General features: G+C 38.3%; 6 protein-coding genes across 6 annotated transcripts; 1 reads left to right on the top strand and 5 right to left on the bottom strand.

The window, feature by feature from the left end:
• Positions 1–13,867: 13,867 nt before the first annotated feature.
• Positions 13,868–23,760, bottom strand: LOC140243559 (sulfotransferase 1A2-like). The gene is made up of 7 exons (XM_072323229.1): positions 23,745–23,760; positions 20,734–20,916; positions 19,800–19,927; positions 18,566–18,887; positions 17,278–17,372; positions 15,744–15,927; positions 13,868–13,968 (listed from the first exon to the last, which is right to left on the bottom strand). The coding sequence occupies exons 1-7, from the start codon at positions 23,758–23,760 to the stop codon at positions 13,868–13,870; spliced, it is 1,029 nt and encodes a 342-aa protein (XP_072179330.1).
• A 6,732-nt stretch (positions 23,761–30,492) lies between these two features.
• On the bottom strand, positions 30,493–48,085 carry LOC140243558 (sulfotransferase 1A1-like). The gene is made up of 8 exons (XM_072323228.1): positions 48,028–48,085; positions 35,707–36,060; positions 34,742–34,924; positions 34,098–34,225; positions 33,382–33,703; positions 32,265–32,359; positions 31,474–31,663; positions 30,493–30,599 (listed from the first exon to the last, which is right to left on the bottom strand). Exons 1-8 carry the CDS (start codon positions 48,083–48,085, stop codon positions 30,493–30,495), a joined length of 1,437 nt encoding a protein of 478 aa, XP_072179329.1.
• Positions 48,086–48,788: 703 nt separating this feature from the next.
• LOC140243808 (sulfotransferase 1A1-like) lies at positions 48,789–55,089 on the bottom strand. The gene is made up of 7 exons (XM_072323475.1): positions 55,074–55,089; positions 54,166–54,348; positions 52,689–52,816; positions 51,576–51,897; positions 49,949–50,043; positions 49,055–49,232; positions 48,789–48,895 (listed from the first exon to the last, which is right to left on the bottom strand). The coding sequence occupies exons 1-7, from the start codon at positions 55,087–55,089 to the stop codon at positions 48,789–48,791; spliced, it is 1,029 nt and encodes a 342-aa protein (XP_072179576.1).
• A 2,598-nt stretch (positions 55,090–57,687) lies between these two features.
• On the bottom strand, positions 57,688–65,165 carry LOC140243816 (sulfotransferase 1A1-like). The gene is made up of 7 exons (XM_072323483.1): positions 65,150–65,165; positions 63,653–63,856; positions 63,020–63,147; positions 61,073–61,394; positions 59,239–59,333; positions 58,477–58,654; positions 57,688–57,794 (listed from the first exon to the last, which is right to left on the bottom strand). Exons 1-7 carry the CDS (start codon positions 65,163–65,165, stop codon positions 57,688–57,690), a joined length of 1,050 nt encoding a protein of 349 aa, XP_072179584.1.
• A 4,830-nt stretch (positions 65,166–69,995) lies between these two features.
• On the bottom strand, positions 69,996–78,542 carry LOC140243557 (sulfotransferase 1A2-like). The gene is made up of 7 exons (XM_072323227.1): positions 78,527–78,542; positions 74,265–74,447; positions 73,497–73,624; positions 72,782–73,103; positions 71,918–72,012; positions 71,207–71,390; positions 69,996–70,102 (listed from the first exon to the last, which is right to left on the bottom strand). Exons 1-7 carry the CDS (start codon positions 78,540–78,542, stop codon positions 69,996–69,998), a joined length of 1,035 nt encoding a protein of 344 aa, XP_072179328.1.
• Positions 78,543–90,307: 11,765 nt separating this feature from the next.
• On the top strand, positions 90,308–103,877 carry LOC140243843 (uncharacterized). The gene is made up of 8 exons (XM_072323515.1): positions 90,308–90,413; positions 91,327–91,481; positions 92,798–92,959; positions 94,580–94,710; positions 99,937–100,039; positions 101,837–102,054; positions 102,631–102,717; positions 103,740–103,877. The coding sequence occupies exons 1-8, from the start codon at positions 90,308–90,310 to the stop codon at positions 103,861–103,863; spliced, it is 1,086 nt and encodes a 361-aa protein (XP_072179616.1). The 3' UTR covers positions 103,864–103,877.
• Positions 103,878–112,053: the final 8,176 nt, after the last annotated feature.

The following is a 112,053-nucleotide window of genomic DNA, read 5'->3' as shown; positions in this document are numbered from 1 at the left end:
TAGGTGGTTTATAAGTAATAAAGATTAATATTGAGGTTATTAGTTTTGGAATTAGAAGGTTGTTAGTATTTGACGCATGGAATAACAGTTATTTAATTTGGAAGATATGTTTAAGCTCTAAGCTCAGAAGATTTATTGTATGACAGGATGTATGATTTGAAGACATGATTCCACCTTAATTAATGCACACATAATTTTAACGGTACCTTATCTCTTCATATATTTCATTTCGGGTGATCAAATTGCCTCATCTAGATCAATAAGCTAGTTCACGTGTAACACACTGTGACAGTACTGCCAATTTATTGTGAAGAAGTTTCATAATACCTTGAAATTTCTGAGCCGGAACAAAGTCATCATCACGTTGCTTGTTACTGTGATGGAGAATGATAAGAACTCCTCAAAATGTGTAAACATGGTATCGTGCTCTTATTTATCATGCAGGCCATGCTCTCTTCAGCGTTAGTGCCGTTCTTCAAGCGGGCCCTGTCAGCTTAAATGTTTTAGAATTACATGTATCAGGTACCCTCCCCCATTTAATACTGAATTGCCGAAATTATCTACATGGTTTAAGAGCAATAGATTGTCACTCAACTTAAAAAAGACAAATTTTATTCATTTTCACAAAAAGAAGCATAAAAATGAAATGCGTCATTTGAATATTATGGTGGATGGTATATTATTGGAACTAAAAGAAAGTGTCAAATTCCTTGGAATATATATCAATGAAAATTTGAAATGGAATGCTCATGTGCAATATATCTCAGATAAAGTGTCTCGTAACGTTGGTATACTCTGTAAGCTTAAGTATTATGTCCCAAAGAATATTTTATTTATGCTTTATAATTCCTTGATATTATCGAACATCTCATATTGTAACATTGTTTGGGCAACTGCGAAAAGTCACATTGACAGTATATTGCTTCTGCAAAAGAAAGCAATTCGTGTATGCACCAATTCAGGTTATCGGGACCATTCAGATCCTTTGTTCGCAGAATTAAAAACACTAAAGGTAAATGATATTAACTTTTTGCAAAATTCACTTTTTATGTTTCGTTTGTGTAACGGTCAGTTGCCATCTTCTTTTTTCTCATTATTTCATTTAAACAAGGATATACATTCTTATCCCACAAGGCAATCTGATAAATTTCATCTACAAAATCCTAAAACGGTGATGGCTCTGAAATCTATCAGACACACTGGACCTGATATTTGGAACTCTCTTCCTTCAGAAATTCGAACTTTAAAGTCTATGTATTCTTTCAAGAAAGCTGTAAAGACAATGCTGCTCTCTGGATATCAGTGATCTTATAATGTCATTGCACTTGTATTGTACATGAAATTCCCTCGTGGAATTATCGTTGTTCTGAATTTATTGCGTAATGTTATGTAACCGACCATGACCTGTAACTGTTCACCTGAACCTCGGTGAGAAAATACTTTGCCATGCTTTGCTATTCAGAGATCCAGGTGTTCTAACTTTGTGTAATAGTGAAAGCAGACAGACCTCTCCTCTCTCCTTTCTCCTATCCCTATCTCTATGCAAGTGATCCCTTCCCTATTTTCCTATATGTTATGTATTATGTACGAGGGCTGCATGCAAATCAAGCAATGCTTAAGCTGTAGCCCTTCTGCGTTATTCATTGCATCACTGTTCTGTTGGACATTTATGTACCTAGCAATGAAGAAATGTATTGCTGTATATTCTAAAGGTAATGAAAAAACTCATTTTGTTAGGAACTAATGTTCATGTATATCCATTTATATGTATGGTACCATTAATGTATATGATATATGTTTATGTATCTGCATGAGCAATGATATAATGCAGGAACCAATAAAATCAAATCAAATCAAATTTTTCGTGATGGATCATCGCGGCTACATCTTGTCCTAATGATCGACGTGAGTATAGCACTCGACAGGACTCGAACTCGCGTCCTCCATTTAAAAATCAAGAGTGTTATATCCACTGTATCACATTGTACCTACTGGTTATGTTTCAAGGACAATAGGGAGCTTTAGATTTTCGCGACGGGGACGTTCAGAGGGGAAATATAAAAATAAAAACTGTTCTGAGAATGCGTAGAATTGCGTATCAAAGTCGGTCTATTTATAGCTCGCGTCGTCTGAGTTTTCACTACGTGGTCTGTGGTATTTTTACGTCCGCTCAATTCACGACGTAGAGAGCTACTTCATGCACCTATCATATGGGGCGCCATTCTATTTTTCAATAGGTTACGTCTCGGCGTAATCCAAAGCTGTTTTTCAACACGACGCAGGGAAGACGAGAACGTCCAGCTCAAGCGTCGTCTCAAACGTTCTTGCCGCAAAACTAAAGACTCTGGCAGGCCGCATGTAGCGTGCCCTCATTTGGCAGAGAACGCACATCGCTTAAAGGGCAAGTCCACCTTCATAATTTATACAATCATGTGGATTGAGTGAATGCAGCAATATTAGTAGAACACCCCAGTGAAAGTTTGGGGGAAAATCGGACAATCCTTTCAAAAGTTATGAATTTTTAAAGTATCTGCGTAGTCACTGCTGGATGAGAAGACTACTACAGTGTATGATGTCATATGCGTACAGCCATATAAAGAAAATAAAAAGAGAATTTCACAAAACTTTACTTTTTGAATAAAGTGCACATTTCTTCGACTTGTTACTGACATATATATGTTAAGGGTAATATTATTCTCCCTGCCTTCTGAAAGAGAGAAGTCGCGTGTTCTTTTGTTATGCGAGAAAAGTGAAAATATGTTGAATTTTCTTTATTCTGTCTTTGTATCGTTGTACTCATGTGACATCACAAGCTATAGTAGTCTTCTCATCCAGCCTTGAGTGAGCAGAAACTTCAAAAATTCATAACTTTAGAACGCATTGTCCGATTTTCCTCAAACTCTCAATGATGTGTTCTACTAATATTGCTGCATTCACTCAACCCACATGTCTATGAAGGTGAACTTGTCCTTTAAGTTTTGCAATCTTTTCTTTTCTCTCTGTTCCCAGTGTTCAGAGAGTTTCTTGTGAATCTGTGCTATTATTTTTTGATGTATGCCCAGGAAGATTTTCTCTCTGTTTGACACTTCCATAGAACTAAACTATTTATCCCTCCTCCTTTTTTTTTTAATACAGATATACAACACTATAAATTCACAACAATAAAGACTAGAAATACAATCATACATTATACACATGTTTATTATCACAGTGTACACTGTACTTGTATCAACAGCTGGCAGCAACACTTTGGCTTGTTTGAAGTACATGTAGTTTGTATTTCCATTGTACATCACAGACATAAATAGTCTTACCTACATTAAACCAGTTATCATATAGCTACCAATAGATTTCCATTCATATTATCACAGCATGAACTGCAACATTGCGAGCTGCAACCCATTCAAGACAAATCAACTTACATGACCCCACAGAAGATTTCATCTTTCACTTCAAAAGGTACCATGGCAATGTCTCAAGTTTGAAAGTCGTTTGCCAGCACACATTTGTACATTCTAAGAAGTGCCAACTTTACTCCGCAATCTGCTTGTTGTAGCTATTCAATTCAATTCAATTCAATTCAATCATAGTTTATTTCCAATCAATCAACGAGAATCAAGAAAAAAACATAGTACAAATTTCCAATCAACGAAAATCAAAACATAGTACAAAGTATACATGTTATGAAATGATATTGTTCAAACATTTGCAAAAGATTCATGTAGTATCCGAGATAAATTATATAACAACATATGTTTGAGGAACAATACATACCAATATACTTCGTGGACGTGCGGAAAATAGATTCGATTATGGAAAATAGTGATCCACTAAAAAGCAAAGCTTGTGGGACGTGGATCGCTAGATAAGTAATGAGTAAATAATGTATTATTCGAGGGTTTTTTACAGCTATTATATTTGATATAGATTATCTAAATCATTTGTAAAATATATATATATATAATTTATACATATATATATAATTATATATATATATATATACATATATATATATATATATATATATATATATATATATGTGTGTGTGTGTGTGTGTGTGTGTGTGTGTGTGTGTGTGTGTGTTTGTGTGTGTTTTCGTGCGTATCTGTGTATGTCTGTTATAGTATGCTTGAAAAATAGAACAATCAGATCCACTGGAATTGCGTAAATATTGAGATACGCAGGTCGGGAAAAAAATATATGAAATATCAATGCTAATGCCCGGACACTGTTCACTGAACCTCGTGTACCTGGTAAATATGACAAGGACAACACACACGTACGCACATTACCCACACACATACAAGACGCGAGACAGTACCGAGAGGAGAGAAGACAGTAACAATAGAAGTCTTCGAAGATCAAAAGACAGGAAAGGAAGAGGAGAGAAGAAAGAAGAGAGGTCTGCATACAGAACACGCAAAGTGCTGCGACATGAGGACAGGTGAAAACTCAAGCATGAATTAAAACAATTTAAATTATCTAAAATTATAAGTAGAGAGTACATGTTTTCTGAATTTGTATTTAAATGTGACGAATTTGGGGGAATCTTTTAAACTATTATCTAAATTATTCCAAAGTTTGGGTCCGGTATAAAGAAATGTACTTTGGGCATGTGCGGTTCTCATTAATGGAAGATGAAATTCACCGGATCGACGCGTGGGGTAGTTATGTACATGACTGTTTCGATGAAATAAGTCATGAAATATTTTAGGTAAAAAATCACTGTTATAATTAAACATAAACTGGCCAAGTTAAAACACATACAAATCTTTTATTTTTAGTATTTTATGGTCAAAAAACAAAGCATCTGTATCAACGGCGTAAATTCGTACTGAGGAGTGGGGGGGGGGGGATGGTCACCATCACCACGATTACAAGCCCATAACCGGACCGGCGCAGCCTGGGGGGGGGGGGGGGGGAAGGGAAGCTTGGTGACCCCCCCCCCCCACCACACACACACAGACACACACACACACTTTACAGGGATCGGATGTCCCACTCTTTTGCATGGAATAAGTTATAGTGGGAGGAAAGTGGCAGCAAAAATATGAAGACGTTTTGTTCTTGTTGCTTTTTTTTTTTTTTTTGCTTATCAGATGACTTTCGGCGGAAAGTGAGACCTTAAAAGTATGAAAACATTTCTCTTTTTGTTTTTGAAATATCTGTGAGAGGGAGCGGAACGACCGAACGGGGGGAGGGTGTGTATCCCTCTCCCACACGAGGAAGATTTTGCATTTTCAGACCTGAAATTCAGCGATCTGGTGCACACTTTTGGTGAAATTTTGTTTTCTCTTCTTTAAAAAACAATAAGAAAATGAAATATTCACAATATATTATTGAATGACTAAATCGTGGTATTTCAGCTCTTGCTCCGCCTGTGCGACATCACTGTGAAGGCCTACTAAATAATGGGGCCTATCACCGGCGTAGACAGGATTTGATCTTAGGAGGAGCGGTTATGTGCCACGGAGGGAGCGAAGCAAGCGGGGGGGGGGGGGGGGGTATGGTAGGGAGGTTTCCCCCTCCCACGATGAAATCTTTTTGGATTAATAATTTAGACATTTTACAGTCCCAAAACTGTCGTTTATAGCTATATTTTTCGCTTTGGAAACTATAAGGTGGGCCGCACCTTGCGCAACTGCTGTCAATCACTGGCAGCAACATCAGGAGAATGGCATAGCAATTAAATTGAAAATTGTTGACATTTTACAGTCCAAAGACTGCCGTTTGTGGCTGTATTTTTTCGCTTTGGAAATTAAGGGGGGGGGGGGCACACCGGGCGCAACTCCTGGCAATTACTGGCAGCAACATCAGGAAAATGGCATAACGATTAAATGCGAGCGAGCGAAGCGAGTGAGCTTGAAAATTTTGATATTTTACCGTCTAAAAAAACTGTCGTTTGTGGCTGTATTTGTTCGCTTTGGAAATTAAGGGGGCGCACCGGGCGAAAACTACTGGCAATTACTGGCAGCAGCATCAGGAGGATGGCATAATGGTTAAATGCGAGCGAGCGAAGCGATCGAGCTTCAAAATTTTGACATTTTGCAGTCCCAAAACAGCCGCTTGTAGTTATATTTTTCGCTTTGGAAATTAAGGGGGGGGGGGGGGCGCACCGGGCGAAAACTGCTGGCAATTACTGGCAGCAACACAAGGAGAATGGAATAATGATTAGTAATGCGAGCGAGCGAAGCGAGAGAGCTTCAAAATTTTGACATTTTACAGTCCCCAAACTGCCGTTTGTAGTTTGTTCGCTTTGGAAATTTAGGGGGGCGCACCGGGCGCAACTGCTGTCAGTCACTGGCAGCAACATTAGGAGAATGGCACAGCGGTTAAATGCGAGCGAGCGGAGCGAGCGAGCTTTAAAATTTTGACATTTTACACTCCAAAAACTGCCGTTTGTAGCTATATTTTTCGCTTTTGTTTGTCCCACTTTTATGGGGGAACCACCCCCCCCCCCCTCTCATCGACGCCTCTTCATAATATGAGGGTGCTTTTGTTAAAGGACAAGTTCGCCTTCATAAACATAAGGATTGAGAGAATGCAGCAATGTCAGTAGAACACATCAGTGAAAATTTGAGGAAAATTGGACAATCGATGCAAAAGTTATGAATTGTTAAAATTTTTGTGTTGAAACCGCTGGATGAGGAGACTACTACAGCTTGTGAGTCATATGCGTACAACAGTATAAAGAAAATGTAAAGAAAATTCAACATATTTTCACCTTTTTTTTTTTGCATAATAAAAGAGCACTTGACCTGCCTCTTTCTAAAGGCAGGGGGAATGATATTACCCCTATGTCGGTAACGAGTCCAGGGAATGTGTACTTTTTTCAAAAGATGAAATTTTGTGAAATTCTCTTTGTATTTTCCTTATATTGTTGTACGCATGTGACATCTAAGTTATTTATACAATGCAGTAGTCTTCTCATCCAGTGGTTACTGCATTAAAACTTCAAAAATTCATAACTACGTCTTTTGAACGGGTTGTCCGATTTTCCTCAAACTTTCAATGATGTGTTCTGCTAATATTGCTACATTCTCTCAATCCTTATGTTTATGAAGGTGAACTTGTCCTTTAAGTGAAAGATCTGCTCCACACTCTTTGATAAATTAGGGAAATATACGTCAATATCAAAAGTGTACAAAGTTTATCGAAAGGGATCCTGTATTCAAGTTCAAGTTCAATCATAGTTTATTTCCAATCAAAGAAAATCAAAACGTAATGCAAAGTATACATATCATACAATGATATTGTCTACACTTTTACAAAAGGTTCATGTAATATACGAAATAAATTATATACATCAACATATGTACAATAATCAGAAGGAACGATGCGTATACATGTATACTTCGCGAGCTTTCAGAAAATAATTTCAATTTTGGAAAATAGCGATCCACAAAAAAGCAAAGCTTGTAGGACGTGGATCCCTAGATAATTGATGAGTAAGCAATATATTATTCAAGTTTGTTTTATTATTTTCTTACAGCATTTATATTAAATATAGATTACTTAAGTCGTTTGTAAAAATATAGCTATACGCTGGCTTCGACAATAATAGGAAATAAGTATCAATGCTAATGCCCAGACGGTGTTCATTGAACTGGTGTACCGGGAAAATATAAGAAGGACGACACACTCGTACAGACATTCAGTTACCCACACCCATATACGACGCGAGACAGTACCGAGAAGAGAGAAGACGGTGACAATACAAGTCTACGAGGAACAAAGACAGGAAGGAAGAGGAAAGAAGAATAAAGAGAGAAGAGAGGTCTGCATACAGAACACGCCAAGTGCTGCGACATCAGGACAGGTGAAACCTCAAGCATAAATTAAAACAATTAATTCAGATTATCTAGAATTATAAGTAGATAACAAATGTTTTCTGAATTTGTATTTAAATGTGAGGAATGAGGGTGAGTCTTTTAAGCTATTATCTAGATTATTCCAAAGTCTGGGTCCGGTATACAGAAATGTATTTTGGGCATGTACTGTTCTCATGAATGGAAGATGGAATTCGTTGGATCGTCGCGTAGGATAGTTATGTACATGACTGTTTCGATGAAAAGAGTCGTGAAATATTTTGGGTAAAAAGTTGCTGTTATAATTAAACATGAACTGACCAAGTTGAAACACATACAAATCTGTTATTTTTAGTATTTTATGGTAAAAAAACAAAGGATCTGTATGTTCTCGTGTAGTTAGGTTAAAAACAGTTCTGAGTGCTTTCTTTTGCAATAAAAAAAGTTTATCAAGTAATATCTGATATGTATTACCCCAAGCAAGAATCCCGTAGTTTAGATACGGTAGTATCAAACTAGAGTAAAGAGTTAATAATGCACATGAAGGAAGATAATATTTTAGTCTGTTCATTACGCCAATGTTTCGTGAAATAGTTTTACATATGCTATCAATATGATTCCTCCATGAAAGCTTGTTATCAACGCAAACACCAAGAAATTTAAAAGTAGAAACTTCTTCTAGGGGAGTAGTATCAAATGATATATTGCCCGGGAGGCTATCTAAAGAGTTACTAAAAAGCATAAATTTTGTTTTTTGAATATTAAGTGACAATTTATTTGCGTATATCCATTGTATAACCTTTTTCAGTTCTTCGTTTACTGTTCTTGCTAAGATATTTGGGTCGGGATGGGAAAAGAAAAGGTTAGAGTCATCCGCGAATAATATGAATGATAGTTTCTCCGAGGATCTATGAAAATCATTGATATAAATAATGAATAACAACGGGCCTAGTAAGCTCCCTTGTGGGACACCACATGTTATCGTTTTATTTTGAGAATCAAAACCATTGACATGTACAAATTGGGATCTATTTGATAGGTAACTCGTGAACCACTCCAAGGCCTTTCCACGTATGCCATAATGGGATAATTTTGCGAGAAGTATTCCATGGTTAATCGTGTCAAAGGCCTTGGAGAAGTCCAAGAAGATACCTATCGTGTGTGAAAATGTGTCAAGTGCGTGTGTGACTTTGTCGATGAGGGCGAGTAATGCGTGTGTTGTGCTGTGGTTTTCCCTGAATCCAAATTGAACATTTGAAAATATGTCACAGGTTTTAAGAAAACGTACTGTCCGGATGTAAACTATTTTTTCAAGAATCTTGGAGATAGAAGATAATAAAGATATAGGTCTATAATTGTTGACATCATTCTTCTCCCCTTTCTTGAAAATAGGAATTACTTTCGCAATTTTCATGCTATTTGGCACATGGCCAGTTGTAAGCGATGAATTGATAATATGTACTAAGGGATCCACTATTTGAGGAATTATGTTTTTTATCAGGTGGTTATCAATTCCGTCGTGGCCAGGACTTTTTCCTTCTTTCAAATTGGCAACAATCCTTACTATTTCTTCTTTATATGTAGGGTCAAAAAATATAGTTTTGGAGTTAGGTGTATCTAAAAAATCAGTAAAAGTTTTACTAGAAAGAGGAATATTTTGAGAAAGATTTTGTCCAATTGAAGAGAAGAAGTCATTAAAAATTTCAGCCATGCCAGCGGGAGTGTTGCTGGAGGCATCGCCCCATCGAACTTCAGTAATATTGGATGAATTGTTAGGTGTATTCATAGCATCTTTTAATATTTTCCATGTGTTTTTAATATCATTTTTATATTTATTTATCTGATTTACATAAAAGTTTTTCTTCCGCGTACGTAATAATGTGGTGAGTGTGTTTTTATATGATAGCAGAGCATTTGCATGTTTATGATAGCAGAGCATTTGCATGTTTATGATTGCAATACAACGATCTGGTGCATAATTCTGGCGATATTTGGACAATATTTTCCATTAAGAAAGTTCGAGATTTGTCCTCATCTCGGGAATTGCTTGGGGGATAAATGATTTGTCTGCCTAAACACATCCGTATAGGGGCGGGGCAAATGCCCCCTTGCCCCCCCCCCCCCCCCCAATAGATTCGACGCCCCTGATCTTCCCTGGGTATGCCCATAGATGTATCCTGACTGAGTCATCAGTCACTGTCGTTTCTCAATAATGATTCAGGAAATGGAGGGGGTTCAATTATAGCAGTGTATGTCGATGTTACTTTCTTCGCGAGAGAGCGAAGCGAGCGAGCGCCTGAGAAAATTGTATATATATATTTTCCTACAAGATAGCATATATTGTTCAGCTCTGTTACCTCAGTTCAGTTCAGTTCAGTTTTTATTTCTGCATTTCAAAATCAATACAAATCCACAAATCAACAAAATACTTACATAGTCATTTACACAGCTAGTATTCGTAACGTTTGGATCTTACATACATTTTTTTTTTTTCAAGAACGAATATCATATATGAAAGGAAGCAATAGGAAATGATAAAAATGAAATGCAGGGGACCATCATCATAAGCTAAGCTTGACGAGGAAGATGGCCCCAGGTAAAGAGATACATAAAGAAAATCTTGCCACTCACTGAGTGGGTACCTGTCTGAAGGCCGGCGTACAAACGTTATGCAATATGCCAAAATTGATACATATCACATTTCTGCTTCCTCCATTTTTTCCCTAAAAATTCAGGGGGGATGATTGTACAGGCCATCCCCCCGACCCTCCTCCATTTCAGGGGGGGGGGGATATATCCCCCCCCCCATCCCCCCGGGATTTACGCCCATGATCTGTATGTTCTCGGGTATGTAGATTAAAACAATATTGAGCGCTTTCTTTTGCAATTAAAAAAAAAGTTTATCTAGTAATATCTGATATGTATTACCCCAAGCAAGGATCCCATAGTTTAAATAAGGTAATATCAAACTAGAATAAAGAGTTAATAATGCAGATGAAGGAAGATAATATCTTAATCTGCTCATGACGCCGATATTACGTGAGATAATTTTACATATTATGTTATTGATATGATTCCTCCATGAAAGCTTGTTATCAACACAAACACCAAGAAATTTAAAGGTAGAAACTTCTTCTAGGGGAGTAGTATCAAATGTTATATTGCCTGGGAGGCTGTCTAAAGAGTTACTAAAAAGCATAAATTTTGTTTTTTGAATATTTAGTGACAATTTATTTGCGTATATCCATTGTATAACCTTTTTCAATTCTTCATTTACTGTTCTTGTTGTGATATTTGGGTCTGGGTGGGAAAAGAAAAGGTTAGAGTCATCCGCGAATAATATGAAAGATAGCTTCTCCGAGGATCTATGAAAATCATTGATATAAATAATGAATAACAGTGGGCCTAATAAACTCCCTTGTGGAACACCACATGCACTTGTTTTATTTTGAGAGTCAAAGCCGTTGACATGTACAAATTGGGATCTTTTTGATAGGTAACTCGTGAACCACTCCAAGGCCTTTCCACGTATGCCATAATGAGATAATTTGGCGAGAAGTATTCCATGGTTAATCGTGTCAAAGGCCTTGGAGAAGTCCAAGAAGATACCTATTGTGTGTGAAAATGTTTCGAGAGCGTGTGTGACTTTGTCGATGAGGGCGAGTAGTGCGTGTGTTGTGCTGTGATTTTCTCTAAATCCAAATTGAGAATGTGAAAATATATCACAGGTTTTAAGAAAACGTGCTGTCCTGATATAAACTATTCTTTCGAGAATCTTAAAAATAGAAGCTATATGTTATATCAGTTCTACTTCTTCTTTTTCCTGTACTGGGCACGACCTCCCCAGAGTATACTCTCACACTGAAAATTAAAACAGCTATAAGTATGTTAAAAAATGTAGTTACAACCAGATAGCCGTATAATGGTGACAACATAATCTATTGGTCCATAATAGTTGCTCTATGATTCACAAATTACTTGTCTTACCTCTTGGCAGATACCACGATTACAATCTGAAGAACAATACACAACAAAATTAATAGTAGGATGTTCACACACACACACACACACACACACACACACACACACCCATATACACACATACACACAATGTCACAGAGAAACATAAACACGTAGATTTCGGACCAATCAGATTGGGTCAAAGGTCAATGAAATAACGAGGACTCTCAGCCGTGACTCGGACGCGCGTGGTTGTGAAATTCGGCAGAAGCATGGTTGGAATATTTGTAAATATCTTTTCTTCGGAGTCAATCGATGATTTCAAATATTAGCGAAACTTTATCACAATTTATCATATTTCATCTGTTTTATCAGCCAGGTACCTGCTTGCAGTATTAGTAACATAAAAGATATAAATGATGAAAGTTCGATTCACCTTTTTGTATTTTCTTTTTCTTTTATTTTCCACAGAACATAGCATGACACAGGAAAATTACAAAATGATCTTGAGTTTCTGATAGTGAATTATACAGTGAAAATGAGAGGGAACATAGAATTAAAAACATGTATGCATAGATCTATGCTCTGAGGGAATTGAGGGGTTCCCCAAAAAGTAGAGCTACTCTGTGAACAACCCGTGCACTCGACAAAAAAATAAAATACAAAATATATGTAGCAATCAAAAACAGGGCAGATATTAAAGGACAGTGGAGACATGAAAAACGATTAACTAAAACAAAGACATCTATATACAAAAGAGGTATAAAGCGGTATAATGCCTACAAGCTGTTCATGAGGAGTCGGAACAAAGATGATCAAGTTGGTGGCTTGAATACCTAGTGATTCAGTGCAGCTGTAAAGCTGTGCTGATAGAATAGACAATGCATTCTATCATTTGGGGAGTATGATATTTGAATCTACTATGGATTAATTAGGAACACTGTCTCGTTAGGACCCAAACAGAAAAAGTTGTGACTTGCACTTGAAAGAATGCATAAGACGAGAGTTGTTTTTTTTTTTTCATTTCGCAGTCCAGAGAATTCCCAAATTCAGTGTCTGTGTATTTGAATGCATTTGGCAATTTGTTTGGAGATGGTAAAGACCTTACGAGAGATGTAGAATGAAAGCCATTGGGCTGTCTACTGGGCTATTATAGGCCTACCTGTGAAATAATTTGTTTATCGGAAATATGGAGTAACAAATACGTGGGAGTGCATTATTACTGTAATTACACATAAATTGTCGCAACTGAAAGAAATTTAAAATATTTCATTGTCAAATTCAATAGAGAATTGTGTATCTGAATTGGAACTTCAGGTGAATCCGCATGTAATAACAGCAGTTTATCAAACAAATGTAATGGTTGTTTACCCATGTTGAATTTACGGACAGGGATTTTGTTATGAAGGGACAAAAATCAAAACTAACGTTTGAATCAGATTTCTTCATGGATGTTTTCAACTGATATTGCTGATTTCACTCAGTATTTGGGTTTCATTTCCCTTTGAGATTAAAGAGCCTCAAAATCCTCTCGAAGTTGGAACTACAAAGTCCTTCGTAAAAAGCCTTAATGTTTAGACATGCCATAATATGAAACATTTTGGGTTTTAAATAGGCTATCATTAACCCATAAAAATACTTGTGAGCCTGCTTGATGAGTAATGTTCTCTTTTGGTTCAATTTGTATCATTACTTCATATATCATTGCTTTGGAACAAATAAACTATTTCTGATTCGGAAAATCCTTGAATATTCACGGATGACATTCAGTACCCTGAGTATCCTTTGCTTTCAAAAAAGGCTAACCTCTTTAACGTGTTTAAAGCATTTATTTGCAAACTTGCCCTTAATTTTCCTTGTGGCAACGGGCATTTTGATTTGAACTGAATTGAGAATCGAAATCGAAATTATGCGGATCTGCAGGAGACTGTAGTGTATCAATATTATCAAGTAATGTTATTTCACGATAAAAAAAAACAACAACAATACAAACTTTGCATCATATGCAGCTTGAGCTAACTCTGCTATTACTGGTGGCTGTCTGTTTGTATACAGTGGTCATGGAACTTTGTGGCAGTGATATTGATCGGGCTAACGTGTTAGTATGCCAATCCAGTTCCTGCCAATTTCTGTTCGAAGAGAGCATCAACACGTTTGCTGTGATCCTCAGACATGATGTTCTTCCAGTCCCCGACAATCCCTGTAATGAATCAGATGGAAACGTAATGAACATTAATTAAATTTACAGACAAACATTGAGACGGCATTAAATATGGTGGACTGCTCTATTCGGGTGCATGTCAGAAGCTCGTCACCCACGGGTCATACACCCTACGACTTATACTACACGAGTCATACAGCCCAAGAGCTGGACACTTCAGTGAACAAGGTCCACGAGCTCTACATCAACCAAAAGAGGCCCAAAAGATACATTATGATCCATGAGATAGACACTATGCTAATAAGGCCCATGAGCTCGACGCTATTATACAGGCGAATAAGGCCCACGAACCAGATAGTCCATGGGCCAAGACCCGAAAAATGGGTTGTTGGTACCACCTGAGGTGGCACAACCTTTTTGGTGTCAGTTTGTTTGTCAGGCATAGATATGCTTATCAAGCTATGATAGCATTTCCAAATGATGAGTAGCTTAGTCATAATAAATGATTTTTTTTTATCAATTTGGTCTCGTTTTTATATCCCTATACTTCTGAATCGAAACTAACCGCTATACAAAGAAGAGCACTGTCTTCCGTATGTCCACAGGTGTTCTGTTGTAAACATAATAGAGTCACTAGACAAATAGGCCACAATATATTTGTAATCGTCCATTAGAAAACCATGAGGCAAAGGGACAATTTTGAATTTGTAATGGTCCATAAGAAAATCAGTACGCAAATGAATCATTATAAAGTTGTAAGTGTCCATTAGAAAACCACTGTTCTAATGGTCTTAACATGGAAAGTGAAAAAAAGTAGACCATAAGAAAACCATTAGAGATATAGCCCATTGGACCATTCCAAAACCTTTATTCAAATGAAGCACTAGACATTTGCAATGGTCCATTAGAAACCTGGAAAGGAATTCAGGATACAGAATAAAATGTACAAATTACAATGAATGATAGTAAGTGTACTGGCAATTCAATACTAGAGTAAGAAATTGTCACCACAACATACATGCTTCATACCAAATGATAGACAAAAAAAAATATGTCATAAAACTCGTCATACATATGTTGTGTTGCATTCTTTCTTTTGCATCATGCACTGATAATTGTCGTCATGGCTAGAAAATCATTTCATTTTTGTTTAAAGTAACGGAGTGTGAAATTATATTTTGAAAGATTTTTGACATCCGTACGTTGCGATTCAATTGTTGCTGCAACTTATATGGAAACAAAATGTGTCGCGTGCAACGTCTTTGGAAAAACTGGAAATAAAATTACATTCTTCTCAAATAGGAAAATTAGTTTCTAATGGACTGTAGATTTCCAGTTTCTGTTGGTTCTGTTGATTTGTAATGGTCCACAGACATCCATGTAGACAAATAAGAAGCCATTAAGATGTCGCACAAGGATCAAACTTCTACGAGAATCATTGCCACTTTCCTATAGTCTATAATTCTTTCTTACGGATTTTTGACATGTAACTGGCGCTCAGTGTGAACGATAACCAACTATCGTGATCTTTACTGTCACTGGTAGCCTGAAGGAGAAAGAAAGCGGCTGGACATGGAGTCTAAACTCGTCTCCTGCTTGAGACTTACCCATCCAGCATGTCCAGTATCTACGTCACTGTGATCGACCTTCACGTATTTCGAACCTCTAAAGAGTTGTGTGAGAACTCATTAGAACAACTTGATACACGGAATATACCCTGAATTCGTTAACATTCGATGCTGCCAATTAATCAATATGATTCAAAATCTTTCCTTTATACATCAGCATGCATGCCCGTGACAGAGTGCACGAACCTTTTCTGAAGAAATTCTTGTTGTCACTGTCATCAACCGCTTCCTTGAAAGCTTTGGACACGTCGGTGCTCTCGCCCTTTTTCATGGCGTCGAACGAACTGAGTTTGACGATCTTATCTATGACGTCATCGGGGAGCGACTTGCCCATGAACTCGGCAATCTGCACCACAGCTTTCCGCGGATCCTTTAAGAGAACGAGAAAGGGGGGGGGGGGAGATAACGTCATTTATTCGTATCTGTATTACGGCGACAACATTTCGTATCTCCAAAATATAAAAATAAAAAATCATGGCAGCCAGAACACTATAATAAATAGTATCACATTTCCTTTGACATGCCGTGGGACCGGGCTTCAGCCTTGTTGGGGGTGAAAAGGCATCTAGGTTTCAGACAGGATATCACATAATATCACATATCACATAATATCACATAATATCACGACATAAATGATTATCTGACAATGAACTTTAAAAAAAAATGGATTTCCACCAAAATATGAGATACAATGTTCTGTCACCCCAGCGACGGTATGCGGACGTTGTTGTCCATTTTAGGGAGGTGAATTGGCTCAGTCGGTAGCGCGTCTGCTTCACGATCCTAAGGGCCCCGGTTCGAACCCGAGTCTGGACTGAGCAATGTTGTGTGTAAGCATACCGTCCCCTCTAGCAAGAGGCAAAACACTCTGTCCCTCGGATAGGACATAAAATGGAGGTCCCGTGTATGAGAGAGTAACAACTCATGCACGTTAAAGATCCCGCTTCATTCATTCATCGCAAAGAGCAGGGTGTTTATTCCCGGTGAAGTGGTCTCACCTCACATCCAACTGGACACCATGGAAGACCAGCTTAATGTAGCTGAATATGGGCTATCCAGCCATCTTCTCAGATGGAAATGAACAAACAAACAAAATTTTCAAGAAAGACAATCTTTGAAAGTGGTTAATATTTGACTTTGAATGAACAAACAAACAAAATTTTCAAGAAAGACAATCTTTGAAAGTGGTTAATATTTGACTTTTATCAATTATCTCAGCTTTATTGTGTGCGAAAATTATTGAATTGTTTCTTTAGTTTTGTTTTTGTTTTTGTTTTTTTTTTGGGGGGGGGGGTAGGGGTGGGTTTGGTCCTTGGGGTCTGGGTGGAAGAAACCGTAATACAGCTAAAAGCAGGCACGCCAGGAACAGTCTCACATGAGCATTGGACAGTAACCCTTTCTTTCACTCACTCTCTCTCTTTCTCTCTCATACACATTGACACACACACCCACACATACAGACATACACACACAGGCACACACTCTTTCTCTCTCTTTCTCTCTCTCTCTCTCTCTCTCTCTCTCTCTCTCTCTCTCTCTCTTTCTGCATAGAGCCCGGAAATAATTCAAAGTATCCACGAGTCCGAGGGAAGAGCATTTGGCACAAAGTTTTACCCATATGATCGATCATTGTTGATACTGTAGCGTAATTTCACTTTTGTTTTAAAAAAGATGGATCAAAATAATTGGCGAGAAGAAGAAGAAAATTTGTTACTCTAACCTGTTTCATGTTTTCGTAGGTAAGAAAGAGGACGTTGGGGTGATTTCTCAGCTTTGTCCAGTACAGGGTGTGGTCAAAGTAGTCTCCTCCCGGCACTTTAACATGAACATCGAAATAAACGAAGAAAATGTTCATGAGCGTTATTAAATCTAGACCAAGCAATCCACACCTGGCAAACTAATCTCAGCAATATCGATTTAGATTCTTATATTTTCCCTGTAGTAGTCCTTTGTTCGTGGAACATATTTGATAACTAATGCTCAACGTTATTTTTCATCCTCATGAAAACTATTAGATAACAGTAGCACATGCTGGAGAATGAAATCGGAGGGCACTATAATTATATCTGATATGATGCCTCAATGATCAAGAACTCGTTTTTGATGACGACGATCACAACAATTTTGACACAGATTTTGATAAATGATGACAAATATGATTCATGATGGAGACAATAATGATTATTATTCTTATTTCTGTCGTTATTATACATTAAAGAGATGACAAGATTTTTGCTCCTACGACAATTGTTCATGTCTTATTTTCTCTAAGAACTTAGGGTTAAGATTGTGATAGGGTCTTAGATTAAGTTTGATGTGAGGATTAGGATGAGGGTTGTGATATAATTGCGGGTAGAAATTGTGTTTGGCTTAGCGTGCAAGCAGCATTTTCATGGGAGCAATTGTCGCTGGAGCAAATGTCATGGAACTAAAGGAGTATAGAGCATGGGTCAGAAGAATGCAGGGGCGGATCCAGGAATTCCGTAAAGAGGGGGCGTGTTTACAAAATTAAAGGGGGGGGCGCACGCACCCCTCCCCCCATTTTTTTCTTTTTATTTCTTTTGTTTCAACAAAAAATAAAGGGGGGGGGGGCGTGCGCCGGTTGCGGTCCTCCCTGGATCCGCCCCTGAGAATGATGACAAGAGCTTGGATTCGGGAGAAACAGATCAGAAAATGCCATCGGGGCCAGAAATCGGTGTAGAAGGGGCATGGAAAAACAGAGTAAAGGAGCTGACCAAGAGAAATGCAATGGGAAACAAAGAAAGGCAAGTGAAGTGGCGACACACTGGCGAATCCGAGGGGAGGGGGCACACCTTTTTTTCGAAACATAAGAAATAAAAAGAAAAAATGAAAGGGCGACCTCTTTTTTTTTTTTTTGCTTGTCAGCCGATGAAAACTAGAAGTAGCACCAGATTTTCATGCCCCCCCCCCCTACGGAATTCATGGATCCGCCCCTGTGACAGGTTTGAAAGGGGGGGGGGGGGTGAGTGTAGAGCTGTTTTTCTTACATCTTCCCGCGAGGAATTCCTCCATGAATTGTTCAAACGATTCGTATGTAGGCAAGCTTTTAATGTAGCGGCAGAAGTGATAGTACGACACGGCCGTGTCCTTGGGGTTCCTGGCCACGTAGATGACCTTGACCTTCGGGTCATCACGAAGGTTTTCCGGAAGCCATTCTGGCATCACGTGAGTCTTGAGAATTCTGGGAGAATCGCGAGGCATGGCGTCGGCAACTTCACAACTTGTACGGGCATTTTGCAGCAGTTGTAGGATGTTCGAAACGTTAGGTTTCCCGTTTTCGCCATACATGGCCTCCCTAATGGGAGCCAACTTGAAGAGAATCATAATAAAATGTATATATCTATTGAAGGGGATTATTGTGCAGTTGAAAATTAGTCTGAAAAAAAGGACTCAAGTTTTCTTATCACAACAATAAATATCTTACAAAATTCTGATAAAAAATAAGGAAGTCATGACATTTTAAAGTTTCGCCAATTTTTCAGGAAACAGTTTTTGAACAGTCAATATAAATACTCAAATAGTGAAGTGATGATGTTATCCCCTCAAAACTTGACAGAGGCATAGTTTGTACGTAATCTGTTTTACATTTCCAGTTTCTCAATCAAATGCAAATATGCCCATGACTCACATCCTAATATATCTAACTTATCACAATTCATTTATCATTAAGTTATTCAACCGGAATAATAAATTTCATCATATTTCACACTTTGTTTATAGATATTGAATTGTCGTCATTTTTTCTTTTTGGCGCACGATCAATGGAAAATTGTGTGGTGATAATATCAGCTCACCCATTTGCATACTCATATCAACTGTGGGAAAACTGTTTTTCAAAAGTAGGTGAACACCACAATTTCATAACTTCCCTATTTCTTATCCAACTTTGATGAAATTTTCACAGTTGTCCTTGTCAGATCTTACTCTTTCACACAAACTTATTACTAAACTGGAATAAGGCAGCTGTAGACGCAGCCACAAAATTGTTTTACTTTCGATTATAACATTATTGCTATATGGTCGGATGAGAGAATAAGATGTAACAGAAGAGAACAACAAGGGAGAATGTTCATTTCCAAATATTTGACCAAAATACCTTTGTCCTAAAAATGCAGAGAGCAACATTTCTCGAGAGTTTATCATCTCTTGTGACTTGTGTGAACAAATGAAACCGAGGCAAAACATTTGTGGTTTATTGGACAGAGAATGAGATGGTCATACTTCTTCATCGGTCTCGAGATCTGGCGTCTCCAAGAATTTCACCTCCTTCATGATGTGTTTCCCATCCAGTGTCTTCTCGTCCCCGTCCACATTCACGAGGTACGCGATTAGCTGGGCCCATGTGGTGCCTGGACAAGGGCGAGACAAAAGAGCGATATCAATGCGAGATGTCGCCTTCCTCGGTTACGAAATTATAACTAATGATAATACGGTGATCTTATTCATCCCAGGTAGCCTCTTCAGAGTTGCCACTATTCTTCCAGATGGACCTACCATTATTATTACCCTATTGTTGCCAAGGATCCATTATACGCCTTGGTCGGGGTCATCTCACGAGACAGACACCCACCCAGGAGTCATTCAGCCCACGAGTTCGACATTGAAAAAAGGTCCACGAGTCATACAGCCCACGAATCATAGAGCCCCTGAGTTCGACACTATACAGGCAAATAAAGCTCATGCGTTCGACATTATTGATAACAACAGCCCACGAGTTCGACATTACAACACAAGGTCTAATGTGTCGATCACGTGGGCTGTGTTTGCTTAGTGTCGAACTCATGGGATGTATGACTCGTGGACTGTATTTATAAGTCGTAGGGTGTGTGACTCACAGGCTGTATGATTTGTGGGTGTCGACAGGTATACCTTGATTGTGGGCAAAACATCTTGTTAGGGACATGATAGCCACCTGAAAGAATTCTAATTCTGGACCTCCCAAGTGAAAGTCTTTTCCACTGCATCACAATGCCCCCACTCAGGCATATATCATTAAAAATGTAGAGATCAAAGTTGATGAAGGTATTAATATAGTGCCTTTAAACCATAAGAACAGCCCAAGCACTTAGTAGAAACTATCCTGATTTTCACCGTACTCCATGCGATACCGCTGTGGAAACCTCGAGAAATAATGCACGAGAGTTGAAATGATAACCTGTTTTTGGGTAGGTGACGATGAAAACGTCGTCGGGCCGAGTTTTGAAAGCCTTGGTTTTCTCGATGCAGTTGGGTGTCATGGCGACAGAGAGAATGTATCCGTCTTTTTCATAGCAGAGACCTTTGGTGCATTCAGGAAGCTGGTCTATCAGGGACGTTCCACCAGCAGCAGGGGTGCTTTCTATATCATAAGGGGCACGGGGATCGAGGGAGAATGAGAGTAGAAAGGATAATGGTTAGTCAGTATAGATAGAGGCAAAAGAAGAAAAGGTCCCATGGCAGACTGGTAGACAATAAAAACACACTCCTTTCATCGTGATTAAAGCAATTACTGGGATTTTGCCCCATCATTTTATAGTGCAGAATAAATCTATCAGTTTTGAGTGTTCTTCTAGTTGCATTGAAACATGGATCAGGAGCAGATTAGTCAATAGACAATACTGATGCTTTTGATGATATTGACTTGCTTTGGTGGCGGTTAATCACACGAATTCATTAACAAACATGCATTGGATTGAAAATCACAGTTGCCCGCAAAAGAATTTAATGTCCGCGCTGATGAGTTAAACAAATACTGTACGGTGTCTTTTGATACAGTATGCAGCCCATCATACAAAGTTTCCTCCGCAGAAGCTTCAGAATTGCATGATATCAACAGTGAATACTCGAAATATTGTTTGAACTCGACGTACATGAATCTTGGTGAAGAAGTGGACCTTGCACTGTGTATTTAAGTATCACCTAAATGACTGAGCAGGACTATGGCATTTTATGGTGTACGTCACGAGGAGGCAGCTTACGAGTCATACAGCCACGCACGAGGTAGACCCTATACAGCATGTATAGTGCACGAGACCGCGAGCTGTAGGTTCACAAGCTAGACACTCGGCAAATAAGGCCCACGAGCTAAACACGAACTCGACGCGAGAAGAAAAAGGACCACGAGTTTGGCATTTGAACACGGGATTTAATTCACATGGTGTTAAGCTTACGGACGTTTTTTTTTTTTTTTTTTTTTTTTTTTGTTTTTGTTTTTTTTGCCTAGTGTCGAGCTCGTGGGCCTGTTTAGGTGGTGCCTTGGTTTCCACGGTGTCGTGTAGCTCGTGGGATGTATGACTCGTAGGCTGTATGACTCGTGGGTATCTATTGCTCGTGAAATGATTCCGTATTTTACAGGGCTTTTAAATGAGATGCTTCAGTACATCATACAGTCACTTAATCATTCTTGTCCAGACAGAGTCGATGATGGTATACTGAATGACTCAGCATTTTTTTTTTTTTACTCGCATCGAATGGCATTTATAATACTACATTGTATCAATATATTCATAGTAATGTATTCATATTACAATGTAATGTAACTGGCACCCTTGTGGTAGCACGCGCCTTTCTCACGGATTGCGTATCATATCGTATAACATGTCTAGTATTTGATTGTTTCTTTGTTTATTCAGTGATAGCTGTACTAGGTCCAACCTGGTGCATTGAGAGATGACCGTATGATTATAGCATGATCTTTGCTGCCGTTCAATATTCTAGATTGTATGATTATGATTTCTTAGACACCTTCATACAGGATGTTTAACAGGTTCAATCTGGTGTATTGAGAGATGTTAAATATTCTATATAGTATGACTACATTTTTTCGACACCTTCGTGCAGGATGTTAATTATCTCTTTGGACCAGGTTCAACCTGGTGTATTGAGAGATGATCGTATGATTATGGCATGATGTTTGCTGTCGCTTAATATTCTGGATGGTATGATTAAAGTTCTTCGACACTCTTGTACAGAGTGTTACAGATCTCTTAATTTTGTCTCAGTAGTCTTTTTCTCCCTCTGTAGCACTTTAATCTAAACATGAAAGCTAAGTAGCTCCATCATTACCCAACAAATAGAAAATTTTCATATCTTCTCTCTCCCTTTAATCCATGCTATATCTCTATGATATCATCACATCCCACTTTGTGTCATTCTATGAGATTGCTGTGGTATATTGAAATCTCATCCGCCCTCGTCCGGCTTAATTTTTTGAGGCCATCATAAGCCAGTAGGAATCCCCTTTTAATCTTTCAAATCCAACTCGCTAAGTATGATGTACTGAATCTCATTAGTGCCAACGCCTTCGTACGAATATGATCTGGTTGAAAAGCTAAGGATTCATAATACAACAATAACGACAAGAGGAAACCGCGGCGACCTCTGAATCCCATTTATTTCCTGGCAATTTCCGAAGTAGTTTTTATGTCATAACAATGCTAGTTTGACGGTTATTTCCATCGCTCGAATATAGATAGAAGAGACTGAGTCTGTGTATAAACTGTTTGATATATATTGTTATATCCTTATTGTTATATATTGTTATACCGGTTAATATTCGTCTTACAGATGAATTAGTGTCTATGACTATATCAGCCTGCCTGGTTCCTTGTCTCTGATTATATGCCTGGTAATCATCTTTCCTACATCAAATCTACGGAAACAGAATATGTATTAAAGACAAACTATACTAGTTATATTGTATTCACAGTTAACATTGATTATATGAAGATATATCAATAGGTGAGAATGTTTGACTATTGATGTTGATATAAGATATGTTATAAGATATTTTGTATCTTTAAAATGTTGGCAAAAGGATACTTTTTATGTCTTCTTTGTCATTTGAATGTTGTTTATGAAATTGTATTGGATTTTGTTTTGTAAAGAGCATGTGAACAAAATAAATATCCATGATATGGACAATAAATGATTGGAATAAAATGAAATGAAATTAAACCAGATTATGCGTGTGAGTCTACTGGGAGATATTTAATAATGCATCACCTCCGACAGTGAGGGACTTATGATGCCCCAAATATATATATATATATATATATATATATATATATATATATATATATATATATATATATATGTCCTATGACATGTCCATGACCTCTTGAAACTTAGATAATGATAGCATCTACTAGTATTAGACACAAAGTAGTACAAAGTAGGAGCACTTACCATTTGAACCAGACATTCTCCTAGAGTGGGATGACTGAAATTAAAAGATGACAGAAAGGAAAGTGTAAAATAAAAGATGCTGATGCCTGGAACGAACTGATAAACGAGCCCCTTTGCATTCCAATGTAGACGCCCACTTAAGTACGAGCTTCTAGTGCAGACGCGCAGATTGCTTTCAAAAGAAAAACAAACGTGTAAACGCTATATATATATGCCTCCAGAAATCCAGAGTGAAACGATGTGTTATTATTACCCATATTTGCAAATACGCACAAGTGTGTGTCAAGGCGTGAGTGTGAGTGCACGTGGGTATAGTTTAGACTATTGTGTGTTAGCAATATTTGCTCTCTCCCTCCCTCTCTCTTTCTCTCTCTCACACAAACACACACACACACACACACACACACACACACACACACACACACACACTTGTTTGACTGTTCAAAGTCCAGCGGACACAAAAAGAAAGATGAAAAAGAATAGATCTTTTTCAAACAGTCGTGCACACTTCTTTAGTATATTGCTCTTATCATGTATTGTTATGCTGATATACACTCACACTGATATCGATACTGTAATATATTGCAAAAGTACATAAGATATAACTGATAGTAATGCTTTAATTTACAAGAAATATACCATGAACTGATGATGATGAAGTGATGACTGATAAATCAAGTGAGATTATTCACATATTATACTAAAAAATAAAATAGAGACAGAATTTGGCAAGCTAACATCTTGGTGATCAGTTTAGTTACAGTTATTCGTTCTTTCGAAGGATTGTTGTTCCGAAGATTAAGTAATCCGAAAATGAAATAAGGTTTGTTAGTCCGAAGATGAGAAGAGTTCGTTTTTCCAGAGGTGCCTTGGTCGGGGGGGGGGGGGATGGGGGAAATCGTTATTCCTACTGTTCGTCCATCTAAAAATGAAATACGATTCGTTGGTCCGAAATTTATATAAGATTCGTAAATCCGAAATTGAAATAAACTTCTTCTAGTGGCGGAATACGGTGTTGTAATAAAAAAAAAAAAATGACAAGGATATTGAGGATATCATGCAATGAGAGTTGGGTATATAGTCTCAAGAACATGATCTACGAGTAGGCCTAAACAAATGGAGTTAGAGTACCGAGGAGTGTGTGTGGGCTACTTGTAGTGTACCTTCAGAAAAGCTGTGCTCTAATAACAATATGATAATGTACTCAAATTGATAAATTCTTCTGTAGAACTACTAGTTTTATTGCAAATATACTGATTGACAAATTGCCCTTCATACTTTGTGCATCGAATAAATCCGTGTTTTAGTAGTAGCCATGATTTGGGAAAAAAAAATGGCAAAATATTGTGCGTGCATAACCGGGGCTGGATTCGAACAAATGATCTCCTGATCACCGGCACCGGACAGGCGTCTTACATATTACATTTACCGTTGCTGTTTCCTTTTAGGAATACAGTCTCCCATTACTGTAATTACAACGCCAATTGTAATGTAGACCATAGATGAAGTACTTGACAGCCCTAAGTGTAATTCTCTCTGTTTGTATCTGTGTATCAATATTTATTTGATTATTACACTTAGGTTCTACATCACATTTAGGATTAAAATGTATTACATTTCAGTGTCGAAATTACATTTGGCGAAAAAATATGTTGTTGTTGTTGTTGTTTTAAAGAACGAAAGGAGAGAGAGAGAGATAAAATGGGGCCCTATACAAATAATTTGCCCCAGACAGCACTTAACATAAAACAGACATTATAAATCTTATAGAGATATAAACAAGAATATTAAATATATACCAAGTCTCCACGTGGGAGCTCATATTGTCTCCACGAGGGAGCTCATATTGTCTCCACGAGGGAGCTCATATTATCTCCACAAAGGCGCTCATTTAGTCTCCACGAGGGAGCTCATATTGTCTCCATAAAGGAACTCATTACGTCTCCACGAGGGAGCTCATATTATCTCCACAAAGGAGCTCATTTAGTCTCCACGAGGGAGCTCATATTGTCTCCATAAAGGAACTCATTACGTCTCCACGAGGGAGCTCATATGATATTGATGAATACCTCATATTCTTCAAACAAACTCAAATAACTACATAATACACGCGCGCGTGTACCGCACACTAACTCATCCACGTGCACACACTCAAACACACACACATACACCTCCAACCACGCACACACATACCAATATCATGGTTCAACCCAATGTAATATACGGTATTTAGGTAGAGCACACACACAATGATGTTTTACAAAATAGATAAGATTACTATGGCTGTAACATTATTTCGAGAAAAAAAAATACAGTGTTTATATCAAGGAGCTCTGAGCGTCACAGCAATGATTCGGGGGAAAAAATCAGAGGCGTTGATATAAGAAAATATTTTTGCAGCAAACGACGGAGAAATGTTATACATATATAATCGTGGTTTCTATGATGTATGAGTATACCTGCGGGCTTCAAGCCAAGAAAAGAAAGTAAATTTTGTGCCAGAAAGTGGGAGTCATAACAATCTTAAAAATGAATTTAAACCACAAGTTTATAAGTATTAAATAGGTGCAGGCGACTCATGCGAGAGGGGATTTACAAAAATTTTGAGTTGTTCTTACTACTGAAGAATGAAAAGTGTATCATTTATAAATAACTATAAATAAGTATATGGACGAAGGGATCCCCTGTTCTTGCTAGGGAAACGCACGCAAGGAACGTAAGACAATATATATATATATATATATATATATATATATATATATATATATATATATATATATATATATATATATATATATATATATTTATATATATATATATATATATATATATATTTATATACATGTATATGTTTTATATAATAGAGACCCATTGAGGGAGATGCCGGGATCTGCAACAGCGAGTGACTCCCAAAACCGCTTGCTGCAGTTTCCGGCACCTGGGCGAAGTGGACGGAGGACTAGGAGGCCTCGACGTGACGGTTGACCAAGGTCGGTTGATGTCGGAGGGAACCGGAGAGCGATGTCCGCTGAGAATGTCTTGAAGGTCTATTACGCTGAGGATAGGAGAGAGTGAATGTCCTTCCCCTGTGTACTGGGAAGGGGAAAACGAGACTAAATAAAACATAAGTGAGATTAATCACAATTAAGCATAAATGAAGAAAAAAAAGCATATTATTGATAAGCAAATATATGCCAACATGACGTGTGTACTACTAGGCAACTCGCAATTATTTTGAAAATCTACGTTTGCAGATGATGATACATACATCTACAAAATCCACCACTGCAAATGATAATGCATACATTATACAAGCTTCCCCAAATGCATGCCAATGCAGCGTGGGAGACATTATTAATAAACAATTGATGTATAATAATGATAATGCATAATAACATATAGTACCGACGACTCACAAAATATCTTGAAATCTACGTTTGCAAAATGATGGTACATACATTCTGCAAGACTTCGCAAAGTCCATGCTACAGCAAAATTAGGCAATCTTAAATACCGTGATATTCGTTGGTTTCCTTGACATATAGGTAATAATTGCGTCCAGAGCTTTTTGGTTTGCGAGTAAATCAGAGATGTTTGGTGATTGCCTATGGATAGCACGTATGAGATTCGTACGTTGATTTGTGTGTTGTTTGCAGTGTAATAAATAATGTTCCACGGTTTCCAATTCATTGCATATTGAGCAAAGTCCAGTGGGGTGCTTACGGATAATATGATAAAAAGTTGCTAATCTGGCTCTGCCCATGCGGAGTCGGTGAGTTATTATTTCATCACGTCTATTCAGACTTTCAAAGGTGAAGGTGTTTGAGGCACAGGGTTGGATGTTGAAAAGATGGCGTCCTTTATTAGACGAGCGCCATAACGCGTTCCAAGCGTCAAGACACCTATGTTTGATTACATATTGTATATCATCAACATTTAGAGGAACACTGATTGTAATATTCTTACGTAAACTTTGTTTGGCAAGATAATCGGCTTTTTCGTTGCCCACTAGACCACAGTGAGCTGGTACCCATGCTAAAGTGATGTCACATCCATTCATTATAAGATTTGAGCATTTAAGAAGGACTTCATTGGGAAGGTCAAGGATATTTGAGGTGTGATTATTCAAAAGTGTCAAGGCACTGAGAGAATCTGAGAAAATAACAGCTCTGAGAGGGGGAGAGGATTCCAGCCATGATAAGGCAAGAAGAATCGCTACCAGTTCTGTACGACAAATTGAGATGGGTGAAACCCTTTCACTTATTTCATGACGATAGTGAGGTACGTAAATTCCAATGCCAGAACAGTTGTGGAGGGATCATGGGAACCGTCAGTGTAAATTGTCAGGTGATTTGAATATGTGGTATTTATGGTTTGAAGAGCAGTTTGATGTTGCGCTGAAGAGAGGGCGGTCTTGGGACATGAGCTGTGAAGGGAGAGGTCAATATTGGGATGTTCAATGGACCAAGGGGGACTGGGATAAACGTGGATAAAAAATGAAGAAAAATATATTTCATTTAGCATCAATAAAAGGGGTTACACAACGTATCAAGTATAAAGTAAACCATTACACACATTTACACACACACACACACACTGCACACACACACATAGACATATATGCTTTCTCTTTTCTTCCTCTCTCTCTCTCTCTCTCTCTCTCTCAGACGCACAGTGTGTATAGATTGCAGAGTCACACAGCCTACGAGTAATAAAGCCCATGAGTTCGACACTAGGTAAAAACGGCCCACGAGTTCGACATTACAACACAGGGCTTACTTAGTAATGTGTCGGTCTCGTGGGCCTTGTTCACTAAGGATCGAACTCATGGGCTGTATGACTCGTGGGCTGTATGATTCGTCTGTGTCGTGACCTGCACCCGATCTCCCACCACATCACATTTGACCATATCTAAACTTAACGGTCATAATTCCAAATAAACATTAAGTACAGCTACATTTTCGACGTTAATAACTTCAGATGGCTCTGAACACGTTTATTAATCTATTTCTACATTTTAAGATAAAGAGATGATTATTTTTATTCACAGATTTCATGTTCTTCTGTTATTCATCAGCACACTATATCACAAACATGAATGAAATTGTTCCCTCTGTTTTAAAGCATGCGATTCATACCAGTAAAGTTTATTTCTCTTTTCATAATTATTTGGCGGATGGGCCTACATCGTACAGACAACATTTTCGTTCTATAAGGTCAGGCGCAGTGATGTCGGTATGTTGATTCTGTTTAATGATTATCTTGTAGACCCTGACCTGCACCTGGAAAGAAATATTCAAAAGATGGCATAAGATTTTACGATGTAAGATTACAAGATTACATTAGCTTTATGATATATAAGAGATTGTCAGTGAACGAAGAATCAGAATGGCTTATTAGTCCTCTAAATACACTGGTATATTATTATACTTAAAGAGCAAGATTTGTATTTTTACTACTTTTGTTCGATCAATACACATGTATCATGGAGTTTGGATTTGCTTTTGAACAGATTTACAGTTTTTGGTGTTTTTTTTTTTTTTTATTTGGGCAATCCTCCAATCTAACAGTCATAACTTTTAGTAGAATGAATGTCCTATGTTTAAGGAGTCAAAATATTCCGATATTTTGGATATCTTCAAACTTATCCTTAACTCTCCTCGTGGGAAGAGCAAATGGAAATTATGTCATCTACTTCATAGACCGTTGTATCAAGTAATATCATATCATGATAGAAAAACAGACCTGGGGGTCTCACGTTCACCTGAATATGGCAAATTCACCTTTAAGGCATTCTTGCAGACTTTTACCTAAGAAGAGCATAGCAAACTTGGAGAGCTTCGGGGGACCTCCAGGGGAAATGGTGTCCATCTGTATATTATATCACACTGTTAATAATATCTGCGAAGTTTGTAGAAAATTGATTGTGCGTTTTCGAAAGAAGATCAAAACGTGAAAACGTCACCCTCCCCCCCCCCCCCCATCCCAGGAGCCAGTCACACCCCAAATGGGGCATGGTGCCCGTCTGTACAAATATAAATGCTAACCAAAACACCTGCCAAGTTTTGTAAAAATTTGAATGTGCATTTTGAAGATGACGACCAAAATTTTAAAATTGCGCCCAAATTTGGTATAATACCCCCCCCCCATCCACCATGAACAATGTTGAAACTACAGTCATCATGCAATGTACTTACTCATTGCACTAAAACTCTATAATTTCTGGTTAAAGACAGGAAGATCTTTAAAGATTCTTTAATTTAATGGCTTTGGGACCACCTGTCCCTTTTACAAATTAAGATCCTATCACCCTGGAGAACCATCATGAAGAAACTTGAAACTGCAGTCACCAGTCTAATTACTCATAGCACTACCTAAGCTCTATCATTTCTGGTTCTCAGGAGAATTTTTCAAGATTCCTTGATTTGGGGGCTTTTTGGTGCCCCCCCCCCCCCCCTCCCCTCATTGGACATTATTGAGAAAACATCTTCCAAGGAACGCTACCTGCCAAGTTTGCTGAAAATCCGTCGAGGGGTTTTCAAGAAGAAGCTGAAAATGTACAAAGTTTACGCACTACGGACGACGTAGACCGGTCGATGAATGATTTCAGTAGCTCACTTCAGCCTTTGTCTCAGATGAGCTGAAAAAAAAAATGCATCGTTCAAGCTAGAGCTAACCCTGCTTTTACTGATGGCAATCTGTTTGCATACAATAGTCTGGGAACTTTGCGGAAGTGATGTCGATCGGGTTAACTCATTAGTACCAGCCCCGTTCCAGCGAATTTCTTTTCGAAGAGAGCACCAACACGTCTACGGTGATCTTCAGACATTATGTTCTTCCAGTCACCGACAATCCCTGTAAAAATAAACGTAATGAAAATAAGATAAATCAACAGATAATCATGGTGAAAATATAAAATATGCAGACTGCTTTCTTCTCACTTTTCGTCATCAACATCTCGTTTGTTTGTTTGTTTGTTTTCATTTTTCATCTGACAAGATGGCTGCGGATGGCCCATATTCATCTGCACTAGCTTGTCTTCCATGGAGAAGGGTCGGTGAGTTTAACAGCCTCGGGATAATGGGTTTCAAGACTCTTCATTTCCATGTTTACTTGGCACATTAAAAGGCTTGCCCATGTCGTAGCATTAACAGACATGTCGTAACATTAACAGACAGGACAAAGACAGGTCATGAAAGAGTCTCTAAACACCCTGACAATAACTGAAGAGTTTTATCGCAAAACGAGCTAACTCAATTCTTGTTAAGTTGAAATATTTGTGATTAAAGGTGCTAAAAAAAAACAAAGAAAATGATAAGAAATACAAAATATTTTTAATCATAACTTCTAGAATATTCCTTGTTATGTCACAAGTGATGTATTACTGGAAAGGTTTGACTTTGTTCTATCTGATGATGGGCTTACTTTGAAATGTTTAAAAATGGCGCTTACCTAATTTTGCAATAAATCTCTTCCATTCTTAACACTCAAAGACTGCGTCTGACTAATGAATATAATAGTAAATATTCAATTCTTTAAAACAAATCGGGTCAATATAGATAGATCTTCACCCGCTTCATTACGACGAAATTATTAAACCGCCCAGTGAATAGGTTTCTCTAAACCGGATGAATTTGATATTAGCCCATGAAGTCTCTCACGTTTGATCTTTCCAATGGTATCAAATATAAAATTTCATGCTTGCATGCAGGTGAGAAAGCGAACGTACCTTTCCTGAAGAACGACTTATTACCGCTGTCGTCAACCTCCTGCTTGAAAGCAGCCGCTTGGGACATGTCAGTGCTCGCGCTCTTTTTCATGGCGTCAAACGAGCTGAGTTTGACGATCTTATCAATGACGTCATCAGGGAGCGACTTGCCCATGAACTCGGCAATCTGCACGACAGCTTTCCGCGGATCCTTTAAGATAGATATAGACAAGAGAAGAAAGGAGAGGAAATGACGTCAGTTACCCTTATTATGACGTTGTCATTAATGTAAAAGAATAACAAGATTGGTGTGAGTTCTAAGAATTATCATTGAATATCTGTTGTTGTTGTTGTTTTGACAGAAGTGCCTCGTAAACTCTGAGTAATGTTTTCATGTGTGGTTTTTGGTTTTGCTTGTTTTAAAAAGCATTGTAAAGGCACCTTGATATAAAAGGAGGCATCCAGGGCAAACTTTTGAACAGAATTGAAAATGAACATTGCACAGTAACCTCCCCCTCTCTCTCTCTCTCTCTTACTCTCAGGAGAAACAGGAAATGTCTCAATGAATTCACAGGACCGAATGATGTTGCTACAAGGGCTTATCATGTTCACAGCAAGTTGGATGACAGCAGAAAATCAAATAGATTCACGCTTTTGGCACAACGTTATATAGTTACCTTCGCTCAGGCGCCAACTTCAACTGTCTGATTACAGGAGATTGTTATTTTACTGTAGCCTCATTGTTCCTTTGTTAAAAAAAAGTTGACTAACATAATTGCTAAGGAAGAGAAAGAAACTGTGATGATTCTAACCTGTTTCATGTCTTCGTAAGTAAGAAAGAGGACGTTGGGGTGATTTCTAAGCTTGGTCCAGTACAGGGTGTGGTCAAAGTAGTCTCCTACGGGCACTGTATCCAGGGTAACAACAACATGGAAATAAACAAATTAATGTTTATAGGTCTTATCAAATCTATAGAACAAGCAATCCAGACTTGGCTTACTAATTTCCGGATTGTGGATTAGATCTTCTATTTCTTGCCTTCAAGTCGATATACCTGCAGGTTGAGCATAATTAATGTCACGGTACAACAATATTCATCATCCTCAAAAGATCTCAGAGAAACTTTTGTTTTAAATAGATAACTGTAACCGATTGCAGAAAAATGAAACCGGAAGACACTCTCCAACAAAGCGAAAATGAAACTCAAGGACACAGAAATGATGGTGACGATCATTACGATTATGACAAAGATATTGACTAACAATGACAAAGATGATCATGACGATAATTTTGATGATCATGATGATAATGGTCTTCATTAATAACACTTCATTTCTTATCATCGTCATACTTTTTTTTTTTTATCAAACGGAATGATGCATGGGCAAGAAGGGCAAGGAAGAAAGCCTGTCTTTGTTAGAAACGGATCAAGAAAAGCTTCATAACCCTGCTGGAGAGAACACAATGTCCCACAATGTGAGAAACACAGTGTGAACACATTGTGAACACAGTGTGAAATCTCTTCACGCTGTTAAATTCGAGCGTTTTAACACTGTAAACAGTGACACAGAACATTACCATGTGAACACTGCGAAAACCAAACCACAGTGTGAAATCTTCTCCACACCGTCAAATTCGAGCATTTTCACATGGTCGACTATGTGACCACACTGCATGTGAACACACTGTGAGACACTGTGTTTTTTCCAGTACGGAAGGTAGTGACATTGAGGAGCATAGGTGAACAACATAATTATGAGAGGCCAAGAAAGATTGATCGAAAGAGAAAGATATGAAAAATTGGAAGTACTGGTAATGCGGAATGAAAGAGCTGACCAGGAGCATTGTCATGGAAGATAAACATGAACAAGTGAAGTGAAGTGATGAAGGGTTGTACGAAGAGGGAGACTGTAGAGCTGTTTTTCTTACATCTTCCGGCAAGGAATTCTTCCATGAACTGGTCAAAGGACTCGTATTTGGGCAAGCCTCTTATGTACATGCAGAAGTGATAGAACGACACGGCCGTGTCCTTTGGGTTCCTGGCCATGTAGATGACCTTGACCTTCGGGTCATCGCGGAGGTTTTCCGGTAGCCACACTGGCATCACGTGAGTCTTGAGTATTCTTGAAGAATCGCGAGGCATGGCGTCGGCAACATCACAGGTTGTACGGGCATTTTGCAGCTGTTGAAGAAGTCTAAATGCTCTCGATCCCGCGGTCGCCTCGTTCATTTCTTCCTCAGCACTTGGCAACTTAAAACAAATCGCAACACACATACGGACAAAATAAGAACGTAGGACATGGTATATACAGACACGAAATTAGGATATTGAAGCGTAATAGTAGTCGGAGGATCGCAAAAGAGAATGAGATAAAAAACTGAGCCGAAATATGTTTTTTTTTTTGTTTTGTTGGGGGGGGGGGAAGTTGTTCAATAAATCTACTCTTTTGACCTACGTGGAAAAAATAAAACGAGACAGACCATTGTACTTTTTTTTCTCTCTCTCTCTTTCTTTCTTTCTCTCTATGTCTGGATAGGTATATATATATACACATACACACATACACGTATATATATATATATATATATATATATATATATATATATTTAGATACTACAAAGAAGAGAGAATGATTTTGTCGTACTTCTTCCTCCGACTCGAGATCTGGCGTCTCCAAGAATTTCACCTCCTCCATTATGTGCCTCCCTTCCAGCATTTTCTCGTCCCCGTCCACCTTTACGAGGTACGCCACTAGCTGAGCCCATGTAGTGCCTGAACAAGGGCAAGAGAAAAATTCAACATTTATTGTGAAATGTCGCCTTTCCCCTTTCCAGAAATAATGACAATTGCTAATACGGTGGGTTTTTTTTTTCTATCCAGCGACGCATCTTCCTTGTTGCCAATGCTCTACCAAATGACGCTGCCTTCGTTATGACATTATTGTTGTCCAGTACCCATTTATATATTTCTGGATCGAGAGGGAAATGGTGGGCAAAAAGGATTGTATTCAAGGACGTATATCAGCACCTGATGGGATTCGAACTTGGAACCTCCCAGTTGAGAGTCTTAAGTCTTATTTCCTGTGCCAAAATGCAACCACTAATAGCATTCATTGCTACAAATGTAAACTGAAACTTGATAATGTCAGAAATGTGTAGTTACCTTCAGACCATACTGTTCATCTAAACAGGCAAGACAGTGAGTAGAAAACATAGCAAGTTTGCGTTAATGATTTGATGTTGCAAACTCCTTTACAAACCAACAATAAATAATAACTGAAATAATGACCTGTTTTGGGGTAAGTGACGATGAAAACGTCGTCGGGCCGAGTTTTGAAAGCCTTGGTCTTCTCAATGCAGTTCGGCGTCATAAAGAAGGAGAGAATATACCCGTCCTTTTCATAACAGAGATTCTTGGCGCACTCAGGAAGTTGGTCCATCAGGGACGTTCCCGCAGCAGCCGGGGAGCCTTCTATAATCATAAGGGGCCATTGAGAAAGGAATGGGTTATACAGTTGACTTACTAGAGTAGTTTAGGCAAAAGAAAGGGTCTCTTGAGACGATAACTCAACATTCCTTTGAAATTCATCACACTGATTTCATTACCGACTAAAGCACTTACGGGAACATTGCCATCTTAATCTCAAGAGCAGAATAAATCGTTTGCAAATGTTAACGTTGAAGGAGCTGAAATAAAGCTTGCTCCAACATTGTAGATTGAAGTACAATGTACATTGTACAATGAACAATGAGTACAATGAACATGATAAACGTGAAAGGTTTAAATAACTATTGGGAGAAATGCATTAAGAACAGCGCAATGTAGAAATATACATTACAAATAATACACTCATAGCTGGTGTGTACCAGATGAACATGATGAAACCAAGAATCTGTTGTATGACACATCCTTTTAGTTTTGAAAAATGATAATAATAACAAATAATAAATACCACTTATAGAGCGTTCATTACTAAAGTTTTTTAAGCGCTGAGCGTCTTGTTATGGAGAAGAATTGGAAAGGAGAAATAAGGTCATGAAGTAAATAGCAAGATGAAACAAAATACGTAGTACATATTTTACATTTTGTAGATTATAACTTAAGGAAGGAGCATAACATATATATAATAAATCAATGCAAATTACAGGTCACGAGTGAACAGATGGGTTTTGAATAACTTTTTTAAAGGAGTCTACTGTAGGAGCTTCACGGACGTGGATAGGTAAGTTGTTCCAGAGTGTAGGTGCCATAACGTTGAAGGCGCGGTCGCCGTAACGAGTACGGGTGTGCGGTGCCGATGTAAGTTGAAAGTGTGCAGTGGAGTGAGAACGAAGACGTCTGCTTGTTGGAGAAGAAGATGTAGTCCGGATCGAGGGAAACCAGATGATGAAGGTAGGATGGTGCTAGGTTGTCAATGGTTGTGGTCGTGGACAATCTTGTATGTGAGGAGTAAAACTTTGAAGACGATGCGGTCGTGAAATTGTAGCCAGTGCAGTGATCTGATGACAGGTGTGATATGTTCATGTTTCTTGGTGCGTGTGAGACGCGCGCCTTGAGACGAGCGTTGTAGCGGAGCAAGACAGGAGCGAGGAAGACCGGCGAGGAGGCTGTTGCAATTGTCCATGTGTGAAGAAACAAATGCATGAACCAGTTTTTCTGCAGTTGTCTCATTAAGGAATCTCCTTATTTTCCCAGTCTTAGCGATGCCCAAGGAAGCTGATTTGCAGACATTTCGAATGAATTTAGAGAGAGTAAGATGCTTTATATCAACAGTAACACCATGGATCCCTCACACAGAGGAAGAGACGCATTCTCCAGCCAAATCCACAGAAGGTTGAGATCCCGGCTGCTGCCTAAACTGGGATGAGATGAATAACATCTCAGTTTTGGCTTCATTCAGTTTAAGATGGTTACGGGAAAACGTGACTTAATATGTCCAGGAAACAGTCTTGAAGTTTCTGCATCAAAGCAGCCCGATTGTTCTCATCTGCATTCATTATGACATACAACTGAGTGTCGTCCGCGTAGATTGCGTGCTGCACTCCATGATGTGAGCCAATGATGTGGCTCAACAGACCATAGTCCTACGACGGAACCTGGCGGAACGCCCCCCATGAAGAGGGAATGACCTGGATTCCGCTCCGTTCACAAAGATCTTCTGACTACGATCAGTGAGGTAAGATTCGATTCAGCGACGCACAGATCCATCTATCCCATGATGCTCTCTCAGGCAGTTGATGAGGTTGGTGTGGTCAATAGTGTCGAAAGCCGACGAGTAATCCCAAAGAATGAAGGCGGCTTCAAGACCCTTGTCAATAACAAGCAGAAGATCATTTACTACCTTTATCAAGGCAGTCTCAGTAGAATGGAACTTCCGGTCTACGCAAACTGATGCTGAGGAAACATTGTTTGTCTCAAGGTATGATTTGAGTTTAACTGACGCAATCTTCTCGAGAACCTTACCAATGAATGGCATGGTTGCGACCGGTCTGGTGTGACGAGGGATGTCTTGAATGAACCTATGGAACTTACACGGATGATAAAGAAAGGTTAATGATTCTTGTGATGAAAGGAATGAGTTCATCGATATACGAGTCTAGAAGGAATAGGGTCAAGGCCACATGTCTTCGGTTTAATAGTTGTCATGATCTGTTTGACTTCAGAGAGAGATACAGGCTGGAAAGCGCAAAAAACAATGGTCTTGACCTGAGGCAGTGAACATGATTCCACGCTGGATGACAACTCGTCAGTTGATGAGGCATTTATTGCGGAAACAATTCTGCTAACTTTGTCACTGAAGTATTGCCCCAAATTATTGGCAGATCAGCATCAGACGAATGATCTAGAAAAACAGATTCGTGATTAGAGCTGGTAAGTCTCTTGGCGATTCTGAATAGCTCCTTGCAATCCGCTGAAGCAATCACACCAGTCCAATGTTTTGACTTGGATTCGTTCAGGGCAGCACAGTGTGATTTACATTGTTGGTGATAGATGTCTTAACCAACTGAAAGGCCAGATCTCCGCATCTTACTTTCGGAGTGACGTCTGTTCTGATTGACTTTTATTAATTCCAGCGTGTACCATGGTGCCGATGGCCTGATTGTCACAGTTTTATTCTGTAAGGGCGCATTTTTGTCTAAGAGTGTAGTCATTGTATGATTGTAAAGATCCGCAGCATCAGAAGGACACGTAGCTTCCGAAGATACTAAGGCGGACTCCCGAATATCCTGCTTAAATTATTATATCAATATCTCGAAGCTTTCTGAAAGATACGTGTTTCGTAATGTTACTATGCCCTATCATTATGCAAGTTAGATATTTGTAATACTACAAGTAAAAAATCAAAAAGTGTCAGGATTCAAATTTTCTAACGAAATTGATATCGATTTGGTGTCTTCATCATCAAAATTTTCTCCATGTCTTTTACACTACAAGAATCGCGTTGCATGATGGGTATTGTGATCGTAGTATTCATGATAGCAGAATCTTGCGCTTTTCAACAGGCCAGAATTCTGCGCCTGTGCCTGACTGTCAGGTTGACAGTGATGACGATCGCAGAATGATCCGAAGGGAGATCCAGTTTGAATAATGAGACTGGAGACAATATCATCAACCCTCCTGGTCATTACTACATGTAAGTCCAGTGTGTGCCCTGATATGTGGGTAGGACCTGCCACACGTTGATGGAACCCAAGCAAGTCAATAGAAGACATGAGTGACTAAGCTTGGACATCCCTGTCATCATCTACGTGGAGATTGAAGTCTCCCAGCAGCGAGTGAGTTGTGTGTTTTCCGCTATAACTGCTGACTCAAGCAGCATGAGAAATTCCTGCAGGAACTAATGTCCGTTTGTTTCGTGGCGAAGGTGGTGGTCTATAGACTGAGTAACATCTTAAACCGATGCCAAAGAGAGTCGGGATACTGAAATCCATGAGCTCAAAGCTCTTGAAATCAGTCACACCATGCACGGTAACATGAGCTGAGGAGCGATATATCACACATATCCCTCCCTCTCTGGAGATCTGTCGTGGGTACTGGAGTAAACTGTAGTTCTGTAGAGTTGATTTGATGTCACCAAAGACAAGTTCGTCTCTTTGGTTCCCTTGAAGCCACGATTCATTCAACAACAAAACATCAAGGTCGCAGTCCATGATGACATCACAAATACAAGTCGTCTTTATTTTTAGACATGAAACGAGTACAAGGCGGCATTAAGATTGAGTTTGGAAAATACTTTTGGGAGAGGACTGATGGCGAAAATCAGGCTTGTCATGACAAATAGGTTCACGTAGATTGCTCTCAGCATGCTCGTTTCCAAGGGAGATGACACAAGGTACAGCATACATGTATTTAGCAGCCTTAAGTCCGCCACGGTGACCTCTCTTTGTACCGCGAGCAACGTTCCAGTTTTTAAAATGCTGCCATTCACTGCGTGTGAAAGGCGGAGGAAGACCATGAATGGCGACTCTTCTTCCAACATTCAAAAGAGCTTCACACGTGTACACAAGTTTTGTCATGGGTCAGTGCACACACAGTCACGGCGAATGTTAATGCTATAATCAGTGTACGTGAGATGGCAGATATAAAGCCTTATCTTCGACCAAAATTGAAGCAGGTTAAATACATCTTTCTCGATATTTTAAAACCACGAAACTGGTACAAATGTGACCACATTAGTCAAAATATGCAAAATGTGATATCATACTCACGAATAGCCATTTACGAAAGTATGAAATCAGGGGGAAAATGACAGCACAGTCAGAGCAAAAGAAAGGTGCAGCCTTAAGGGAAGAGCGCCACCAACGCAGATAGCTATCCTGATGAAAGAATCCGAAAAATGGACCTTGAAAATGCCGCCTCAAAAAGCCTAAAAACAATTTTTATATTATGTCATGATAACATTGCTTTGATGGTCATTTTCATCACTGTTCATGGCTCGAATACGGAAGAAACTGAGTATCTATATGTGGACTGCGTAATGTGTTAACCTGTATAATCTTTATTTTTCCTGTCAGACACTGTCAGATGAATTCATATCTATCGACTACGATAATCTGTTCTTTCTCTTCTCACCGACCACATGCCTGCTAACCCTTCTTGTGCTTTGAGAGACGTTTGGCACAGGAAACCCGAAATTGTTTTACACACTCTCTAATGTCCCTAGCACAGAAAGTGTTAATCATATTTTTTTTCTCTCTCTCTTTTACAGTGGTGTGTTAACATAATAAAACTATACATGCGTGTACGTATAAACATGTAGAAGGGATCACCTCGAAGTGAGAACTAACATATTAACTTCATTTCATTTCAGTTCAAATGGGATTTTATTTCCAATAGCACATTTTTGTTGATACAAGTTCAAGGAAAAAAAGTGCATTGTATTACAAAAATTATACACATGTAAAAACTAATGAAGCTTGCAAAAATGTGGGCCACTCAAAATATATCGAACTTGCAATGCCGAAAAGATATAAAGAAACAACCGCACAAACACAGGCAAAAGACCCTCGCGATGAATAAAGACATAGGACAGACAACAAAAGACAATGTGAAGGGGCAGGTTAGAGGGAGAAGGAAGGGAAGGAAAAGGATGAAGGGAGGAAGGAAGGACGGAATAGCTACTAAGAGGTAGTAGCAGGGCCGGCGCAGGAAGTGTGGGGGCTCGGGCCCCCACACTTTTTGTGCACCATACAAAGGAATACATATGGTGTCATAGGTGTCATCACTTTGGGACCCCCCACACTTCTTTCAACCCGGAAGTACGTAAGTGGCACTAAAATAGAAATAGATAGAAATCTTGAAGTATGGCGGCGGTAAGGTTATGTGTTTTCTCTGAAGACCTTTTTTTTCTTTTTTTATAATACCCGGAAATGGGAGAGAGAATGAGCTGAGGCCCCCTTTTGTTTTTGTTTTTGTTTTGTTTTGTTTTGTTTTGTTTTGTTTTGTTTTGTTTTTTTTTTGCTTGTCAGGTGAAGAAACCCAGAAGTGGACGGGGAGAGATGAGCTGAGGACCTTTTTTTTTTTTTTTTTTTTTTTTGCTTGTTAGCTCATGAAACCCGGAAGTGGGCCCCCACACTTTTGAAAACACTGCGCCGGCCCCGAGTAGGGGGTCCTCAACGCATGCAGGGCTGTTGTCAGACACTCTATCCATTGGCATGAGCAAAGTAATTATCATTAAAAAGTTATACAAATGAGAAGATAAACATGTAATTGAAATGTTATCTAAAAAATAACTAAAACTGTCTTTGATTTTCTCTTGAATACAGCAAAACTTCGTGCATCTTTTAAGTTCTCACTTAGTTCATTCCAAAAGCTGGGTCCTGTATGAACAAAAGTATTCTAAGCGAGGGTATAATTACATAGACGTATAACAGGTAGATATAGACATACAACTACAAACAGATGGCTACTTCATTCCTTTTCGCGGCAATTTTGCCATGCACCATTTGATAACAGTTCGCAAGTTCCATATTGCAGGCATGTCCAAATGGCTCTTGAAACTTTGAAACTTTGAATCGTTTAAAAGAATGTTAAACACATCCTTTGTTGGATACAAAGTGGGAACACTTACCACTGGAACCAACCATTCCTTTGATGACTTCAAAATCACAAGGTGAAAGAAAGAAAATTTGTCGTAAAAAGTACTGATGCAGTGTTCCGACTGTTAATGAGACATGTTACACGCCAATGTAGACTTCAACCTTTTAGTCAGAGCTTATGATACAGTCGCATGATTTAACTACGTTTTTTGTTATCAAAAAATAAATGTTCGGAAATGCAAGCTTCCTCCGGAAATGCGGAGCCAAACGTCATGGGATTGTATCCATACTTGAAAATGAGACCAGTGTGTGTGTGTGTGTGTGTGTGTGTGTCTCAGCCATTTAAAACCAATTTTCATCGAATAATCTTGAATTCCTCTTAGAATTGTATGCTCTTTAACATGTCACAAGGTGGTTTCAAAGTATCTCGCTAAAAGTTAAAAGCTGGATCCTCACCTCAACCAATACTATTTCATTCCTTTAATGTAGGCCATAAACATTGTATTAACTTTGTCGTTTCTCCCTTTCCAACATGTGTTTGTTTGTTTGTTTGTTTGTTTGTTTGGTTCAATGTCCAGCAGATAGAAGAAGGGAGATGAAAGAGAAATGGTCACTTTCCAAACAGTCGTCCGCATTTTTGTAGTGTTTTGCAGCTGTTGTTATGTTCTCGTCTATCGTGGTAAATGCATACTGACATGTATACTGTGATAATAAAATTGTACTTTAAAACCTGTGATTTTTGGGTACAAATACTTTCGCGAATTGGGAGATCAAATACATTTTCGCTCGCAAAGCTGTTTTCGATATTATCTTTTGACACCAAGGCCATACATCGTTCGCTCTGTCACTTTACTGCACATGGCGAAGTTTTCGCCCGTTAAATTCGAAGAATTGAGTGTTGAAACTGAAAGATTGAAAGATGTGCACTCACCAAAGTTTTTACTCAGAGGATTCCTGGTGTTATAGACAGATATACTCTACTTGCTGTACCACACACTCATAATTCTTGGGGTGATCGATCATTTCTGTATGCTGGCCCATTCCTATGGAATAGACTCCCACAAAACATTCGTAATCTGTCCTCTCTAAGTGAGTTTAAGAACTCACTTAAAACCTGGTTATTTAGACAAGCTTTTTTGTAAATATTTCCTTTATTCCTTTTCTCATACCTCTTTTTCACTGGTATTTTCTTTCTGCTTCTCTTTCTTGCGCCATGAGCATCTATTCATGATGGATACCGGCGCATTACAAGTGTTCATATTATTATTATTATTATTATTATTATTATTATTATTATTATTATTATTATTATTATTATTATTATTATATAAGTTTTCCTCTTTTTTATTAAGATTATGTAATTTAGGGTACTACTGTCCCTTGAAGGTCGCCAAGGGACCAAGGGGTTGGGGGAACGTCCATAATGTCTACCAATATTTTATCAACCTATAGCGATAAACCCTGCCAAATTTTTGTGACAATGTACTATGTGCCTGTGTGAATAAGAAGATGATGGCATAGCTACATATCATGCAATAGTAGGGCTCATCCCGTAATGGAGTAACCATTATAGTATACATATGTTGTTAAGGTGTTTGATTAACATGTCTTTGGCGAGGGTGGGCTTTGTCGACATCAAGTATATATATATATATATATATATATATAAAACGTTACATTTTTGAAAAAATTGTCTAAATTACATTTCAAAATATTTGGAAGATGTTTTCATATTTAAGGATGCCCAATAGTCTCATCTATCAAGTACAATCAACAATTTTTTTTCACGCTTGGCTGAACACTGACGCTCTTTGTCCAGAGTAGGAAAAATGACTTGCGCCAAATTGAAAGAAGATGGAAAATTCAGCCAGCAGTCCAAATAAGTGTTCCCATTCAAACAAATTGCTCTTTTGCTTAAAGCTTTGATTATGTTATGATGGTCTGAGATTTTTTTGTCAGCTTTATCGTAATCTTAACAATTTCATTTCTAAATCAATTGGTGAGAATTAGAGTGTGAATTACTTCAAGATCGTTACCATACATCAATACCATATGCCAGTTATTCATGAATGCGGTAGTGGTACCAAATTAATCAACATTCAAATCATTCATCCCATTAATCAATCAATTTATTGACCAATTAATCAATCAATCAATCAATCAATCGATCAATCAATCAATCAATCAATCAATCAATCAATCAACCCATCAATACATCAACCGATATGTTAGTCAGTCATTGAGTTGTTCAATCAATCAGTGAATCGACCCAATAATCAACTAATCACTTTTCAGTCATTGAAATAATCAATCGGCTGATTGAGCGAATAAACTAACAAATAAATCAGTTTTTCAAATATTGATGAGCCTGTAAGCCACGGGGGGGGGGGGGGGAGGTGATATTTCCTATGTCGATCTGCCACTTTTTATAAAACATGCATACAATTGTGACTGACTCGCTGATTGATTGATTGATTAAATGAATGACTAATTGATTGATAGACTGATTGATTAATTGATTGATTGAATGATTTACTGATTGATTGGCATGATTGATTAATTGATTGATTGGACACCACCGCAAGCCTTTATATCCGCCATTGATAAGGTAAATCTTTACTTTATTATGTGAACCGTTCACATTCTGTACCTTATGTAATATTGTGTTATTATGTTATATTATTGGTTTATAATATGTATATGAATGGTTGTGTTATATTATTGTTAGTGTTATTTATGTCATTATTCGATAGCCAGAAGATGACGCGTTGCTGTTGTACTGCATTATAGCCACTTACATCTTGCAATGCTGCCACATGCTGTATTATCGTCGACAACATAAAAATGTCTAGTTTGATACTATTATAGTCTTATGTTATACAACACACAATATGAAGATATTGAATTGGTGTTTTTGTCATATACCTTCATCTCAATTAATAACACGAGTTTGATATGAAATGTACTCAATAATATGCAATCAATTATGTATATTATCATTGTATTTTGTTATATAATTACGGATTGATTGATTACATAGTCATTATAGACTCACGCCAGTTAGATTTACATTAGTGTATATATATATATATATATATATATATATATATATATATATATTAGTGTAGCCATACGAGTGAGTCATTTCTGTATCGTTACAACCCTAATGAAGGTCCTAACGAGACCGAAAGCTCGGCAATAAACACGCACGTTGATCACTAGCTACGTCCACGATTGCTCTTCTTCTCGCACTGAATATGAATAATGAAGGAGCTACACTGGTGCTGTAAATGGTCGAGACCCCTTCTCGCAGTATATATATATATATATATATATATATATATATATATATATATATATATATATATATGTACATACAGCATACAGTGTATATATATATATATACATATATATATTATGTATTATATAACACATAACATAACATAACATAACACTATTATGCGTGTGTGTGTGTGTGTGTGTGTGTGTGTGCGTTTGTGTGTGAGTATATTATGTGTGTGTGACCGACCCGTCTCCTCACAAATACATTAGGTAACTATATAAAAAAGAAGAGCCAAACAAAAGTGATTTGCCGTAAAGTGCACAACTTAATAATTTCTTCGAAAGAAAAAATTTGGTATGATAACTACTACTTCCTGTCCAATAATTTTGGAATCTGAGAATTGTGATGGAACTTTTTATTTTTCGGAAGCATATTTCAATGATCTTTGGAATTGGCCTACATTGTCAATTTGTTCAAACAATTGACCTCCCATCACATACAAATTGACCTGTTCAACTTCATATAAAGGTCACAGATTTTCTCAGATTTTCTCTTTCTCGACATACATTGTATATTTGGCTTTTTTAATCCTTTCATGACATATTATCTCTCAATAAAGTGGGCATGTTGTATTCATCATTTGAAATCTAAGGGCGGTAAGTTGGCTCAGTCGGTAGCGCGTCTGCCTCACGATCACGCGGCCCGGGTTCGAACCCGAGTCTGGACTCAGTGAGCAATGTTTTGTGTAAGCATACCGCCCCCTCTAGCAAGAGGCAAAACACTCTGTCCCTCGGATAGGACATAAAATGGAGGTCCCGTGAGTGAGAGAGTCACAACTCATGCACGTAAATGATCCCGCTTTATTCATTGATCGCAAAGAGCAGGGTGTTAAACCCGTTGAAGTGGTCCTACCTCACATCCAACTGGACCCCATGGAAGACCAGCTTAGAGTAGCTGAATATGGGCTATCCAGCCATCTTCTCAGATGGAAATGAACAAACAAACAAAACAAACAAAAATCTCAAAGTCTGGAAAATTGGTCATTATCAGAACTAGAAAGTAATGTTCGATGATCATATTATGCTGTCCTGTGATAACAGATAGCACGCGAAAGGCAGAATCTTGATTTTCTTTATCTATCGTCTATACTCTATTTCGTTTTCATAGCAGGGTAGCCCTATCAGCTCACTCGGAACTGCTCTGCCAAAGGGCCCCGCTTGAAGTATATCCAGTAATATTTCAAAGATAAGGAGCTACACAGACCTTCTCTTATTCACCCAATATGAGACTGATAAAAACACTTCATTAGATCTTCTAGATGTATCATATTTTGATTACATTGTTACATGTAGATATTTCCTGTAATTCTATTGAATGGTTTTTAATTTACACATTTTGTACAATGCTGTAACTGCATACAAGATACAACTTTCGACTGTTCTCCTCACCGGTAATAACTGCAGAAGTTCATCACATGCTACATTTCTAACGTCCATCACTTCTATCATCGTTCAATAATACGTGAATTTTCCCTTCTGAGAAAGAGATATACGTGTTCACAACTTTTATATTCTTTGTATTGTTCATGCGCACATCATAAACATAAATCGAACTAGTCATGTGCTTACGATCTCTTTGAGCTAGGCTGTATTAAACCAAGGAGGTTCAAGAGATGGAGTGACACAAGTGTTATTCCCTTTGATCCCATGTTTGATGCCGCCACTAAGAAATATTTGAAGTATGTGCTAAATTGGCGCTGCCTCTCAGATAGGAAAACAATTGATTCATGTGGCATTGCATGACTCGTCACTCTCAATGGAAGAATGAAATGTCTTTATGATGGTAATCACTTTTCTCTGTCCCTTCGTATGACACATGAGCGGTACATAAAGGTACAGACACAAGGATGTGCGAATAAAAATTGCACAAAAATTGATGAAATAAGAATTAAAAATACCCGATTTTACATGTTTCTACACCAATTTAATATATAAATTAATAAAGAACTACACTTGAAGATTATACCATATCAGTTTCATTTGTCGGAAGTGATCGGAAAGATGATAAAATAGATTTTCCAGTAAGGGTGCAGTTCAAATATTTTCACAATGTACGGCTCAGATTTACACCTTTTGACATAATCCTGGACAGGAGTTACTTTCTCTTTCATATGTCTTACCATTAGCTGAAATTTGATTTCCTTTAATACAAAAACAAACAAAATATAGCCGACATTATGGTATCGTTCCAAATGAATCATCTCTTTGCTCAGAAAGACGGCGGCATCGAACCCCGATCATCAAGTCACAAATGCACCTGTGGAATTCTTTTGTACATCAAAAGAAAACTGACAGCTGTTTGACTGTTTACAGCCAGTTGGAACTCCATTTCTCAAATATCGTTGATTAAACCGTCTGATTCATTCTCCACTACACACGCAACGGTAAGGTTGATTTTCGCCATTGGTTGGTAATACGTCATACACGTGTACAGACGACATTTTTAATCTACAGATGGGGCGTAGTGACATCGGTATATGTTATTTTCCAAGATTTATCCTGTAGATCCTGTCTTGCGGAATGGCAAGAATTTAAAAAAATGCATAAGTTTTTGTGAATTAAGGTTGAATGATCTTCAAAATGTTCTCAAAGTTGGCACCGCAAGGTCATTCGTAAAAGGAGTTCATTTTTAGAAATGGCATAATCATAATATGAAATATTATCAATGAACAAAACATGCGAATGGGTTATGAATGTTCTAATACATAGACGCTAGTAAGCCTACTTAAGAGCATGATCTTTTTTTTTCACTTGGCTTGGTCAGAATCATAGCGTTTGGACTTGCTATTGAACAGATTAGCAATTTCTGATAGGGGGCAATCCTTAAATATACCAGGGATGACTTGCAGTAGTATGAGTATCCTCTGTCGTTCTGCGTTCAAGGAGCCAACATGTGGATATTATCATATTTGTCCTTAATTGGCTTCTTATTAGGCTACGGTCACAACTCAGAGGGGCGACCGACCGATTTGTAGCCTGCTCGGTCGCCGCTGAAACGTTGGCATCGCTCAGCAGTTTTTTGGAGATGTCGAGCAGGCTCTAAAACCTCAGCGATGCCCGAGCGATACCCTGTCGATTTCCCGTCGGTCACCGGTTGATTTTAGGTTACAAAAATTGCGAAATATGGGGATCTTCTCCGCGCAGAGACTGAGCGGTCACCGAGCAATGCCCCATCGGCAACTGGACGATCTCCCACCGGCTACCGGCCGATTGTTACGAAATCGCTCAGAGACCGACGGGTGATCGATAGTTCATCTACCGGTGTCCTGTAGGCCGCCCGCCGGTCCCTGCCGGAAATTTCTCACGAGTTACCAGGGTTTATTCATATACCTATGTGATTTGTGATGTCATAATCAATAAATTCATTAATTAAGATAAAACTCGAGGCTAAAGCTTTAAGAGTTAAATTACCAACTACCAAACCTCAGTTACGTGAATCCACAGATAACTAGAAATCAGGAAATCAAACAAAAAGAGGAAAACCCAAGACGCAACAAAGATTAGAATAGATGAGAATTTTCCAATTCAATTATCTTTGTTTGCTTCATTTTAACAGTATATTTCTATTCCTATTTAGTTTCATATTTTCATTTACCCATCTCTTGTCATTCAATACTTCATCATTCAATAGTCCTTTGATAAATGATAAGATAACCAAACCATATATCACTAAGTCTACATATCGACACTAACTTTTAGCCTTCATCTCTTTTGCCCCAAAGTGGTTGCCCCTGTCTTCCATGCCCCTCATGTTGGTTGCCGAGATGTTGAGATGCTGAGATGTTGGTGGGGTTTCCTTGCCTCTATCCCTCCCCCTGCTTCTTCTACATTGCCTTGGCTTCTCTTCCCCATCTAGTCCCTGGTTTCCTTCAGTGCTTCTGTCATTTTGATCTTTATTATTTTTAGTCCCTAAATCGCTCGACGGCGACCGGTCGATATATTCCCTTGGTTTTCTCCAGTGCTTTTGTCATTTTTGTCTCTATTATTTTTGTTCCCTAAATCGCTCGGCCGGGACCGCTCGATAAGGTCAGTGCCTGGGCGGTTGCCGCTCGGACACCGAGCGTATTTTGGGCAGCTAGGGAAAACTGGTCGGTCGCCGCTGAAATTTTAACTCCGCGTTAAAACTTCAGCGGCGACCGACCGATGCCCTAAAAATCAGCGGTGCCTGGTCGGTCACTGGTCAATCACCGGTCGTTGTCCGACCGAAATTGGCTAAAAACTCGCCAACCGGTCGCCGAGCAGGCTGATTTTTGGGGTTGTGACCGTAGCCGAGCAGGCAAATCGAAATTCTGCCGATCTGCTCTTGAAGACTCTTGAATAATATCACGTAATAATATAATATCATGACTTAAAAATGTTTCCATCATGCAGCTTGAGCTAACTCTGCCAATACTAAAATGGCAATCTGTTTGCATACAGTAGTCAGTGAACTTTGAGGTGGTGATGTGATCAGGTTAACTCCTCAGTACCAGCCCCGTCCCTGCGAATTTCTTTTCGAAGAGAGCATCAACACGTCTGCTGTGGTCTTCAGACATGATGTTCTTCCAGTCACCGACAATCCCTGTAAAAACAATCGTAATGAAAATAAGATAAAATCAACATACAGACTTTGTGACAGTATAAAATATGGAAACCGCTTTCTTCTCACTTTTTGTCACCGTCCAATATTCTTTTATTTTGCAGTCTTGTTTGTGTTTCGTTGTTTGACAGAACAACAAACCTTTTCTGAAGAACGACTTGTTGTCACTCTCGTCAACCTCGTCCTTCAAGTCTTCAGCAAATTTGACGCTCTTTTTCATGGCGTCGAACGAACTGAGGGCGACTATCCTATCTATGACGTCATCGGGAAGCGACTTGCCCATGAACTCGGCAATCTGCACCACAGCTTTCCGCGGATCCTGGAGAGAAGAAAATGAGGAGATTATATCATTTATCAGTATTCTGAAGTTGTCTTAACGGAAAACATGCTTGCGTGTTATCAAAAATATCTTATTTTCTTTTTTTTTCAGATTTATTGTCAGAAGTGCATGGCATTCCCTTATTAATGTCTTTTTAATATACAGTTCATATGTATGATATATGTGATAGGAACCTAAAATGGCGTTAAAACGCCTTATCCTGGCGAGGAAAGCGCATGTTTTAGAAACAAGACACCAAACAGGTTAGTCATCGCATTCTTCATCAGCGACCAGGAGGAGATGTGATGTTAGATTAAAATTCGTTTCTGAAGCAGACATACAAACAAAGGTATACGTCTGCTCCTGGTCGACGTATACCTTTGTGTGTATGTCTGCTTCAGAAACGGATATATATATATATATATATGTTTATCAAACACTTAAAGAAAATTTTGACAAATATCAGATTCCTTCCCCCATGGCCTCTCTCTCTCTCTCTCTCTCTCTCTCTCTCTGAAAGACGGAAAACGGTTCAATGCACTCACAAGACTGAGGGATGTTCCATTTACTAGTAATTCAAACGTTTGCCCAACTACAGTTTCTTTCGCTCATTTCGACTTTCCGGAGGTTGTTAATTCTCCTGTAGATTTATGGCATTTTTTTTAAAGATGGATCTGAACAACTGGCGTAGAAAAATAAACAATGATGACTCTGACCTGTTTCATGTCTTCGTAAGTAAGAAAGAGGACATTGGGGTGATTTCTCAGCTTGGTCCAGTACAGGATGTGGTCAAAGTAGTCTCCTCCGGGCACTGTAACATTAACATCGAAATGAATAAAGTAAATGTTGATACGAAACAAAGTAACTCGTGACAAAGCAATCCAGATTTGGCTTACTAATTATTGGGTTAATATTTTCTTTCCTTTTTCCCCAGTGGTCACGTGCAGATAAAGCATGGTTAATGTGACGATACAATATCATATCATACGGTGTATCATCCTCAAAAGACCTCATAGAAACTGCTAGATAAAGAAGCGTCTTCAAGCGTTCACTTTACTTCTGAATTGTTTTCGCAAATTTATTAAAAACTTCAACATACTCTTATAAGCGTTACATACTCAAGAAGAGAACGATTTTTGCAAATTCCTTACGAAACCCCAACCAGATCCTTACAGTTTATACGATGTCTTATGCTGCCACGGTCTTTTCGTCATTGAGTCCCTTATTTCTTGAGACATTCCAATGATGTTTGGCACATGTTTTCCTATAATGTCTTCTTTTTAATCACTATTACCTAGTAGGCCTAACATTGTTTCATGTAAGATATGCTCATTCTAGGGAAAGGTTCGTTCTCATGAAGTTTGTAATTCTATATTAATCCTGTAGCAGTGATTGACAATAATTTGATGATGCCAGTAGCAGAATCTTGGTTTGGAAGGTTTTCTGTTACTTGTAGCCGCATCCATGGAATCTGAGGAAAAATAATGGGAAAAGTTATCATAAAATATATTGCACGTATTTAGATATTCATTTGGCCACATAAGTGATGTTGAGTTCATTGTGAATCAGCACAAGTGGATATGTATTTGCACCACATAGTCCCTTTTTGAGTCGCGTGTTCTTCATGTATTTGGACTGGCCTCAGATCAGCACTAAATTCACATACATGGCATACGAGTGAGAACTACGCACAAATTGCGCAAGGATGGTTTACGGCTCCATTGTCGGGAGAAACGCTTAGTGATGAAGATGTTTTGTGACGAAAATTTGATGGTATTCATGATGGTGATGATTGTTCCTACCATTTTTATGTGTGAGAGGAAATGGTACGTGGGATGAAATGGCGAATATGAGAGCTTTGCCTTGGGTATTGGGAGAAGCAGATGAAGAAAGGTAACACAAGGTGAAGAAGACTGAAGGGTGTAATTAAACACAATTATGATGTCAGTCACAGCCATAAATGTGAGTTGAAATATAGTTTATAAAAAGAGGAGAGAGAATAAAATACTTGACCAAGAGCAATATAAAGAGAAAGATAAGTATTAAAAGAGAAGTGAAAGTTGTAAATATAGAGGTGATGTGATAGTGGCGTAGTAGATTGCATCTTCTTACCGTGTGCACGTCACGAGACCCACACCCACAAGCCATACAGCCCACGAGTCATACAGCTCATAAGTCATACAGCCCATGATTTATACAGCTCACGAGTCATACATCCCATTAGTTCGACACTAAGCTAACAAGGCCCACGAGACCGACACATTAAGCCCCGTGTTGTATATGTCGAACTCGTGGGCTGTATGACTCGTGGGTGTCGGTCTATTTGGATGACCCCCTTCTTACCTCTTCCGGCGAGGAACTCTTCCATGAACTGGTCAAAGGACTCGTATTTGGGCATGGCTTTTATGTACTGACAGAAGTGATAGTAAGACACAGCCGTATCCTTTGGGTTCCTGGCCACGTAGATGACCTTGACCTTCGGGTCATCGCGAAGGTCTTCCGGAAGCCACTGTGGCATCACGTGAGTCTTGAGAATTCTGGGAGAATGGTGAGGCATGTCGTCGGCAGCATCACAGCTTGTACGGGCAGTTTGCAGCTGATGAAGAAGTTTCAAAACATTCGATCCCGTGCTCGGTTCAGTCGTTGCTTCCTTTGTAGTCGACAACTAGAAACAAGTCACAGGACATGTAAGTGCATAACAGGAGGTAAGAATCACAGTGGTATAGGGTGCAGTCACGAAATCATTTAAGTTGCAGTTACTATAATTGTAGCGATATGGTTAGAGAGGGTTACAAAAAAGAATGAGATAAAAAAAGTTCTTGTAGAAATATTAATTCCCCATAATTATTGAGCATTATGCCTATAATTTTAATGTAAGATTCCTTCAGTTAGTTTTTTTTTTTCATTGTAGCTTTGTTTTAGTTTTGTTGTTGTTGTTGCTGTTGTGGGAGAGGATAATTTGATCAATTATTTCTTGAGACTAATGTCTTGTGTGATCATTATGGGACTTGTCACACAAACGCGAAGACTGGTCGCCAACCCCCAGCAACGAAAAATATCTAGCGGCCATCGACAACCAATCGCCGACCACATCCCAAAATTTTTGAGCAGCGACTGGTTGCCGACTATCATTACTGACCGATGGGAAACCATTTTGACGATAGTTTGAAAAGCTCTTCAAAGATCAGCATCGAAAACCTTCCAGCCTGCCAAGACCGGTCGCTGACCGGTCTTCACTCATGACTTGTGACTAGGGCTAAAACCTAGGCAGAACATTTTATTTTACACACACACACACACACACACACACACACACACATATATATATATATATATATATATATATATATATATATATAATATATATATATATGTATATATATATATACATGTGTGTGTGTGTGTGTGTGTGAGTAAAACATACTCAGAGAGAGAGAGGAAATGAGATTGTAGTACTTCTTGCATGGACTCGAAATCTGGCGTCTCCAAGAATTTTACTTCGTTCGTGATGTTCTTCCCTTCCAGCGCCTTCTCGTCCCCGTCCTCCTTGACGAGGTACGCGATTAGCTGGGCCCATGTGGTGCCTGGACAGGGGCAAGAAAAGAGACTAATATCAATGTGAAATGTTACCTTTCCGGTATCAGCAATATAGTTTATAATCATTATGATATGGTCTTCTATAAAGGAAACCAAAACCCAAAGAGAAATATGCATGGAGTGAAAGAAGCAACATTAGCAGAACACATCAGTGAAAGTTTGAGGAAAATCGGACAATCTATGCAAAAGTTAAGAATTCTTAAAGTTTTGGTGCTGGAACCGCTGGATGAGGAGACTCCTATAGAGGTTATGACTCGATCCTTGTGTGGTCAACAATGTAAAGAAAGTATAAAGGGAACTCCACAAAAATTCTTTTTTTCATGAAAATTACACATTCCATCAACTTGATGCTGACATATGTTAAGGGTAGCAATTATTCCCCCTGCTTTCTGAAAGCGATTAGTCAAGTATTCTTTCATTATGCTAGAAAAGTGAATTTTTGTGAAATTCATTTTATATTTCCTTTAAATTGTTGTCCACACATGACATCACAACCTCTAGTAGTCTCCTCATGCAGTGGTTTAAACACCAAAACTTTAGAAAATCATAACTTTTGCATCGATTGTCTGATTTTCCTCAAACTTTCACTGATATGTTCTACTAATGTTGCTGCTTGCACTCAATCCTCATTTCTCTTTGGGTTTGGGTTTCCTTTAATCCAGAGTAACTTCTGCACTGTTGCCACTGTTCCACCATGCAGAGGGTCCTGACAATATTATCACCCAATCTTTGCCTGGCAAGAACTCATACGTCTTGGTCGAGAGGAACATGATGGGCAATGAAAATTTATTCCAAGGACTTGACTTGACGGAATTCGAACTCGGGACCTTCCGACTGAAGGTCTACCTAGTGCCACCCACTGTGAAACAGTCCCCTCACTAAAAGCATTCTTTATGACGGATGTAAAAGTCAAACCTGAGTAAGTCAGAGATATGGTTCCATGACATTTGTTCCTGCGACAATTGCTCCCATGGAACATTTGCGCGGTAAGCCAAACAAATTCTACCCACCAACATTACCCTAAACCTAATCTTAATCCTCACATCAAACTACACATAAAACCCTACTACAATTCTCCATCTAACCCAAAGTCCTCGGAAAAAAATAAGACCGGAGCAAATGTCTCGGGAGCAAAATTGTCGTGTTACCCACAGCAGGGAGGTGACCTCCCTGCCCATAGAGATATATACTGTACTTACCTTTCAACTACGCTGTCCAACCAAAATAGACCAGACAGTGAGTACAAAATATCCTGATTTTGATTACAATGATGCAATATTGCAAGCTGCTGTTGAGACTGAGAGAAAATTATGCGCAGAATAGCTGAAATAATCACCTGTTTTGGGGTAAGTGACAACAAAAACGTCGTCGGGCCGAGTTTTGAACGCCTTGGTCTTCTCAATGCAGTGGGGTGTCATGAAGAGTGGTAGAATAACTCCATCCTTCTCATAACAAACACTCCTGGCACACGCCGGAACCTGGTCCATCAGTAACATTCCAGCAGCAGCAGGGGTGCTTTCTATTATCATGAAGGGACAGATAAAGAGGAAGGGGTGTGTGGTTAGTCAGCAGAGACCAAAGAAAAAGTCTCTTTGGCAGACGATAGCTACACATTCCTACAACTGTCGGTCACACTGATTTCCCATACTGGAAAGAATACAGTGTCCCGCAGTGTGAGAACCACAGTGTGAACACATTGTGAACACAGTGTGAAATCTCTTCACACTGTTAACTTCGAGCGTTTTAACAGTGTGAACACTATGTGAGTCGTCAGTTCACAGTGTGAAACAAAGCATTACTATGCGAACACTCTGTGAAAACCACACCACAGTGTGAAATCATCTTCACACTGTTAAATTCGCGCGTTTTCAGTTAACACACTATGGGACACTGTGTTCTTTCCACTAAGGTCATTATCCATCAAAAGAATGAAAGGACATTGCAATGTTAACAAAAATTGGTGAATCAATCAACAAGCATTGCTTACTAGTGTTCTTGACATATGGGAGGAACTCGAATAAAGCTTGCTAATTATTACGTAGATTGATTTCATACAACTGCCCAATGAATATTAAAGTTTTCGCCAAGTCGTGTGCCGTTCTGTATCAGTTTGCAAATTCAACCTTGTAGGCAATTCCAACTGACTCTTGAAACTTTGAAACTTTGAACTACATATACGAAATGTTTTATGCAAATTTTGTCGGGAAAAAAAATAGCAGTGTAACTAAGTAGGCGGACACTTACCACTGGAGCTAGACATTGAAATGACTTCAAACTTAAGAGATGAAAGAAGGAAAAATGTATATAAGATACACTGTTGAAGTCTCCTGACTGATTAATGAGCCCTTTTAGCAGCCACTGTAGAATGCCACCTTGATCAGTGCTTATGGTACAGATTGTTATCAAAAGAACAATTTATGGAAACACTAGCTGACTCAACAACGTCATATGTCTCACGTAATGAGAGCAGTATCTGTCCAGCGTGAACGATTGCAGGGAGGCAATCAAAGTTATCATTATGACGCTCCTTGTAGCATTTGCTCTCTCTCTCTCTCTCTCTCTGGCCAAGTTGTGTTTGTTTTGATTTTGTTCAAAGTCCATCTGACAGAAGCGGGATGAAAGAGAATATGTAGTCCCTTGTCAAACTATTTGTTTCTCTTTCTCCATGTACTCAGTTATACACATATCGTTATCTAGACTGTAATATATCGCATTAGAACAAAATAAACATACAGGTTACAATTTGGTGTTTGTTTGTTTTTTTCCAGAAAGTTCGTCATTCCGAGGGTTCATTTAGTCCAATAGTTCGTTTTTACCATTTATGGAGGTTTATGATCGAGTCCGAGGATTTCTTATTCCGTATCTTCGTCAGTCCGAGTATTAAAAAGTGGCGATTCTGAAGGTTTGTTAATCCGAAAAAAAGGAAAATTTCAATTTCAATTTCAATTTTCAATCCTTTTATTTTCATTCTTCTTTTTTCCAACAAAACATTAGATGTGGTGTAGATCAGTAATCTTGCTGTTGATATCATCTGAGCTGTTGTACCGGATCGCAATTAAGTATTGGGGGTTGTGTGGGGGTTATTTCTAGCCTACCTTGCATCGAAAACAAATTGTTGGTGTACAGCATGATAAGTTTCCGAAGATTTTTGTTTCTGTTCTCTCGCTATTGATACACACACACACATACACACACACACACATGCACACACACACACATGCACACAGACACCATGTGTACTTGTATAGATATAAGTAAATATACATACTTATCATACACATTATCATTATCATTGTGTGCATGAGTAAGTTAGATTCTACGAATTACGTACTTTTATGGAACTTCTCAATTTATTGGAAGCGTATTACGATGATATTTTAATTTTCCTCGAGTCAGTTTCATGAAGTCATCATAATTATAATATTCCACCACAAACATATGGCCTGTTGAAATTGAGCCAAATCTTATTGATTTTCTCACATCTACATTTTTTCCTTTACACTTACCTAGGCATATTTTCTATTTCCTCAATAAAGTTGGAATGTTTTATTCGTCATTCGAAAGTTGAAAGTCTGAAAAACTCGCCGAAGCCAGAATGTGAAGCAAGATTCAGTGAGCTCATAATTCTTTGTAATAACAGCATGCAATAGGCAGACTTTGGGCCTGCTTGCAGTATCTTTATTGATAAGTATCAAGCACATGGGAACTACATAGATCAATTAATGTGAGACTGCTTACCACTTTATATCATCTCTTACTTGAATATCATCGTTACATACACATCACCTTTTTATTTTGTTTATTTCAAATAATTTTATTTTGTTTATTTCAAATAATTTTATTTTGTTTATTTCAAATAATTCTTAAATCACAGCTTTGTGGCAACATTTAATATCGGACAGTATAATAATCCATTGGGTGCAGCTATATTCATTACTTTCACAACATAAAAATGTTCAGAAAATCTTAGTGAGATTTTTTCTACATTCCGAGATAGAGCTGATTATTCTTCTTCGCAGTGTTGCATTCCTTTCAGTATTCAGTTTGTACACGGTATAGCAGAAATAAAATGTACCTTTTTTCTCTCTCTGAGCTAGGCTGTTTTAACGTATCAGATTCATTTCTGTAAAGTTTTTTTTTATGTCATTGTTTGGTGGTAACATCTTACAGAAGACCTTTTCGTTCTTAGATGTTGTTAGCAATAACATAAGGTGAGTCGAGTATCCTCTCGTTTTAGTTTTTCGTTAATATTCCTTTAGATCCTGACGTGGGAATAGAGAGAAATATTAAAAAAAAAACATACTATTTTACGACATAAGATTAGATAACTTAGGAATATTCTCGAAGGACTTTCTTGAAAGGCATTCATTTCTGGACACGCCTTATGAGAGATTGTCATTGAACAAAAACAAGAAAAGGTTATTAGAGTGGCCTAAACATAATAGACATTATTTTGTAAGCCTACTTAATGATCAAGGTTTCACTTGGGCCAGTCAGTGTCGTAGGGTTTTGGATGTGCTTTTGAACAAATTAGCTATTTCTGATTCGGGCTATCCTTGAATAAAGCACGGAAAACTTACAGTACAATGATTGTACTCTGTGTTCTATGAGCCAAACTATCATTCTGATATTTTGCATATTCTAAAATTTGCCATTAACCTTATTTGTGGTAATGGGCAAATCAAAGTAAAGCCGATCTACTCGTGACTGCTGCATGATATCAAGTAATGTTGTATCATGATAAAAAAGAAAGGTTTCCATCATGATCATGCAGCCATAGAGGTAACTCTGTCATTACTGAGGGCAATCTGTTTGCATATAGTAGTCGGGGAATTTTGTCGCGGTGATGTTGATCGGGTTAACTCCTTAGTACCAGCCCCGTCCCTGCGAATTTCTTTTCGAAGAGAGCATCAACACGTCTGCTGTGATCTTCAGACATAATGTTCTTCCAGTCACCGACAATCCCTGTAAGAGCAGTCATAATGAAAATAAGATAAATCAACAGACAAACATTGAGATGGCATAAAATAAGGAAACCGCTCTCTTCTCCCCTTTTGTCATCATCAACATCTCGTTTGCCTTCATTTTCCATCTGACAAAATGGCTGGATAGCCCATATTCAGCCCCGGTTGAGTTGTTAGTAGGGCCTACGTGGGGCGGACCACTCCAGTGAGTTATGAACACGTCATCTACTACCTCTCCCCTTTCCGTTTATTTCATCTTCTTCCTGCCATATTCCATTCTTTCTTCCTGAGCCTCCCCCCCCCAAAAAAAAAAAAAAAAAAAAAAATGTAGGAGCCAAAGTGGGCTTTGGGTTGAAAAAGTTTAGAAGCACGGGTCTAGAGTGTGTCATATTCATACAAGGTCAGAATATGATAATGTGTGGGGAAACCTATGCAGAAAAGAGGATGCTACATGTGAGGCTGGTCACTGCGAGCTCCAGGTATTTCAAACAACAACGGAGTTGTGTGAGGACTCCTTGGGACAACCAGGGAGATGAGAGTTTTTTCCTGTCACCTCCCTGGGACAACCATTCTACAGATGGAGTCGCTCATAAAGTTTCTAACTTTCTATCTTGCCAATGGTTGAAATATATAAAAAAAAAAAAATCTTTCATGCATACATGCAGGTGACAAACTGCGCGAACCTTTCCTGAAGAACGACTTGTTGTCACTTTCGTCAACCTCGTCCTTCAAGGCTTCAGACGCTTTGACGCTCTTTTTCATGGCGTCGAACGAACTGAGGGCGACTATCCTATCAATGACGTCATCGGGGAGTGACTTGCCCATGAACTCGGCAATCTGCACGACAGCTTTCCGCGGATCCTTGGAGAGACGGATAGAAAGAAAGAGAGGAGATTAAATCGTTTTTATCTGTATTCTGACGTTCTCATAACTGTTAAAGGAAAAAGAGTTTGGGTGTTATCTGAGATCTCTTATCAATTTCGGAATTATTGTCTGAAGTGCGTTGCATACTCTTATTATTTTTATACGCTTAATGTTTTGGTTGTTTGACAAGGTTATTGGGATCTGACTGGAGGAAAAACAAGAACATGCCAGGAACATCTTCTTAAAGAATCTGTTTGGTTTTTTTTTAATGAACATGACACAGTAAGCTGTCTTCCCAACCCCCCTCCCTCTCTGTCTCTCTCTCTCTCTCTTTCTCTCGCCCTCCATCTCTCTCCCTTTCTTTCTGAAGAGACCGATAACAATCCCGAGGATGTTGATTTACAAGGGTTTATCATGTTCAGAGTAAGTTTCAATAGATTCACGCCTTTTGCACAACGTCAGTTACCTTTGCTCATGCGCAAACTGCAACTTTCTAGGTAATAGTAGGTCACTGTTTGAAAAGACGGGTCAAAATGACTGACGTATTTATAGCCAAGAAGAAAAACAATGAGAACTCTGACCTGTTTCATGTTTTCGTAAGCAAGAAAGAGGACGTTGGGGTGATTTCTTAGCTTGGTCCAGTACAGGGTGTGGTCAAAATAGTCTCCTCCCGGCACTATGACAATAACATCAAGATAAAGAAAGTGAATATTGAGAAATCTTATCAAATCTTGACCAAGCAATCCAGACCTGTCTTACTAATGTCAGGAAGGTGGATTAGAATTTTTTTATTTCTTTTCTTCAAGCCGTTACGCAGGTGGAGCATAACTAAATGTCACGGTGCAACATTATTTCTCATCCTCAAAAGATCTCATTGAAACTGCTAGAGAAAAGGATGCTGAAGACGAAAAATGGCAAAGTCTTATACCCCCATTCCACATAGATTTCTTTCCATCGGTCACTCATCGAAAGCAAACTATGTTGCTCCCGGCCATCAACAGAAGTGTATCGGATCGCAGTCTGATGGATCCGACTTTTGCTGGTCGACTATCAGGTCAGTGCCTGACAAGTCGGGCGGTGAACCGATGATGCAAGATCGTCCGATGAAGATCACGTGCTACACGTCTGATACTCACCTGATAGTCGACCAACCAAGTCGGATTCATCAGGGCGTCGCTTTTAGCTCGGCGGGTGTTAAAAAAAAATGTTGCCAACGTGTTCAGCATCCCGATTTGTTATCTTGATTGTTGTCGAAATGCATTAAACTCTTCGTCACACTTTTATGAGCATGACATATTCTAGAAGTGCGCGATGTTTTCAAAAATCTTCGCGAAACCACAAACAGATTCTTTCTCGCGTATGTCCCTTGAAAGCAGCAAAGTTCTTCCGGCCATTTCTGGCGTACCTACTTCTTGAAACATTCCAACGAACGGTTGGTGCATGTTTCCCTGCAATGTCTTTCAGTAACATGGAAACATTAGGAAAAGGTGCGTTTCAATGCATTTTGTAAATCATCATAATAAATGTCACTGCCAGAATCTTGGTGCATGTGGAAGATTTTTTTTTTTTTGTGGGCGAATCCATGGAATCTAGAGAAAAATAGTAGAAATATAAGCATAGAATATATGCCCATATATTTAGATATTCATTTGGCCGCTGATCATCATAATTGATGTTTAGGGTGTCATGAATCAACAAAAATCAATAAGCATTTGCACTGCACATTTTTGTCGCGTGCTCTTTTTGTATGTGGACTGGCCGCAGTTCAGCATTGATACAAACGACATTCGCACATGCGTTGTGACAACCAACACAAACTGTGCAAGAAAATGGTTTACAGCTCCAATATCGGGGACACATTTGGAGGAATAGCTTTTCTGAATGTTGGACTTTTCTTCTTTTTTTTTTATTCGACATTCGCATCCTTCGCAAATCAATATCGTCCTCAATGAAAACAGCCCTTTACAGTTACACACGTGGAAGAATAAAACCGGAGGACACTTTCCAGCATAGAGAAAGGATGATCAGGGACACGTGTACGATAATGATGACGACTATCATAACAATTATGAGGGAGATATTGAAAAATCATGCTGACAAAGATAATTTTTGACGAAGATGATGGAGATGATTCTGATTATACTTACTTTTTTCATCGTCACAAAGAATAAAAAAGCTTGACTTGAAAGATTTTACAAAGCAATGAAGAATAGAGAGTTAAGTATAAACAAATGACACAATGATTATGTCACAGCCATTAATATGAATAGAAAAGTAAAGGGCTAAAAAAAAAAGAAGAGCTGGAATAAAATAGTTAACCAAGAAAAATGTCATATAAGGTAAGAGAAAGACCAGTTGTGAGAATTGAGTCCTTGAAAGGGGGAGGTGATGGTGGAGTAGAATGGTTCTTCTTACCTCTCCCAGCGAGGAACTCTTCCATGAACTCGTCAAAGGACTCGTATGTGGGCAAGGCTCTTAAGTAAATGCAGAAGTGATAGTACGACACGGCTGTGTCCTTGGGGTTCCTGGCCACGTAGATGACCTTGACCTTCGGGTCATCCCGGAGGTCTTCCGGAAGCCATTTTGGCCTCACGTGAGTCTTGAGAATTCTGGGAGAATCGTAAGGCATGGCATCGGCAACATCACAGCTTGTACGGGCAGTTTGCATCTGTTGAAGAAGTCCCAATGCCTTCGATCCTGTGCTTGATTCATTCTTTGTTTCCTTTGCAGTCGGCCACTTAAAACAAGTAATAAGACATTTAAGTGCATTATTGGGGATAAGAATCACAGTGATAGATACAGTCATAAAATCGTTTTGTTGCTATTTTGATATTGTAGCGATATTATGGTCGCGAGAGGATAATATGAATGAACGCGATGAAGGAGATAAATATCTTTTATCAATTATTGAACACAGACCTTTATCAGGTTCATGCCGATGATTTCAGTTCAGTTTCAGTAAGTTTTATTTCTCCACTTGTACATATTAGAAAATAAGTTTAACAATATCAAACATATTATTCACAAGTCATAGAAATACAAACATCAAGATTTCACATTACAAGTATATAATTATGTGAAATAATACATGAATTTCATTACAGATCCTTAAGTGTACAGGTGGGGGAGACCGTTATCAATAAGCAAGTCGCTTGACTTGGACAACGGCTTCTGAACATATATGCCTTATAATTTTTTTTTTTAAACTAAGATTTGGAATTAAGATTTCTGGAGTTCATTTTATCTGTATTGTTTGAATCCAAAAATTTCCGGTGACCATCGACTATCAATTATCGGCATCCAAACCCCCAAATTTTGATCGGCCGGCCACTGGTTGCTGACCGGTTGCTGACCAATGGCAAACCATTTGGCATTTGACGACCAGTTGGAGAGCGCTTTGCGAACGTTTTACGGACAAGAACAAACAACCCTGGTGTTTAATGGGCGACTGGTCGCAGACATATTTGCAAATGGTCGGCAACTTTAAATAATTAAGACCACTTTGATTAAAATTGGCCGCCGATTGGGTGCTGATTTTCTTTTCGGGCTCGGCAGCAATTGCTACAGGATTACAAATGTGTATGACTGCTCAGAAGTACTACTAGCTGTCAATGAGGATTCAGCATGGTTCTGCTGGATAATTCGAAAACACAGAGTTAAAGTCTGCTCAGAAGGACGAAGAGGAAGTTACAGTTGTTGTTCTCCTGTTAAATGGTTGGATTAAGAAAATCAGACAGTACTGGATGACGTCATGGATCTCGAGGCGAGTGATATATGGGGAATATGAAAATCCCATGGCAGAGCTGGAAAGGTTTGTGCCCTTCAGAATGCAGTTTCGGATCGTGAGGCAGTTGACCATCAAGTCACACCAGGGGAGCATTTCATGAAGCGTTTTGTTCGACAAATTTGTCTTACAAATTTGCTCTCAGCCAATCAGATGCAAAGATTTCAGTACCCCCAAGCTTATAACTGCACTTCATGAAATGTCCCCCAGGAGTATGGACAGATGAGGGAGCTAGTCTATTTAAAGAGGACAATGCCACTGTAGCGACGAGGCAAGGCAGGATGTGCAGAGTGTATTTGAAGACCCGGAAGTGTGGGGGAGACATGGGTGGCCCGACAGAATCGATCATCATTTATGCTGCCCTCGGGGTATATTCGAATCCACGAATATCGCCCGTCAGACATGAGACAGTGACTATGTGAATCGAAGTGTACGCTCATCAGTAGCGACACACACACACACACACACACACACACACACACTTACAATCTTACAATCTTACAATCTTACAATCTCATTCCCTCTCCTTTTGAGCATATATATATGCTCAAAAGGAGAGGGAATGAGATTGTAAGTACTTCTTTCATGGACTCGAAATCTGGCGTCTCCAAGAATTTTACTTCAATCGTGACGTTCTTCCCTTCAAATGCCTTCTCGTCCCCGTCCATCTTTACGAGGTACGCGATCTGCTGGGCCCATGTGGTGCCTGAACAAGTGCAAGGGAAACTAATTGACATTAATGTGAAATGCAAACTTTGCGGTTCCATCATTATAGATGAAAAACACAATATGGTCTTTTTATCCAGGGTAACCTCTGTCCTGTTGCCACTTTTTAACCAGAGGGTCTTGTCTTTATCATTATCTTATCATTGCCAGGTACAGGATATCATACACCTGGGTCGAGAGGGACATGGTGGATAAAAACATCTTGTCCAAGGACAGAGGCACTTGAGGGAAGTCGAATCTGGGACCTTCCGATTGAAAGTCTATCAGATGTACCACAGATCCCTCACCAAACATTCTTTACTATAACGATGTAAAATCAAACCTGATTAAGTCAGAGATATATTGCTTCTTTTCAACCATACTGTCCAATCAAATAATGGCCAGACAGCATTAGACAATGAACACAAGAGATCCTGATTTGAGTGTGATTATTCAATGTTGCAAGCTGCTGTCGAGAAAAGTATGTACGAGAGGTGAAATATCACCTGTTTTGGGGTAGGTGACGACAAAAACGTCATCGGGCCGAGTTTTGAACGCCTTGGTCTTCTCAATGCACTTTGGAGTCACAAAGAGTGGGAGAATAACTCCATCCTTCTCATAGCAAACACTCCTGGCGCAAGCAGGAATCTGGTCCATCAGGGACGTTCCACCACCAGCACCACCAGCACCAGCAGCAGCAGGGGTGCTTTCTGTCTCATAAAGGGACACACAGAGATAGAGAGAGGGGGTGGGGTACAGGGATAAAGGTTAATAAGTAGCGACAAAAGTCTCTTGACAGACTGGTACATAATAAATTTACGTTTCCTTTCAAATTCGTCACTTTCATTTCATCACCGTTTACATGAATCAAAGGATATTTCCATGTTAACCCATGCTATGCCAATGGGTCAAATATGCACAGGTGTCACACGCAAACATATGAAGAGGAAGTTAATGTGGCAGGGCGGAGGTTTAATAAAAAGTGCGGAATAACTCATTTGGTTGCTAGTGTTTTTGACATGAACGAAACTCGAATAAAGCCTGCTGATTATTTAGTAAATCGAATTCACTCAATTGTATATACAGTGAAAATTAAAGCTTTAACTAAGTATTCGGGGGAAAAAACATCAACAAACAGCAGATATCAATAAGACAGAAACATAAGAACACAGTACAAACCATGTAAGACCTGTGCAGAGGAACAGAGTAAAACAAGAATCTGTCGAATGAAATATCTTTCTAATTTTGAAATCTAGTCATCATATAGTCTGGGTGCCAAAGTCAGATTTTGGGCCTAACCTTGTTTTACCGTCAGCCCGATATCTTTTTTTATTCTTTATTTTTTTGATGGTTTTACCCTATTTCGAGGGTGCTGAATCCGAATCTGTAAGGCAACTCTTGCACCCTTGATGGTTTGGGGATATTCAAAATGGCGGCCAAAATGGGCCCCAAAATCTGAAATTCCTATATATTTCCTTATAAATGGTGAAAAATTGGACACAAAAATCAAGTTTTACAGTGTTTCGATGGTGCTAAATCAGAATCTGAATGATGCAACATTTGCATTCTTGAGGATTGTGAGGTTGTCAAGATGGCCGCCAAAATTTACGTTCCTGTAGATTAGAGGATTAAGATGATGAAAAGTTGAAAAGATTTGATGGTTTCAACCTATTTCGAAGGTCCTGAATCCGAATATGGATGAAGCAACATTTGTATCTCTCTCTCTCCCTATATATATATATATATATATATATATATATATATATATATAGAGAGAGAGAGAGAGAGAGAGAGAGAGAGAAGGGGGAGAGAGAGAGAGATACATATACATCACCACTCAACGTTCCTTTGCGAAATAAACGGATAGGAATGCCTGTCAAGACACATTTTGTCGTGTGCCGTTCTATATCAGTTCGCAAATTTTGAACTGTAAAAAGCTGTTATATGCAGCCTTTCTTACACACTAAATAGTAGTGGAACCAAACATACATATGAACACTTACCACTGGAGGAAGACATTGAAATGACTTCAAAATCAAGAGATGAAAGAAAGGAAAGTGTTTGTGAAGAAAAAAAAATACACTGATGAAGTCTCCAGACCGATTAATGAGCTCTTTTAACCATAGCCGTCAATGCATATAGAATGCCACTCTGGTCAGTGCTTATGATGCACAGATTGTTATCAAAAGAAAAAAAATATCAAAACACTAGCTGACCTCACAACGTCATATATCGCTTATCATATCCATACAAATGAGAGCAGTGTTTGTATGCCTGTCTGTGTATGAGAGCACGGAGGCGATCGACTGTTGTGTGTCCCTTGCATTTGCTCACTCCCGCAAGGCTCCCCCTCTCTAAAATGTGTTTGTTTGCATTTGTTTAAAGTCCAACTAACAGAAAAAGCAAGATGAAAAGGAATAGTCCCTTTGTGTTTTGCTTTTTATCAAGCACTCAGTTATCAAAATCTATACATACTTATATCTATAATGTAATATATTGCATTGGTATATTGAAATAAGATATAGGCTTCAATTCGTTATTCCGAAGGCTTGTCATTTCAATTGGGTTCGTCAGTCCGAAAGCTCGTTTTCCGAAGGTTTATGAGTCCAAAGGTTCTTTACTCCGCAGGTTCGTCAGTCCGAATATGAAAAACAGGTGAATCTGAAGGTTCGTAAAGTTTATATGAAATCAGGTTCCTTGAGTCCGAAAATGAAATAAACCTTATAGACAAAATACAGTAGCGCAATTAAATCATAGGATATTAGTCAAAGAAAATTGGGTAGTCTTACGGGAACATGTCATGTGTATATATTTCTGGGCAAAGCACGTGTTGCGCCAAGAATTTGCGTAGATGAAGACTCTTGATTTTGATTTAATCTAAGCTATTGCTACCGGAGCCAATGAATTTGGAGTATCGGGGCTGTGTGTAAGTAATCTGTAGCCTACCTTGCATCGAAAACCTTTTGCCGAGAAAATGATTTGAGAAAAACTTTTTCTGTCCTTAGCTTATCGTGAAAAGGTCGACAACCGGTCGCAGGCTGGTCGACAACCTGCATAGGTTCTGGTCCTTGACATGAAGATTTTGGTCGGCAAACAATGCCGGTGCAATCGTCGTGCCTATAAACAGTAATGTGTTTGATGCAGTCAACTTTCATTTATGCACCGTTTCCTGAACACAACAAGCAATCCCAACAATGCTAGCGACATGCTTCTTCTTCCTCTTGAGCAATGAGGCAGAGCCATGTTTAACTCCTCATGGACAGCTGGTAGTGTGCTTGGGTGACCCGCACCTCGTCATAGTTAATGTTTATGCATGTTTCAATCACACCACGTCACTAAAATTCTATGAAATCCCACTCACATAAAGGAAAATGCTGAAGATTCAAATGGAACCACAAGTTCACTGATGGATACCGGAAATTTGCAGCTATCGTCGTCAAACGCGAACGATGCGGAATTCATGTGCGCTAAGGAAGGGGACCGCACCTCGCCACCCAACTCTCCCATAAACAAAGCACATACAAGACGTGTGCGGGTGACCGTGATGATACTGATAACACCTATATTCCTCACATAAATGTAAGATTTTAAAGAAAAACTGTTTGGTTTTCACCTCAGTTTGCTTGGTTGTGGTAACCCTGCAAAGTTTCAAGCGTACTGAACGCAGTCCCGGGCGTAAATTTTTGTTCATTGCGCTTGTAGCAGTTTTACGCAGGGTGACGATATTCGGGCCCCTGACGAGGTGCGGGTACCTCGCTATACTTTTCATGCAGTCCTACAAATTTGTAATCCCCGAGCGATTGTGTGATAGAACGACACGGCATTGGGGTTCCTGGCCACGTAGATGACCTTGACCTTCGGGTCATCGCGGAGATCTTCCGGAAGCCAAAACGAAAATCAGGAGCTAATCAGCAACCAATAAAGTGATCTTCATAAAGTCACCGACCAGATTACAAACATAACTGCAAGCAGTTGGCAATTCATCATCATTGTTGTTGCTGTCCACGTTCACGAAGCGCTCTTCAACCGGTTTGCAAATGGTCGGCAACCTATGAGCAATCGGCGTCAAACCCGTATGTCACCGGTTTGCACCCTTTGCAATCAAGAATTTTTGGGATTTGGTCGCCGATTAGGCGTTGATGGTGGCCAGAAATTATCGTTTGCTGGAGGTCGGCGACCAGTCTTTACGTATGTGTTTCCAGGCCCTTAGATATCTTCCTGTCAACAACGATCGCCGATAGTTCAACGATAATATCGCGTGAAGTGTCGCTCCCGCCCGCTATTGACAGAACTCATTTTCTTGCCGATAATGGCAAGATTTTCACTTGCCAAAAACGACAAGTGGTCCTGACTGCCTGTTATTCTTTCCAAGCTTCTCCTCATCAATAAGAAAGCTGCCCTGTGTTTCTGCACGTGCATCTGTCTATGTTATATTTTCTTTGTGTATATTTTGTTTTCATTTCTGTATTTCAGACAATCTGCCTTAGTTTTGTTAGTATAGTACATGTAATTGCTTATTGTTAACGAGGGAACTGCAGAATACAAGGCCTGCTTTTCAGCAGTCCACTCCATTTTCAACAACACACACACACACACACCTCACCTCACACACACACACGCAAACACACACACTCACACACACACACACACACACACACACACCAACATCCACCCCACACACACGCACATTTAGGCGGTGCATCCTTTTTCTTCCTCGCCCCTCTCTTTCTCTGTATAGATGTCAGTATTTTTTTTCTCCAAATATTCGTTCCAGCTGTACTTTCAAGACTAGTAAAGTCTTATTTTTTTTAACTTTCCTTATCTCTCTTCTAAATTCCTATTTCCAATACTACAGCAGATGGAGAACAAGCTTACCATATCCCTATTTGATATGATACAACTTAATATATTGCAATACCAAAATGCTATATATGAATATATATATATATATATATATATATATATATATATATATATATGTATATATATATATATATATATATATATATATATATATATGTATATATATATATATATATATATATATATATATAGTTGCTATTATTATTTTTGTTATTATTTGTGTTGATATGTGAGAGTCTACAATTTTTTTTACAAACTTTTCAATTTACTGGAAGCATATTGTAATGATATTTAGTATGGCCTGTTTCGTTCGAATTCCTGGGGGCATTTCATGAAGTGTTTTGTCCGACAAATTTGTCTCCGACAAATTTGCTCTCAGCCAGTCAGATGCAAGGATTTCTAAACATTAGCTTTTAACAGTAAAATAAAATATCTTCCAAAACGCTTCACGAAATGTCCCCCACCCCCCCCCCCCCGTCTTCCACCACAAACATGGCCTGTTGAAATTGATCCAAATCTTATCGATTTACTCAAATCTATATTTTTTTCCTCTACACCTATCAAGGCATATTTTCTACTTTCTCAATAAAGTTTGTATGTTGTATTTGTTTCGTGATCTTGTGGGGTTCGAACCCGCACGAGTGCAACCTCACGTCTCTGAGACGGCGCCTTTAACCACTCGGCCATACGTCTCGACATTCGTCATTGGAAAACTGTAAAAGGTCTAGAAAACTCATCGAAGCTAGAATGTGAAGCGATTAGGTTCGGTGAGCTTATAATTCTTTGTGATAACAGCATGCAACAGGCAGACTTTGAGCCTGCTTGCAACATCTTTATTGATAAGTATCAAGGAACATGGAACTACATAGATCAATTAATGCGAGACTGCTTACCACTTCATAACATCTCTTACTTGAATATCATCGTCACATATATATCACCTTTTTATTTTTTATTTCAAATAATTCTTAAATTTTTAAATTAAAGCTTGTGACTACATTTAACATAGGACAGTATTATAATTCATTAGGTGCAGCTATTTGTTACTTTCATAACTTCAGAATGTTCTGAACAGTAACAGGTTACAAGAATTATTTCCACATTCCGAGGTAGAGCTGATTATTTTTCTTCGCAGTGTTGCATTCCTTCCAGTATTCAGTTTGTACACAGTATAGTAAGTATAAATAAAACGTACCCTCTTTTTCTCGCTGAACTAGGCTGTTTTAAAATATCAGATTCATTTCTGTAAAGTTGTTTTTTATGTCATTGTTTGGTTGTAACATTTTACAGAAGACATTTTCGTTCTTAGATGTGAGGAGCAATAACATCGGTATGTTGATTTAGTTTTTCGTTAATATTCCTACGGATCCTGACATGCAGACAGAGAAATTAAAAAAATAAAATAAAACTTAATATTTTGCGACATGAGATTGATGAACTTATAGGAATGTTCTCGAAGTTGGCACTATGCAAGGTCTTTCTTGAAAGGCATTCATTTCTGGACACGCCTTATGAGAGATTGTCAATGAACAAAAAACAAGAAAAGGTTATTAGAGTGGCCTAAATATAATAGACATTATTTTGTAAGCCTACTTAATGATCAAGGTTTCACTTGGGCTAGTCAGTGTCATAGGGTTTTGGATGTGCTTTTGAACAAATTAGCTATTTCTGATTCGGGCTATCCTTGAATAAAGCACGGAAAACTTACAGTACAATGATTGTACTCTGTATTCTATGAGCCAAACTATCATTCTGATATTTTGCATATTCTAAAATTTGCCATTAACCTTATTTGTGGTAATGGGCAAATCAAAGTAAAGCCGATCTACTCGTGACTGCTGCCCGATATCAAGTAATGTTGTATCATGATAAAAAAGAAAGGTTTCCATCATGATCATGCAGCTATAGAAGTAACTCTGTCATTACTGAGGGCAATCTGTTTGCATATAGTAGTCGGGGAATTTTGTCGCGGTGATGTTGATCGGGTTAACTCCTTAGTACCAGCCCCGTCCCTGCGAATTTCTTTTCGAAGAGAGCATCAACACGTCTGCTGTGATCTTCAGACATGATGTTCTTCCAGTCACCGACAATCCCTGTAAAAATAATCGTAATGAAAATGAAATAAATCAACATACAGATTTGGTGACAGTATAAAATATGGAAAATAGCGTTCTTCTCCCTTTTCGTCATCATCGACATCTCAATTGTTTGTTTGTTTGTTTGTTTGCATTTTCCATCTAACAAGATGGCTTGATAGCTTATATTCAGCTGCACTAGTTGGTCATCCATGGGGTCCAGTTGTGAGTACTTTGGGAGGACCACTTCACTGGTTATGCATCTTATCAATTTATCTTCATTTTCTCTTCAGGGATCGTCAATGTAATTAGCAACCTTGAGATAGATCGTTATATGGTTTTCCATGTTTATTTGGCGCCTATCTTGGCCGTATACGATTGCCCATGTCGTAGCAATGGCAAACATGACACAGATAGATCATGAAAGCATCCCTAAACACTCCGACAATATCTGCTAACACTTAAAGACGGTATCCGACTGGTTGGGTTCCCTCAGCAAATCATCCTCTCCCTTTATTCTACGCAACCGCGTCACCCGTACGAGGAAAAACAGACACTGAGGGAAAAAAATGATAGGCCTATTCCTTTATTCTAAAGGTTTTTTGATTAAAAATAAAATAAGTTCGTTATTTCGAAGGTACGTTCTTCCGAAACACACAAATTTCTTATACCTAGAAGTTCGTCTATCAGAGAAGGAAATATAGTTCGTTAATCTAAAGATATTGGAGCATTATTCCGAAGGTTCGGTATTCCGATGTTCGTTAAGAGGCGAACCAAATTACGAGCCTTATTTCGTTTTCAGTATATCGAACCTACGGAATAACGAACCTTCTTTCATTTTGGGATTAACAACCATTCAGAATAACGAACCTTCGTACCGAGTCTTCGGAATAAGGAACCGTACAGCCAAGGGGCTGTGTGATGACTCCTTAAGATTACTATTCTACAGATGGACGAACCCATGTTTCGAATAACCATGAATTTGTGTGAGGAATCCTGAAGACAACCATTCTACAGATGAAATGTCCCGTGGATTGTCTTATCCTTCGATCCTGATAACTATAATCGTTTGAATACAAATCTTCCATGCATGCATGCATGCTGGTGACAGAGCACACGAACCTTTTCTGAAGAAATCCTTGTTGCCACTCGAGTCAATCTCTTCCTTGAAAGCTTCAGACAATTTGGTGCTCTCGCTCTTTTTCATGGAGTCGAACGAACTGAGTTTGACGATCTTATCTATGACGTCATCGGGGAGCGACTTGCCCATGAACTCGGCAATCTGCACCACAGCTTTCCGTGGATCCTTGGAGAGAGAATGAGGAAAGAAGAGAAAGAGGGGGGGAAAAAAGAAGATCTTCGTTATATATTGGAATTTTGACGTTGTCATCCATTTAGAAAGAAAACATGATTGTGTGTTATAAGTATTTATTTACCTCTTTCACTATTTACCTCACTTTTATTACTGGAAGTGCGCTACATGCTTTAATTATTGCGTTTTATTACTTTTCTTGTGTTCATGTTCCTGCGCTTGGATGGAGAAAACTTCAAGGCAAGTCAGAAAGCCTATCAATCTTGTCGGAAATCTTATGAGCATTGCTCTCAGAAAAGACCTAAGATATCTCTATGCACTCACAAGACCGAGGGATATTGCTATGCAAGGGGTAATATGACAGCGTAAAATCAAATAGATTCATGTATTTGGAAAAACATCAGGTACCATCTACTTAAAGGCGTTTTTTATTATTATTCTTCTGTAGCCTCATTTTACTTTTACTTAAAAAGGATGGACCCAAAATAATTTGCGAGAAGAAGAAAAATGATAACTCTAACCTGTTTCATGTCTTCATAAGTAAGAAAGAGGACATTGGGGTGATTTCTCAGCTTGCTCCAGTACAGGATGTGGTCGAAATAGTCCCCTCCTGGCACTGTAACAACAATATTAAAATGAACAAAGTCAATGTTGACATGTCTTATCAAATCAACATCAAGCAATTCAGATTTAACTTAACGATGTCAACAACGCCACTACTGAACCTGGATAAAGACTTTTATTACGGTTTTTTTTTTCAGTAGTTCCTTTTCTAGTGATGCTAGTGGACACTGCGTAACTTAAGTCATAACTGCACATCATTTTTCATCCTCAAGTCAAACGACTTCATAGAAATTGTTTAGATAACGGCTATACACGTGCAAAAGAATGAAAGAGGAGGACTGTAGGACACGAAAATGGTCATGATGATAACACCGATGATGCCACAAATATTGATAAATGATGACAAAGATGATTGATGATGACGATGATGATGATGATGATAATGATGATGACGATGATGATGATGATGATGATTGATGATGATGACGACGATGATGATGATGATGATGATGATAATTGATGATGATGACGATGATGATGATGATGATGATGGCGATGAAGAGTATAGTTCTCACCATCTTTATATTTACCATCTATATAAGAGTGAATGATGTATGGGATAGAAGGTGATTAGGAAAGTTTGACTTTGGGAGAAAGAGATCAAGAAGGGTCACCAGGGCTAGAAATGGGAAGAGAAAGGGTTAAGAAAAGGGTGGGAATGGAGGAGCTGCCCGAGACCAATGCCATGGAAGATAAGGAAAATACAGAAGGACAGGTGGAGCTGTAAGGAGAGAAAGGGGGTGTCGAACTATTTTTCTTACATCTTCCCGCGAGGAATTCCTCCATGAACTGTTCAAAAGATTCGTATTTTGGTAAGCCTCTCATGTACATGCAGAAGTGATAGTACGACACGGCCGTGTCCTTGGGGTTCCTGGCCACGTAGATGACCTTGACCTTCGGGTCATCGCGGAGGTTTTCCGGAAGCCACACTGGCATCACGTGAGTCTTGAGAATTCTCACAGAATCGTGCGGCATGGCGTCGGCAACTTCACAGTTTGTACGGGCATTTTGCATTTGCTGCATGAGGCTCAAAGCGTTCGGTCTTTCCATTTCCTTATATATTGCTTCCCTGACGGGCGCCAACTTGAAACAAATCATAACAAGTGCAAAACGATAACACATAAGAATCAAAGTGGTAAGAAATAGTAATGAAGTTGTAATGCTTACTTTGAATGATATTGTAGGGATTTGGTTAAATGAGAGAATGATATAAAACTGTGGAGAAGATGTTATTCTTTAAATGTTTGACCCAAGACCACCTGTGCTGAAGATTTGGAGAGCAAACTATTTCGAAAGTTGTATATTTTTAATTTATTTCTTCTTCCTTTTTTTGGGGGGGGGGGTGGGGGTAATACCCTCCTTTGTCCTGTGGGAACAAATTGAACCTTGGCAGACTTTTTTTTTTTCATTCATGTAGCATTATCATTATCAAAATATAAACATATCAACAAAGAAAGAGAAATAGAATGGGCTTACTTCCTCATCAAAGTCGAGATCCGGCGTCTCCAAGAATTTCACCTCCTTCATGATGTGTTTCCCTTCCAGCACCTTCTCATTCCCGTCCACCTTTACGAGGTACGCGATTAGCTGGGCCCACGTGGTGCCTGGACCAAAGGCAATAGAAGAGATCAACATTCAAGACATGCGAGATTTCTTCTTTCCGGTTTCGACAATACAATTACCGATTTTAGTGTTAACATGGTTTCCTTTATCTTTAATCCAGAGTAGCTTCTTCAGTTTTGCCACTGATCTGCCAGATGGCCGTGGTATTATCAATACCCTAGCGTTACCAGATACTCATTCATATACCTGGGACAAGACGGACCTGACGGTAGACAAAAACATCTTGTCAAGGACGTGGACCCTTGACGGGAACCTCCCGCTTGAAGGTCTATAGTCCTTTTTTCGCTGTTCAACAGTGTTGCCACTATAGCATCCATTACTGCGAATATATGTAAACCATACTGTTCGATCAAATAGGAAAGACAGTGAGTAGAAAGGATCCCGAGTTTAATTTTCATTTCATTTCATTCATTTTTTTCTACTACAGATAAAAATGCCAAATCAACGAAAGCTGTTATCCAATGAGGCAGTGAACAATGTACATGAATCACGCTAACATGATAAGAAATGATTTAGATAAAAACAAAAAAACAAAAACATCAACATTTGTTGCACTACATCAACAGATGGCTTTGATAATTTGATGTTGCAGAAGTGATACACTAGAGCTGAAATAATGACCTGTTTTGGGGTAGGTGACGATGAAAATGTCGTCGGGGCGAGTTTTGAACGCCATTGTCTTCTCGATGCATTTCGGCGTCATGAAGAGGGAGAGAAGATATCCATCCTTTTCATAGCAAAGACTTTTGGCGCAATCCGGGAGTTGGTCCACCAGGGAGGTTCCAGCAGCAGCAGGGGTGCCTTCTGTTTCATAAAGGGTGCAGAGAGAAATTGAGGCCATAGTTTAGATAGTATACAACAAAATTGGAAGAAAAAGTTTCTTAGCAGACTTGTAGATGATAAAGACACATTCCTATTGATTCAATCACTCTGATCTCACCAGTGCACCGATTAAAACAATTACAGGGATAATGCCAGATTGATATAAATTACAGAATAAATCGGTTTGTAGCTAGTATTCTTGACATGGACGGAACTCGAAGAAAAAGGGCTGACTTTACAGATTGAATTTACTCAATAAATATGAGAGTTTTAAAAACTAATTATAAGGAGGACATAATCATCGACAAACAGCAGATATCGAATAAAACAAGTGCAGAAACACACACGGTAATTCACAAAGCTTGTTTTGTACAGAGGAGCTGAATCAACAGAGAATTTGTTGTAAAGTTGTATACATCAATGATTCATTTCAATTTCGAAATTTAGTCATCCCAAAGAAATAATCGAAAATGGCTCTTGAAATTTCCAAAACGAAGTAAAAATTGCCTTTTACACACAAAAGTATTCCAGCTCAAATTGTATCCAAATCTGGATCACAGATGATAAACTGACAAGCCTTTGCCTTCATTGGGTGGAGGTCAATATAAAAGAAGAATATTCTCTCAGAAACATGCATTGGCTTTGAAATCAGAGCTGCACGCATTAGTTTAGATGTCGCTATCAGGGGTGCACGTCAAGCGGTCGATACCCACAAGTCATTCAGCCCATGGGTCACACAGTCCACGAGTCACACTGCCCACTAGTCATACAGTCCATGAGTCATACAGTCCACGAGTCATACAGCCCACGAGTCATATGGCCCACTGCTCAACACGGGGCAAGCAAGACCCACAAATCCGACACTAATGCATCACGGGGCTTTAATGTATGCAATGTGGGTCCCGTGTGTGCCTTTTAATTCTAATAGCCTAGTGTGCGACTCATGGGCCCTTTTTGCCTTGTGTCGGACTCGTGGGCCTTACACCTGTATACTATTTGCCTAGTGTCAAGCTCATGAGCTGTATGACTCGTGGGCTGTGTGATTCATGGACATTTTGTCAATGCCGAACTCGTGTGTTTGTTTGTTTGTTTTTAATTCTCCATTTCACATTAAAAAAAACACACACAGAACAATTCAGAGATTTCGAAATGGATGGATTGCTCATTTCAGATTCATCACTGTACTTATCTCTTCTTCGATGGAGTCCAGTATCACATAAATGCTAAAAATCATATATGAATGATACATGCATTCAAACATACACACTTAATGATACATATACTTCTTCCCCCTCGCAACTAAAGACTGACAACAATACTAAAAAAGAAAAATGATCATCAGTATTCGTATTATTACATACACTCACGCCGGTCTCGTTGGAAGACCCCGCTTATTAAAAAGGATATGGTGACCCTTTTTATAGCAATAAAACGCATGTAAAAGTTTCCTTCTCCGCCCCTTTGCACAGTAGAAATGAAATCATAACAATTATATCTACAGAAACAACGTGTGAAATCGGCACGACATCCCGGTGAAGTATGGTGGACCTTGGACATTGTTGAACTGTTTACGCTGTAATAATGCGAGCAAGCGGTGGTATTGTGGAGGGTTTTTGAATGAGATGCATCAGTGCTTCGTACAGCTAAGTAATCCCTCTTGTCGAGATTGAGTTGATAATGGTACACTGACTCAGCTGTTTTCTGTGGTCGGTGTGCTTTATATCAATAGCTCCCTTGTAGGCCTAATATTATTATCATAGTGTATCAACATCAGTTACCTTGCATTAAAGGGACTGTACAGTACTGGTTGAGGTGTGAATTAAGGTTTATCTGTTTATAACATTCTTAAGTGAGATAATGAGAAATCTCTTAAGAAATATGAAAGAGCATGTAATTTTAAGAAGGATTCAACGTTTATATGATGAAAATTGGTTTTCAAATGACTGAGATATCAAAATAAAGTGATAATAGTAGAAGGCAAGAGGCCACGTCTTTTTATTAGGATCTCTTGTTTCACCTTGTTTTTGGATATCTCAGTCATTTCAAAACCGATTTTCATCAAATAAACTTTTGATTCCCCTTTGAATTGCATGCTCTTTGACATCTCATAGAGTGGTTTCTGAATATCTCGCAAAACGTTAAAAGCTAAATCATCACCTCAACCAGAACTGTACAGTCCCTTTAACAAGGGCGGGACTTTCTCGCGGAACACTCGGGCGCTCTTTTGTCCTTGGATGCAATGCCGATCTACGTACATAGGCGTATCGATGTTTTATGGAACATCGTGTTTAGTATTGCTCGTTTCTTTGTTTCAATTTCAATTTAAGCTTTACTTTCATTTTTCTTCCACAGAGAAAATTGCAAATATTCTTTTGTCTATCAGAACATTGGTTGAATTGTAAGATTAAAAGATTGGAGGTAATCCCTAGCTCCTGATTTGTTTATTCAGTGATAGCTGTATCAGGTTCAACCTGGCACCTTTGTATAAGAGATGATAACACAATCAAGGAGGTTCAAGAGATGGAGTTCCAACTGGCTATAATCATTCAAACATAATGGCAGTTTTCTTTGGATGTACAAGAGAATTCCACAGGTGCAATTATTGTCTCATTGATGATCGGGGTTCGATACCGCCATCTTTCTTAGCCATCTGAAAATCCATCAAGTAATATTTTTTTTTTCATGAAATCAACTTTCAGAAACAAAAGTTAATCCTGTCCCAAAAATATACGTAAGATTGTAACTCTGAGCTGTATATTGTGATGTAAGTGTATGAAATGGCACCCCCACTGAAAGTCGAGTTCATCACTTTTCCGATCATTTCAATTCAATTCAATTCAATTCAAACTTTATTTTCACTTTTTTCTCCAACAGAATGTACAAGAAACAATTAATAATAGACTTTATGAATAATCTGATATGCCAGATGAGTGTCCAGTCATGTCACAGTCGAGTATTTTGTTTTTATTTCATCAATATATATTTCATCCATTTCCATTCCAGCATCCCCTGTCTTTAACATAATGCTTTCTCATCTTTTGTAAGTACAGATAGCAAAACGCAATCATTTCCATGAGAAAGACACATTGTCTTCTTTAGAGAAATGTTGGTCATTACCCTAGATAGGAGTCAAATGACGTTTTATTGTCTTTGATGAATTAGATTCAGTTTGGCAAAATACTCATATAGTCATTATGTATGTATAATATATATTTAATTTATTTGTGAAGGGGTTGAAAATGGGTTCGAAGGGAATTAGATAGTTGTGATTCCAATGCCTTAATATCAATGTTTGAATTTCACTGAATTGTATAGATAACTTCGCTTCTCTGACTGTGATAATCTGTTTATTTATTTTTTTCTTCTCATTCTGTCTGTTAATCCCCCTTTCTACAATTGAGTGGATACAATATTATACAAATATCTCTATGGTGTAGGTATAATGTTTACTACGAGATATAACGGATCACTTCAAATTGAATATGTGTAATGTCCCAACTTTTGTATATACTACTATAATATGTTCAATAAGAAATGTTTTGTCATAATTAGTAGTAGTTATAGTAGTAGTATAGCAGTCATGAGCAGTAGTAGTAGTAGTAGTTGTTGTTGTTACAGAGGTATAGTAGTAGTAGTAGTAGTAGTAGTAGTAGTAGTAGTAGTAGTAGTAGTAGTAGTAGTAGTAGTAGTAGACTAGTAGTAGTAGTAGTAGTAGTAGTAGTAGTAGTAGTAGTAGTAGTAGTAGTAGTAGTAGTAGTAGTAGTAGCAGGGTCGGCGCACCATACAAAGGAATACATAAGGTGTCATCACTTTGTTAGCTCATGAAACCCGGAAGTCACTGGAAGTGGGCCCCCACACTTTTGAAAACACTGCGCCGTTCCTGAGTAGTAGTAGTAGTAGTAGTAGTAGTAGTAGTAGTAGTAGTAGTAGTAGTAGTAGTAGTAGTAGTAGTAGTAAGCCTAGTAGTAGTTGAGTAGTAGTAGAGGAGGAGTGCGTATAGTAGGCCTATCAGCAGCACTGAAGAAGCAGCAGCAGTTAGTATACAAATTAGGAACACTTACCACTGGATCCAGACATTTTCCGAGAGTATATAGACCCTGCTGAAATAAAAGACGAAAGAAAGACAAATATAAACACCAAAGAGAGCTGATGCAGTCTATATACGGACCGGAACCCTTGTATACGGCATGTAGATTTCCGCTTCAATTAGAGCTTTAATGGTACAGACCCGCAGAGTGTTTTCCAAAGAAAAGATGTGTGGAGCGCTATATATCAATCTCCAGAAACCCAGGGTGAACGTCATATCTTATATTTATCCACCTTCAAATACGCATGAAAACAGTGTGTGTGTAATTTTGCGTATGAGTGAGTGCACGCAGGCAATCATATAGCACCCGGTATTTGCTTGACCCGGCAGCGTATTTTTTATTTACACGCAAGCCTGTGGCTTTTCGCAATTTAATTCAATGAAACCGCTTGTGATGCGTCTATGCTTACTCCGCTCAGGTTGCGAAGAGTTCTGTGGGTTACTTTATATACTTGTACAGTGCCTCCGCTCGCGCCGATTCGATTCGTACACGTGCATCAGTGAGTGTGTGAAAGTTTTGCTTGTCGTGGTAGACCTGCATCCAACAAGTCCATGTATACGTACATTGTACTATGTAAACGAGTGAGAGTGCGAAAAACAAGACAATACAAAACAAAAAATTTGAAAGTTATGGAATAGGCTGGTACATGTGCATGTACATGTATCAGAGAGTTCTGAAATAACATGATCGCATAATCTAATGACACCTGAATGGAATGAAATACATTGGAAAATCATGCTTGCCATTTTTCTCATTTTAAAATTAATACATTGTATCAAAAGTACTGTATTTGTCTTTCAGACCCCCCTCACTCTCTTCTTTCCAAAACGTCTCTCATCTCCCGTCTCTCCATACATCATAGTATTCATTGTTCCAAATACAAGCTCTCTCCTATCTCTCTTGACTCCCTCTCATATCACATGATTTCTGTTTCTAAGACCCCTCTATATATACATTGTATGTACATGTATTAACTTTATTTCTCAGACCCCAACCCCCTGTTATATCTGTTGCTATTAAAGGCCCCCAAATCTATCTTCATACTGATGGTATATTATTTTGTTTCTCAAACCTGCCCCGCTCTTTTCTTCATACTAGTTTCAAAGACTCACTCTGCATATTCATTTTCCGACCTCTCTCGGACCCCCTCCTTTTTCAAATTCATGACTCGTGTATTCCTTGCTCGATCACTGCTTGAATTAGCCTATATATATATATCATACAATTTATTTGTTTCTCATACTCTCTCTGTCCCTCCCCCTTCTCTCTTTCTGATTCTTAAACTTTACAATGTTTGTTTAGAAGACCACTTTCTACTCTCTATATACATTGATCAGTTTGCCTAGAAACATGTACAGTCGCTACAGTCTATGTATGAAGGAAAATTACACCACTATTGCATGAAGTCATTATGCACTTTATTCACTTCTTTATATTCAAGCACTTTTTTTTCATGAAGGTACAGATGTATAGTCCAAGAAGTACTGTAATACAAACTAGAAGTATCACCTAATGTGATTAATATATACCCCCAACTAGACACTGAGGCAGTTAGCTCAACTAGCAATGATTACTTTGTATGCTTTTCCTGGAAAAAAAAATGCCATGACAATGTATTATTGAATAAAATTAACAGTACAGTAATGTGTTATTTTGCTCACTCACAATAATGTGCCATATCTCAAGTCATGTGCTCAAAACCTGAGTGAGTAAAGTAAATAAATCAGCAATTTCTATGATTTTCATGAAAATAATGTTACCATGGCAACACAATGTTTGACATTAAGAAAAAAATGAAGTTTGCAAAACTATAGCTGTCACATGTGCCAAATTTCAAGTCAGATGCTCAAAAGCTGAGGGAGTTAGGTGAATTCACAATTGAATGTATGATTTTCTTTCAAATATGCTGTCACCATGTTAGAGCTCACTAATGTCAACAATAATCGACCGCTAATGTCATAACAACCACTAATGTGGTTGTCGAACATGAAGAACATTCTTCATAAATTCATTTGAATTTGGATCGTGCAATATCATAACAACCTCTAATGTCATAACACGTCGACGACAAAATGTCGTAATGACCACTAATGTCATAACATGTCGACGACAAATGTCAAAATCGGATTAACAATAAATGTCATAAAACGTCGACGACTAATGTCAAAATTCCCATTTTTGCTGCAAATGTCACAACACGTCGACCACAAATGTCAACATTTCAAAATTACTGCAAATGTCTTAACGCGTCACAGGGGAGAATCCAGGAATTCCGTAAAGGGGAGGCGCCTTATACAAAAGTAACCCCTCCTTCATTTTCTTTCTCTTTTTTTTTCTTTTAAACAAAAGAAATTAAACGAAAAAAAATAAGGGGGATGGGGTTGCGCCAGCCTTTTATTTTGAAAGGTGTCTCCCCTTTACGGAATTCCTGGATCCGCCCCTGAAATGCAAGCAATGAGTTTTGACAATTGTGGATGATGCAATCGCGAATCGAGAGGGAGCGCATCCCCCTCTGGTGCCCCTTATATTCTTGTTAAAACAACAGAAGTAAAAAAAAAATGGGGGCGGGGAGGGGGGGGGGGTACGCCAGCTTGTGCTTTTGTAGAGGGGCGGCGCGGCGCCCCCCTCCGTCTCTTATATTTTTGTTATAACAAAAAGAAATAAAATGAAATAAAATGAAGCTGGTTGCGCCAGCTTTTGATTTTGTATAAGGCGCCTCGCCTTTATGGAATTCCTGGATCTTCCCCTGTGACACGTTATGACATTTGCAGTAAATTTGGAAATTTTGATATTTCTGGTCGAGGTGTTATGACATTTGTGGTTAATCCGATTTTGACATTTGTGGTCAACGCAATCGCGGATCGAGAGGGGGCGCTTCCCTCTCTTGTGCCCCCTCTCTATATTTGTTAAAACAACAGAAATAAAAAGAAGAAAAGGGGGGGTTCACGCCAGTCTTTGATTTTGTAAAGGCGGCACGCCGCCTTTACGGAATTCCTGGATCCTCCCCTATGACGCGTTATGACATTTGCAGTAAATTTGAAAAATTTGACATTTGTGGTCGACGAGTTATGACATTTTGTGATTAATTCGATTTTAAATTTTGTCGTCGACGTGTTATGACATTAGTGTTATGGCCATTATGACATTTGTCGTCGACGTGTTATGATGATATTATAGTGGTTGTTATGACATTACACGATCCAGATTCAAATGAATTTATTAAGAATTTTCTGCATCGATCATGATATTACAAAAATGAAATACAGTCATTTCTTTTTGTTTACAAGAGAATGAAACATGCAGTGTGTACATCCGAATCTAGTCTTGAAGTTATTAAATGTGGCGTCCCTCAGGGTAGTATATTAGGACCTTTACTTTTCATCATATTACATAAATGATTTTTGTAGATCATCCGACATACTTTCTTTTATACGTTTTGCCGATGATTCAAATATTTTCTTCTCCCACCAAAATCCAATCACTCTACTGTTAATTCCGAATTAAAACAAGGAAAAGTAGAAATTACGCGGTGCGTAATATATGTCCCCGCCGGAAGTAGCATTTTGTAGCAAAATGTGCAATATAGGTAAAAAATCAAGGTCAAAGGTCAAAGAAGTCAAAGGTCAAAATTCTGTGTAAAAGTTTTGAAGCCCTCACCTAGTGCCATCACATAAAGCAAACGGAATCGAAATCGGGTTAGAAATGGCGAAGGAGTAGCATTTTGTAGCCAATGTACAATACAGGTCAAAAATCAAGGTCAAAGGTCAAAGAAGGCAATTAAAGGTCAAAATTCTGTGTAAAGTTTTGAAGCCCTCACCTAGTGCCATCACATGAAGCAAACGGAATCGAAATCGGGTTAGAAATGGCGAAGGAGTAGCATTTTGTAGCCAATGTACAATACAGGTCAAAAATCAAGGTCAAAGGTCAAAGAAGGCAAAGGTCAAAATTCTGTGTAGAAGTTTTGAAGCCCTCACCTAGTGCCATCACATGAAGCAAACGGAATCGAAATCGGGTTAGAAATGGCGAAGGAGTGGCATTTTGTAGCAAAATGTACAATATAGGTCAAAAATCAAGGTCAAAGGTCAAAGAAGGCAAAGGTCAAAATTCTGTGTAGAAGTTTTGAAGCCCTCACCTAGTGCCATCACATGAAACAAACGGAATCGAAATCGGGTTAGAAATGGCGAAGGAGTGGCATTTTGTAGCAAAATGTACAATATAGGTCAAAAATCAAGGTCAAAGGTCAAAGAAGGCAAAGGTCAAAATTCTGTGTAGAAGTTTTGAAGCCCTCACCTAGTGCCATCACATGAAGCAAACGGAATCGAAATCGGGTTAGAAATGGCGAAGGAGTGGCATTTTGTAGCAAAATGTACAATATAGGTCAAAAATCAAGGTCAAAGGTCAAAGAAGGCAAAGGTCAAAATTCTGTGTAGAAGTTTTGAAGCCCTCACCTAGTGCCATCACATGAAGCAAACGGAATCGAAATCGGGTTAGAAATGGCGAAGGAGTGGCATTTTGTAGCAAAATGTACAATATAGGTCAAAAATCAAGGTCAAAGGTCAAAGAAGGCAAAGGTCAAAATTCTGTGTAGAAGTTTTGAAGCCCTCACCTAGTGCCATCACATAAAGCAAACGGAATCGAAATCGGGTTAGAAATGGCGAAGGAGTAGCATTTTGTAGCAAAATGTACAATATAGGTCAAAAATCAAGGTCAAAGGTCAAAGAAGTCAAAGGTCAAAATTCTGTGTAGAAGTTTTGAAGCCCTCACCTAGTGCCATCACATAAAGCAAACGGAATCGAAATCGGGTTAGAAATGGCGAAGGAGTAGCATTTTGTAGCAAAATGTACAATATAGGTCAAAGGTCAAGGTCAAAGGTCACAACTGAAATTCTGTGTAGAAGTTTCAAAGCTCCAATGTAGTGTTATCATATAATGCAAACAGAATCAAAATTGGCTCATAAATGACAGAGAAGTAGCAAATTTAACATTTTGATCACACACGGACGCACACACGGACGGACGCACGGACGGACGGACGGACGGACGGACGGACACACACACGTACGGAGCCCGTTTCATAGTCCCCTGTTCGAACTCGTTCGGCGGGGACAAAAAGTGACTCAATGGATAAGAGCCAACAAATTATTACTGAATCTTCAGAAAACTAACTATATGTTATTCAGTAAGTCTATATAGAAGTTTTACCCACAGATATCATCTTTGATGACATTCACTTAGAGCGTGTATCTCATATAAAGTTTCTCGGTATTACAGTGGACGATAAACTTTCGTGGAAGCCTCATATTATAAATATTAGTAAAATAATTTCGCGTAATATTGGTATTATTAATAGACTTAAATCTCATATCCCGTTGTCTTCTTTGCTGACGTTGTATTTTTCATTAATATTGCCTTATTTAAATTATGGAATCTTAGCATGGGGTATAGTGCCCATCAAACTTTATTAGATAGATTATTGTTATTACAAAAAAAGGCACTTCGTATTATTTGTGGCGTTTCTCCACGTTCCCATGCAGATCCATTATTTGTTAGATATACGATTTAAAAAATCAAAGATTTGTTTTTTCTTACAGCTGGGTCAGTTTACGTTTAATTATAACACAAATGCACTTTCCAGCATTTTTGATTCAATGTTTCCCCGAAATCAATATTTTCATAATTATCCCACCAGGCGATCAAATGAGTTTCATTTACCCCTTCTGAGAACATTATTGGCTCAAAATACATTTATATACACTGGCCATAGATTTTGGAATTCTTTAAGTTGTGATATAAAAAAATCTTTATCTTTGAATTCGTTTCAGCGTAAGTTAAAATATTTTTTGTTGAACTCATATATTAAGATATATACGATTCATTACTTAGCTGGTCTTTACAGCCTAAGGGTTCATCGTCAATCATTGATTTCATCATTGTGTATTTTTTTTACATTATCTTATTTGTATACACTTTGCTCGGCTGACTGAGCTGAAACACCTCAATTCCCTCTTACGATCCCGATGTTTAGCGTGTTGGCTTTTCCTTTCATTTCCTTTTTCTTTCTCTCCTTCCTTTCCATTATTCTTTTGTTTTTTATTACTGTCATGGTATACCCTACTGTAAAGTCATGTAATGTCGTTGTGTTTCTATTGTCTTGTCTATTGTCCTGTCTTGTTCTCTCCTGTCTTTGTAAAAAAAAAAAAAAAAAAGTTTAATGTATTCTCAAGAATCCTTTGAGTGGTTCACAATTTACAAGCATGCTTTTCAGTGAACCTCTCAGTTCTTTCTTTTTTCCCCTCTAAACATAACTTTGTATTCTGCCGGTGTGCATGTATAATTTCCTATTTGTTAACCATTATCTACCATGTAAAGTCGAATACATGCCTATGTTATATCTTCTGATTCATTTCGTGTTATGTTTGACGAAAAAGAAAGAAGGAATGAAATAAATGAAATGAAAATGAAATGAAATGAATATAAAATTGAGATATATCGACAGATTAAAGAAAAGAGTATAATGAGAGAACGCGTCGATAGGGAACCACTCGGAATAAAGAAAATCACTGACTGAATTAACGGAGTGTATAAATGCAGAAGACTGTCGTCAAGTAAGCATATAGCTTGAAGATACGGCAGTCACATTAGTGGTTGTTATGACTCTACTGGTCGATTATTGTTGACATTCATGGGCTCTACACATGGTGACAGCACATTTTGGATGAAAATCTTATGCAATGATATTGTGAATTCACCTAACTCCCTCGGATTTTGAGCATTTGACTTGAAATTTGGCACATGACCACGTGACAGCTATGACATATAGTTGTGCAAACTTCATTTTTTCTTAATGTCAAACATTGTGTTGACATGGTAACAGTATTCTTACTGAAAATCATAGAAATTGCTGATTTACTGACTTTACTCACTCAAGTTTTGAGCACTTGACTTGAGATATGGAACATGTGACTATCAGTGAGCATAGTAACGCATTTTTGTTAATTTTATTCAATGTTGAACAATACATTGTCATAGTATTTTTTTTTAAGAAAAGCATATATACAAAGTGATCATTGCCTGTTGAGCTAACTGCCTCAGTGTTTAGTTTTGGGGATATTAATCACATTGAGTGATAGTTCTAGTTTGTATCACAATACTTCTTGGATATTGGAGGATCCGATTACATCTGTAGTATACCTTCATGAAAAAAAGTGCTTGAACATAAAGAAGTGAATAAAGTGCATAATGACTTCATGCAACAGTGGTGTAATTTTCCTAGATAACATGTGACTGTACATGTTTCTAGACAAACTGATCAATGTAGAGAGTAATAAGTGGTCTTGTAAACAAACATTGTAAAGTTTAAGAATCAGAAAGAGAGAATGGGAGAGACAGAGAGAGTATGAAAAACAAATAAATTGTATGATATATATAGGCTAATTCAAGCAGTGATCGAGCAAGGAATACACGAGTCATGAATTTGAAAAAGGGAGGGGTCCGAGAGAGGTCGGAAAATGAATATGCAGAGTGAGTCTTTGAAACTAGTATGAAGAAAAGAGCGGGGCAGGTTTGAGAAACAAAATAATATACCATCAGTATGAAGATAGATTTGGGGGCCTTTAATAGCAACAGATATAACAGGGGGTTGGGGTCTGAGAAATAAAGTTAATACATGTACATACAATGTATATATAGAGGGGGTCTTAGAAACAGAAATCATGTGATATGAGAGGGAGTCAAGAGAGATAGAGAGAGCTTGTATTTGGAACAAATACTATGATGTATGGAGAGACGGGAGATGAGAGACGTTTTGGAAAGAAGAGAGTGAGGGGGGTCTGAAAGACAAATACAGTACTTTTGATACAATGTATTAATTTTAAATGAGAAAAAAGGCAAACATTTTCCAATGTATATATGATGTTTGTTCCATTCAGGTGTCATTAGATTTAAGCGATCGTGTTATTTCACAACTCTCTGATACATGTACATGCATATGTACCAGCTGTAGCCTATTCCATAACTTTCAACTACTCTCCCTTCAAGCTTTCCATCCATGCTCTGCTTCTCCACTCCTTTTCCCTTCAATCGTTCCTGTCAATATCTAAATTATCAATCAACGGAGATGGAAAAAGTGCAGTTACATTTTTACATTCTGTTAGATTACTCGTCATGTGTAGGCCTATTGTGTCGTTATGCGTTTCAATATCGGGGGGGGGGGGGGGGGGTGGATTGGCTTCACCTTCAGTCCCCCCCCCCCCACATATCAGTAAACGCAAACGTGTATAGGCCTACAATTTACAAAGGCGAAAAATGACCATCTAAATGTAATTCTTTGGGAGTATGCTCAGCGCCCCTACCATCCCTTTAAAAATCACTCCAACCTGTATATATATATGAATACAAATGAATATATATATATATCTATATATATATATATATATATATATATATATATATATATGAATATATATATATATATATATATATATATATATATATGAATATATATATATATATATATATATATATATATATATATATATATATATATATATATATATATATAATATTCGGTCAGTGTAGCCTATTATATACACCCCCATCATACACCAATAATTGGTCTTCCATGGAATGTACCCTCATTTGATGAGATATCACAGAATATTCATTGCTTTTTTATCTCTTTCCTTTTGATTCTCTCTCTCTCCCCCTCTCCTCCTGGTCAGATTTTTTGTTTTGTATTGTTTTCTTTTTCGCACTCTCACTCGTTTACATACGTACATGGGTGTACTACGTCTTGGATGCAGGTCTACCACGGCGAGCAAAACTTTCACAGCGCGTACACACACTCACTGATGAACGTGTACGAATCGCGAGCGGAGGGTTCAGTGCTCACAGAACTCTTCGCAACCAACAACCCTAGTGGAGTAAGCATAGACGCATCACGAGCGGTTTCATTGAATTAGATTGCGAAAAGCCACAGGCTTGCGTGTAAATAAAAAATACGCGACCCGGCAGCCTTAAGTATTTGTTTTCGCCCCCCCCCCCCCCCCTTCACGCCTGTCTCTCTACAACTTGTGTCTTTTTTTTGTGTGCAGTGTCCAACAGATAGAACACGCAGATGAAGCAAAATAAAAAGGACTAGTCCCTTGTTATTCAGTGCAAACTCTTGTATATCGTGCTTTGCTTTTATCGGTAGGAATACTAAGTTACATAGGCCTACTGATGCTGCCATGTATTGTAATAGTACACAAAATACAACTGATTATAATCACGCAAAGGATTTATGAAAATCAAGTAACACGACTAATATCAAGAGAGATATTAAAAATCAAATGCATAAGTTTGAATTTGGCAAGCTTACGAGTTAGTTTACCGAGAGCAGTTTAATGAAACAATCCAATTATGTTCGTACTTTTAAAAAATAACTTGGAGTTGGTCACTCGTGATGACAGGTGAGCTTGTCGAGAACTTCGGATGCAAACATTGAATTAAAGTTCGGATAAACGATTTTTGCGAAACAGACCAATTTGCAATGGTATGTTCAAGAATCTATGGACATTCTTCACCTGACCTAGTAACAACCCTTTCCATTATCCTATATTATAGGCTCTCTGAATTTCAATTAATTCTCAGAGTTCTCTTTGAGGTATTCTGCAGTCGTTGCTTTGTCGGGCAATTTTCAGGAAGGACTCTGGCAAGCCTTTTTTTCACAACAATTATTAATTTTTGTTTTAAAGGTAGGCCTAAGCTTGCTTATTCAAATATGTTGATCAATATGTTGATCAGTCTGGAGTCACCTTTCATCATAATGGCCACAACTGGCCCAAAAGACCAAATGGGAAAAAATAATAGGCCGCTAATAGTGGTCGTTGGTGTATGTCTGATGGACCGATTATGAGCTGATAATAAGGGGATTACCTTTTCATGATGTTATATATTATATTAAGTCTATATTTTGTGTTGAAGCATAAACATACTTTTACACCCGTGCCCCTGTAATGACTCCTGCCCTACTGTTGACCTTCCTTTTTTTTCTTCTTCTTCTTCTTCTTCTGTTTTTTTCCCGACCAGCTCAATACTGACCTGGGAATACTTTCCCCGCCCCCCTCGATCCCCCGCGCCGCCCCCTACTTTCATAGGATCTAAGCTTTCATTCAACAAAATTCACGTCGTACTGTACTCGTCGTGGCTCCCGACACGCTGAGCGTTGCTGGAGATGCCAGGTGCTGTACGTGTGCCTGTCAACGCCCCCTCTCTCGTCGTACAGACCGTTGTGGATCAAGTTGGCATGGTCCCATACCTACACTTTTGCGTAGTGTTGTTTCAGCTTCCATCATAGAAGACAGCAAAAACTGTCTAACTCCATTCTTGAATACTGGTAAGCTGCACTTGGACCCCTAATGGGAGTCATCTGCTGAAAGCTAAAACATGTGTTAGAGTCAGTTTAGCTTCTTTACTATTTTTTATTTTTTCATTCATTTATTTTTACCGTACAATTGCCCAAAGCCAATGCAAAGGCAAAGTAATACAATTTACAATTGCCAATGAATTCGGCTGTGGTGAACATTGTCATTTGATTTGTATCATATTTGTACGACTACTAGCTTAAACTTAGTAAAAACTACTAAATGGTAGTAGTGGGCACATCAAGGATTACAAATCATTACCGACCTACCAACTCATTTGCCTGACGAAGGAAGCCTGACAATTACAATTTGTGTTGGGCAGTACGAATCGATGTATGGGCATGCTTGTTAACACTACTAGTGAGTACTAGACTAGATCTAGACTAGTCAGTAGTAGTATACGGTACCGGTAAGTAAAGTAATTTACAGTAGTATCATATCGCTAACAACATGTACTAGATCTAATCAATTCATTTGTCATGATAATTGCACATTCGATCAACTCCTTACTGACATATAAAGGGTAATATCATTCTCCCTGCTTTCTGAAAGAGGTTAGTCTAGTCAAGGGCTCTTTCATTAAGCTAAAAAAGTGAAATTATTTTGAATTTCAAATTCATGAACTTCTTCCATCAAGATGTTTTCATTGCAACTCATTGACAAATTGCCCTACATCGACGTAAATAAGCACTAAATTGATCAGTGTTTTAGTAGTAGCCGTGACAAAAAATCATGGGCGTACATACTCGAGCAGGATTCGCACCTACGACCTCCTGCTGGAGTATGTACGCCCATGATTTTTTATCATAGCTGCTACTAAAACACTGATCAATTTAGTGCTTATTTACGTCGATGTAGGGCAATTTGTCAATCAGTTGCTATGTTCAATTTTCTTTTAAGTTTCTTTATTATTGTTGTCCACATATGATGTCATAAACTGAAGTAGTCTCCTTATCCAGTCATTATAGAGCCTACTACACCAAAACGTTAAAAATTCATAACTTTTGCATCAATTGTCCGATTTTCCTCTAACTTTCCCTGATGTGTTCTATTAATGTTGCTGCTTTCACCTGTCAATCCACATTGCTTTTTGGGTTTGGGTTTCTTTAACATAAATTCACTCTGCAAAATCTATCATCTTAGAGTACCGTACCACTGCGATGAAGTCATGGTCTTTTGTTAAATAGCTTGGGTTGGTACGAGTATGGTAAGCAACAATAGTGTTCACAGTATGTTTGGGCCATGAGAGATTGCGTAGAACCAGTTTCCGTGGCGATGAATGACTGTGACATCGCACTTTGCTGTCTTTGCTACTCTTTACCCAGTTTGAGTTTGCGGAAACAGAAGAGATCATGATTCAAACATACGTGGAGGGCTTTCATGATGAGGAAGAAGTCTCCAGGATGCGGTACTCGCCCCTCGGCAACACAGGCATGGAAGTTTCTGCTGTAGGATTTGGTAAGATAAGTGTAAAACACTGTTGCACGAAGGTAGTGGTTACTGTAAAAGTAGATAATTTCGCACCAGTAATTTTTTTTTGCGCTTTGCTGAGTAAGATGAACTTCACTTGTTTGTAATTCCACAGAATCAAGACATTACATAGTGGTACATGTAACAAGCAAAAAAAAAAAAGTGTTCATGTTTTGTTTTTTACACTAGTCTCAGGTCATGGGGAATAATAAAAAGATTCCACTTTTAGACTGATAACAAAGGAAAACTCTACTTCTGGTAGATTGCATTGCTTTTGCACCATGTTTTGCATCTTTGGCTCTGTTGAGTGCCAATATGTTTAGTGCTGGGGGAAAAAAATACCCACATTGGAATTTTTTTAATGTGTGGTATTAACATATTGATCCTAATAATGGCAGAATTAACTCAAGTAGCTTTAAAAGTTAGTCATCGAAGATATTTCCTAAGAAGCAGTCTACATCGTCAGATGTAAGGTGCTGTTTGGATTGGAAGAGAAAGTTATTTTAGGAAATGAAACACGAACAGAAAATCTGTCAAATTTCATTGTCCAACAAAACCACAAGTTTAGTCAAACAGCTTTGGATATGAATCTCTTGATTTGACACCAATTCACATTCAGGTCAAAGTCTGACATCTGGAGGACACATTACTGTCCACTGGAGATGATCCATCCCACTGTGTTGCAGTCTTGTGACAGCATGGAAAAACATCTTATTGAATAGTTGCAATAAATCTACCCACTTTTTGCCATAACTGCATGTACAGTTTGTGATGATGAGCTGAGAGATGACAGATGGCTAATGTCAATGATTCACCTCTTACTTACACACTCTCTGATTTTTCTAACAATTTTTTTTTTTCTTCTTCTTTTTGGGGGGGTCAATTTTGTTTCTGTCTTCAGGTGCCTCACCCCTGGGCTTGCCATATTACGGCACGGAGGGCCCCTCTGCGGAAAGATGCAGGGCCACGGTAGAGAAGGCGCTCCGCAGTGGCATCAATTACATCGACACTGCTCCCTGGTACGGCCAAGGCAAGTCTGAAGAGCGACTGGGAGTGGTAAGTGTTGGGACACATTTCCCTCCGTTTGCAGATAAATACAGTGTATAATCTCAAATTGTATTCTTCATGGTGTGGTACAGCAAGTGCATACTAGTACAGTGGACTCCCATTATAGCAAAGTCCTTGGGACTGCCAATTTTCTTTGGTTAAAGTATCAAAATGTCCTTATAACCGAACAAATGAACAATAGATAAACATGTTGTGGCCTGAATTTTTACTTCATTGTAACTGGTATTACGTTATATCTGTGTTCATTATAATGAGAGTGCACTATATTGAAATAGGTTTGTGTTGTGGGTTTGATGTAGACTAGCCTCAAGATTTCCTGTGACGATTCTACGTCTGAAGAGCTTGCTTGATCCATCTTTTACTGGCAAATTATAACAATTTTTCTTGGAAATAGGGAGTGGGGAGAATCTAGTCTAGAGCAATTAACATGTAAGATAAAAGGATATCAAGGTATAAATATATCGTCCAAGACAACTATTATCTCTTTGCTCAACCAGATTTCAACTTAGAGGGACAGGAGAAAGAGAATCAAATTCAATCCCTTTCTTCAGCAGTTCTGTGACTGCTTAAAATTCACTGCAGGCATGGATGGACATTACTTCCATTGACTTTTCCTTCTTAAGTCTTGTTACAGTTTGGGCTACAACTCCAAATGGATATGTTGCTGTAATGGAGAACAAGGAATATATTTTTTTTTCCATCAAGATCAATGGGTTATAGATGCTCTGAAATGTTTAATAAACATACCACAGTATGTTATATTCAAATCTGTTTATTTTAGATATCCATATATTTCTTGATGTACTTGTTTATGAAAAAAAAATGAATGAATAATCACTCCAAAACAATATTCTTCTTGCCTTAATTTTTGTTTATTTTTTTCATTTTTTGCTCGTCAACTGTTGTAGCAATCTTTTTTGCAATACCGGTTAGCTTAGGGTATTAATTCTTCTTTTGCTCCACAAGAATAAGCAGTAGTACGTGATTACCTTGTGAGGATTCATCTTGACTCTGTGAAAATTGGCTTAATGTTGCATCCTGATCATGTGAAGAGTTTGTTTGCAAAAAGTCCATTTTTGAAGATTTTGAAGTACGGTCTCTGTCATAAAGTACAGAATAATACCTCTTAAATGATATATTGGTCACTACATATAAAGGTACATTTTTGAAGTTATGGTCAAAAGAAGCAAAAAATTTCCTATTATTCTCTTTATTTTTCTTGACCTTTAATCGCAAATATCTCCATTTGACAAATATGGACTTACCGGTTTTTGCAAACAAACTCTTCATGTATTTGTGCAAAGGCACTAAAGGGCATTCCGCGAGAGAGTTACTTCATCGCCACAAAGGCAGGCCGCTACGAGACAGATGTGGAGAAAATGTTCGACTTCACGGCGGAACGCACCGCTCGCAGCGTGGACGAGAGTCTTGCTCGGCTCGGTTTGGACTGCGTCGACATCATCCAGGTTGGTGCATTCCCCATGCGTCGTTTTAAAACCCAGCTAGCTCGGAGATACCGTGGATTGGGAAGGCTGGCCCGGCTCAGATACTTTCGAGAATTCCTGTAACAAATTGTGTATAGCTTTATCATATCCTTGCGAGTGTACACACACATCTGAGGAATCTAGACCAGAGTTGACCATTACCGATGAGTGTTCATTTTGATGTGCATATTTGCTGGTTGGTGCTATTTGTGATTTGTTAATGTACCCCAATGGGCAGCAAATAAATTGGGCCATCATCCCCACGCTACTAAGTCTTAAACGCTTTTTGTGCTTTGTTCGCTGATTGCCAGGCGTGCAGGTAGGTTTTCTTCACCGATCGACACAATAGGGAGCTTTAGATTTTTGTGACGCATACATTCAGAGCAAAAAAAAAAAAAAGCTGTTCTGCTCATGTGCAAATTTGCTTGTAATGTCAAAATCAACCGTGCGTCGTCTGAGTTCGCACTGTCAGTTCTGGGCTATTTTTGCGTCTGTTCAAATTCACGCCACAGAGAGCTACGTGATGTAATGATCCTATGGGGACACCATTTCACTTTGTGTAGGCTGCGTCCTTGAGCAATCTAGAGCTACTTGGCAACACGACGCAGGGAGAGAGGAAAATGGCCAATGCAATTGTCTTAAAGGCATAATTTACCATTTGCAGATGAAATAAAAACCAAGCATTAATGCTTCAAAATAGTTCTAGAATGTGAGTTAGGGATATAAACAACCAATGTTTAAAAAAAATGAATCCGTATAATTGAAGTTAAAGGTCCTGTTTACCTTTGGGAACAGTGATTTAAAAAACAATCAAGATATGACATTTAATCAATATGTGTAGGTCTGTTGTACCACAAAACATCCTATCATATAAAATTTTTGCAATAAAGCCTAAAAACATGAGGAGATATCTGTATTTTCTCAATAAACCGTAACTGTAGACGGTTTAGTCTGGAAACATTTTTATTTTAACTATTGTTCACATTTTGTATATCTAACAATACTTATCATCAATTTTACGGATTCAAATTTTTTACAGTTGTTGTTTCTATCCCTAACTCACATTTTAGAACTATTTTAAAGCACTAATGCTAGGTTTTTGTTTCATCTGCAAATGGTAAATTATGCCTTTAAGTGTTGTTAAATACACAAAATGTGAACAATGGTTATGATAACAATGTTTCCATACTAAACCGTCTGCAGTAACAGTTTATTGAGAAAAATAATGATATCTTCTTATATATGAGGTTCTATTGCATAATTCTTAGTTGGTAGGATGTTTTGTGATACAACTGACCTATGCATATGCATCAAATGTGATATCTTGAACATGATATCTTGAACATTTTATTTAAATCACTGCTGCCAAAGGTAAACAGGACCTTTAAACTGCTGCATCACAATCTAAAGCTCAACTCGTTTTATTCTATTTTTCAACCTGTTGATCATGTCGATATGACAACTTCCCATAGGTTCCAGGAACATCAGTTCCTATGGATGCAAAGGGTTATGATACATTATCTCTCTGTATTCTTGTTTGTGTTTATTGTGCTGATTTTTCTTTGTTGTTTTTTGTTGTTATTTCTTCTTCACTTCTTCTAGGCTCATGATGTTGAGTTTGCTCCAAGCCTTGAAGTTGTGCTGGAAGAGACTCTACCAGCATTGGCGAGGGCAAGGGATGCTGGGAAGGCGAGATTTATTGGTATTACAGGCTACCCCATCAGTACTCTAAGGTGCGTTTCTTGTAATATCCAGTCCCACATACAGTTGCTAAAGAGCACTGGCCGAGTTGGTTTAGGTCAACGTTTGATCCTCTCAACCCATCCAATCTAAGAATCATAAACCTGTGGTTTGATGTTAGGGCTTTTTTAGCATTTAAAAGATAATTTTAATTATTGCTTGTATTATCATGAGGTATTGTTATTCAAAAAAAAAAAAAAAATCACTTCCATTAGAGCTCAGTTGTGGTCATATAGACGTATCATTGAAAATGTTAGTTTCAGAATTATTAAAAGCCTGTATATCACTCAATCTATAGCTGTTTCCTATATTGTCAACATGTTTAGATGATTTTCGTTCTGTGTGAAATTGCAAAATTCTATTTGTTTGTTTTTTTTACTGATTTTGTACAAATGTAAGTTCTTTCATACTGCTTTACATCACGTCATCATCTATAATAGCTCAGCTGCTGTATAAAGGTGTGTCTGCACTGCAAAAATAATAATAATGAAAAACTTATGTCTGCTTAATTGCACTTTAAATTCCATACATGACCCTGCATCACAAAACCAACAAAACGTCTCCAAACATCAATTTTTAGTTAAGGGCAGATTCTGAAAGAGGAGACTCTAAGCTTTAAAAAGATGCATAACTCAAATCAAATGGACTCTCCTAACCTATCTAAATATTTGAAAGAAAGCACACACTCTGGAAAGGTGTGAACTGAGAAAAGAGGCTCTAAAGTGCAGTGTCTATTCAAGCGCTTAATCTTCACCAGGCCGTGCTAGCTGTGCGATAAATGGGACAAAGACAGGCTGTAAACCACCGGAGCAACAACAATGAAGGAATTACCAGATTTCACGAGGAATGACAATTGAACAGATAAGAATAGATTCATCCTACTGAAGGTTCCACATCACCTAGCACAATCTTATACCCAGATCAGTGAGCACAGAATGTGAAAACCTACAGCAAGCTGATGAACATGACAGATGCATTCTGTTGTACAGATGAACGCATTCTGTTGTACACATTAATGCACTCTGTTGCACACATGAACGCAGCATGTTGTACACATGAGTGCAGTATGTTGTACATGTGAAAGCAGAATGTTGTACACATGAATGCAGCATGATTTTTATTCACGTGAACACAGCATGCCACATGGGTAAAGAATGGGGTATGAAGAAGACCAGTGTGTCGATGGACTGGTTCTTCTTCAATAGTTTGGACACTGGGAAGGGGGGAGCTATAAGTAAAAGCCCCCTCAACATTCATAAGTTTTTTTTTGTGTGTGTGTGGGTTTTTTTTTTCCTGCAGCAGAAAAAGATGTGACTCTGAAATTGCATGTATTTTTTTCTTTCACATCTATGGCACATTTCAAAGGTGCATAGTCCCGGTGTTTTAGTCAAATGCGTACGCGGGCGCACGGCGCAAGTTTCCTATAGAGACCTATGCTATCGACTCCTCTTTGGCGCTTACGCTGTGGCCCACTTCCCAGAGTCCGAAGAAGTCTGATCCACTGTAGTCAGTGGTCCGATCACTGGCTCATGATTCGGCCGAGGGGGGTGACAGCTTTAGCAAACTTCAAACACATGCACGCACCCTGGCATTACTACAGACTCTGTGATGCGCAGAGAAGACAACGAAGGCAACGTTACTTAGCAACACCTATGCGCTTTACTCTTGATGGCAGCTCAACTTCGGCAATCTTCGTATCAATGCTAACGGTGATCGGCAGTATCATTAACAGCACCCTCTACACTACCGGGGGGGGGGGGGGGGGGGGTGTTTCATAAAGCTGTTCGTAAAGTTACGAATAACTTACGAGAGACTGGTGATTAGTTCTTGTGCTGAATTATGGAAATTCTGATAAGTATAGCACATAAGAACTGATCACCAGTCGCTCGTAAGTTGTTCGTAACTTTACGAACAGCTTTATGAAACAGGGCCCGGGACTATGCACCTTTCAGGCCCGGTTTACACAAATCAGGGGCAGTTTCCAATTATTTTTGTGGGTAAATTATATGAGTTTTACAAAATTGTTTTCAGAAGAATCTCTTTTTGTATGTTTTTCTTCGCATTACATTCCTTTTGGCTATCATAAACTATTAAACTGAGTAATGCAATGAAACACTAAAGAATTACAAACAAGGAATTATAAAATTGATTAAACACAAAGAATTGAGAAAGAAAGAGAGAAATAATAAACATTAATCTCTCTCTTTTTATGCCTCCGCAACGAAGTGGCCGGAGGCATTATGTTTTCGGGTCGTCCGTCCGTCCGTCCGTCCGTCCGTACGTCCGTACGTCCGTCCGTACGTCCGTCCGTCCCGTTTTGTTTTTGTCGATATCTCAAGAACCGTGTGGTGGTTTTACATCAAGCTTGGTATGAGGGTATATCCTTGGGGGATAATACTTTGTGTGGATTTTAGGGTCACAGGGTCAAAGGTCAAAGGTCACAGGTTATTTTGTGAAAAAAAATTTGAAATTTCATGTTTTTCTCCATATCTCGCAAATGGTTCAAGGTATCTTCATGGAACTTAGTATATATGCTTGTACCGATGGGCAGTGATTATCTAGGGAAGTTGGGGGTCATGGGTCAAGGTCAGGGGGTCAAAGGTCAAGGTCAACTCTTCAAAATATCACTACTTTCCTTAAAATGAAATATGCCTGAAGGTTTTTTTTTTTTTTAACTTGATGTATGGCATGTATTACCCAATATATATTTTTGGGGAAGTTTCTTGCCAAAAGGTCAAAGGTCAAAAGGTAAAAGGTCAAGTGAAAGTGCTAAATTGCACTTTTTCCTCCATATCTCTAAAGTAACTCAAGGTGTCATCTTGAAACTTACATATTTATGCATGTTCAACCTAACAGTGATTCTCTTTGGAACTGTGAGGTCAAAAGTCAAAGGCCAGGTTTAGATAATGCTATTTTCCCATTTGATACTGAAATTATACTTTTTCTCAATACCTTGAAAATTACTCAATGCATAAACTTATAAAAGGGTCAAAAGTCAAGTAAAAATCATCAGTTCCCCAAATACCTGCACTCTGACATTTTAATCATTCATCCAATTGAACGTAGTTCTAGGAAAGTGAACATTCAGCACATTTGTGTCAAACCTGTCATTTTAATATTTTGCCAATTGTGTGAAACTGTCATCACACATTGTCAAGACATTGTACTATAGACCTATTAGTAGAACCATGCATTATGGCGGAGGCATATCAGTAGCCATAGCGATATATCTAGTTTTTTAAGTATTCATTTGTTGCTAATATGCATAAGCGTTTTACATTTTGATTTTCGGCATACAGTATATTGTAAAAACATACACTAGATATCTCCTTTTTTTATGCCTTCGCAACGAAGTGGCCGGAGGCATTATGTTTTCGGGTCGTCTGTCCGTCCGTCCGTCCGTCCGTCCGTACGTCCGTCCGTCCGTACGTCCGTCCGTACGTCCGTCCGTCCGTCCCGTTTTGTTTTTGTCGATATCTCAAGAACCGTGTGGTGGTTTTACATCAAACTTGGTATGAGGGTATATCCTTGGGGGATAATACTTTGTGTGGATTTTAGGGTCACAGGGTCAAAGGTCAAAGGTCAAAGGTTATTTTGTGAAAAAAAAATTGAAATTTCATGTTTTTCTCCATATCTCGCAAATGGTTCAAGGTATCTTCATGGAACTTAGTATATATGCTAGGGAAGTTGGGGGTCATGGGTCAAAGGTCAAGGTCAACTCCTCAAAATATCACTACTTTCCTTAAAATGCAATATGCCTGAAGGTTGTTGTTTTGTTTTTTTTTACTTGATGTATGGCATGTATTACCCAATATATATTTTTGGGGAAGTTTCTTGCCAAAAGGTAAAAGGTCAAGTGAAAGTGCTATTAAAATTGCACTTTTTCCTCCATATCTTGAAAGTAACTCAAGGTATCATCATGAAACTTACATATTTATGCATGTTCTACCTAACAGTGATTCTCTGTGGAACTGTGAGGTCAAAGGTCAAAGACCAGGTTTAGATAATGCTATTTTCCCATTTGATACTGAAATTATACTTTTTTTCAATACCTTGAAAATTACTCAATGCATAAACTTATAAAAGGGTCAAAAGTCAAGTAAAAATCATCAGTTCCCCAAATACCTGCACTCTGACATTTGAATAATTCATCCAATTGAACCTAGTTCTAGGAAAGTGAACATTCAGCACATTTGTGGCAAACCTGTCATTTTAATATTTTGCCAGTTGTGTGAAACTGTCATCACACATTGTCAAGACATTGTACTATGGACCTATTAGGAGAACCATGCATTATGGCGGAGGCATATCAGTCGCCGTAGCGATATATCTAGTTTTAACTTACAAGTAGAAAAAAACAAGCCCCAACCCCCAAGCAGCTTCAAAATGTACTGCCTCCAAAACCCCAGTGTGGTATTGTATGGATGCAGATGATTGCATAATCCTGAATTAGAGAAGTCGTGTCTTGATGACGGTACAAAGTTTAAGAGAAAAATGACAAAAATAAAGACAAAAAGAACTAGAAAAGCACTCTGAGAGCATAGACCTCCGCCAAGCAGCTACTCTATTTCCACCGATGATCCTTACTCTTCCACAGAGATCAGTGATTTCCACCCATACGTACTAGTATGCATGCTAAAAAATTGCCCAGTTTCCCGATAGAGAAGCCCTTGTTATGTCATAAGCCCTCAGCTGTCTTTTTGTTCATTGGTTTGATTTTGTGTGTGTGGGGTTTTTTTTTTCAACTTTCATATAACATTTGCACAACAAAGTATATAATATACAAATCATGCTTTATTCTGGAAACAAATGAAAATTTGGTCACAATTATTGTTCACATTTTAGTTTAGTTTTATCATATAGGCCTAGGCATCCCTCTTTTCCTTTATTTGGTATTATCAATTTATCTGATCTTAACTTCTTATCTGCTCTCCGTTTCTCATTCACAAACACCGATTATTCGGGGCTTTAGCACAGCCACACAAGCTTGCTTTTATGTAGGTCCCGTCACACTTCTCTATGTACAACCTGAACTGTAATTTTGATTTCGACCAGTTATCATTATAAGTACTGTGTATATTATGTAATTTATATTCTTTTGTTTGCTTATTATTGACAATGTACTAGAATTTCTGCTATCATTTTTATGTAACATTACGGAAGAAGTATGAAATAAACTAAAACTGAAATTGAAACTATGTATCTCACATTCTTTCCAGGGAAATAGTTGAGCGGAGTAAAGTGAAGATAGACACAGTGCTGTCCTACTGCCATTTAGATCTCAACGATTCATCCCTCCTCCAACATATTTCATTCTTCAAGGTTAGTTTGTCCTTAAAAGTACAACTTTTTGTCTGTTTTTGTTTTTGTTTTTGTTTTTTATTTCATTTTCCCACGCCACAAGTGCTAAAAAGAGTAGCCCATCTTCTTTGGGACCATGATTAAAAGTCATGAAATTAGTCATCCCCAGTACTGTTACAACACCATTTGTGCATTGCTGGAAAAAAAAAAAGATCTCAAAAAAGATTTGAGGTAAAACCCAATAAGACATAATTCATATTCATCATCATCATCAGATGTTACAGTACTCTTTGTGTATTCCATGGACTAACTGTACAAAAATTGTAATTTAACTTATGGCGTATTCAGTGCACCAAATACTGTAAAAGTGGATATTTTCGCGCAAGTAATTTTTCGCGATTAGCTGGGTGAGAAGAGTTTCGCGTGTTTTTAATTCTGCGGAATCAAGACACCAAGTACAGGAACATACGGCAAGCAAAAATATTCGCGTGCTTTTATTTTCGCGCTACTTTCTGGTTGCGCGAAATGCGCGAAAATTTCAACACCGTGAAAATTTCCACTTTTACAATAGTCTTCTTTTAATGAGTGTAATATATATAGTTTTGGTTTGTGTGTTTTGTGACTTTTTTTTGTCTGCTTTTACACCTAGTACGTGCACTCAGTCTTTGCATTTTGTACACACTCCCTAAGTTATTATTGAAGAATTTCCTGAACCTTTCCATTGATGTTCATCATACTTTTTTTTGGATAAGAAACATTTCAGGGCCACAGCAGGTCAGTTGGTCAGATCAATACGTCACACCAAATGTCATATGTCATGCCGTCATATTGTAGATGGGGCATTCAAGTATTCATTCATTTGTTCATTCATTTATTTGTACTTTTGATTATTCACATTCATTCATTGAATCTTTTCTTCAATCACCTTTTCCCTTCATTCATTCTTTTCCACTCTCAATTTGATACTGTTTATATCACGGCTCTCAAGAAATTGGTGAGTTTGTCACAAATATGCACCAGTGTTGAAGGCCAGTCTCTTAGACTTTGCTCTACCATAAAAAAAGAAATTTCTCATGCACGAAACTTTCATGACTTTCATAAAGAACCAAAATTCACAAAAGCAAAATGTATATGAAAGTTTTTTTTTTTTTTTTGTCTGCACAATGCATGTTTATGTAGTATACTCATAAGTTCTTCATGGTCAACAATTTGGCCCGAATTCACTAAGGTGGTACAGTGCACTCCTGTTATAACGAACACGGTTATAACAAAATTCCGGTTACAACGAAGTAAAAATTCAGGCCGCGACATTATCCACTCTATGTGTTTTTATTTTTCATTTATTCGGTTATAATGAAATTTCGATATAACGAAAGAAAACTGCCGATCCCTAGGACTTCATTACAACGGGAGTCCACTGTACAATTGAAACCATGGTTTAAATCATGGACAAAGGCCGTAGTATTGTATGAGGCACCAAGTGTCGCATGGCCTATTTCGTTTCGAAATCAGTCATTTCATCAATTTTGTCACCGAAATGTTAACATTAGGTCGATGAAATGGTCATTTTGTCGACGAAATGACTGATTTCATAACAAAATAGGCCATGCAACGCTGGGCGCCCCCCCCCCCCCAAAAAAAAAAAATACTGTCTTTGTCCATGGTTTAAACCATGGTTTCAATTTTACCACCTTTGTGAAAAGGGTCATCAGCTCCAATTCGCATAGGTTTCATGCCAGGAATAAATATTTCTGGTTTTAACTGTATTGTCACTTTTTTTTCTTCATCTGCCCCCCCCCCCCCCCTCCCCCACCGTAGGAGAGAGGAATAGGGCTGATATCAGCCTCGCCCCTCTCCATGGGCCTGCTCACCCCACAGGGGCCCCCTGCCTGGCACCCTGCCTCCGCCGAGGTGAAAGAGACGTGTCTGGCTGCCTCCAGTTACTGTCGGGAGCACTCCGTGGACTTTGCCAAACTTGCCCTGCATTTTGCCTTCTCCCATCGCGATGTCTCCACGGTCCTGGTTGGACTGGATCGGTCAGTCCAATCAGTCGTTGGCAAAGTTAAACACATTAATTCGTGGAAACCTGTTAATTCTGTGGTGTGGTGCTGGTAAACTCTGAAAGTGTAATTCTTGCTACTCATTGGTACTGTTGCATGGGGTATCTTGAGTGAGAGATTCCCTTTGATTTGAGCCTTTTCTTGTTCATATATTTAATCATTTCTTTCTTTTCAAGGATTTCAGAAAGGTTGTAATGGCTAGATATATAACTGAATCTTAAATTGGCGGTGCAGTGCAAAAGATTGAAGTGCCTGTTTCTTAGCACATTATTGTAAAGTTTGGTTTTTTTCCTGAATCGTGTTGGTATTGTGTCAAAAAGGCTGCAGGGATGGATTGCTTAGTTCATAAAAAGAAATGTCACAAGAGTCTCAATAAAGGATATAGTGTAAACCTAAAACTAATCAAGAACGAACTAAAGTAAACAAACAAGCAAGTTGAGAGCACAAAAAGTATATTATTATATATTTAGACTTCATACTGCAGAGTTCTGAAAACACTGTCATGTTCAATTTTCTTCTTTTTTTTTTCTCCACTCGTTATTACACAAACAGGCCTGAGTACGTGGAATCAAATTTGAACGTTGCACACAACAAGCTGAGTGATGCAGAGGAGAAGGCCTTGTTGCACATCCAGGAAAGGTAGCGATTACAAATATTTCTGTCCCTTGTGTCATAAATCTGTTCTTGTATACAATTTTAATAAGACTTCACATTTTGATTAATAGTCCATGGTATGCAGTTGCCGTCGCATGGTTTCCATTGTCTTGCAATGAACTGGCCCTGAGTTGGAGTACCGAACCAACCTTCTTATACATTTCTTTGTCAACTAGGACAAAGCTGATGAAAGAGAATCTCTGCTAAGATGTGTCGAATGCTATAATGTGATAAATGTGAGCGCATGTGGTATATTTGTATCACATAAAAGTATGTTGTTATTAGGACCCTTGATTATTTTCCTTATTGTGATTAATACTACCACCACTATACAGCTATGACTCTTATCATCATCATCAGTTGTAGTATAATGATAGTGGCTGCTTGTATAGCACACAGGTCCACATTTTAGTGCTCATGGCACTTCAAAAATGAAAAGACAGATCACTACTACTACTACTACTACTGCTACTACTACTACTACTACTACTACTACTACTACTACTACTACTACTACTACTACTACTACTTCAACTACTACAACTACTACAACTACTACTACTACTACTACTACTACTACTACTACTACTACTACTACTACTACTGAGGAGGAGGCCTAGGGGAAGGCTTAGTAGTAGTAGTAGTATTTAGTAGTTGTTGATATGTAAGTACTAGTAGTAGTAGAAGTAGCTGTAGTAGTAGTAGTATTTAGTAGTTGTTGATATGTAAGTACTAGTAGTAGTAGAAGTAGCTGTAGTAGTAGTAATAGTAATATTACTAATAGTAGTAGCAGCAGGAGTAGATGTAGTCGTAGTAGTAGTAGTAGTAGTAGTAGTAGTAGCAGTAGTAGTAGAAGTAGCAGTAGTAGTAGTAGATGCTGTAGTAATACTTACTGTAGTAATAGTAGCATTGTAGCCTTTTGAAGAAGAAAAAAAAAAAAAACATATGTATATTTATATATATTTCCTCATGTATTCTTATATATGTTTCCATTGTCTCTGTATAAGGTACTTCCCATCTGGATTGAGTCGATCGTGGGAAGGGACAGAGGTTAACAAATACTGGCAGAAGCTCAAGGCGAGGCGTGCGCAGCAGCCAGGAGTAGGAGTGGCTGGGGGCGAAACCAGCTGAGTGCTCTACACTCCCAAAATTCCCTTCCTCTCAACAATAGAGAGTCTTCCATTCCCCCCAAACATTATAACAACAACAGCAACCACACAAAAGCAATCAAAAGAATCACCCAAACCAAAGAATCAGCTGGAAGCACCCCTTGGTTTAGGGAGTGATTCTTCTGTAATTCATTTGCATTTTTCTTCTCGAGTTTTCTATTATTATCATCAGCAGGTCTGGTTGAGCCAGTAAAAGTCTGTATCTATGAATTACTTGTAGCATTGGTCCAATGCACCAGACTATCCAATATGCAATATTAAATGATGACTGAGAAACAAAGGCCACTTTACTAGTATGCAAATTCGATATATGGATATTTTTTCTGTATGGACATAATAAGAGACTGTTCCATGTGCAATGTACTTGTGCATACCTGATGCATTTTGATATTTTGGGTAGTTTGTGTAGCATTGATTGCTTGGATGTCTGGCAAGCGTCAGACAAACTTTCCTTTTGTCGGGGAAACGACTTTGTTATCAAGGTATTCATGAAATTTGAATGTGTTATCAAACTGGTCTACTGTGCCTTATCAAGTATGGAAGTGTCACGGCCTGTGACTGATTGACCACACTCTAATCTATTTGAGGCTACTATTAATGTTATGGTGTGCTTCTCTGAATAGCTGTAAGCCTGGTGAACTTAGCACCATTGCATTAACTTGTCCCCTGAAAAACTCTAAATCCCCTCAAACTTTCGACATAATCCATCAGTTTCTAGTAGGCATTGAATTAACGATCACTTTAACCCATTGAGGACAGCTTGATTTTGTTACAACATGCCTTTCCCATACAGGTAGGATGTTGTTTTGTTTTGTGTATTTTTTCATTGAGCATGCATGCACTATGCATGGGGTTCATTGTGCGAGATATGCAATACGAAATATGGGTGGGATTTGTGCCAGTAAAAGGCATTAGGTGTGCTCACGAATAAAGAAAAAAAAAAGGAAAGAGAGGTTACTCTCTGGCCGAAGCTGCTTGAAGCACATTATTTCGTGGGTGACAGCATTTCCAGGTTTTCTGCACAGCATATTCGAGTGCGAAGGCAGCATGATTAGACGTGATATCAGTAGAAAAAAAAATAAACAAAATGTATGGTTGGGGATATTTTAAGAGATAGGTAGCATATGTGAATGAATCATTTTGTTGTTGTTTCTTTGAGGGGGAAGGGGTTAATCTCAAGAATAAGCAATAACTTATTTAATTTTCTACCTTGTTAATTTGCATAGTCACCTGTGGTCATCAGAGACTTGTGATGAGACTTTTTAACCCATCCCCTCCAAGATTCTTAACCCTAACTAGGCTGGGGGGGGGGGGGGGGGGGGGCTACGCAGAAATATGTACATGCATGTCGCAGCAAAAATTGCTCAAAAACGTGATTTCTTGTACAATTTCAATGCAAATTGTGCTTACAGTCAAATTTCATAAAAGCATGATTATTTGCGGTTTTATTGAGTAAAATCAATTAATAGCACATTTTTATGTTCGGAACAATGATGCGGACGAATTTCAGCAAAAAAAAAAAAGCAATGAAAAATATAAAGTAAATAAAACAGAAATACATAAAAATAAAAAAACAAAATAAATTATGAAATTTTTCTGATGGCACAATTTTTTTCATCTACCTTTGCTGAGAGGACACTAGAAAGAATATGTACAGAAAAAAGTGCCTGTTTTTTAGCTTTATTTAGTGATTTATAGCAAAAGGTCTGATATTCATGCATCATTATGCATAATTTAGCATAAATGATAATTTTTTGAAAAATCAACTTTACAAGTTTTAGATTACATCACAAGCAATGTGTGTGCTAATTTTCGTCGGGGTCGACGGCGGAGATCTGGGAGGGGGGGGGGGGGGGGCCTGGGAGGCCACCCCAGCTCTATCATCTACTGAAACAACCCGGCCTAGTTAGGGTTAAGTCCTATAGACTCAGTAGGAGACCCAGTAGATTCTTGTAGACCGGGGGTTAAGGGAAAAATTCATGGAGAAAATTTTCACATACGTGTACTATTGGATTTAAAGGGATCGTACAGTTTTGGTTGAGACCAAATTTCAGGTTTCTAACACTTTTTTTGGTGAGATAATGAGAAACCTCTTATGAAACATGAAAGAGCATGTAATTCTATGAGGAATTCAACGTTTATTTGATGAAAATTGGTTTTGAAATGGCTGAGATATCAACAAAAAAAAGTGATTCTAATAAAGTGTGGGACCCACACTTTATTACGATCGCTTTGTTTTATTTGTTTTTGGATGTTTCAGTCATTTCAAACCTGATTTTCATCAAATAAACTTTAAATTCCTCTTAAAATGGTATGCTCTGTACTATATAATAAGTGTTTTCTTGGTATCTCGCAAAAAGTTTAAAGCCCAATTCTCATCTCCACCAATACTAAACCATCCCTTTATTAAGCCCAAAGTTAATGAAACCCAGGATGTGTTGCTAATAACACCACTAGGTGTAGGCCCAAATGCCTTGCTGCATATTTGATTCTTATTATTGCACGGTGCTCATTTTTGTTTATTAATCTCAGTATGGATATGTAGATTTTCATATTGACTTTCCTGACTTCCTTTTGTTTTGTAGTAAGTGTGGAATAAAATGTTATTTGTTATTTGTATCCAGCAAAAGCAATCACTGATAGGGAAGAAAAATGCTTGCTCCACTATGGAGTCAAATTTTGTCATAACAAATAATTTTGTCTCTTTTTGTCATAAGGGGTTTGATTAATTTTACACCAAAAAGGAAGCATGAAGAAAGCCCAGCATTTGACGTTTGATGCACAAACTTTACCACACTGCAGATCATGTACTGCTTAGAAAATTAACATCATATTTGAAAAAAAAAATAACAACAACAGTGGCAGACTGTCAGAAATTTAAGTGAAATCTGATTACTGGAAAAAACAAAAGTGTCATTTCGCCACTAGATGTGGCGTCCCATGGGAAAATCAGCTTATGGGGAAATTAGAGGGGCTTTCATGCTTATATGACTGAAGTTGCTTTGGGAGAATTATGTGTCATGCACACCCACAAAAAAGGCATAAATAATATGATTTTTTTTTTTTTTTTTTTTAGAAACTGAACTTCCTTTACCATAGAGGATGTGTCATACTGTAATGTTGATGATGTAAATGTTGTCTGAAAAATGATTATGATTGTGGAAAAAAAAAAGTCTTCCAATAAAATGGTGTAGAGTTACCCATTCGATCATGTACAAAACAAATGTGACCGTGCATCACAAAACCAACAAAAAGTCGCACCTCTTGATTTTACGTGAGGACTAAAAAAAGGTGCAACGGGTCAGCTAACTCAATCTCAACTTTTTCATATTTTCTGAAAGAGCTATTCTTATTCTACATTATTCCTAAATTTGGGATCATAAAATGAATGGGAAAGTGTGTTTTCAGCAGTTTTTCAACAACTTCTTTTTTTTCTTTTTCTTTTTTGTAGATTAGTGTGATCAGGTATGTCTTAGAGGCAATTTTTCATTTCCTAAAAAACCCTTACACATTCTTCCCTTTCAACTCTAATAACTTTTGAAAGGATAAAGCTACTGCTTTGAAATTTGGTATTAGTCCTGGAAAGAGTGTGCTAATAGAGCATGAGGAATTTTAGCTTAATTTGATAATCCCTTCATTGCTGTTGCTGCAGAGATTGTTTTTTGTCCCATTCATTGCACAGCTAGCACGGTTTGGTAAGATTAAGCGCTTGAATAGACCCTGTACTTTAGAGCCTCTTTTCTAAGTAAACACTTTTCCAGATTATATATTTTCTTTCCAGTGTTTAGATAGGGTAGGCGAGTCCATTTCAATTCAGTTATACATCATTTCAAAACTTAGAGTCTGGTCTCTCAGAATCTGCCCTTAACTAATAACCAATGTCTGGCGACTTTTTGTTGGTTTAGTGATGCAGGATCACAAATGCGGAGGCTTATAAGAGGTTGCCTTACAGTCTTGTAATCAGGATGTGCTATGTTGTGTGTAAGCATTCCGTCCCCTCTAGGAAGAGGCAAAGCCATCTGTCCCTCGAATAGGACATAAAGTGGAATTCCCGTGTGTGTGTTAGCCACGACACATGCACGTCTGCAAAAGGATCTCACTTCATTCATTCATCGCAAAGAACAAGGTGCCAACGCAGTGTCAAAAAAAAAGAAAAAAAGGCGCAACCCGTGAAGTGGTCCCCTACACCCACCACACAAGAAAATGATGCTGACCCCTCGTGGTTCGCCCCAGGTGACTAGCAATAGCTCTCAAACGGTATCAACCAGGCACGCTGTGCCATAAGCTTGAATGAGTGAAGGTTGGGGTATATTGGTTGAGATGCTGCTCTTTGTCATACGTTCTTTTATCATGTGGTGTCATTTTTCAAGTCAATTATGTACCTACATATTAATGACATTTATACCAATACAATTTTACAGATGTATTTTGAATCAGTAATATTATTCTTTGGTGGTGGGTTAATATACAGGCAAATGTTTTTATCTGTTATCTGTGTGTGATGAATCAATGACTAGATAAGTCACCAAATGAACGTCTTGTCATTATTTTTAATACATTGGTAGAGCTATGGATATGTGCCAGTAACATTAGCACTTCCATGTGATTCTGGTCTTTCATTGTACACTCCCATTTAATTCATATTGAATGTTCCTTTACTTTGGTATTAAACTCTGGTGAAGAGCTTTCGCCTGTAGGGGTAACCTTCAGTCATATATTACTGTGCAGCTCCTTCACACAACAGTTGCACTTAATGCTCATCAATGCATTCACCTAACAGAAGAGAGAAAAAAAATGTCATGGGGATACCCCTTGGTTAAAGTGCACCTATTTGTGTACCACAGGCCTGGAAGGGCACAACATTGATATACTCATCGAGTTGCCAGGGCAACAACTGGGATACAGCCAGTCAGCTGGCTGTAAGCGGTTTTGTTGCCATGGTAACTACCATTTTCGTAGCCTAGTACAGCTGCAATGACAGTACTGTGACACAGAAGTCGCCCCGGTAGAAATCTTGCAGCGTTTGTGGCCAGTTACCCACTTATCTCTGTGCAAGTTTGCGCGTTGGGGCATTTCTCACTTTGGTGATCAGCCATATGCAATTCTTACTAATATATTCTTCTTTATACTGGGTAGCAGATTATTCTCACTTGATACTCATTGTACAATTATTGTATGTAATTTTGTGAACTAACAATGGCATTAATTGTTTTGAATGGTTGGTGTCCGTGGGAATACAAAATGTGCTACGTGTGTAAAAAATTTGCTTTTATCCATGCTGCCGATATTCATTATTATTGATAGTACTATTGATGACGTTGTTGTTACGATTATAATGGTGATGATGATGATGATGATGATGATGACGATGATGATTTTGCTTCTTGTTATCGTAATCATAATCATCATCAAAGGTCGTTTGTATAGATGCCACGGACACATTACTGTTGTAATTGCTCTCTCATATTTCCATTTTTAGTTACTAAACTAAACTCATGTATTGTACATAGTTACTCACAGCTCGATAATCAACCATTTTATTATCCCTCAACAACATGAGCGACACACCTATTGAATTCATACAACTCAGCGTGACGCAGTATGAAGTCTGTTGTTGGTTTGTGTTTTATTATTTTTGTTTTGTTTTTGTTTTTGTTTTTTTAGGAAACAGAAAATAATCATAAATGTTGACAATTCGTTGACTTTTTTTAATTTGTTTATTGTTTGAAATTTAGATTGATTTTAAGCCACCGCTAGGAGGCAATTGCATGTTTATTAAGCAGCACCCATGAGATCAATATTTCAAAGTTCCCTCCAAGGAACTTGGCGCCTATAAACTCGACAATATCTATCTGCATAGCTTGATAGTGGTTGTTGTTCATTATATCTGCATATCGATTGTTATTCTTTGATCAAAATTTAGAGAAAAAGAGTTTTGTGTCGGGCTATCAAATGATTGATAGTGCATTACACGGACGACTTCCCCACCACACATGTACATGTAGACCATATCACAGAATAGAGCAAAACATAATTCTGTATCTTGTCGTCGGGGATATATTCGAAGGAGACTATGTCTGATGGCTTCACGAAATCTCCTCCTTCTTCTGGAGAAGTAAAAAAAAAAAGTGTTATAAAACTCCTCTGGACAGACTGATATTTTTCTTGCTGGTAACAGAACTACTGTTACATGCAAGGCGCGGTCAAACTGGCAAAAGATAAAGAAGTTTAAAGGTAGCGATCTTTAATATCTCGAAGTTTTGCCGTGCGATGATGTGACCGCGCCTATTGTGTAAGGCATGTACGTTTATTGTGCTTACTTCGAGGGAACACCATTACTTGGAAGGGGTACGGTGCTATTAAAGGAGTAGTGTGTGTGTGCTTCAACACTGAATGAAATGTATGTGATACCATATAGGATGATCTTCCTGGTATAAGTGTCGCGATGAATCTGAAGCTGTCTTAAAGACCACCGCACACTATACGACTTTCGGTCGCTCCACTGACAGACTTTGGATCTGAAATGAACAAGCCTTTTTATTCTGAGGCCATTATGATTTCTTTCGGATCCAAAGTCGGTCAGTCGTGCGACCGAAAGTCGTACTGTGCTGCGGGCTTTACTGGAGATGATTTGAAAATCATTGATCCGAGGTTTTTTTTTTTTTGTTTTTGTTTTTTTTTTTTGTTTTTTTTTTTTTTGTTTTTTTTTCGTTCAGGATTGTTGTAACTTGGTTCTGTATTTAAATACCAAGACCTACCGATACAAAACAGTACTATGTTGTGTATATATATACCAAAATGCTCCATTGGTAGAGCTCAGTGTGCTGATTGAAGTTGACAATAGTACCTAATTTGGTGAGATGAACCGATCAGTCAGAATTGTATCTTGTGCCTCGTTCCATCATACATTGTCTGCTCTGTTGCTATCACTATTGAAGTGCAGACAAATGACATGCCTGCGGTGCACCATGGGAAACGAAGTGTACCCGTGCCGTGTCGTGGAGTAATCATAATGTTCGTTCAGAGAAGTGAGGAATTTCTTACTGCAAGATATGAATTGGATCATCTGGGTGTATTTTTCTCATTTTGTGTAAGTCGTAAGTATAGCAAATGTGTCCAAAGAATTTATCACACCTGTAGTCAGGTGTTTGAAGTACTTGAATATTGATTTGTAATCATGGTAAAAGAAATATAATTATAAATTCAAGCAAAATAAAAGCCTGAATATTTTGACTGAAGACTGGTTGTGTAGTGTTTGTCATTTACATTTGAATATGTAAAATATCATTATACCAGGATAATGGAAAAGCCGCTTTCTGAAATCATCAGTTGTCAGCTAGGTTAACATTTGCCCGAAACACTTAATTTGCGACCTTAAAATTCCCTTCTTTTTGTAATTAAGTATTTCATACACTTCATATTTCCGATCTAGCTAACGAGGTTTTTGCTCCTTTGCACTCTCTTCGTACGTCAATGCATGCACTCGTCCATGTTGTGCTGTTTTGAGAATGACGCTGAGAGTATATTATGGTGAAAGAGGCCTACTCATTACTACTTTGTTCGCTGCATCCGGGTTTATGCGTTGAGACAAGAGATGTATAATAGTAGCGGAGTTGACGCCCAGAAAAGTTGATTTGATGAATCAGGTTGTCTGTCTCTGTGTGTATACGGGAGTGCGTTTGTTCTCTGTGTGTGTGCATGTATGTGGGCTTGTACAGTATGCTTTTGAGTAGGCCTATAATGTGTATGTGTGAGCGTATAATGTTTGCGTGTCTATAAATGTTAACCCTCCGGGATTTACCTCCGCATTAATCCGGCAGAACCACGTATCTTTCAAATATTTCCAAACAGCTGACGATGAATTCGTGTTTTGAATTGTACAAAAATATTATGTTCACTTTTTGTTACAGAATACCATTCCAAGCTATGTAACTCACTACATAATAAACGGCAAGCGTTTATCTCGAAAACGCCGAAAACGAGATAGGTCGTTTTGCCAGATCACGGCGGGCCGAATTATGGCGTCGTATATTTAAATTTTACAAAAATATTGTGTTCATTTTTTGTTATCAGAATACCATTCCAAGTTATGTAACCTACTACATGATAAGAGGCAAGCATTTAAAGTTAAAACGTGAATATCTCGAAATCG

This window comes from Diadema setosum, chromosome 20 (genome assembly GCF_964275005.1).
Source record: "Diadema setosum chromosome 20, eeDiaSeto1, whole genome shotgun sequence".
Classification (NCBI taxonomy): domain Eukaryota; kingdom Metazoa; phylum Echinodermata; class Echinoidea; order Diadematoida; family Diadematidae; genus Diadema; species Diadema setosum.
This window is presented reverse-complemented; position numbering and strand designations above follow the sequence as displayed.

Coding starts and splice junctions, on each gene's coding strand:
- LOC140243843 (XM_072323515.1), top strand. CDS start 90,308: ATGATTCAAACATACGTGGAGGGCTTTCATGATGAGGAAGAAGTCTCC. Junction 102,055..102,630: donor GTCCTGGTTGGACTGGATCG/GTCAGTCCAATC, acceptor TTACACAAACAG/GCCTGAGTACGTGGAATCAA. Junction 102,718..103,739: donor TTGTTGCACATCCAGGAAAG/GTAGCGATTACA, acceptor TCTCTGTATAAG/GTACTTCCCATCTGGATTGA.
- LOC140243816 (XM_072323483.1), bottom strand. Junction 61,395..63,019: donor ATTTCGAGTCCATGAAAGAA/GTACTTACAATC, acceptor ACTTGTTTTAAG/TGGCCGACTGCAAAGGAAAC. Junction 58,655..59,238: donor CTTACGAAAACATGAAACAG/GTCAGAGTTCTC, acceptor CGTCTCTCCAAG/GATCCGCGGAAAGCTGTCGT.
- LOC140243559 (XM_072323229.1), bottom strand. Junction 19,928..20,733: donor CGTCACCTACCCAAAAACAG/GTTATCATTTCA, acceptor GCCCTTGTCCAG/GCACCACATGGGCCCAGCTA. Junction 18,888..19,799: donor ATCTCGAGACCGATGAAGAA/GTATGACCATCT, acceptor ATTCTCTTCAAG/TTGGCTCCCATTAGGGAGGC.
- LOC140243808 (XM_072323475.1), bottom strand. Junction 49,233..49,948: donor CTTACGAAGACATGAAACAG/GTCAGAGTCATC, acceptor TCTTCTCTCCAG/GATCCGCGGAAAGCTGTGGT. Junction 48,896..49,054: donor CAAGTCGTTCTTCAGAAAAG/GTTTGTTGTTCT, acceptor TTGTTTTTACAG/GGATTGTCGGTGACTGGAAG.
- LOC140243558 (XM_072323228.1), bottom strand. CDS start 48,085: ATGAGGGGCATGGAAGACAGGGGCAACCACTTTGGGGCAAAAGAGATG. Junction 31,664..32,264: donor CTTACGAAGACATGAAACAG/GTTAGAATCATC, acceptor TCTATCTTAAAG/GATCCGCGGAAAGCTGTCGT. Junction 30,600..31,473: donor TAAGTCGTTCTTCAGGAAAG/GTACGTTCGCTT, acceptor TTATTTTTACAG/GGATTGTCGGTGACTGGAAG.
- LOC140243557 (XM_072323227.1), bottom strand. Junction 73,104..73,496: donor ATCTCGACTTTGATGAGGAA/GTAAGCCCATTC, acceptor ATTTGTTTCAAG/TTGGCGCCCGTCAGGGAAGC. Junction 70,103..71,206: donor CAAGGATTTCTTCAGAAAAG/GTTCGTGTGCTC, acceptor TTATTTTTACAG/GGATTGTCGGTGACTGGAAG.